At 39.8% G+C, this 121,896-nt stretch overlaps 1 protein-coding gene across 3 annotated transcripts; it reads right to left on the bottom strand.

Annotated features, from left to right (window-relative positions):
* Nucleotides 1–1,761: 1,761 nt before the first annotated feature.
* On the bottom strand, nucleotides 1,762–87,270 carry CTDSPL (CTD small phosphatase like). Of its 3 annotated transcripts, XM_074830686.1 has the most exons (9): nucleotides 86,913–87,270; nucleotides 39,270–39,424; nucleotides 32,077–32,109; nucleotides 28,609–28,662; nucleotides 25,264–25,365; nucleotides 19,216–19,272; nucleotides 11,895–11,987; nucleotides 10,099–10,284; nucleotides 1,762–8,170 (listed from the first exon to the last, which is right to left on the bottom strand). In XM_074830686.1, exons 1-9 carry the CDS (start codon nucleotides 86,986–86,988, stop codon nucleotides 8,045–8,047), a joined length of 882 nt encoding a protein of 293 aa, XP_074686787.1. In that variant the 5' UTR covers nucleotides 86,989–87,270; the 3' UTR covers nucleotides 1,762–8,044. The 3 variants fall into 3 exon arrangements, with proteins under 3 accessions (XP_074686787.1, XP_074686795.1, XP_074686806.1); XM_074830694.1 differs by lacking the exon at nucleotides 28,609–28,662 and having other exon boundaries at nucleotides 86,913–87,269; XM_074830705.1 differs by lacking the exons at nucleotides 28,609–28,662; nucleotides 32,077–32,109.
* Between the last annotated feature and the right edge of the window lie 34,626 nt (nucleotides 87,271–121,896).

The following is a 121,896-nucleotide window of genomic DNA, read 5'->3' as shown; positions in this document are numbered from 1 at the left end:
GTGGTGATGCTTTTACTTGAGATAATGCCCTTTAAATTTTCTTTACGGTGCCTTTAAAAGCCAATGCTGCACAGCTGCACCATCTCGTGGTGTGACCAAGCCTTGCATGGCCCAAGCCTTTAAAACCCTCTCCATTTTCATGAAACTTTGATCACAGATGTATAAAAGCCAAGTGCACTCACTGCCAGACCATGCCACAGCTTGGCCTGCCACAGTCTAGTGCCACAAAGTCACCCCAGATCTCCTCTAGCTCCCATCCTTTCTGCCTACTCACAATCCTCTCTGGGATGCAATAGTCCAACCATTTTCCAATTGCAACCATCACCATCCCAAATACTTGCCTGTATCCCTCCAGTTATTATTTCAAGATCTATTCAGCAGATTAGAGATCAGGCCAGTGAGCTATTATTCATCTGAACCTGCCTTAACTGAATTACTAAGATGTGTTACAGAGGATTCAGATGAGATCAAGGCTCCTCTCGCTATTTAGAGTAAATATTAAAAGGGAAGTTAAGAGCTGTGATACAGAGCCAAGGGCAGGACCTGTGCGTGCTCAGTCTTAGCCCTACTCTTACACAGCATGTGGCCCCACTAAGCTAGAAATGGGCTCAGGTCTCAAAAAAACCCTTTCTCTCTTCTTATAAATGGATTTGCTCATGAAGGAACAAAATGGCCCAAGATACCAGATACTGTGCCCAAAAATTTCCGGTACATAAAAACACACATAAATTTTACATCTATCTACAGTTCTCAGCAACTCATGGTATGGCATGTAGTAACCAGGTGATTAGGTAGAGATTAGGAAAAATCCTAAAAACAATTTATAGAATGATTTTCCTATTAAAAACACACATGAAATTGTCAGACTTTCCTACTTCTGTGGGCTAATCTGCTAGCATGTGCTTAATTTACACCAAACTTCTTCAGCATGATACTTACATGCTACTGTCTGAAGGCCTAACTTGGAGATGTGTGCCAGATGAAAAGCAGCCTCACATGGTCATCTTGAACCAATTCAGCTCAAGTGAAAGGCAGCTCCCCCCAGTTCCCTCCGATTTGCTTTAGGGTGTAAATGCTGTTTGACCGTTAATGCCCGACCAGCGTCAGGTCACCTGCTCAAAATCACGACTGAGGGATGTACTCACAGCAGGCATTGCCAAGTGCTACAGAGGCAGATGCCGCTGCAGCCTGGAAGAAAATGCAGTGATGTGCCTCCTGATCTGCTTCCGAGGCCCCCGTTTATCCATGCAAACCAAGGGCAGCCAGGTGAGGAATCAACCGTCTGCTTTGGGGCGTGCCCTGAACGCAGTATGAGGGATACTGCACGCAGGAACTGAAAGAGGGCTGTACAGGAAACCCCACCAGTCTGCATCAGCTGTCTTCTCCCACCACCCTATCCCCTCCCAGAATCCAGGTTCTTGCTCCTTTCTCATCGACAGCTTCTGTACAGGCTTCAGTGGCTTTGGAAGCAGCAAGGTTAACTCTAATCTCAGCAGGTTAACAAAAAAAGAATGGGAACTGAACCCACCTGCCAAATATGCTGCTAGAGGAAGAAGCCCTTGATGCTCAGCAGTCAAGGCTTTAATCTTTATTAAAGCCCAGTAAATCCAAAAGGTGGGGACAGGAATGGAGCGAGAACTTGCTGGCCTGATTCAGTGAAGTCTTTGCCTTCCCGCCCCAGTATTTCCCCCAAGGAGAACAGCATGTGGAGGGAGAGGGGGATTTCTGGGGACTTCAGCTATATGCATTATCAGACATGAAGAAGATGAAAAAAATAACACATTTATTGTCCAACTGAATCAAAGCATGAAAAAAAAAATCACAAAGTTACACTATAAAGCAATTTGGTTTTCATCACAAAAGCTCATTCAAATCTGACAAAGAAAACAACCGTCAAGTCAGTAACTCCTCCAACAACCCTCAGACTCTTCAAGTGCAATGTTTATTGAAACACTGGGAATTCATAGGTGGTGTACATTGCATTTGTATGAACAAAACGATCAACCCTCATTATCTAGAAGAACAGTGGTTCTCAGAGGGGGTGATATGTTTCTGGCTTAACGGTGACTCCTCTGTTCGCCTTCAAGTAGCAACAGCCTTGTCCCAGCTGGAGTCCAGCCTGAGATGATGGCCAAGGCTGACGGGGCCCAGCTGCGTTTTGTTTCTTTGTCCAGCATTTTCTTGCAATTTACATCCTGGTCAAATGTGTCTACATCACTAAATTAAAAGGTGGTTGCAAAATTAAATGATGCCAGTTGCACAGAGAAGAGCAGTGGGAGGTACGATTACAGCACAGGGTCCAGCAAGGTCCAGGGGACACAGCTAAACTGACACAGCCATCACCGCAAAAACTCAGTTTGCTGCTGATTTAAATGATGACCAAATCTAACCTTCTTAAATTGCTGTTTGGGAAGGTGTGTAATTGCAGATGCGGACCTACTTGACTGAGTCAAATCGATCTCTATTAAGTCCAAGATGTTAGTGTATGTCCTGTGCTTCAGAAACGCTGATTAACACGGCATTAGGCAATTACAGGACAACACGCTCCTCAGCACAGCTCTCTTTGAAATAGCACTTGAGAAGGCTTTAAACAAAACACGCCTGGAAGCTTTTCAAGTTTGAGTTTGCCAACCTGTACAAACCACTATATTACCCAAAGATCATTTAATTTGCAGTAGCTCCAGCAGAACCAACAGAGGAGTCCAGGAGAACTTTGCCTGGTCTCCTGCCAGCATAGCTGGGTTGGTAGGAAGTCTGGATGGTGAAGGTCACTTGCCAGGAAAACTGCTGGAGACTGCAGGATCCCCTGGAGCTGCAGCCCACCTGGAAAAACCCTATCCCATCTTGCAGGCAATTTCAGAGAGGCTGGATTTCCTTCTGACTCAGAACACAATAAAAAGGGGAAAAAAATATTGGAAGGCATGTACATATATAGACTACCGTGTATTCAGTTTTGCAGACACTTAGTTTCAATCAGTCAGGATAGAACAACAGTATCTTTCTCACCACTACAAATGAGCTGTTTTATGAATTTTGAAATGCTTGTTTTACTGAGTAAAAGAAAGGCATCTTTATTCTAAGTAGCAGCTAAGGAGATTGGTAAAACAAAAACAAACAAAAAATATTCAAAAAACCCAACCCACCAGTACAAAGTAAAGGCAGTCTAGGTCATTCCAACCGATCATACAACTAATGTGCTATCTTGAGCCAGCTGCTTATTCTACCAGGCCTGAGGTTTTCTGCTCATAAAAGCATTAATAATATGTGCCTTTTCCTAGAAAGGAAGGCTCTGCCTAAGTCTTACTGTGTCAGATAAAAACTCCCAAAATAGACTTTCCAAGCAAATAAAGTGTTTTATTCAGATATTCATTTGGGTATGGCAGTGATGTTAAGAACAGCTATTCAAGTAGCTGAAGTAAGCCCTTCAAAAGAAGTCACACAGCTTTGAGACTTGAACAAATTATTGTATGATCTCATCCAAGAGATCTAAATAGCTGGAACATCTGCCAGAGTCACCACCAATTTACTTAGCAGAGTTCATCAGTAGTTCATCAGCTCTGTTTGCACAAGCAGGTGCCAGGGCAGTCAATAAGGAGTCCTATACATGTCTTAAAAAGAGGAGAGGGGGAGGAGAGTGGAACAGAGATGGGTGATTTTACTATCTAACACGGATGTGCTTTAGCAGGAGTAAGCCCCTGTCAAATTAGGACAGTGACTATTACTGAAGGAGAAGTGCAGAAATTCTTTTTCCCAGAGAAGTATTACATGCACAAGTAACTATATTGTTAAAATTTTTTATTTGTGACAGTAAAGAAACCATTCAATACCTGATTGACAACACTTCTCTCTCCTGAAAACACTCATATGGTATCTGTAGTGTTTCTCAAGTATCGCTGGATTGTTCATTGCATTAAAGTGTAAACAGCTCCATTATTAGAAGAAAAAAAAAAAAGAAAAAAGAAAGAAACATTGCCATTGCTTACTCCTCTGTTACGAAGTTCCCAATAGATCTTTAACAAGAAAGAAAAGAAGTCAGCTGGATTTTTACAATATAATGTGAAACAGAAAACTGACAGCTGGTTTTGCATAGTTAGCCCAGAGATTTTTAAGCAATTGCCCCATGCAAGTCTCACCTGCCCTCCTCGCCCCACAAAGGCATAACATCACAGCACCTTGGAAATCAGAGGCACAAACTTGTTTTTGTTTTACAAATAGGGCTGTGCGGTACTGTGGTTTATTAGTTTAAAAAGAATCTGTAAAACACAGGATTATGTGTTTGTAAATTATATAGCTACAGATTTTTTTACACTGAAATTTCAAAAGCTTCAACATCAGTACACACCAGTGTCATTCAGATACTTTATTGTCCCCAACCTGTCTAATCAAAATCATGCTGTGATAAAGTGATTGCATACACCAATAACCAAATCTCTTCAGGTGTTGAGTTTCTTCCATGTATAACTTTGCTGTTTAAAAAAAGATTAAAGGGCGAAACAAATAGACAAATTATTCTTCCAAAGCTACCTAAATGAACACAGCAATATTGTACATTTGCTAGGATCTTCCATTCAAAACCTGCCACGCTTCCTGGTGGTTAACAAGTATTCTGTGCACAGCCCTAGTTTACAAATGGCAATTTAATCGTAACACTTCAGTTGAATTTCAAGAATCTAAGGCATTCTGCCTTACAGCTTAATTTAAAAATACCTATACAGGCAAAAAACCTTTTTTAACCCGACATAAAAAGGACAACAGAACTTCAGGCCAGGCAGCAATTCTTTAGCTGAACAGAATGACCAACTGGAGAAGACTTTTTAATACTTCTATAATATCCAGAAATAGAATTGAAAACCAGGGTTTATAACAGCCCTGGTGACCTGCATGCATTAACTGCACTTCAAAATATGCAAGAGATTCAGGAAACAAGTATTTTTTCCTATTTTAACTTTTTAAAATCTTGTACTTAAAATACAATCAAATACCCGTATTGCAATTTTTACAAACATTCCACTCATTATCTGACTTTATGGACAGAACTATATTGCTTTGTTAAAATCTAGAAACTCTAAATATATAGCGTATGTATATTCACGCAAACATAACACTTGAAATTTCAAGTACAATGATAGTGTCAAAATAAACAACTACGACAGTTTGATGCCTTTGGCCAAATCTGAATACCCAGGGAAGTCCAAACCTGACTGCAAGCACTCCAAGTTTTATTTCAGTGGGAATGAGTTAAAAAAAACCCACAACCAAACACCAGAAATTATAGAAAAAACTCTTAAGATACTAGCGGAGATCAAAGCTGTTGCTAAGTTTTTCATCTTTGTATTGTCACCAAGTGTCATTTTAATGCTGTACTAAACTAAGGGATTTCTTTTGAAATTTGTGTATTTCAAGAGCCAAAATAAACAATACAGAACAAGTATGATTGACCAGAACATCATCAGAACCGTTCTCCCAGAAGCTGGTGCAGAAGTTCAGTTGTCCATTATATGCGGATTTTAAAACAATACAAGACACTTTAATAATCAACATTCATTCACAGACTTAAGGCAACTGGTTCATGAAATCGCTGCTTTCATAAATGCAAACTAATGACATGGTTCGTCTCACATACAACAGGTCACAACCGTTAAATGGCATGTCTCAGTGGGGTTACTTATTGTCTAATTGCAAGATTGTTTGGTCTAATGCTAGTGAGAAAGTCTTTGAATTTTTTCAGCCATTCCTATCATACCTGCACAACTAACTACAACCTGAATACTTCCCTGCAAACTGTATTTGAAGCCTAGAAGCTACAAACACAGTTGAAAATACTGCTCAGAGAACAACTTTTTGGCAGCTTACAGCTTCATTACTCTGAAGTCAAATACAAAATTAAACAATCTTAAACTGAAAGTAAATGTTAATGGACTAACCAGAATCCATACGTCCTTTTCCCCCCGTTTTTTTAAAATGTAAGGTTTTCTTTTTTTTTAATTTGACAGTTTTGTTGTTTGTTGTGGCACAGAATTATACAGTACTAAGGTAATGCCAACTGGTAAGAAAACAAAACGGTGATGCCGTACAGACTCATGAGCGTCACGGGACTGCCTCTAAATCCCTCGCTACAAGACACAGCGAGCAGCTGGAGCACAGCTGCACTGCAAGGGGGCAAGTCATCTTTCAGTTTTATACTGCACCTACAACAATCTACTCACTGCCTGTGTAGGCTGGCCTGCCCTTCTATGAATGAATTTGTTAAGCTGCTTCACCAATGTTTTAGACAAGGATGACAATCCAAGTCCATCGCAAAAATTTTTTTCCGAGTGATCAAGACTTTACAAGAAAAATAGAAAAGGCAAAGGGGATCTACTATTCAGAATTTAGCACTAGGCTAATTAGAAGCACCAACTACTCCATTTAGTCTTCTCTGATGACAGCCAAACATAGCTGTAATTTTTATGCTTGTAGATTTCTGGTGCAGATAATAATTAAAAGGTGACACTGGAAAGGGGAAGAAAAAAAAAAAAAAAAGGTGTGCCTTGTTCTTCAAAGGCTTAAAATATTTAAAAGTAGAGTACTTACAACACTACAGAAGATGCTAAGCAGGTTCTCAGATTCAGAGAACCTGACTTACTCAACTGCAAAGCCAGAGGACCAATTTTAGTCTAGGCTAGTAACTTCTGCTCTTCTAGCAAGACTCAATAAGGCTCCCAATCTGTACCTTACACCTTGGGGAAGAAGAAATAGAAACCAGAGATGTGGGAAAAACACTTTTTGCATTTTTACATACCAAAGAAAGGAGAGGGTTTCATCCCAATCAAAAAAAAAAAAAAAAAAAATCCTTTACAGGTCACCTTTAACTGAGTTCTCTGGTATATCCGATACCATAGGATTAATACATGGGGGTGGGTTATGAAGCCTGCATCTTCTTTATTGCCCAAGTTTGCAGCTTACAGAAAATGTTTCATAGCACAGGCACAGTGGCAAAAACAGTATAACAGCCGATGGTCAACTCCATTTGGTGAGTATACAGTAGCAGCAATCAAAAGAAAAAAGTACTCCAAACAGCTCAATACAGATCCAGCTTACCCAGATGGGTTTTCTTTAAGAAAAGAGTCTTAAACTAATAAATAGATCTCCTCCCCATTCTCCCAAGATAATGGTTCTCCAAAAAACAAGAGGCATGGCAGTTGTGCGTAAGCAGAGACAATAGAACTTCATCTGTCTAGAATAAAAGGTGCTTTAGATCTCTTAGCCACCTTATTTTCTCAATTCCATCATTTCCTAATACTCAAACAACTGCAGATATGTTCAAAAGTGTGCCCAAAATCATATCAGTGAAACAACCATGTAATTAACCCAAATCACCCCTCCCACAAACGCTTAAACCTTCTGAGCATGACAAAATGTAATACAACTTAATGTCATTGTGGAGACAGGAACCCAGCATCTTTGTTTCAACTTTTTCCTTTGTTATATATTACAGTGCTCTATAAAATTTTTCCTTTTTCCTTTTAAAGCATTTAGACAATACAAGACTAAAAGATGTCTGGAAATACGTCTTATACAAAAATGAATTTTTATCTTAAAATAACATTCAAAAAGGCACTTCATTCTGTAAGAAAAAATTCAGAGTCAGGTCAACTGCTCTAAGCAGGGGGTAAAATTGTCTGCATAGTGGGAGGGGAAGAAAGGGAGAGAAATTCAACTGCTGAAATACAAGCTTCTTTTTTGGCATGTTTTAAGAAAAGCTGATCCAGTAAAAGATGTCCATTTATGAAATTCATTAAAAGAGTCCCATTTAAAATAGCTTTTTTTTTTTTTTTTTTTCCTTTAAAAAAGTAGTCTGAACTCATGACCTTAGGAGTCAGGCTTCTGAAGGCTTAATAGCATCACTCATGATTGTCCTTCGTGTCCAATGTAACAGGAAGATCAAGAGTAGCACTTCTGACAGGGGTGACCTCCCCAAAGCTTACATTTGAAAGAGCTGAAAAAGATGGAGACAGCCTCTAGCAACTGCAATCTAGTAGCAGAAGTCAGTCAAAGTTAAGGGCTACCTGTTGCAGAGTTTATGAAGCATACTGTAAACTTCTTCCTCTTTGCTTAGTCCTTCAAAGAAAGGAATAAGATCTAGCAGCTCTGTGTCTGTCATGTCATCAAACCAGGACTGCACAGGCACCTGAAACAAAGCAACCAACAAATACTAAGATGACTTCATGATATGAAGAATGTGTGAGTTTTGCCTGTGTAGATCTGTAGACTCACTGTCATCACAGTACGGCAAATTGCTAGTCACTATCATTCAAGTAGAGTACCAGGTTCAAGTCCACATTTTCTAGCATGCAACATCAACCCCAAATCCAACTGTAAAACAGGTGACCTTCCAAACCCAACTGTAAAACAGCTGACATGCAGCTGACCTTCTTCTACACGTCCAGGTAACCTACATGACCCAACACTGGAAAGCTCAATTTGCTCTGCCTCCTTGGTATTCAGAATAGACTAGAAGGAAGATACAGGTTATGAAGCTGTACTGACGCTTTGTTTACAGGCAAGTCTTTTTTCCCCTCTAAGTATTATCGGTGTGAGTCACTAAACATAGGCATGCAGCAACAACCTGTTCTGGCATGAGGCTGAGGAGGAAATATTTAAACAGCGAATAGAGAACAGTTCTCCAATTAAAATACAAGCCTTGAGAGCAGGTTCAGAAAATAATGCATATAATAACACTTCTTAAATAGGTGGGCTGGATTTGGGGAAGGAATTCTGTGTATCTTCACTATGGAAGTATACTGAGGTTTTTTAAAGACTATCTTGGATCTTGTTACAAGCTCTGGTTTCTGCAGAGACTCGAATATCAGTTAGCTAGCAGCACTTTTCTATACATGATTAAACCACTCTGACAAGGCCCTTAATTTCATCTCCCAAATTTCTACAGCTCATTATTTTCTTGGCACTGAATTCCAAGATACCAAATGACGATCTGGATCAGGTTTTTAATTTTAACCATGAACATAAATTAGAGCTACAGCTCCTGGTTATTATAAATAGCAACTTTAAACCATGTGTGGCACCAACCAGAAAAACGTTTTCACCCAATCATTTAGGGTGTCACAGTATTGAGATCTGAATTTAAAAGCTGAATGCTGCAAGATAAATAGCTCATGTAAAAACCCAGTGCTATTCCAGAGAGGCAGGACCATGCAAAACAGCGTCCCTAATAAAAACTTCCTACGTTAATATTCACAGTGCACAAAAAAGGCAGCCTAAAATCATCAAAGAAAACATTGCACAGCCTGGTTGTTTAAAAGTCAGTATATCTAAGGGGAGTTCCAGCTTGCTATCCTGGCAGCTACAGAACAGATGTGAGCATCAGTTCTGATTGCAGCAATGGAGGGAGGAAAGGCCAGACCATTCCATCACAGCTTCTGGAGCAGATACAAAACACACAGTGAAAGTGAGCATTGTTCCTAATTATTCTCCCCTGAAGTACTGTTGTCTTTTATCCTTATTCCTAAAACTCGATGAACTTGTCAACTTACATTTGATTATGAAGTGAGTTATCACAAAAAATACTTAAGAAGCATAATAACACAACAAGATCGTGATTTTTCTTCTTCCCCTTAGCCACAAATACAAAACTCAGATAGTAACCAGTAAAGCATTAATTATCTTGTCTAATAAAATATTTTCATTCACACAATGAAAAAAGATGGGGTACCAAAAGCAGTTCAAGGTAACCATCCTTTCTGTTGTTATCACCACTGCAAAGAACAAAAACTATGCTGGAGGGCAGCTTCGCTTTTTAGAGCTAGGTTAGTTATGCAGGTTCTACACTGCTTATTATTTCTCAAAACTGATGGACTTCATGCCAGAAGCTAAAACTGAAAGCAGATGAACAGTCACGACTCTGACACGCTGTCAAGATCAGTTTGCCTTAGTCCTTCACCATTTGGCAGTGAATACCAGAACCTACCTGCAGTCCAAGAAAATACAGAAACTAATACAGTTAGCGTTCTGAAAGGCTACTTTCCGAATTAGAAAGTCTGGGCAAGGACCAGAAAGTTAAAGTTACGCTTGAGTACTTCAAATGCTAAGAATACTTACTGCATTTTCAGGATGGAAGATGTAAGATGCAGGAGAATTATCTACTATAATAACTTTACTCAGCTCACGTCCCAGTCGACTCAGATCCTTCACATAATTTCCTCGGTGGAAAACACAGGATTCTCTAAAGAGCCGTGCCCTGAACACACCCCAGCGATCCAGTAAGTCAGCTACTGGGTCTGCATACTTAAAGAGAGAAGTTAGAAACATAAAGTTAGTAATGTACAGATAAGACTAATTCACAGAACTATACAAAGAAGGGACACAAAATAATCTCAGATAAAATGCCTTTTCTTCATTTTCTTCCCTGCTCCTTGTTAATTAACTTACATGCCTGCAAACCTGAAGCGATTATAATAGAGAGGTTAACGCAAAAGTAGGACGCTTATCTTTCTACAGAAAGCTAACTTGTACTCTAATGTTTTCTGTGATTTATCAATTAGGTTTTATTCTTAGGGCTAACTTACAGTTACCCTAGGAGTTACCTAGAAGCTGATGGATCCAGAGGTCTCACCTAACATTACCATAAAATCAGCCAATGCTAACAGACAATCTCTATGAAGACATTTCCACAGCTGACTCATTTCCATGTGTCTCTGAAGATAAACTGCAATGAACACATCTGAGCTTGATGTAGCTTTTTCAAATGATGCCCTTGGAGCGACTGGATCAGTAAAACCTTAAGATTACCAAATTGCATAATGGGGCCATAAAAGATCAAAGATGTTATTAGGGAAAATACCCATGTACAATACTGGGAAATTCTCATTTTATATATAATACTTTTGAGGCACAGCTTAGAATCCAACAATTGATATAGTATCCAAATAAACCAGAACATGAAATAAGCATGTACTTGAAAATGGTAGCTTTAACTTGTTTTTGTAGGGCATGAATTACCATTTTCCTGTATTTTAAACCGAGAAACCAAATTGATGTTGAAATCAATCATCTTTTGACTATGAAAACTGCTAGACATCTAACTGTAGTATGAAATTGTGCCATTATTTAGGATTTTCACAATGTGACTGAACAGAACATGGTAAATGGAGTGCAGGGAGGAATCCTCTGATAAGAAGGCACTATAGCAGATCAAACAGGGTCCTGTCCCCTTCCACCATCTATACACTAAGTTGGAGTAAAAGCTTACTATACTAGAGTTTTATTTAGAAATGTAATTTTACAAACAAGACACCACAAATACAATACATTGAAGGAAGTGAAGAATTTAAGATGTCTACTACTGTAATGTCTACCACAAAACTACCTACGAGGTACTACTGCTACTGGAGACCAGAGGGCACAAAATATTCCTGTTGATGTTTCAAGCTTTAAAAAATGTCTGATTTTCTAACTCCAGATTGCAATTGTACCTTGACAGAACAAAAATGTGTTCCCAATTTTTAGATGCAGTAAATTTCTGAATCACTGATTATGTACATAGTGTTAAATACAGTGTATTTTATTTCATGCCCAGCTTTAATATACTGTTTTACTCGCACGCTATTTGTTCTAATTTCTCACTATAACCATGGTAACTTGTAAGCCTTTCATATTGGCATTATGAGCAATGCATGGAGGCTACATTATGAGACAAGCCCATATGTGATGGTGTTACCATGGAAACACTTACCCACACACTAGCAGACAAAGTACACACTGTCAGACAAAGAAGCAAAAAAGAAGGGGAAAAATTAAGATAGTACCAACTGTAGAAATAATTATCTATAGAAAACCCAACCAAAAGTCCACTGACTAGCACCATAAGGGCTAATGAGATGAACAGAGGAACAAACCTTGGCTAGACTGGCTGTGAAGAGTACACATTCAAAGAGCTCTCCCATCCTCTGAAGAAACTCATCCACATGTGGTCGTTTCAATACATAAACCTGGAATGATAATGACTATTTAGGTCAAATGGTGTTTAAGGTAAAAAGAAAGGAAAAAAAAAAAAAACAAACACTCCTGTAATCCTAACACACTTGAAGAAACAAAAGTTAACATGGAAGCAGTTCAAATCAAATACTGAAGAAAAAGAGTATACAAGATAAAAGTAGCCATCCAATAATGAGAAATTTGAATGCATGGGCTGCCAAGACCCATGCTGATTATGCAATTGCAAATGCTGTGCATCATCTGGAGTGATGCTTCTTGAAAAATCTCATTAAAAGCAAAGAGAGACAGTCGGGCTTCTCAAGAAGTGAGGATTCAGATCTCTCAACCAACATTATTTTGGTGCTGGTGTCCTCAGTCCTGAAGAGCTTTACAGAAGGAATAAATCTGATGAAACCTCTAAGATGACAGGAATTGCACAATAGGGAACCGTTTTCGTCCTGTGGCTAATTCTTTCATTTTTTAAATTCCAGGCGCTAAGTACCGTATCTCACTATGGATAGTTATCAGTTATCTGGCTCTGCAGAGAGCTTTCAACAAAAATCTTCATAGCACCATACCGAATGTCTAGTAAATGTCACTTTCAAAATTCAGTGGCAAAGTCTACAGCATCTTCTACTGTGACTTTGTCATAAAGATCTCTTTTAGCATCTCCCTCCTCCTGAGCAGCTTGGTTTCAGCAATGTTATATTGCTTTTTTGTGCTGACAAGCATACAGGCAGCTTGGCTGCCTACTGTCAACAACCGGATTAATAGATATTAGAGCCTTCTTCCTCTCTTTTCAGAGCAAGCAAGATGATTTGCATTCACAGAAAATACCAAGATGAGGTAACTGCTGCTCAGAAAGCTTAGAAGTAGTTCAGAATAAACTGGGAAGCTGAAGAGGGGAGCCTGCTTGAAAAATATTTACCTATCTTGTATGCAGTTAGATTAAAAGTTTGAGAGAAAACACTGGCAGCATTTTATCTTCTTTGTTTGGCAAATACTCCTTAACACTGGAAATTTCAACTGAAGAAGTCTGGCAAAGAACTGAATTCAGGAAGAATTGCATGACTGATGCAATTTCAGGAATTTCTTTCTTTGACACGTAGAACTAGATTAATTGTATGCATTTTACTAAATTCATATTATTAAAGAGGTAAAACAACATAAGGTACCCAGAGAAAAAAAAAGCCTGAAGAAGAAAAATACAGAAATGCCAGCTTGAACTGAAGTGTAACAATTAAAGCCTTTAGCAAAAGAAGAAAAGTTGTATAATAGGGACTTGAAATTGAAAACCTAAATCTGAAAGCAAAGTTTTATTAAAAACATGTATGATGGAGCTGTACCTTAACGACTAAAGCAGAAATGTTAATTACTTTTCCACTTTATGTAGCATATAGCTCATAGCATGAAGACTTGATCTGCTTTAAGTTATTTCTATGAACTTTACCTAAACTACTTCTGGCCTCTCAAATTCAAACAATACATTCAAACTCTGATACAGCTAATAATTTACAAACCTGATTTATTTAAAATTTTTTTTAAACAACCACAGCAACACCTAATCAATCAAATAAATGTGACAGTTTTTGAATTAGACAGTTAACAGATGTACTTCAACACCACTCTCCTTCCAGATAATTATAGCAAAGCTTCCTCTATTTTATTAGGCATAAACCAAGTCATTTCCTCTCCTATAACAATGCAATTAATTTTTCACTTAGTTGTTCACAAAGTTGTTTGGTAGTATTTCCTTTCCTATCATATCTTCACGTCGTTAAAGATACCGGTAGAAAGCCTGTTGCAGTCCCTTTGCATTTGGGTACCCAGAAAGATACTATCCAAACTTGCCAGTTGTAAGAGGAAAGAAAGATGCACATTACTACTTAACTCTACAGTTCATAAGAAGTTCTTAATTGTTTACTGTTAAATTATATTCCTACGCTTATTTTTGAGGGCACGAAAGGGACACCCCAAAATCTTAAAAGTCATTCTTGGATACTTAGTGCTGGAATCTAGTATTTGTTTCCCTTTTAAATCTAGTGTTTTCAGTTACAGCAAAACAAGTCTCCTCTTTGCTCTCCATCCCTATCTATGCCTGTGTCAGTGAAGTATTTCCACTTGGAATGTAATTACAAACTCCGAGCCAAGGATATGAACTTTGCTGCTTGCAACATAACCCACCTCATCCATAAAGAGAGCATACAGTAAATCAACCCAGTAGCTACAGATCGAGAGCTCCTTAGCCACAGGCTTGTGGACAAAAGTGGGCTTATAAAAGCAAGTATTTGCAATATGTGCTCTTTTGGCGATCTGTAGGTCTCCTAATACTGCAACTAGTCAGTATTAGCTATAAGTACACAGCATTTTAATTTGTATTGTCTCTCTTCAGCAGTTTAGATCTCCTGATCCACCACAGAGCACCCTCAACCTCCTCTACATGATTTTCCTCTGGTGTCCTGCCTTAAATCTTACCTATTGGGTAAGATTTCCTTCTCATGGTAAATGCCTTATTAAATAATAAATACCATCTCTTAGATGAGGTCTCACCGAATTTCTCTCATAATTCTCTCCCCCTCTAAAAAGCCCCAACTCCTTCACCCTTTGGGTTTTTTAATTTTTTTAAAAACAACAGGGTTTTTTGCAGAACAACATATCTTAATACTCCGGATGGTTATTCTCCTTGAAGTTTTTTTTTTTTTGAGAAGTCCTACTCAGATCCTGGAAGCAACTGCAAGTGTACTGGTATCCTGGGCTACAAAATCTCTTTGGTTTACCTCACATAAAAAGCTTTCTTCAGCTGACAGTGCAGCTCTTTTCTCCTCTTCCTCCTCATTTGGAATTTTTTCCCCTTTACTTTGTTAGCGGCTGGTCTTGAATCTCAATGCTCCATGGTTATTTGTGGCTTGGCTTTTTCCTCTGTTGCATGATGTCTTCAGTTTAAGTCTCTAGACTAACTGGCTCCTGGCATTTTTCTGAGATTTATATAGTGTCTTCAGGGCACTAAAAAAAACCCCTCCAGTTTTTCTGTATTGTATGCTCACTAATTTCTTCCTTATCACAGTAAGAATTTAGAGGAATACAGTCTTTTTTTTTTTTTTTAAAATTTAAAATGAACCCTACTCTTAAAATGTTAAGGCACAAATCAAGCACTAGGCATGTTTTCACAGGATTCTGTACTTACAACTGCTAATGGCAGAACACAAGTAATTATCTTTAATTGTTTTCAAGCATTTGGTATATCCACATACATTTTCTATACCACAGAGCAGTCTTAACCTAAAAAGACTCAGTATTTGCAAACCAAAGAGAAACCCAGCTTAGTTTTAATCAATTAAATAGGACACAAAGAATTGCCTTTCAAAACCAGCTTTGCAATAACAAAATCTTCAAGTAATGACAAAGAAATCTGCCCATGACAACTCCAGCTTCTGTAATCTCCTGTTTTGTGGGCTGGGTGCATCTTCTTTACAGTGAGCAGAAAGTAAGATGCGTTCTTGAGCCTCGTTTTTCTGATTCACACAGTTGTGGTTGCCTCCCAGTGCAAGTAACCAAGAATAGGCCAGCTAGAACGGATACAGCCTATCCTGGATTACTTGAACCAGGCTACAGCCTTCTGTAAGAAAATCAATGAACTTTGTCCTTCATAGAAATGAAGTTTATTACTCAAACAATGTTTCCCCCACCAATAAAAAACATTTTGTACGTTACATTCAAAGATACACACCAAACATTTCTTTGGCTTTCAACAACTAAAAATAAGCAATTGTTAATTGAATTTAAAAAAACAAAACCAAAACCACTTAAAAACTAGTTTTACTCACTTAATAAACAAATTACATTCAATAATGAAATTTCAAGTAACACCAAATCACCCTCTTCCTGACGGCCTTCTTTACTTTGTGACACCAACAGCAAGGCACAAAGGCACTGCAAGTCAATTTGGATAAAAGACAAAGGACCACCATACCCTAAAAATTTTCACTCATTGGGGATTAAAGCTATATTTAATGCACAGTTTCTAATCTGAGGGTTGTGATTGCTCTGCACTTGCTTAAATGGGAAGCATGCGATGAAAGAGAAGACATGTTCTTGCAGCGTACCAAACAGGTTGAACATCTTTTCTCCAGCCACTACTTTCATCCTCAGTAAACTTCCTCTAAAGTGCACTCTCAGTTGCAACACATTTCACTGGACTTCCCACAGTTTCTCACTTACAATTTGGTAGAGCAGGGGACCAGCTCTGATTTCCTTTTATTCAGAGAACCAGACAAAAATGAGAGAATTGGCCAGAAGAGTGTCAGCTTGCATTAGAACTGCCCTTTTGTATCTGTGCCATCATTTCCAACACAAAGCGTGGGATTCATCTCCTGTAACTTTAGCTGCCCTGTAGACGGGTAGACGGGCACAGTCTCTGCAGGCATCTGAAGACCCATAACAGAAGGAGAGAGGGGTACCTCCACACGTGAGTTATCCTTGTAAAATAAAATGACAACTCTTTTCTAAAGACAATGTAAATTAAGCTACAGAAAGAAAGATGTGAGAGGGACAAGGGGTGTTCAGAAAAGCTATTTTTTAATCCAGGGAAGCTGGTTTACCCAAGTACCCTTTAAGATGATGACTGAACTGTCCTCCCCACAGAAGAACAAGAGACTCTCTGACCTCTGGATTATAAATGACATAAGAGAAAATAAACTCCCCAAACAAAAGACAGTCTTTTTTGAATACCTTTGTTGCACAACAAAAAATTACAACATTTACCACGAACAAAGCTTGTTAGATAAGTCAGTCTCAAAACTCTTTCAAGCATACAGCAACTGAATTTCCCAGAACTTGAATTTCTGTTATAGATCTGAAGAATCTTGTATAATTTCAAATTTCCTTCTGAATGAGCACTTCTGAAATGGTGTTCTCCATTTGTTTTTCATGGGGTTCAGTCTAAGGCAGAGTTCAAGTACAACAGTACTGTATCATACAATCTCCTGCTTGATAAGACACCAGGCTTACTGGTAAAACAGGTAGGGATGTGGACTATGGACAGCATGGTTCCACAACATTTCACATATCCCGTGATATTTTGAACAGATGGAAGTACTTCCCAGTGCCAGTGATTAATCTTTGAGTATATAAACTGCTTAAGAAAATGGACAAGCATTATACAGATGACAAATTCTGACAGGTAACAAAAATTGTTGATATTGGCTTGTTTATGCTCCAAATTAATAAAAAACTACAGGTTTGAAGTGCGAACCAGCTGTCAAAGCTCTACAGCTTGTGTTAATGCACGTCAGACTAAGCCTGGATGATAGTACATTACTTTGCCTGCAGAGGTATTACAAACACAGGAATTCAAGATTTTGCCTATTCTGCATACCATATAAATTACCTTTATTTCAAGCATCACAAATTCCTTACAATTAACTTCATTTCTACCACCCAGATGCAACTGAGATATTTACCTATTTTAGAGATGAAGAACTTGAAATACAAAGGGATTAAGCAATTTCCTTGAAACCTGCAGGAAGTCTCCAGCAAAGCACAGTCAGAGGCTAACTTCACTTGACCTTCTCTGTCAAGAGCATCCTTCGTCCTGTTCATTGTTTAGGGTATGCACAAATCCACTCCCTTTGAGCAGGTTTTTTTTTTTTGTTTTGTGTGTGTTGTGTGCCCCACTCCACACCCCCACCCCCCCCTTCCCCAGTCAACTTGAGTGTATTATGTTTGGTGAAGAATCTGCAAGTTTGCAGCAGGGAATAGAAAAGCAACAGGCTTTTGAAGTGCTTGAGTGTAATGCCCAAACAGTCTTTTATGGGTTTTGTTTCAAAATATAAATACACAATCTCGACAAGCTAAGTGATCACAATCATAAGCCATTCAAAATTGTTTGGCAACCTATTTTATTCCCTTTCAAAAGCATTCTAGAAAGTTTTAGGAGAGAAAATGTCTGTGTTAACAGCACCAAACACAACTAAAGCCCACATCAAATGAAGACCAACAATATCACAATGCAAACCTCCTAAAACATCACTTACATGTTTTAGGCATTCAACTCTGGTGAACGTTACAGGTTTAAGTACCCCAGATACGGAATTTTTCTACATAATACAGATACAGTGTAAAAACTATCAAAGCAACTATCACTTTAAAACACATAACTATTTTAAGAGTGACAATTACACGGATGGTTTTCATAACAGGAAATCAAACATGAACTAACTTTATGATCTAACAATTACTCCAAGATGAAAATACGAACCTATTTGTCCAAGTGAAAATCCATATAAAAGACAACATTTCAAAAATTATTTAAAATCTCCATTAAATCATATCTAGGGAAGATTTGCAAATCAATAACTGCATTATTTTTAACCTACAACAACCAACAGAATGTGTTTTAAAAAACATGCAAGATTCATATATGAGAAGGGCTCAACTTCACATTAAACAGTATAACCTGTCTCTAGCAGGAACATTAATGTCTGTCTGAAGAGGAAAATTTATGGCACTGTGATTTATTTCATTCAACGTTTTCAGAAATGACTACTGATTAAAGACACCAAGCTAAGATACATGCAGGGAACTGATTTTCAAATTATGGGTGTTTTGCATTTACTGAAAACCATTTCACAAAGTCTTAAGAGAAGTTCTTAAAGAATAGGACACAAAAATTAGTCTCGTCGTCATTTTGTACAGATCTTTTAAAGATGCTGAAGTGTATAAAAAGTCATATCAGAGGAACTTAAATTACTTACAGGAAGAAAAGGGGACAGAACTTAAACATAGATTGCCACAAAAAACTAAAGAAATGTCTGTTCTTCCTTAATACTTTTATAAAGCTTTGTCCATATAAACTACCAACAGACATTAGCCAAAATATGTCATGTTTGTCTGTAGAGGGGATGAGAAATGTAGTATTCAATTAGTTTTTTTCTGGGCCTAGCAATATTTGAAAACCCATCCTTAGATCATTTCCTGTTTGAAAACGTTTTCAAATTGACAAAGAGTCAAGTATTGAAGTCCTGAGAACTGGAAAAGTTAAAATTGAGACTTAGTAGTTAGAAACTACATTCCTGATCAAACAGCGATGCCCGTCTGGATGATACATTCCAGAGCACACAGCTTTTGTATTTTGTAAAAGGGCAAGTTATTGAACGTAAAGCAGCAAATGGAGAAAGATAATGCTCTGGGGCACTAAGGACACTTCCACTACTAGAACAATGTCAAAGGAACAACAGCACTTACCTGATGTATGGTTCCATCAATTTCAACAGGAACGATGAAATCAGCATTGCTAATTGGCTAGAAAGAATGACAAGGAAATAAATCAACATTAAAAATAAGGTCATTAGAAGGAAAATTTCAGAGGTGTAAGAGTACTTACTTCTCAGGAACAAATTAATAAGCATTATTGACTATACAGATCCACTCTGTGTGCACCCTTTGCACACACAAGTCAGAAGCCTTACACAGCTATTTTTAAGCTTCATACAATGTAATACACTTTACTGCTTGAATAACTCCCCATTACCACTGGCTGTGTTTACCACAAAAAATATCTATTTGATAACTCTTTGATCAAGTCTGTGTGGATGATGACAAAGAAATTCAGCTATGTGCTTCACATATTCTATTCTGGACCATCAATTAATATTTAATTAAAAATAAAGACAGTGGTAAAAATAATACCTAGTGGTTATATTTGAATCGGGAGCTGCAACAAGTTGCAACAAGACTTAAGTTGTACAGTTAAATGATCCTCAAGATGTGATACCTCAAGAACATGCTATACCAATAAAATTAATCATGTAAAAAATGCATTTGAATTCAAAAGGGAAGAGCAGGCACACTCTATCCAAGTCCTTGAATCTATTTTTCTAGCCCGTTGAATACAACTTATTTCTTAAGACTTACTATGAAAAACTGTTGGTCAAGTAAAATTACTTTGGAAATTGGAAAAGTGTCCTTGTAGACAGTTTAAGAGTACATAGTCTAATCTTGGCTAGACAGCAGTGGTAACTGGGGAATGCACTGCTAACAGTGTTTACTAGATCAACTGGACTTCAAACTTGGCAGAATCCTTTGGTATGGCTCATGCATTACGTCCATGATAAAAAAAAAATCATGTAAACGTGCGCAGCTGAAGTTTGTAACTCATTCCGTGATATGCAGCTTGGAAATGGCTGAGACACAGAACTGCCAAATATAGTTTTAACATGACTGGTTAACAGACAAGATACTTCATGGGCAACAGCCTAAAAGGAAGGCTAGGAGTAGTCTGGTTGTTAACTGGTATGGCATTACTATGCTAAGGCTGGAAAACACCTTCACTCAGCTCTATTAGACTTGTAGACTTTCCCACCTCGTTTTCTGGATCAGACAACAGACTGATCTCAAGTACCACCAAGGAGGTGCCACTGAATAATCTGCAAGACTAGAAACAGCCTTCAAACCCGGTTGGGGGGGCGGGGGGGGCAATGGGGTGCCAAGATGTGTTGGGTTTGTGTGAGTGGTGGGGGTTTTTGGTAGTGGGGGAGAGGGCTATGGGGGTGGCTCCTGTGAGAAGCTTCTTGAACTTCCCCTGGCTCCAAGTTGGACCCACCTCCATGCCAAACCTGAGCCAATAAGCAACGGTGGCCATGCCTTTGCGATAATGTATTTAAGAAGGGGAACCTGGGAGGAGGGGGAGTTGTGAGGCTGAGTTGCAAGGAGGACACCTATGTGAACACTGAGGTCAGTGAAAGAAAGGAGGAGGAAGGGGCAGGGTGTGCCAGTGCAGAGACCCTCCTCAGCCCATGGTGAGAGGGCAGGCTGTGCCCTTGCAGCCCATGGAGGTCCATGGTGGAGCAGATGCCCACCTGCAGCCTGTGGAGGACCCCACGCCAGAGCAGGCAGCTGCACCCAAAGAAGGCTGGGACTCTCAGGGAAGCCCATGCTGTTGTAGTTCGATGCTGGGTGGACTGCAGCACAAGGGGGGCACCCATGTCGGAGCAGCTTGGGAAGTGTTGCAGCCCATGGGAAGGACTCATGCTGGAGAAAGTTTGTGGAGGGCCATCTCCCATGAGAGGGACACCATGCTGGAGCAGGGGAAGAATGCGTGGAGTTCTGTCCTCCCCCAGGAGGAAGAAGCAGTGGGATTGACTGCACACCCCCCATTCCCTGTCCCATGTACTGCTGGAGGGGAGGAGGTAGAGAAATCAGTACCAAAACTGAGCCTGGGAAGAAGGGAGGGGTGGGGGAAGGTATTTTCAAGATGTGGCTTCTCACTGTCCTACTCTGTTAAGTGTTGTTAATGTCCAAATAGAATTTATGTTCTTTTTCTTCCTCTAATGAGTTTGTCTTTTGTCCGTGACCATAATGGGCGAGTCATCCTTCCCTGTTCTTATCTTGATTCCTGAGCCCTTTGCTTTATTTTCTCCTTCCCATTCCTGAGGTGGAAGGGGTGAGTGAGCGGCTGTGTGGTGCTCAGTTGCCCTCTGAGCTCAAACCACAACACAAGAAAGCAAAGAAGCAGCCAAGGTAACGAGACTGAGAAGAAGATCCCAAACTGGTGAGCCTAAACGTGTACTCTGTGAAAAAAGAAGGTAGGAAACAAGAATCCTGCAGTATTAACCCAACAGCATCACTTTTATCACATTCCCTGGAAAAACGAGATTCTAATTCCACTGCCAAATGACCTTCCTGCAAGGAGAGCAAAATGACCGTAAGAATTTATACAGAGGGCAACACCTTCTCTCAGTAGCGAAGTAATAAGGAAGATGGTTTGATCCAACGTCTGCAAGCGCTGTGTCAGAGGGCAAATGAGAAGCTACACTGAATCTACTTGTCCTGACCAACCAGTATTGGCAACCAAACCTCCACAGCTGCTGATGCTGGAGAGCGCCATCCTGTTGATGACCACTGCACTACCATGGTCTAAAGAATTCCTCAAATACCCACAGATACAATTTTTTTTTTTTTAAGCTGACATCAAGCAATTTACAAGATACATCCTCCTTCCTGCTTCTGAAAAAGACAGAGGGGAGGCTCCCATCTGTTACCTGCATGAAGCCCCTCAGACAGAGAAGATACTCTGCAGCATCTCTAATAGCCACAGAACAGCTACACAAAAAAGTTCTGAAGCTTCACCTAAAAGAAACCCAAATGAACTGTCAATAAGACTCAGCCACCAGTTTTCAAGTGGGTGCCAGTTCCGTGCATACTTTGAAGAGACTTGTACACACTTGAAGAATTTATATATGCATGACTCCCTTAAGCAAGGTAAATATTCTGTAGCAGCAGAAAAGGAATAGGTCACTGCAAGTTTCTAGGGTTTTGAAGCCCACTGATAAAACTACAGCTATTATTAAACTTTCTTAACAGAAGCAACACCAACCAGATGGTCAGAGAAAACCACATTCTGTTTAGACAACTTAAATTTTGCTAACAAATAAAACTCACCCTTAGACTTTGTAACACTAACCAAACTAGTCTTAACTACATATTTGCTTCCCCCACTTATACTTCAGGTACTACGTCGCTTTCTTGTTGACACAAGCGATAAGGAGAAGAGCAGGGACTGAGGTTCTGTCCTTCATCATGATGGGAAGATAGGAGAAATATCTGCAACAATTTGCTGGATAAAGGTTTCTGGGGTTGCACACGTGAAGCACATGCATGCCTCAAGTGGGAACCACAGAGACACAGTGTGAAAGAAGACAACGTATTTCCATTTAAAATCTTTACTTCAGTTAGAACTGTTTCTATTTAATAAAATGCTTCAGAGTTTTAAATGTTCTAAAAGTGTTTCACAGCCAGTTTTGAATATGACTACATTCCAGACCTGCATGTGGTTTAATTCATTTTATACAATACCAGGTTTACATCTCCTTGATTTAATAATTTATGATTTTTGCTTCTATTATTGTTTTATGATGGGAATGATAACTATAATGTCTATCTATTCCTTTTTTACTCTTGCCAAAGCACCCCAAACTTTATTCTTTTAATATGCACTTAACATGAAAGACTAGTACCTCCTTAAAGCTTCACAAATATGCAGGGGCATAAAAAGACAAGAATTATCCTCCTTCAGATGTTGCTACTTTCATAAAAGAGCACTTTAAATACTCTGCCTCTCTGGTTGTGCTTAAAAAAAAAAATTATCTGCATTTGAAATATGAAGCCTATTTCATAACAATTATGAATTCTAAATATCATGTGTTTTAAATAAAGGCTTTTGTACTAAAAAGTCACAAATTTATGTATGCTTTTACAGCTTTTAAGTAGGGACCTGCCTGGGTAGAGCAGACATGTTTTAGTGAAAAAAACCACCACAAAAACCCAGCTAGAAGAAACTGCAAAAGTAACTTGATTATTCCGGCAGAGCAGTATGCACATAGGTGTTAAAACCCCTGCTGTTCTTGAAATCCATCGTATTTCCCTTTATGAAACAAAATCCAAACAGCACCACTGGACAGTACTAGCCAGTAAATATCTAAAGCCATTTCCTCCAACACTTGGTTTTCTTGTACGTACTCCCATCACACAGCTTCTCATTAAGATAATGCCATCACAGCTGTAAGGCTCTATTACTGCAGAAACTCCAACATTTGCCTAACATTATTTCCTTCACACAAAAAAGGACTAGTTTTCTTTTCCTAACATAAAACATTATTCAGTGTTCGAGACTATGTAGAATAATCTTTTGATTTTTCTTAAGTATCTATTTAACATCATTTAAATAACCATTAAATATAATTTGAATAAATGGGATGATTAAAATGAGCCCACTAAGAAAGCACTCTGCAATAGAGGCAAACCTCAATCCTACAAGAAAGGATTTACACCGTCAACCATTAAACAGGTATTTCTTTAAAATGGTTAAAAAAACCCCCCAACATGTAAATTGAATCTCATTTTGTTTCATAAACCAGAAAAAATGACAGTACAAAGTTACAGCACTCAGAAAGCAAACTTTCATTTTTACAGTTCAGATAACACTAAATCTAATACTTCATTATTTTTATGTAAACTTAAGACTTTTAAATTCAGCTTTCCCTTCCTATTTTTGACTCTTGTTTAATTCGGAGGAATGGTCCCTCCCTTCCCAATCCAGCTATGTTTCTAATCTCCCTGAAAAATTCTCATGTGCAAATTCAGTCTGGGTATAGAAGACAAGGCTCTGGCACTGAGGTTAAGAGGTTCCTGTATGCCACCACGAATTTTTATATACCATTAGGCACAATAAAGTCAGAGAAGAATCTTAGTTTCAGTTTGAGGCACAGGAATATTTGTTCTAGTATCTCCTTATAAGGCCTTCTTTAAGTCAACAAAGACAGGCTGTTGCCAAATTCTAACCACAACATGAATTATGGTTTGCATATTTAAATGCTGGCAACTAAATACTGCAGGATTAAAATGTTGTGTTTATGCTAGCAGTGAAAAATGGAGTGCAACCAAAACTAGAAGACTATAAAGCTGGTGGTAACTCTAGCTTGCTACCAGTAAGGAAATGCACTACTGATTCTTACAAATTCTTTAGTCAAAGTATAAAACTAGCAGATGCTTCATCATGTCTGACATTTGCTAATCAGAAATGCTACCAGTACTCTGAGCCAGTTTAGGTTATTGGTATGTCTTAATTCTCCTAATTCTAACTTTAGCCCTACTTAAACAATAGAAAAATACCACTACTTCCACCACATGCTGAAATCTGAAGGGTTATAAAAAGTTGCTTCTAGAAGATGACTGACTCATCAGCAACAGTTAAAAGCTATTTGCTTTCCTGTTGGGAAAGCTAAACACTTAAAAACACTGTCATCAGGACAGCAGCCTGGCACAGAAAGAAATCATCTCAGCAACAGAACACAGCAATCACTGGTGCCCAAAATGTACTGTTTTAAGGTACATCTACCTAGCATAAAGCTGTGCTGAGTTTCCGTTCTCCTAGACTAACTATGGCATCATTTAAACAGCAAAAACAAAATGGTATTTTCAGAGCAACAAGTTTTGTACCTGTTAAGATACAGGTCCTTGTTGGAATAGTTACCATTAAAAGCCATAAAATAAGTAACTATTCCAGGCCTTGTTGCAGTCAGTGTGACTTTCTCAGAATAAAAAAAAAAAATAGCAATATCTGTGTTACTCCCCTTACAGCTAAATTAGGATGAATAATCATAGGAGTAACAATGAGAACTACCAGGCATCCTGGGAGAGCCCGTAAGACTAGCTGATTTGTTAAGAGGCTTAACAGTTCCTACAACATTCATTGACAGATTCAAGTTGCAAGAGATCACTTCTGAATTTACTTACCTTAAATGAACTGTGCACTAAAGTTTCATCTAAATCAATGACCACACACTTCTTCCCATAGTCTGATGCTGTCAGTTCTGGCAGGAGGTATTTAGCTGGTGGCTAAAAACAAAAAGAAGAGAGGAAGACAACAAAAAAACAAGTAAAACCTCTATTGAAGGGGCACTCTTCTGCCAACATTACTATTCTAGTAATTACTGGGAACTGAAATATATGACTCAAAGTTTAATGTTTTTCTGGGCTCATCGCAAGTACACATATGAAAATTAATGGCTCACACAATACCCATACAGACTTCTTCCCGCCACCCCCAAATGTGAGACTTCTTAGAATGACCTCCAAAGCATTGGAAAGAAAATGGTAAAACACCATCACTAGCTATAAAACAACACAGAAAAATAGGACCTTCGATACAATGGTATCTTTTTCCAGTGGCCCTCTTCCTAATGCCTCGGTTTTGGTTGCTGTTGTTATCCTATTCACAGTCAACACTATTTCCAGCCATATCACACTCATGAACACTTATACAAATTGTTATTTCTGTTTGCCATGAAAGATGCTAAAGTGGAGAAATCAACTCTGAAGGAAGACAGCATTACTAATTTTATCTTCCAGGACATGTCTCCACTCTCATTTTTACCACTTGTGAGGGTGCTGACTAAGAGCTTTCATGTGGATTACATTCCCAATAAAGGTATTAAAATTTCAATAAAGAACCTAAACTAGGCTCTTCTACAGTATGCTGCCCTTACTAAAAAATGGTACCAATTACATGAATTGACAACTTTTCTGAAAGCAATGCAGACAGTCACGTAGTCTTCCAATCACTCATTCCCCACTTTAACATCCCAATTTGCAATACAGTTATGTTACTTTAGACTTCGGTACTGGATACTTCCTGAAATAACAGAAATGGGAGAGAACGCTTCCATTTGGAGCTGAAACACTGCTGCCACTCACTTAAAGAGGTTTTTTTTTGATGAAGGAAAAGGACTAGCTCTATAGAAAAGTATCAGTAGGGAGAAGCTCAAGACTGAGAGGAAATCAAGTTAATTAAGAGTTGGATACAGAACTCTAACTTCATTCTTTTGCTATCTTTTTATCTGTTCAGACAACATTGCTCTGGTAAGGATGCATCTATCATATTTTTTGTTCTTTTCAATAGCCTTTTGTAGAGGTGCTTGCAGAGATCTGAGGCCACCCCTTTGCGGAGAGCAGGTGACAAACAGATCAGCGAGACACTCCCTGAACACCCTACAGCAGCAAGTACAGATTATTAACCACTGATTGATTTCAGAGGTTGTCTTAAGTTGATAGATACTGGCCAATGATGCCTAGTAAGTTCTTGTTTAAATGAAGTAATTAACAAATGAGACTCTGGACTTAAATAAAAGTGTCTTTAGCTAAAGCATAAGTTATTGGGGGATTTTTAGGAGTGCTCACTGAAACTGATTTAGTTCCTTACAATTAACATCAACAACAGTTTCTTCAGCTACCAAAATGAAAGCTGCCTTGCTTCCAAGCCATTTCTCTCAATGTATTTTCCCTTAGTACACATCTAACGATGACCTTAAAGAAAAAACAACTTTTGCTTAATGCCTGTAAAGTATCCATCCATCACAGTAACCTAACCAGGCCAAAATTTATAGGACACCTTTTCTAGATTATAGACAGTCCCATGTATACACTACTTCAACAACTACTTGAGCTCTACCTCTGCTTGTTTGCAACTAGGACCATATCTAAAGAATTTCAGTTTCTCACTCCTATTTCAAAATCTAAAAGGTAGAGACCCCACCTCAATTTTTCATAGTAAGAATGACCCAGACTTGCTACCTAAATAGAGTAAAAGCTTACTGAAAGAAAAATCAAACCCATTTAAAGACAATCTTCAGAACCCATGTTCTGATACTGATTTCTTGTCTTTGAAGAGAAAAATATAGGAACATGCCAAGAAACCCTAAGCTTTTTTTTTTTTTTACAGAATAGTTCAGTTCATTTTTGTACTCTTAAGACTGTTAGTACTTAGTCCGAATTTTTGACTAAGTTAATCTGCGAAAGAAGTTCAAAGCCAGCAATTTCTTCTTGCTATGGAATTATTTTTCAAACTGAAAATATCTCTATATGCGGAAAATATATATGAAAATAGCTATTTTTTCATATAAAAATATGAAAAATACAAGCATTGTCTTATCACAGATATATTTGTTTTAATCTGGAAACTAGTATGCCTGTCATCAAGAAAAGGATGGACATACACAAAGGACTACAAAATGTGAGAACCTTCAATTCTGAAAACCTAAATTCCTTAACTGCACAGTGATGGACAGGCCATGCCCATCATCTTCATCCACCTGCAGCTCTGCCTTCTCAAAAGCAGCGGCTGGGAGAAGAACAAGCTTACCTGTGGTATCTACACAGAGATGCTGGTTACTGCTAGTTTCACTCTCCCTTTTCAATACTGCCTTAGGAGATAATGTGTATTTATTGACCTGACTTTATCTAACAAGACTTCACTTCCAGGTTTTTCCTGGGGAAAGTCTCCCACTGGGGCACACCAACCTTCCTACAAGCTTTGGTGTCTTGAATTCAATCTGATCCTGTTTTCAAAGACACCGGGTCAACAAGTTTGCACATTTGAAGATCAGAAGAAATAAATTTTCCATTTCAAAACCTGTATCTCTGTTGCCCTCAACTTTGAAAACACATTTGCCCCCTGATAACCTAACAGGAATAAATAAACTATTCCAAAGACGAAGTCACTGCAAGTTGCAAGACTGCTAAACATCTGGTGTAGGACTTTGGAGCAAGGAAGACATTTCTGAGGCTTTAGGAACTTAAAGGATTTGTATGTAGGGTATCAGTCCATTTGCTTTGCTGATCAAGCTTTCTGATCTAAAGCAATTTCCACGTGCCAAGAGCAGCAAAGCTTTTAGGCAGGAACAAGCATTACTCAATATTGTATTTTAATTTCCTCACTAATGGAGACATATCCAAGAAGAGTTCTAATTACCAGATTTCCATCACAGTTAAAAGCAAATAGTTATGGATCTTTGATAATTTCTTTTTTTAAACATAGCAGCTTTAGAGATATCCAAGATGATTAAGAGTATTTAATTGTGGCTAACAGCAACTCATATTTACTATGTAATACTCGCTGGAAGACTGCAGACTTCTACAGAACTCAGCAAAAAATTAACATGTGGTATCTCAGTACTGTAAGTCCTAGCTTGGTCTTCAATTCCAACAAGACATAAATTGTATACAAGTTAAAGCTTTTAAACTAGTCACTGTTTGGGATTTATGCATTCCAGCCAGGTCTCATGGCTGATCAGCTTAACAGACCTTGTAGTGAAACGACTGCTGCACTGCTTCAGTCCCGTGGAAATAGTATATTCCCTAAGAAAAAAAAAAAAAAAAAGGGGGTGGTGGTGGCAAGAAAACAGGACTTCTGGTTGAAGCATAAACAGCTGGTCAACACAAACCTTTCAGAAATTTACTGTATAAAACAATCATAACTTTTCCTCCCTGTAGGCCCCTATTTCCCACAGAGACAAGTATCAGAATTAATAAGCCCTTTCTTTGCATACTGGAAATGTTGTCTAGACTAAGTGCAGCATATCAATTTGCTGTTCATGTTCCCTTCAATTCACACTTTTGGTTGCACTCTACACAGCTAACAGCTTCATCCAGCAGTTATGCATAGAAATACTCTAATAGAAGATAAATTATTCCCACTTAAAACACAGCTGCCAAAAGATGCTAGCTCCTGTTATAAAACAGGCAGTTCAAAAAATTTCTTCTAGAAAAAATTGTAACATGAAATTCTCTAAATGTAGATGAGGACAAGTGAAAAAACAATATCCCAGTGCTAAAATTTAACTTCTGCAGGGATTCTGAGGACTAATTTTGGTACCACTCCTTAATACCAGGATTTTAAATTGAACAAAAGAAATGGACACTTCAACTCATTTAAAAAGGTAGATGAGTATGGCTTTGTATTTCCATCTACCTTTTCGTTCAAAAGAATGAAAATGAGTGCTGCAGTTGCTATGGGACTACTTTGATTTCTCTAACACACTCCTTTTCCAAACAAAGCTGAGAAAAATCCATGAAAGCACAGGCATCCTGAGCTACACTCAATGTATTTTTTAAGTCAGGTCTATCACAGTGTGTCAGCTGGTACTGTTTTTTCTAATTTTGTGTGTGTTTATTTCAGCTGTAAATAAAACATTTTGCAGTATTAGGAAAAAATCAATTACACTGCTGTTTAATCTATGCCTTATCTGGAAAGTTTCAGAATACGAGATACAAACAGGATAAAGTTCATCTTTAAAAAAAACCCAAAGTCACACTGTTTCCATTTTCCGAGAATCTAACTTGAAGCTGGAACGTTCCTTGCTTAGCAGTTATCTCTATCAATAACCAAGTGAAAATTCATATTAATTCAAATCTTTAAATTAAGTGCAATACAGGAAAAATCTGACTGAGCAGAAGGTATACTTCACTGATTTGCACATATGTACATAAAGCAATGGAAGTTTTCAAACAGGTGACCTCAACAGACTGCCAGATTTTATACATGCATGATAAAGCTCCATAAAAGCTCATATTTTGACTGGAGGCTTCAACTTGAAAGTTTAATGAGTGGGGAGCAGGCAGTGCTCTTTTCAGAGTCACTACGGAATTCTCTAAACACTTGAAGTGATTACATTTGCAATGAGCCCTATAAAAATAAATATCCAACTTAATTGTGACCAAGCTCTCTCTGTGCCTGTTTAGAAGATTTTTCTCCTTGCATGTACAATACATACAGTTCAAACAGCCTATTTCTCATCCATGACCCTATGTAGCAGAGCATCAAAAATTTCTACATTAATGGGTCTTAAACACACAATTAAGAGTTGTCTCAGAGTGAACCTCTGGGCTCCAATGCTCAGGACAAACAGCCCTTTTAAGACAGGCAAAAAGAACTGTTTTAATTTTGGGCATTTTTCTAATATAATGTTGCATCTTTGTTCCTACGACTTTCTCCATACACAGCTCACTTGTGTCTTTATTTAGACTATTACATACTAATGTTCACTGGCTTCTGTTTGACAGCCAGAACCACTCTGATATTAGGTAGTAAATGTCACACAACTGCCTGCAGGCGATGGTTGCTTGACAACACTTGCATGTCCTGCTGAAAGAAGGCATCAGATGGCAAGGGAGAGGAATGAGTATGTTTAGAGTCACCTGTTCAGTGAGAACTCTACGTCATGACTGCAAAGAGAAGTTAATTTTACTGCCTTATTAAAGTGCTGGGAATATAGGTCAGCAAAATTACTGTTGCACTAGGAAGAAAAAAAAAAAGAAAAAAACCCCTTCTCATTGTTCATTTTCCTACCACTACCCAAATCTAACAGAACACTGCTTTAACATCGCAAAGACAGTGTTCTAGCATGTTCGTATCTGACAAAGCTGCACTCATTTGTTGTTTCAAATTTTTGTTCCATTTGAAATCTTATTTCATTAATACCTACACTCACTCTAAGGCAAAATTTTATTCCAGGTCGGAGCACAGCCATAACATGTTTTACCACTACAGCCATGAAACAGAACCTAGCAGGTATGTAAAAGGAAAGTAATTTAGAAATCATTATTTTCATACATCCAAAGTTTTCTATTCCCAGACTTGCATATATACAAATTACATGCATGTACATGTGTGTGTATGCACACATGCATGCAAACATATGCATGAGCCATATTAGAACTAATTTCGTACTAGAAATAATAGGTAAGCAATAAAGAGTAATTTCTAACAGTTCTTAAATCCAAGAAAAAGTGGTGAAGGAGGGAAATGATCCACAGAGTTATGGCAGTCTCCTGATACTGTTGCACTGCAGCATGGACAGGTTTCTTTTAGGAGGTCTAGTAATGTTGGGTTACATGAGCAGGAAGGGAAAGAGTTAAAAAATGGTATCTTAGGGAATATTCAGGTCTTTAGAGGCTACGAAATATCTCAAGAAAGAGGGCTGTGTCAGTAACTCCACACATCAGCTCTGCTATTTCCTGGAAAACTCTGCAATAATGAAGTATTATAAACAGCAAAAGAGCTCAAAAAATTGTTTCCAGTTTTAAAAAGCCTAAGTCTTCATCCACACAAGAAAAAAAAAAAAAGAGCAGGTTTTTGACCAAAAAAGGTTAAACCTAATTAAATTAAAAGCTCCAGTTTGAAGAACTTTTTTCTTTTTCTTTTATTTAGTTTTGAAAACTAATTCTGATGCCAAACGGCATTCTAAATTTAATCCAGGGAAGATAAGCAGAAATATTAAGGCCCATAAAACAGCAGCTGATACCATCTCAAATGAGTGCAGTAATGCAGCTGTGGTCAGTGTACTCTTTGTTTTCCTGACGTGGCTTGTTTCAAACAAATTACGCAGTTTCTAACTCTTCTTTTCAAATGGAATATAGGGAAAAATTAGAGGAAAAGGTTTTTGTAACTGTGTCTCACATAGTGATGATGAGTCACCTTTTGTCTCTATTAAAATACTTTCAGACTCCTTCATGCATTTTCAAAATGATAGAAATTGAGAAACGAATTTAACTGAGATGCAAAATGAAAACCATATAAAACCCAAACTCTTCTTTTAGTCCCTGTACAACACGTGCAGTTCAATTCATCTCTGAGTATATAACATTACAGACAGAACATAAAATCCTTTTGTTAACATGCAACACAAAACAGACCTGTTAGACTGCAACATAAGATGAATCAAAGCAAAAGTTATGAAAATTATTAAAAGAAAAAGGGATAAAAATACATACACTTGGTATAGGCATGACCTGCATCTGGTCACCCTGGGGAAAAAGAAAAAAAATCACTGTAAGGGTAATGGCTTTTAAGGGTAGAACAAAGGTCTGAAGCAGTAAACGTAGCACTCAAACATTTTAAACCAAAAGTTCAAAGTATTCAAGAAACCAGGGTAAAAAAAATAAAAACAGGATCTTGCATTTTAGTCGCTGAAATGGTTGGTTAGTGTATCGGCATTTATGGTTTTTAGAAGACTGGACTGGTAAAACCCATGCTATGATTAATAAGAGATGATAATAAGAAAGTACCTGTATTTACTGTAACTTTTTCAGCCTTAAGATCTACTAATGGGTATATTTGTCTATTTTCACTGCAGCGACAAGAGGCTCAGCCAGACCTTGATAGCAGGGCAGAAGCCCCCACTCCTTGAAGTTGACTTCATTTGAAACAACTGCCTCAGAAAAACCAGCATTTTCACTTAGGGAACAGCAAAATGTCCGAGAAGGACACGATGATGATAAACTAATCCAAGGAAACCCCCTTTCTTCACCCAGAAAGAGGCAATGGTATCAGTGCTCTTCCCATGGTCTCACTTTTGTATTGTACTTGGGAGAAAGCAACACAGTCTTGGCCAGCTTGACCTTTTCTTCTCATCCTGGGACCCGACATACAAAGACAATTCCATTTACAGCTTCCAAATGGAGAAGGCTGGTCCCAGGTTTGCCAACTCAACATGTAATACATTTTGGAAAGTAGGCACTGTATTTTCTAATCTTTCTAACCTGTGAAAAAACAAGTATTTGTTTTCTGGTGGGCACTGCGCACAAAAGAAAGAAGCAGCCAACCTTTCTAGCACAGATGTTGCTTAGGTAGATGATTTTATTCTTTAAATACTTAGATAACACAGGCTCTCACTACAAGCAAATTCACTATCTATTGAAAGAGCTGTTTTCAACATTAGAACATCCTCTTCCAGCTGAAAAAGTCTTGTGCTCACTTGTTTCGGAGTCTAACATAATGTTGGCACATTACTGACAAAAATAATTCAATATTATTTTTAAAGTCCTATTTTTACTGCTACAACAGCAGAAATTTTTACCGAAGTTTGACCAAAATCCAGAGAAGCTGATGAAGTAAGCTAGAGAGCAGCAACTACTATGAACTATCAAGAAGTTTGCTGTAGTAAAAAGCACCTGATTTCTATAAAAACAAACACAAAAACTGGTAAGAATCCAAATTTTCCTCAAGATAATGGCAAAAAGAAATATAATTCAGCACATTAATATCTTGTTAGTGGAACATCATCTGAAGTTCATGTGCCGTTTGAGAAAGGAGTGAATTTAGTAGGTGCTAGTTGGATTAGCTGGCCTGTGACCAAATTGTTATCAAGGATATAGTTACGCAGGCAGAGCAAAGATTTGCAAACCCATGTTTTGTTTTGAATGGCTTTTTTTGCATTCACTAGTAGAGAGAATAAAATACAACTGGAGCTCCTCTTTTGTCAAGAGACGAAAACAGTGCATGAGAGGTAGAGAGGCATATCCACTGTTAGGGTACAAGATTATTTTACTCGTGGACACAAATATAGCTGTGTATCACATCAGGTTTTCCCACAGACTTCAAGAGACACCGTGATGTAACTTACTTTCTATTTTGACAATCTCTTGAAGCATGAGCTGCACTCCACAGTATTACTGTTAAACTCAACTTTCGTGGGAATACAGAATCTAAGTTGCTAAAGGACTGGCATTACTGTTTGCTTTGTTTTTCTTGCGGATATTCTTTTAAAAAAAAACCAAGAAAAACAAGCGAATTTCCTAAGAGCAACCCTAAAAGTACCTATGCAAAAATCAAAATGGTAATGATGACAAATGGAAAAACAAGCAGAAAGATAAATGGCAAGAGTCTGCTGGTAAAGCGTAAGTGTTCTTGAACAGGCAAATGTTTTTTAAAAACAAGCCTGCTATGGGAAACTTTTAAAAAGTGTCCTGCCTCATTTCCTGATGCTGTGGAACAGGAAGGGAAGTAGGTCATAACAGTATCATTTGAACTAGATGACAGATGACTGCACGAGCTCCTGATGCTGGTAACAGGACAAAGCAGTTCTTAGAATGCCAAAACTTCCCCATTGTATCACTAAGATAACCCAGGAATTGATTTGTCCAGCCACTGAAAGCACTTTTTTCTCATGGCACAATATATACAGATGAAATGATAAATCCTACCTTTTCACTCAGAGACATAATTTTAGTTTGAGACACACAACATTTTCAGTACTGTGTCTGTTCATTAATGCTGTCTACGGTCACGTATGGGATCAATGAGCATCAAATGACAGATCACACTATTTTGCCTTTTTTGAGAACAGTCTGTATTCAAAGATAAGGAGCTGTTTCATTTTCAAGAATAAACCCCTTAGAGAAGCAGCTGTTTGAAAGAATGGATTTATCATATTCATTTCTTAACACAAAGCTTATACAAGACCATGATAGGTTCTTTAAAAACAATAATATAGTTACTATCTGACTCTTTCATTGACTTGGAATATCAAGCTTTGTCTCTTACTATAGAAGACTTTTTGGGATGCAAAGAAGGACAGAATGACTAGGCAGGGAGAGAGGAACCAAACATAGCTATGCAGAGCGGGGCTTTGTTTTCTAAATAGACCTGCCTTACCACAGTGCTGGTGGTGACCAACAGACCAAACACTAGGAAGTTTCTTGCCCTGATCAGCGAAGGTTAAGCAGGAGAAAGAGTACTATTATTTATATTAATCTCAATTATCTTCCTCCACACTGAAAAGCGAGACTAGCTTCTACGTCTATTTGGAAGGCATGCTGTTAATAGTCTCTCCATCAGAGAGTCTATGCTCATGCTGCTCCTCTAGGTCTCTTGCATGAAGGACATACTACTTTTGACCTCAAGAACGTGCTCCCTATAAGCCATTTTTCTCACTCTGGTGAACCATATTCACATGGGACAGAGAAGATCCTTCTTCCTGCACTGTGTTATAAATAGTGATCCTTGAAGCAGACAAGAGTGTTGGAGACACGACAATAGGTCATCGAAACAGCTTTCCAGCATCACCTTGGAGATGACAGCATTGTGCAGAAAAAAGCAGTGGGGAGAAGGAGACCTAATTTTTGTAGTGGTTAGGATGAGTGAGGTGGAAATTCAAGGACTTGACCTTTCTGGCTTCATTCCTGTTACAGGGAAAGCAGCGGGGGCAGCTGCTGCCCCCAGAATAAACCTCCTTCTAATTCTGTCTTCTTCCCTGTTGAGTGTGGATCAAGACCTCCTCCTCTAACCCAACAAGTATAAAAAACCCTTTCCTCATTCATGTTTCATCTTGTTGAACACGAGCCATCTGCCCTATTTGGATCTAACTGTGAAACAAAAGCAAAGATGACTCTAGTGGAAGTGGGTTGTAATTGAAATGGCAAAGTGCCGATAGACTTGTCAGAGCTCCCTCAGCCACCACGACTGAAAGCAAAGGGAAGAAAAAGCTAGCTAGCATCTAGCTTTTCTCACCTTTCTCTATCTGGATCCCTCTTTGAAGCCTGCAGATGAAATCTGTATCTGAAAACACTTCAAAACCCAGGTAACAAACTAACCCCCCCAAAAAAACCTTACATCCAGAAGCATGCCCAGAAAATACACAAATTGAGTCAAGGTGGTAACTGAAGAACAGAAATTGAAATTTGAATTTATTCAGAAGAAAACAAAAAAAACCCTTCCCTCTCCCTACACTCTGGCCCCTAAAGAAAAAACTGTCTGGAAGGTGTTGGTGAGCTACCTGCTGCTGAGGAGGCAGGAAAAAAATAGCAAATATTTAATGAGGCTGAACATTGTGTGCTCCCAATGACACATCTGGCTCAGCATCCAAGCTGCAGACAGGCCGATATACCCACTGTAATAGATATTACATCTTAGAATACATCTTTGTGCTGCACTAAAGAGCTGTTGTATTTTAAGAAAAACAAATATACAATAGTTTCAGTAAATACAAGTTATTATTGAAAAATGTTGTATTGAAACTTCAGAGACAGAATGGACCATTCATTACCAGTATTAGAGTCACACTTGGACAAGCAGCTGCTCTGTGAGTAGAAGGTTTAAAATGAACTCAATACTTTAAAGAAGTTTTTGGGCTTTTTCTCCCCCTAACAGAAGTCCACACTGAAAAACCCTGTTTATTCAAACCCATGCTCAGTTTAGTGTTTCTTCCAATCCTATGAAGTAGTGACATGACACTTCATTTGCCAAGCATAATCAAGTCACATAATTTGGTAAAATACTAAGTGAAGTACTGATTCATTTGAAGCACTGATTTAACTTTTTCTAATACAACAAAATAATAATAAAATTTAAATCACACAATTACTCTGAACAAAATTTCAGAACTGTGTTTCCAATTACTTTATAAAATACTCTTCCTTGCTTTCTCTCATTTATAACATGTTAGCATTTAAAGAATCAAGACTACTAATTAGAAGGATGTTTGCTTGTCTCATCAACTTCAAGAATATGCCAGGAGCAACACAGAACAAACACTGATTTCCTGTTAAACCAGCAGAAGCTTTCTCCGTTCCTTTCCTTCCTATGAATTCTTTATCACCAGTTTTCATGTAACAACTCTACTGAACACTAAAGACAGAAGGAAAGTACATACAAGCCGTTTTACACTAGTTTCTAATGGTAACTATTCAACATTATCGTGCAATTTTCTTTTTCCATTTTTGAAGGAAAGGGTCCCAACACATGAACTGACTGGGCCATGGTCAGAAGTCACCTGTGATGTAATAAATAATTAATAAAACATACAAAAGAGAAAGCAGATAAGTGACAATTTGAACAGCAGCTCAACAGAATTTAAACTATTCTAACCCAGCAGGCAGAATAATGCAAAAAGAGCTTTAATTAAATAGCAGAGCAGTTTAAGCAGTGTGTTGTCAGGCTTCCTTTTCTAAAACAGGTAATTTTGTCATTTCTGAACATTTAATTTCACCAATTTAGAAACTGAGGCCCACTGTTGCATGTACTTTCCCCCAACTTACTTATCACTTCTGAATCTAGACAAGATGCTCAGTGCAACTCGATCAAATCCAGCCAGCCTGCACAGTTCTAAAACACAGCTCTAAAAGCACTAGCCTGACAGCATAAGGATATTCAAAAATTTCCAAGGCTTCAATGCTGTTTTTCTTTCTTTAAAAGAATTTCCTACTTATGTTTAACCATGCTAGCACTCAAAATAAAAACAGCACATAAAAACACATACAAAACTTACTAGTCTTTAATACGTCATTTAAAATAGAAATGTCACAGACTTATTTGCACTCCCTTAAGAACTACTCAAAAGCTCAGCTATACTTAATTTCTTCTAGGAAGATCCGTATGCATCTGAGTGCCTTTCATTCTACTTGAAGAAAATGCACTCTTTAATAATTCTTTTTAATATATTCCTTGAACTTTTTTATTCTAGCAAGCTGTAATCTGGTAATTCTACACATCTGTGATTTGTGTCTTGGGCTCGCGTACAAGTATTGCACAACTTCAAGACTGCTCACTAAGGTAGCACAGAGTGAGGATGGAAACTTGTGTGAACATACATGCAGTCACTTGCTCAAGGCATAAGATATATTTAGAAAGTAATTAAATGTTTTACAAAATGCAACCTGAAAACTACTGACTCCAGACCATTTTAACTCACATTTTCTATAGAAAAAACAAACTCTTCGTTATGTTTTTCTTTCTCATGAACTCCCATTTTCTCTCAGCTGCAATTTTGCTAGCAGACTCTCTTCTGCACACTTTCCATCCCCTAGCATAACTCAAAAGGGAAATTTTACTAGTTTCCCATTCCTTTTGTTTCTCAGGTGAATGTGCGCATACATGCTACACAGCACTCAGCTTTCCCTTCAGCACATCTAAGCTAGATTTCCCTCATTTCAGTCAACTACCTTGGCTACAGAAAGAAGTCTAAAAAGACACATACAATTCCTTCTCTTGGCAGTGAAATTTTCAACACACTTTACCTCTGCGTGAGCAGTTTCAGCATGAACTGTTGCAGTTCAGTCTTTACCTCCACATGTATTCTTAAGTCTCCATCACTTTAATTTGCTTTCCTTTCCTCCCTCACACCAAACAGTTCCTCTGCTCTTATCTCTTGAGCTTTTCAGAATTCAAACATAACCAGCAAAATGCAAAACAAAATAAAATAGACTGGATGAGGCAGATAAGAAATCAGCTGCATCAAATTCAAAAAATTACTGTGAAGTCCAGAAGAGTGAAAAGATAGAGATATCTCTATTTCTGCTACTATTCCCCATCATGGATACACCTATATTTGCAATCTCTTAAAAGTCCTGGAAAAGTGCAAGGGGAATGGGGTTTCAAGAGTCTAGCACTAGGGGAGTTTTGAGAGTGCTGAAAAACACCACGGTATGGAAAAGATGGCATTCCTGCGTTTGCTATATTGAACTGAAATTCTTCAGTTCGTAATGCAAATGCTCTCAAGTGTTACCAGATTTAAAAAGAACATATAAATTCATTAGTGCTGTGATTTTATGAATATGGCAAAGCAATATAATTACTAGAACTCAATGAAAGTAACATGCTGCTCTGACATTCAGTGCTTTGAAGTGCTAAAAGTTTTCATCCATTAGTTTGACTTACTAGGTAAACAAAACTTAATAATCTGGAAAAATGCCAAAATCCAATACATCTGGACTCAGCATGCATTAAATATAGGTGAACTGGTTAGGAAAAACGTCCAAACAATTATAGTTCTCCCCCTTTCTGAACTGTTTTTATGTCACTGAAAACCCTTTCAACTGACATTCAAACAGGCTCCACTACATCCAGTGGACACATTTTAACCTTCCTGTAGTTTGGAAAGAGAACCAAAGCTAAAGAAAACTCAGCATCTTAAATTTTATAAGAGGTCCACATTTTTTTAGTGTCTTACTCAGGTTTTATATGTTGTTTGCCTATAAAATGTATAGTGCCAATACCCTTCATGAAATTTAGTTTTAAATTGCAGCTGAATAGATAGTATTAGCAATTCACCATCAAAACAGTAATTTTTTGTTTAACTCATAACATGTTCCCCATGAGGGAAACCTATTAAAACAAACCTTCAGAAGCACAGAGTTAAACCCTGGTTACAAAAGACCTATATATTAGCAAAATAAGAGAAAATCCTGACCTTCTGAAGTCCTCCATTCTCCTCCACCAAAGGAGGAAGAGCACTGGTGCTATTGGTAGATGGTGGTTCGACATTGTAGTCACGAAAGCAGCAGAATAAGGTGCTAAAGATACTTCGACTCCTCTGCTTCTTCAAGCTGATATTACATTGGGACACTAGGAAAAAAAAAAAACAAACAGCAGAAAAATAAATTAATGTAGCACAGACTTCGTTTTCCAGACCACAATGACTGAATTTGAAATACATGGTTACTACCTCAGAAGTCCTTCTCAAGTCTTAAGATAACCTCACAGAGATTTTCCATCATATTGAGACCTCCGTCCTTCTGTTTCAACACATTTTTTCCTTGTCAAAACTCACACGGTGACATTAGCCTATTATTGATCAACCTGGATCTCTGCACAAAGGTTTTCCCATACTAAGATACTACACACTGAGAGTTTTCCTAGAAACATCCAAAGTAGATACTATGAATTACATTAAATAACTTGCTGCTAAAATAGGTATCTGGACTGAGGAAGCAAACAGGACTGATCTAAAACAGAAGAGATGCAATAAATGCCTACTGATGCACAGGCATATTTTCTAGCCAAATACACGATCATGTGTGGAACATTTATACTCCTGCAAGGGTCAGAAAAGGATCTGAGATGTTTCCTCTGTCACTGTTTAACAGCATTGCTGGAGGACAAAAGTCACAACACAGAGACAGCACTGTGAGCTGCAACACTGGCTGCAGGAGGAGCAAGTCTGCAGAGGGTGTTACTAAATAAACAGGAGTCCCAGCCTTTCTTTTCAACTTGCTTATTGGTCTACAAGGCTAAAAAAAACACGAACTGGTAAAAAATTACATACAGCTCAATGAAAGCAAATGTACCATTTTTAAAGACTAAAAACTGTAGATAAAAGTAATGGTTTGGAGAAAAGAAATGCACATTTAGTGATTTCCCTAAGATTCGAACTCCCCAAAATTAGATCTTGAACACACATTAAAATAAAAGGTTGGAAAAAAATTTTATAATATTTTAAGTAATACTTGATTTGGTCACCAAATATTTTAATGCTCTATTGTTAGCTAGATGTATTTATTTCCTACATAAGACTGCAACACCTGACATATTTAGCACTCTTCCAGGGCAGGGACTGGCAGATTCACCCTTTTCATCTTGTGCCTTTCATGCAGCCCTTTTATTTTGATGTTTGTTTATACCACTGCAACATATGCTTCTGAACACTACCCTTGCTAACATCCCATGGTAACACGAGAGACAACCATGTCATATGCATCTTGTAAATAACTGCTTAACCACAACTATTACCATGAATACCATGCACCCTGCCAGAGACAGGCACTCCTCTCTGCTGTCCTGCCTTACCTTAACCAATTTACCCTCTCCATTAAGCAGAGGAGTATCTTAGACTAAAGAGATTAATGGCTTCCTTTTCAGGGTCAACAAATGATTTAATTTAAAATACATGCAAACAAGCCCAAACAAGTTATTTTTTGTTCGTTTTTTACAGCTATGCAGTAGTGCATCTTAAAGTACCAAAACCTTTAGAAGGTGGATTACACTGAGAAAAAAGGATGCTATGAAAGTTGTAGCACCAAGCAGGTTAATAGCCATCCACGCCTGGCATAGTTTACTTACATTCTTCATTAGAAGGAACAAAACACTCCCCCCATCCCAAAGTTAGTGGGTAAGTGAAATTCTTGGTAAGTCCCATTACACACATCAATATATAATTCCCCATCTTTCTTCCTCTCTCAGATTATTAGGGAACTGCCACATACATCTACATTCCTCCTGATATTACAAATATATCAAGTGCAATCGGGGCAATTGGCAAAAGATATACACATAATATAATTATTAAAATGTAAAGAAAATATCAGTGAAAGAAGAGCTGTGTATGAAATGGAACAAATCTCTCCTGGAAGACTTAAGGGATACCATCGCGCTCTGAAGTCAGAAGCTGTGCAGGTACACGCGTGCACTTTGACAAGAAAGCCTCATGGTGCAGATTTTGAGTGAACTTTCAAGTACTCTCTGAAAATATAACAAAATCTTCTGATTTTGTAGAGTCAGCATAAGCTAGACATTGATACTTTCTCCTCTCAAAGCACCTGCAAGGTGTCCAACAGGTCCAACGTAATTTTCTGTTCTATATGTATTTCCGTATTTGCCTAAATATTTTTCAGCCTTAAGGGAGCAAGCTATGTTCACGTTCAGCTATTAATTGCTACTAAGAGGTAAGTGTACTGGTATCAAAAACTAAATGGGTTTTATAAACTTTCACCATTTAGAATGTACTCAAGTAACAGAATAAAATCAGAATGTTACATTCTGTTTGCAACAAATTTGCAGAAACATGCATTTACAAATTCCCAAAGGATACCTGTGCAGCTATGAAGGAGTTTTTCAAAACAGCACTCAAGAAAACTTGTAGCACAAGCACAAACAAGTTTGTTGCAGTATCATCCAGGCAAGGAGAACTCCTTTCTGACCTTAAACATTGCTGAAATTAGAATGGGAAGCATAGTGCTGTGTGTCATGTTCCCTGCAGCTACTGCCACAGAAACCTCCCTAAGAATTTGTATTTTGTTTTCAGTGTCTACTTAAAAATATGACAGCAAATAGTCACATCTGAATGCTTAAAACAGAAATGCTCATACACTGCATTTACGATAAGCTTTTGTCTTTCCTGGACTTCATAAGGTACAAGAACATAACGTTAAACTTCATTCTGCAAACAATTTTTGTGCATTAAATAGTTCTCCAGAAGCCAAGACTGCATTTTATAATAAAGTCCGATTTAGATTCTAGGCTGGGATTGAGATAGGTCTTCAATGCAGGATCTGTTTCTATAAAGTTAATAAAAAGCGTTAAGCAAGAAAAACTAATTACCAAATGTTTGTGTAAGCAATGCTGCAGAGTACTTCTGAGCTTAGTCTTTGGAAGGTTAATGAACACCAACAGCACGCAATGAAAAAATTTACCTGAACCATCATGTTTGTCCCCAAAGCTCATAACGCTAAGATCACACCATGGATGGTCTGGACACACAAAGAACCATATTAACTGATTACAGGATGAAGTCCCAAATTTTCAAGAGAAATTCTGCCCAGTAACAACTACAGTGTTTAATGGAAAGGAATGAAAGCGGAGATGCTGCGTGGGCTCCGATGGCTATGGCTTTATAAAGACACACGTGGCCAAGAGACACTGGAACTCCTCGTCTCTAGTGATTCCTCAGATCTGTTCACATCTTGCTGCTCTGAGCTGCTGTTTGGAGCAAGCCTTTCAATTGGGTATGAATTACAGCAGTGTTTTTAAATTCATAACTTACAGCCTCAGCTGCACGCACAGCAGATCAACAGGAACAACATAACCATTTAAGAATGAGCGCTTGTATCTTCTACATAGGGATAAAAGAGGCAGTAAACAGAGTAAATGTAAGTAAACATTAAAAAAAGGTCAGAAAAAACCTACTGATTTGTTCAAATCCTTTTAGAATACTTGTCTTCCTTGATCAAATTATACATTTCAAATCTGGCCGCTCACCTTCACTGACTGAAATAGTTGTTCTAGGAAACATAATCCTTCATACCGTTTCTCATCTTGGCAATTTTGCCATTCGTAATACAATGGTGTTTCAAACAGGTCTTTCCACTAATTTAGATGGTATTTCAAAGAGATCCTTTTTTTTTTTTTTTTTAATAATGTATTACAGAGGCCTTACTGTGACTTAATAAATGATAATTTTGGATGCAGTATGGAACAGAAGTCATCAAGTGGCCATGTTGTATTAACATACACAGGTATTGCATATGTAGAAAAGATTTGCACTGTGTCTCATTTTTAGCAACTGTGAGCGTGTTATGCATCACAGAAAATAGTTTCTCCTTCCTTAGTTACAATGGACCACATGCAATACATATGCTGTTTGCTAGATTTGCTTTTCTTGAAGCAGTGACAGTACAAATATAACAACTATAAAGGTGTAAAGAGGCATTAATATTGAATCACTACCATGAATTTAGGTATTCTGGATGCTAGCAAATTTTAAAGAGAAAAAAACTGCAGAGGACAAAACCTGGTGTTCCTTAAAAGCCTATAGATAAGACCAGGTAGTAATGATGCTGGAATGGTAAACTGAATTATCTAAACTCCAAGTCTGAGCAGCATCCAGAATACGGAATTTAAAGGACTTTTTCTTTTTTTCCCTTCCATCTGTTGGGAGTTACAATCTTGATTTCTGGAACTGATCTCCTATGACATCCACAGAAGTACTATACTCACTACCCCTATCACCACTGAATGCTGAAGACAGCTTGTAAGTGACCTTTTCTATCTTAAACACTGCATACCAAACACGTAAACACCGTGTACCGGAAAAGCCCAGGCAAAACAACTTTGCAATATGAAAAGACGTTATCCATGAAAGCAGAGAAAACTGTAACCAGCAGATATCTGCAGAAGAGTTGAAGAAAGGAACAACATAAGACAGAGTGATGCCTTCCCTTAACACTACCCCAGGTACACTCTAACTGCAGTTTAAGGACCTTCTTACCTGAAGACATCAACTGCATATGTAACTGTTCTCAACAAATTCCTCTTTCATGACTTTGTCCCATCACAGCCAACAGTTTAGCTGTTTCGTAACTCTGATCCTCCTCGTTTCTTATCTTTCTACTGTCTCCAATTCATATTTTTGAGAGGGACTAGAAACACACACACAATATCCAAGATGAAAGGAGAGCACCGTGAATTTATACACCCACACAATGCTTTGTTCCCTTACTTTTCTAATAATTCCTAATATCTTATATGAGTTTTATAACAAATGAACATTGGGCTAATGTGATTTTTCAGAAGATCTTATTGTAACACCACGATCTCTTCATTGTAGATATTTCAGGCATCACTACAAATGTAAGTCAAAAACTCCTATCTCTTCCCATGCAGAATATTTCCTGTGGCTCTACACTTAATTTCATCTGCTATTTTAGAGGCTAGTCATTCAAAATCATGTCACCTTCCTACAACTCTTCACAGTTAAGTTTTAAATCTATACACAGATGCACAAACAAATACACACCCCTTTCCCTTACAAATCTTATCACCTTATTTCCTTTTCCATATGGTTTAATGCTACACCAAAGAGCAGACTGCACAGATCTCTGTGTAACTTCTTTCCCAGGGATCTCATGGAGGCCTGCAAGAGCCTTCAGAAAGCACTTTGTCAAATTATCTGAATTTGTAAAAGATTATTTGCAGACAGAGTCAGAAACAGGAGAACAGCTCTTCCTGCCTAGGAGGGAAGTCCCTCTGGTGCGTATTTTCCTGATTTGAAAGTGCAGGGTCTCGCCTATAATTTCCAGATGCTATTTCTAAAGACTGCTTGTAACCTGTGTGGTACCCACTGCTTGCAGGTAAGTTAATTCTTGAATGGCCTGCAAGTTTCTGGAATCAAAGACTGTCCACAGAACTGTGCTTATCGAGGTCTTCTGGCAAGTCCTAATGAACCCACAGCACTACTCAGCCTGGGGAGGGGTTCAAGGAAAGATAAAACCAGGCTTTAAAATAAATTACTGCAATCACATAAGCTTAAATGGAAGATATGCAACCATACTGGCTGGTTATACAAAGAGAACAGGAAGAAAAAAACCCCAAACACCACACCCCAAATATTACAGACAAATGCTATAATGGAAATTAATACAAGAGTATGCTAATAGAAGTCATCTACAGCGTCTTCTCAAACCTCCTTTCACTCAAACCATCCTTTGGAGGCAGAAACATTGCACAGTTCCAACAGCAGCGCAAGTTACACAGTAAAGAAAAAGCTTTTCCCTCCTGAACTCTATTCTGAAGTAGTTTAGCTCAGGCTTCTCCCATCAAATTTTGCTGTAGTTGTGTGAAACTACAACAGATTGTTGTGCAGCTGTCACACAATAAACCCCTCGCTGCTGCAGCAAGCCACCATGGGATGACTGGAGGGCTCCTAATGCAGCCCACTCCTCTGCAGTGCCTGAGCAAACTAATTAGCACTGAATTTTTCCTAATTAAATTAAAGCAATAGCCAGTTCTCCCAAATAATATAAATTGGGTAATAAAGAGACTTTCTGTGTGTTTACAGATGAACTTGCTAAATGCAGTAAAATTAACATCTGTGTATCATGAACCCTTCATGAACAAGTTTGTTTGTAACACAAAATGGAAAGACACAAGTCAGAATAAAGCAGTATTAAACAAAGCCTTTCTCCAAAAAGAAACTGTATCTGATCTTATTAGAAAAATAAAATTTTATAACCTTTATGACTCAAGCTAGAAACAGTTAAGTAACAGAGAACCGTTAACTTTTCTTACAGAGCTCCTGTTTTTGTGATGTATTGATGAGGATAGAAATTATTTTACAATACCTGGTGCCAAATCTGTACATGATGCCCATATAACTTTGGCTTTAAATGCCATTTTCAGTTTATCATTGAAAAGTTTAATCTTCCACTTAAGTTTTGCAGAAAATATAGCAATAACAGCACTGTTACATACCTGAAACAACTGCCCACACTGGTTTAACCTTCAAACATATATAACCCAAGGAAATTGCTCCATTTATATTCAGCATGATATACCCCTGAATTATCTTAATTTCAACTGAAGCTGGCAACCTCTTTCCCCCCCCAAAAAACATTATTAAATAAACTTAAGGTTTTGAGTTTTCCACTGAAATTATTTCTTTGAAGGCAGGGATCCTAGACTAGTTTAGTGAAAGAAAAATCTTTCCAAAACATTTAACTCACCCTCCTCATCAAACCCTTTCCCACACACTGCATTAGTAGTCTGCTTTGGATGGAACTGATTGCACAGCTAGGGGCCAATAAATAAAAGCTTAAATATGTAAGACAGGTGGGGACATGGGGAAAAAATAACCAAGTAACTTATTTTTACTTTTGAGATAATCTCTTCATCTCACTTTCAATAAAGTAGGTCACTGCACTTGGATCTGAAAATATGTCAATATGATTTATGAACTTTTAGAAATTTTAGGAAAAACTGAACATTACTTGTTAAGTCATTCCATGATGTTCTGAAAAACAAGTTCAGAAGTTGCACCAGTACAGTAAGATCAAATGGTTACACAAGAAAAAGAGGAGTTATCTAGTGGGTATCAGAACACTGCAGTTTACTTTCCATACCTGCGAAAGTCCTACAAAAATACACTTTCATGTAGTACCTATGACAAAAGGAGAAGAATCATCGGGATGAACATTAATTCAAGACAGCTAAAGCTGTACAAAGGAAAAAGACCTCTGCCTAACCAAACAAAGCCTTGGGAACACTTTTGTTGTGTCAGCTTAAAGTAAAAAACTTCTTTTGCCCTACATAAATTATTTGTAATAGTCCTCAAATCTGGGTGGATTAAATATCTGCCATTGGTTACTGGATGCTCATTTTCTAGTGATCAGAAGTAGTGAAATTCTGAAGTAACTTTTTTAATACACAACTGAGAACTCAGCACTGCTCTCTCTCTACAAGTCTGTGATGCATCATGAGATAGATACAGCTAGTAAATGTTAAAAACAGCAACTGTACACAGAAGCCTCTTAACTGACAAGGAGGGATAAGAAATCATGAAAAGGCTCAAAATAGCACAAAAACCTGCCAGATCCCAAGGCAAATTCCAAAACCACAAAGCAGTTGGTACACTTCAGTCTGCACACTGAGGTTTGGTTGGACATAGATATATATGATGGTAAAATCTTCGTATCATATGTCTCAGCTTCTCATATAAGCCATGATTTGAACACCTGTGCTGTCTTGCAGTGTTGCAGTATTCAAGAAGTTAGGAGGGTTGCTACTAGGAAATGCTATGTTAAAAGAAATGCATCTGTCAGAGCCCAACTACTTGTATTTATTCAGCTTGAAGACTGAAGGCAGATTCACTGCTTCAGAGGCATATGCATTTCATAATGAAGCTGAAAAGTTAAAAACCGTTTTAACAACCTAATTAACCTGCTGAACTAAGTTTTGAGTGAAATACTTTCAAGTTCAAATTAGCGCAGATTTTGGCCACCTTCTTTCCTGCTCCAGTGCTTGACAAGCTAACAGGGCTACATTGAGACCACTTCCAATTTCAAGAAGCAGCACACGTAGATTTGTATCTTCACAAGACTGAAAGGTAGGTCTCCTTGTGATCCAGGAAGGAACTAATTAATACTTAGCACTTTCATTTTTGTGCCATACTTTGTGCCTTGCCACTGGAACATCCAGGGACAGAAGATGGATGAGAATACAAAGGAGAAGTTAGGAGATGTCCACCTTCAGCAGTGTTCCAGTAACTCCTCCAGCAAGATGAGCCAGGGAGTTGCTGTACCTTTGCCTTCTACATGAACAGCTGGACAGCATTTAAACAGAAGCTGAATGTGCCCATCCAGCCTTGCCTGGGTTCTCCTCTGAGCTAAAGGAGAGACCCAGCTACGCGCATCCATCCACCTGGTCAGCATGTGACATCCTGCGAGAGAGCATCAAGGATCAAGGGCCCGTAACAGGGTGCCCTGATCTTCAAGGCTGACCTGTGCACGTTTGCTTCCTTTTCACATAGGACTAAGTAGCAGCTGAACACACTAAAAAAGTGCTACAAACATATACAACATTTTCTTAATGCGTGTATGCATATATGTACACATATATGCATATACATGCATTTCACAGTTGAACCTTTTCCTAGTTATTTTCTTTTTTTGAGAAGAGCCACAGCACTTCATACATTCCAGAGAAGCCTATGGATATAAATTCTCAAAACATACACATGCTTAAAAAAATAAAACTAGTAAATAAAATAAATAACTAGCCACACCCCACAGCCCATCAGCTGGTAACCTGAAACACTAACAGAGCTGTCACATGTACAAAGGACCAGAACCACTTGAAAAAAAAGATAAAGAATTAAAAGAAATAAAACTCATCTCACTTTCACACTACACACAAGGCAAGGCTGCAGTTTAGTGTTTGCTGGGAGAAGTGATCAAACTCCAAGTTTTTTTCCTTTTTCTAAAACAAAATATTTCACTTCTGAAGTAAAATTCATGCAATGCAAAAGCAGTGCTTCAAAACAGTTTAAGGGAAAAATAAAATACAGCAAACAATGCAAAAGTAGCTCCAGTACCAAAAGATTACTACCATTTTTAACTGAATGGAAAATGATGCTAACTGAACTACGCAGGCAACATTATGGAGATGTATTATGCTACAAAATAAACATAACTTTCTGCAGTGACATTATGGAGCCATGCCTCTGTACCTCTAGTGCTTCAGTAAATTTAATGTTTAGTCTCAGCCACAGTAATCTATAAATAGTGTAGAAGTAATATCCATAAAATATGATACATTGAAGGTAGCAGCACACCATGAAGATTCACTTAAAAAAGATGTATTTTCTGTAAAAAAAGAAAATCGAAGCATTTCAGAAGCTGCAGCATTTCTTTGTTGTTTGAGCAGCTCAGTCTTTGCTCAGTCTGGAGATTTTCCCAGCGCCGAGGTTTGGAGCGGCAGTTGAACAGGAAATACTGTGCAGTCTGTGCATGCATTACATTCCTGTCCCGCCCCGAGCGGGCGGCCGACAAACAAACCTTTCTTCTAGTAAAAGACAGAAAAAAAAAAAAAGAAAAAAAAGAAAAAAAAAAAAAGAAGGCAGACTGCACAAAGTTCACCAGCAGATGTGGCCTATGAATCCAAACCAGCCTTTTCTGCTGATAGAGAGAATTCGATGCATTTGCAATGTTGGTGTAACGTCACGGTTTTGTGAAGCTGGATCAGCAAAGACCTGGAAGTTTAAAGATGCAAAATCTGCAATGCTGAGCTTCTGCAGGGTGCTGTAAGTGAGCAGTAATTGCATGTATGTCAGAGTGTTTAAGAAGGTTTTGCCAAATATTAGTAGCAGCTTACAGTTAAGCTGCAACAGTCGATCAGAACTGAATTTTGTACAGCAAAAAAGACCTAATTGCAAAAAGAGGATTGTTTTATTTCCATTTTATGTGTAGCACTAACAAACAAGGACTCAGCACTTAAGTTTGTCTTCAACCGTAAAGTAACAAACACGAGCTAGTAACCAGAACATATGTTTGTGTATCTCGACTCTTTTGAATTGCTCCCAGGTTGGCCTCTTAAATCCTGGAAGACATCTAATAATAATTTGTTAAATACTTGCGAGGGAAGGCAAAGGAGAAACAAACAAATGGAAACATGAGCAGCACATGGGGTCAAAATGGCAGCATCGCAGAGTTTGTTAGTCACGGTTGATACCCTCTGGCATCGGAAGAGGATTAGAGTCAAAACGGCAATAAAGCAAATGTAAACAAGCATGTGTTTATAGAGAAAAAATATGTACAGTATCCGATCTGCTCTGCTTTGGATTGTGCTTACATGTAACATGGTAGGAAAGGCAGAAAAGAACAACTTGCTGAATGCTGAGTAGCTAAAACACAGGAAAAGCAGATACAAGAGAGCAACACGCGGGCATCTGAAGCCATCACTCAACCAAAGCAGTTAAACTAATTCAAAGCTGGTATAATAAAAAAAAAAAACAAAACCAAAAACAAACAACAGTCTTTGAACCAATGATGATTAAACAAAAAAGAGTGAAAAACAAGCTAAAGAAAAGCACTTTTGGACAGTGTGTTTTATTACACATGGTATGAATGTACAGACAGACACTCGCACGTGGCACAGACACGCAGCCGCTGCAACCCCAGGCCACGTTTTCCTTAAGTTATGCCATGAAATCAGTATGAAGTTACTGAAGAGCTGTAAAAGCCCCTTTTTCTGTGCTCCACAGGCACGGTGCAGTGTGTAAAACACCAAGCTATCCACCAGCTGCACATGTTATCCAATCAATTAATTTTTCAAGTCAAATTGTGATCCAAACCTGAAGAATATTGCTGGGTATCATACCCATGATCAGCTCATTTCCTTATCAAGTTTTTTCAGTTTAACAAATAGGTGTTTGGGGTTTTTTCCCTCCCCGTGACCAAATCAAGATGAGTTTCTTTCTGCCTCCTGCTGCAAACAGTTTGACTCAAACACAGGTGAGTTTTGGTACTCTTTTTTTGACTTGAAAAGTATGAGACAAGTGGTTCACCAAACCCAGTTGTAGAAAAAAATTTTTCTACTCTCTTTCCCCTCAAAAATACTAGCACACCTCCAACCAAAGCCTTATCAAAACCTTGCTCCTCTGAGGAGAGTAAGCTTAATTTACTTTCCCAAAGTACAGCCGTAAGGTGTTCCCACAGAGACACAGCAACATTCCCAACTGTACTTTTTGCTGCAAATACTTCAGCAAGACATCAAATCTAAAATATTAGTCTATTTTTGCAAGCTTTCTCATCTCTTTCCTAGGAACAGCTTGCAAAAATGCTGTTAAAGGCATCCCTTTATGCTCCCTAAATGCTCCCTTGCAAGAAAAAGTTTTGTTTCTCCATTTCGCCTTCTGAATTTTTTGTTCGCTCCCTAGGGATATTTTGGAACAGGCTACAATTCTCATTCCTGCCAGAGAAGTCGCTCATCCAAAGTTTGCTCCCCAAAAGATACATCCGTAATAGTAAAAATTAAACTAGGATGCCTTTTTCTTTTTGTAGCTCCTTTGATGCCTAATTCCAATTACCACTTATTTCTCCCAACCCACTGTTGTTTTGTGGATATTGAGTGCAGTTCTCATAAAACATCCACTCTGCGAGAAAGTACACATTTAAAATGACGGTGTTTCTGGTAACATGTTTTACAGAATGAAAGCCATTTAAATCATGTAATTTCTGGAAAAGGCTCTGTCTTAATGGAGTAAGTAACATGCATGACTACTTATAAAATATTTACCTTCTTTCTTTGGAAGAAAAATAGAAGTTCTGTAACTTCAAAAAGTCATTGACTTGAATACAGATGTAGTTATTTGGACCAAATACTGTTTTTTCACGTTCCTCCTTGCCCCTCACCAAATTTCTCTATATGACAAAACCCAGATACAAAGGAAGAAAGAACCCCACTCAGTAGGAAGACGAAACTTTCTTTAAATCTGTGCTTCAGTCATTAATATAATCTAAAAGTAATAGCTGTTTCTAACAACTAAAAATGCTCTTGAAATCAAGTTACAGCCAGCATAGAGTTAGTAGTATCACTTCAACAGGTTATTTAAATCCAGTGCTTCTGGTACCAAAATTAAAACATCAGATTTTGATTATAAACTGAATTGTTGCATCTTTAGTTGCAGGGATTTCTCAAGGAGCAGTCTGGAAGTCCCTTGAGTGTATCTGCTGGAACAGAATCTGACTTAGAGGAATCGTTGCTAAAGTAATTTTTCCTCCAGCTTTAGCTTCCATGGAGTATCTTTTACCCAACCTTAGATTACCCTTCATAAATTCTTTTTTTAAAAATACTTGTAGTACTTATGGATGTGTACTACAAGTGCATATTACAGAGAGAAAAATGTTTTCAATTTTATTTGCTTTTTTTTCTTCATTGCATCTATGCACACCAGTTAAGCTAGAAAGAATTTTGATGAATTTAAGTTTTCAGTAAGATCTACACTTATTTGTAACTATATCAAATCTAAAGTGATTACAACATCAACCACTGTGGGTTTTCAATTCAATTGAAGTGTCACCTGCAGAACAGCAGCACTGCCAGTTAACTCTGACAAAAATTTTATGCTGTGGCTCATCTTTCTGAAACAAAGCATCTATTGTTACACTCCTAAGTTTAAAAAAAAAAAAAAAAAAAAAGGCAACACAAAAGCATACTGCACATTCTCATTAATAACTTGTTAAATACCTAGCATTGCCCTGATGAAGCACGAGCCCTCTTCTCCACAGCATTCAAACTCCTCTTCTCTGGGGTGTATTTAAAAAGGCCAGTAGGATACATGCTGTCATTTTTGAAAGACAGTGTAATGTACTCATATTAAGTTTAAAACATCGAAATGTCTATCTGAATCCTGATCAACTACAAAAAAAAAAAAACCCTGACTATAGAGGAAGGAACAGCCAAAACCAATACACATCTGACATTATTTAAAAATGTTCAGGAGTCTGATACAAAGATTTTTATGTCCCCACTGGTTGGATATGTATGTTGTACCAAAACACGAAGTTTAACTAAACATCAAAACCACCTTTAAGAAAACATTCAACTCGCCTCATTCAGCAAGCCCCTAATTTATATTAAAAAGTGTAATATTTCACATTAAGAATTAAAAAGCCTGAAATGGTAACTATCAACAGTCTATAAGGTAATTCAACAAATGCCAGCAACCACTGTAAGAGCAGGGACTGCAGGGACTGCTTAATATTAAGTGTATTTTCAACTGATCCCAAGAAATAAATCGGAAAATATTAATTTCTAGCTCCTCTGACCTTGTACTTTGGACTCAAGATTATTTTACCCTTCAGCATTCCCAGACCATTACAAGCAGCACATGCTCACCTGGAAATATGATATTCAGAAAGCTAAAACTAGATTAAGAATGAAACAAAAGATACAGGAAACTGCAAGCTTTGTATGATAAAGTTACTACAGTTTTCACCAAAAAAACCACCCAGTGCCCAACTTCTAGAAATTCCTTTCTAGAACAAAGCCACAGTTTATGGCCTGTTTAGGGATTCAGATAATAAAAAATGAAAATAAATTAATTTTTTGTATTCCATTAAGCTTAACAGGAGGGGATTTTTAAAAAAGCATTTTGGTGACTTAAACAAGTACTTAGATGCCTCTACCAAGCTGACAGTTCAGCTGCAGGTTGGGACAGCTGCAGACACGTTTAATTGCTTCTCCAAACACCCAGAACATCAAGTACTTTTGACCTATTTGAAATATCCTAAACTTTGTACTAAGAGGAATGCACACAATTTAATACCCATGCTTCAACTTCTAACAATCTGGTAAAGCAGAAAGCTACCCACTTACATTTTACATATAAGTCATGAGAAAGCATGAATAACTGATTGCTGTATAAGAACTGAAGATGTTAAATAACCAGTGTCTTGAGGACCACAAGTTTGGAGAAGATAAAAATAAACTGTTTCCTTAATTCTACCAGAAAAAAAAAAAACCCAACCAAAAACCAAAACAGTACAGTAACTTTTTGTTGTTTACTGGAGCAAAAATTATGACATGTAATTATGTGGATACATTCTACAAAACACACTCCTGTTATCCCGAAACAAAGGCCATATATTGATCTTATCAAAGGTAGAATAAAAGGTAAAAATAGCACCTGCACCCATGAACAAAATTAAAACTCTTTCCTAGCTTACTTCTTCAGGATGTGCCTTTGTGCTAATTTTAAGAGATAACCAAGGCATGGTGCAACAGAAATTACTCTAATTTTACAGCTCACCCAGGTCCCAGACTCTCTCAACCTACATTCTTGCCCAAACTGTTTATGCAGAACGTTTCCAGATCAGCTGGTCTCTGCCCAATCTGGCAAAAATAAAAAAAAAAAAAAAAAAAAAAAAAGCTGTTTTCCTTCGTCACTGATGCAGTGGCAAGGGTGAGCAGTTTATTTAGTACATAATGACACAATACTACCCCCACCATTTTGCATTTTTTTTTTTCTTTCTTGGGATAAAAGAGCCAGACTTTTACCATTTACATCAAACAGATCTTACTGTCCTGTTGTTCTTGGCGTTAAAGAAAGCCAGGTCTCACAGAGCACTTACTCTTCATCTCTTAGGGAGGTACGATCCTTGTCTTATTACCAGCACTTCTAACAGCAGAGGTCCCAATTAAGCTCAGAGGAGAGAAGCAGCTGATGATCTCATGCAGGAGCCCAAACCAGATGACTGATCCAGTACATTTATTGCACTTAGCTTAGATGGAAAATCCTAGGCATATGGACCCATCAGCGTTAAATCCTATTAAGCCTATATCTACAAATATACTCAAGCACTTAGAAGGCCATCTTTAGGATTTGCCCCTTCTCCTTCTCCAAAAACAATAAGCTCTAACCTTACCGAGTCCCAGCCAGCACCAACACTGAGCATCGCTCCTCTTCAGTTACTTCACGCTCTCTGCACGGCTCCAACTGACTCGGACTTTGCCAGCTTGCAGTTAAGATGCCTGCACCAGCTCTTCAAGCAGGTGTTCACACAACAAACCCCACTGTGATGTAGGTCTTAACTCAAATGGAGACAGAAGTGGAGAGCAACAACAATTTCTAACTGAAAACTCTACGGGTGCCTCTGGGATACCTGGCTGTGTGCAGCAAAACTCGCACTGAGAAAAGCATTGCCTGAGATGGTCACACCTGCCACAGCTGTGTGCACTGTTTATCCGAATAGCTTTAAAAATCCCTTTTGGCCCGAATAATAAGTATTATGTCCTGTACTATAAAACAGCATAAGTGATTTTAAAAGCTTTCTTCTGACTACTGGCTGAGTGCTATCAGTTTGGGCAGAGCCTCTCCCTGCCCATTGAGTTCCCTCTGCGCAGCCCCAGCATATTCAATGAATTACTAAAATCTAAACAGACTGCTGCATTTGAATTAATCTCCTGAAGCTATACAGAACCAAAGCAGAAAAGCATTGTATGCGACTGCATGCCTGCTGCAAAACAAGATAACTATCTGGCATCTCTCCCACTCCTATATAACCAAAACGGGGAGGACAAATAGCTGCATATTGGCTTCATTACTGCCTTTCTTACATGACCATATTTCTTCTTGGGGACACAGGAAAACACGACAAAAGAAATGCATGACCAAACATGATTTTCCCAGAACAAAACTTAACAAAGATCAACTGTACAAATCTGGAGCTAATTCTTGCAGTACTATGGAGACATTCTCCTTTCTGCTGAAGTAAAACTCCAGTAATATGTGCGCAAGAAAGAAGGCATGAGTCCCCTCCCACAGCCCCAACACAAGCAGGGGATTCCAGCCCTACAAAACAAACAAAGCAAGGTCCGGTGTGCTTAAGACACACACTGCCAAAAATCTCCTGCCAAGACCCAGACAGCTGGTGGTGGGAAGTTTTTGGGTGGTAATGGGTCTCCACATTGAACAAAACTATTATTTTTTTTTTGTTTTAATTACATCATTATAGCTCCAAAGTAGTTTCTGTGGATATTCTCCTTAACCTCCTGGTAGCTCAGTCATCAGCCCAGCTGACCGCAGGCAGTGTTCACAAAGCGAAGCTGATAAGCACTTGTAGGGCGTAATTCATCTGATTTGTCTACACTGGAACCCACCCTAAAAATGCCTTCCTCCTCCCCTCCACTGAGAGCTGCTGCTGAATAGCTCAGCTGTTTATACTGCAAGCACTCACAGTTAGGGGAAAGATCACCATCCCCCACAACACTGATTTAGTCTTTCCTGTAAGTCACTGGAGTTGGCCAAGACCAGAAACAATCCATCAAGCTTGCTTATCTTAAAAATGCTGCAAAATAACCCCTTCATTTAATCCTTCTGCTCCTCTACCCATAACAATGCAACTATCTCCTAACCACTCCAAACTATTAATCTGCATATCCGAAATACATAATGTTGTTCATAAGAAAAGCAAAACAAAACACAGGACTAGGTCTTAGCATGAGGTTCTTCAACAAGGCTGAATCGGGAACAGCGAACACCAAACACAACCTCCCACACCCACCAAGTGTACCCTAGCTTTCCGGATTCCTGGGGACTCCAGCAAGTTCTCCATGATGCACTGCAAGAAAAATGTCATGGTACAGAAAAATCTGATGACAGAACATTTCACGGAAGATTATTTGCCCAAAGTATTATGTGTACTAATGCAAGGATCACAACACAAATCACAAGTGAAAAAGCGTCCGCAAATGGGGCAAAGCTTCTGGATGGGCTTTCACAGCAGTTTTTTCTCCGCTCTTTCTCTCTCCTTTTGCCAAGAGGTGAAAGTGGAAAGTTTTTTCATACAGCGGATGCCTTGGTCACTGAGTTACACAGTACTTAAGCAAGCAAATTATCCACAAAACTTGGGGGTTTTTTCTCATTTGAGAAAATTCAATTGTTCAAAGATCTTATGTTTTATCAGCTAGCTCACATTCATAGGTGAGTCCATGTGCTGAAGAGTCTGCTTTATCCCCTCCTTTAATGAAGGATGAGCACAGTTTCCAAATACCTTCAACAAGCCACATGTTAAAACATGCCTCACCACCATCCAATTACAACGAAGGTTATTACAACACTCATGTAATGTTTGTGCCTGCTTTCTGGCCACAGGTTTTAAGTTTCCCACCACTATCTTTAGTCTTTTGTTTAATCCCAAAGATAGGTGTATCTTCATGAATAACAAAAAAATTGCAAGTCCTACAAATCTGTGACATTCCTCCTGCTCTTCTGCTTATGGTACAAACATCTGTATCAGTTGGTTTTTTTTTTTACGTCATTGGAAATTTCACTGCAAACATTAAGGAATGTGGCTGGCAGTGAATATGTAAAAAAAAAAGAGCTAGAAATGTGTAATTTCTCTTGCAACCACAAGTTTTGGATACTCCTATTAAAAGGAAAAACAATACAAAAATCCGAGTAATGACAGAAGATACTAACTAATCCAAGTGACAACTGGGGACAGAGAATTGAAGTTCCCTTAAAACTTTGGATCAAGTGACAAAAGACAATACTGTATTGTACTTCTTAATAGGATACATGTACTGTAAAGCAAAGAGAAAAAGGTCAACCCCACCAATTAAGACAACCAGTTAAAGAGAACTAGATTTACTTTCTGCTCCACACCAAATTTCCATTTTTTTTGACAAGTGGCTTCATATGTTTTGTGCCATGGTTCCTTGTCTACATACAACTTTTTAAACCCAGGGTAAAAAACACCTACAGAACATTTCCTGCTTCATTTTTATTCTTAGGTAAGGCACACACACAGTCTTTCAATAGGAGCTTGGGGCTGAATATATACTAAAAATTGAGAGGTGATCATATAATTTAATAGTAAGGTCTAGAGGAGTACTTAGCTTGTAACATCCTAACTTTATTCCCTTATCACAGGTAGCATAAATTCCTGCAGTGATATTACGCACTGTTTTATCCAATGTCTAGAAATGACATTAACCATATCTAGGAAACACTGCTAGATGAGGTCCTTAATATTTAAGTAACAATTTAAGTTATGCGTTCCACAAAATATGATTGTGCTGTTTGGATATTACTAATCACCAATATTTTTCCTATTAATAAATTAATTATTGCATAAGATTGTAGTAAGGCAATGGAAAAACGTATCTTGAGAGCTCTTGTCTAAACATGCAACTCAGTATTTTTTTTTTCCTTAAGTCATTTCAGGCAACTAAACCAAGCATGATCTAGGAATGAGAAAGTACATTGAAAAGTCCAAATGAAAAAGATCACTAACAATGATGTCACTTGGCTTATGCTTCTTCTTTATAGTGATAGTACAGCAGAAAATAATTACAAACATTAAGTTCGCACCAGGTTTAAAATATTCCATATTGAAAGAATTTCTTGTATTACATAATGCAAAATATCTTTAAGTATTTCTCCAAATTCCATTTATTCCATAGATAGAAAAGCTCACACACATTTTGCCTGCCTTAATAAACCAACAGTGTATACATATATGCATGAACACATTGCATGCATATGCACACATCTGGAAAAGCTAGCTTGAAAGTGATACAAGTAACAAAAATATGTAGCCCAGCCCTGTATTCAAACCAGAGGTAATAATTCTTAGACATGAAGTTTAAAGCAACTTCAATGAACAGCCACTCTGTCATTCTAGAAAGCATATTCTAACTAGAATTACCCTGACTTTTTTTAGGAATTGAATTCCAGTAATATTGTATGAATTATTCAATGATCGTATCAGCTTATTTTCAACAAAATTCTGGTTTCTCTTCCCTGAGGAAATTCCAATAGTACTTGCTTGCACCACTCAGTATTAGCAAGAGTTAGTCCTTTACATTATTTTTTTTTCTATACAGATAATGTATTCTTCCAGTTCATTTCTGCTGAGGGAAGAAAAAGGCTTTTAGCTTTGCTTTCCTCATGAATAATACATTAAAAATTTAATATTAGAGAACAAATCTTCTTTTTAAGCCTCCAGAAACAGTATTATATTTGCCCTATTACTTTGAAAAGATTTATGTACACATTTAAATAAGGGTAAACCATAAGCTCCTGTTTTCCATAATTAAGCTGTAACAAAATACTTCATCATTTATCAGATCAATTCTAAAACAATACCGTACAGCTTTGTAACTGCCACCAAAAAAGATAATCACTTACCGTATCCACAATAAGGAGTATAATACATTTTGGTCCATAACTCAGTGTTATAATCTGAAGTGGATCAGATTTTTCCAGCCATTCATAAAACCCATTTTGTTTACACGAAGGAGACAAGAGAATCCTGATTTCAAGTAGGCATCTACAGTCCACATTACTAATAGCGTACGCAAATAAAACCAAATCCCACAAGCAAAACCATTTACAGCAGCAAAAATTATGTAAGAGAGCAGAGGAAGCAAAGTAACTGCCTGTTAAAAGGATGAAAACTTCTAGGAAGAAAAGAGTCGTTCTAAGAACGGCAGCCGCATCGATCTCATGCTACTTGTTTAAACCTTGACTCTACAGGGTGATGGCTCTACTACGGCCTCAGGCTTCTTATTCCTTCTTAGGCTTGTATAAAAATAAACAAACTGTGGAATATGAACCCAGATGTTTCAGAAATCAGAAAGCAAGAGTCCAATTAGACTGCTACCACAGAAGTATTTTTAAGTGTTTGTGTCTGGCAAGACTGAGTTAGAAGGCAGTATTGCTGAGGTCAACTCCCTGGAGCCTTCAAGTATCTTTTCCAGGAAGCCACCAGCAAGTTGAGGACACTTAGGGAACTGGACAAGGTGTCCTTTGAGAAAGGTGCACATGCACTACAGTCTGCAGAATAAAGGACAAATATAACAAACTTTCTTGTCTTTATTTCTATGTACTGCCTCTGCTGGAAGGATGAGTAGAATGGGGGAGGGATATCAAGGACAAGAGAGTCATTTTTATTACGGTGACTGGAAGAAATTTGTTATGGGCTTGACTGTATGGCTGCAACTACAGGACTAAGTCAACTTTGATCCCAAATACCCTTTAAAGATATCTTTTAATTTCTCTTCTTTAAGGTACCGTGTTCCCCACTAGCTGGGATACTCTGCTCGTTATCACAGCAAGAGGGGAGGAAACTGAGTGTTCTATCATTTACCTAATTTACTACAAATGCTTTTAAAATTAAGTATTTCACTCTGGGTTGGATTTTCAGGTGGCTCTTCACATTCCCTGTAAAAAGACAGATCTAAAGGTGAAAGATACGGGAAACGGAGACTCTCTAGTACCTGGTTTGCAGAGAACTAGCTTGTAAACACTGATTATCAGTTCCCAGATCAGAGACTGTGGAAGCGAGCTGTAAACCCTGTCAAAAACACATTTCTAACTAAGCTTTCAAAGGGAAGTGAGGTCCCAGCAAGGTTTTGGAAACAGCACTCCCGAGTCTCTTAGCTTTGCGGTGTTCGAGAGACAGCCTCCTACAAACCTGCAGCTCTTCAACTAAAGAGCACTTAATTCCTCATGTTATTTTTTTCCAAGAACTTCTATTTTCCTACTTCTCAACATTTGCTTTAAATAATAAAATTCATATGAGGAGCTCTTCTACTCAACCCTCTCAGAAATAAAACCCTATTGCTTTCTGAACTGTTAAAACCATGAGAAACTGCCAATCTGCTGAGCGGCCCTCATCTAGCCCCTGTGTTCAGCACAGAGAAAGGGCAGCTTTGCACAGACAGTGACTGCCCCAAATGTCAGTCGTGTCCCACAGCAGGAAGTCCACCCAGCAGCAGCTGGCACACAGCGCAGCAAACCGCACAGTCTATGTTTGTCCATTACCCTTTTTCCTTTTGGCTGGTGTTTCGGGTTCGTGAGCTCCTCTCCCCTTATACAGGAAGCTGGGGCCTCAAGCTTAATCCTGCACATTCAGTTCTCTTCTCTTCCAGCTACCACTACAAACATATTCTCCCAGAAAAAAAGAAAGCACCGAAAGCTCTTGCAGTCAAATCTTTGCTAAACTTCTCCACAGTGAGATTATTTCTCCCTATTTCTGGGAGAAAACTGAAGGAAAGAAAGATTAACAAATTCCTGCAGCTGAACAAACACACTAAATGTTATTCATTAGGACAGAAAGCAGATAATCTGTACCTAAAAGTACAAACAAACCTTGCAACGCCACTACAACCAGATAGCCATGAATGTCCTAATATCCTTATTCATGTTTCAACATTACACTTCAGCCACTTTATGTAAGCATAAAGTCACTTTATGTCATGTAAGTCATATGTTACTTTATGCACTTGAGTACTTTCACTGGCTTTTGTGTGGGGCTGGGGAAGTGGCAGCAATAGCAGATTTGTGGGAGATGGGTAGGAAGATGGGGAAGATGTGGTTGCAAGCAGAAGAGCTTGGTTACAGCAGCCTGGGAACCCAATGCAGCAGACTGAGCGGGTAAAGGGAGGAAGGAGGTGTCTACAACTCTTAATTTATCTTCTTTTAGTCTGAAAGCGGTTGAGTTTCTCTGCCCTAAGGCCATCTATCCCCTCTACTGCTCTGTCTCCCCGCTCCACACCAGTCTTGGGACTCTACCATCAGCCCCTTCCATCCTCAGAGCAGCTTGTTTCCTTCTCAGTCTTCCTTCTCAGTCTAAGAGGGTGAATCTCCTTTTCCTCTGTATTGGCCATTACAACATCGCCAGGACCACTCCAGTATGTTCCAGAGGGAAAAAGAACAACCAAACAAGCATCAAATTTCTGTATCGGGAAACGTAGAGTTTTGTAACGTTATTTGTGTGTGTGTGTCCCAGCAGTTTCCTCAATTCCTTCTTCCTGAACCTCATGGCCTAAAATAAGAGTAAAAAAATCCTTCCTGTCATCCTTTCCAATTATTTTGGCATGTCCTCAATTACTGACTCTAGGTAAAACTACTATACTATACATAAAGACACCTGCAATTTGCTTAATTGTATACATGACACTTAAGAAGGATGGATTGCCCAGTTCCCAGGCTCACCATTCCTTCAGTTGCTAAGATCAGCAGCCAACTTCATTACAGTTTTTACTGGATTTACTCTAAATAGTTTGATATCATTTAAGATGCAGACAGCACAGCAGCAAATTACTGTTGACTTAGACACTGACTGTTGTATCGAGAGCCTCATCAAAAGGAGCTGATGTATCTTCTAATGCCTGTGGTGTGCTAAATAACGCCAGCCACTCACCAGAAGTACCACAAGATGTGTGAAGGACACCACAAAACAAGGACGTATAGAGCACTGTCCCTAGCATCAGGCCCTCAAGGTATTCTGCAAGAAGTATTTGATATGGCTAAGAGAAAAGGGTTGTTCTCAAAAGGGAGGGAAGAAAGGCTACTGCTTTAAGTGACAGCTGAATTCATTTCTTCTAGGTTGTTTGACCTGTACTTCCAGTGGTATGAATGAACCTGATGCTTTATAAATGCTCATCCTTTATTTCACATTCAACTACAGAGATCCCATAGCCATTTATGTAATGTTAGTAATGTAATAGCAAGAAGAGGTGGGAAGGCAGAAAAAAAAGTGACTATGTATGGATTAACTACATGCAGAATTAACCACACCAACACACCTTTTCTGCATCAAAAAATGTATGCCAATACCAGCACTATTGTAATTTCTGTTGCAAACTATGAAATGTTGCAGTCACATCAGTCACAGAAACTATGGACAGATGTATAAATAAATAGAAATCAAGATTCCCCCCAGGATAAAAAAAGTTCTCAGTTTGTCCAGCCTTTCACTGCAGGTCAGCTTTTCTAGCCTGATTTCTTTCTCCCTGCTTCTTGGAAAGCTCTGAAACCAAAATCCAGTGCTCAAAGCTTTACACAGCAGTTCAGAAGTCTTTCCAAAACAGGGTACAGCAGGACGACTTCACCGTTCTCACAAATCAGCTGTCATGTTGGAATGCGTAAACAGCCATATAATTTTTTTTACTGCTGTGTGTCAAATCCGACTACTACAAATATCTCAGGATTTTCTGCAGACTAGCAACACAACTAGTTCTGCTTTCTTCTCAGTTTCTGCAGTGCAATATTCCACAAAATCTTGAAATAGTCTGATGAAGTAACATGAAAAACACAGGATATACATTTAGCTCATCCAGTCCCTTTCTATTTTTAGTGGAAACACCCAGTATGTCTTATTTCAGTACCTGCAGATTCAACATATTCTCCACTGCGTCATCCAGGTCATTAATGGTTGTCCAGTGCCAGACCTACAACAGACCGCTGCACAGTCCCACCTGCCATATCCCTTCAAGGCCCTGAATTATGCAAAGATTTCTGCACCCACTTTATACAAGTTTATATGCAGACCACATTTTTCTAGTTTAGAGCCTCAAAAGCTTCACTTCAGCTCATGGTAATCTACTAGTTTTTCCTTTCCTTGTTATCAAGTTACAGAAAAAAGTTCACCTTCTTTGACGTGGTTTATTTTTGAAAAGAAAAATCTGCTGGATATTATCGGTTTCCTTGGTTTCTTAAAATATTTCTTATGCTTCCATGTTTCTTTCTGAAAATTGAAATTAGAAATTATGAATAGGGCAGCCTAAGTATTATGTTCATTCTTCTGGTTTTTTAGAAGCTTATTTACACTTCCCAAGGTGTCAAAGGTAACAGCTCACAGCTCTGAAGTTGTATAGTTTCACACAAGCCACTAATCATCCAGTGATTTAATTTGCCATCTGCTCTCAAGTAAAGTCTTAGCCAAAGACTGATACAAGCTTCCCTTCCCCCATTTTAATAAAATATTTTAGTGTCAGAAGTTGGTAACTTCCTCTTCCTGCTGAGCAGCAGACCAAATCTTTTGTCTTCCTTTCATTACTACAATACTCGCTGATTCTTTGTATTCCCCACAGCTACTGCTAGGTGTATGTTTTGGCAAGCACAAGTCACAGAACATAAAAAAATTAATTTAGAAAAATTAAAAACAACAAGAAAAAAATATAGGAGAAGTAAAAATACTCTTTTATACTTATCTCACCTCAAATCATCCCTATCAGAAACTAGGTCAGACTTTCTGCAGGCTTCCTTCCTTCCTTCTTGTGCTGGAGAAACTTATCAAGTTAGAGAGTTACTATATTTTCTATCCTTCATTTGAACTGGGACAGTCTGTGCTTGTCTCCATAATAAAAAATTCTGTTAAACTGCCACCTCATCTTAATTCCTCTTTTGCTTTCAGGTTTGCATCTATAAAAACACTGCAAGTCGTGACTCCCACTTCTTGGAGTTTACCAAGGTTTGCCATCTTGTAGTGCACTGATTTTAATGGTCTTTTGCTCTCTTTCTCCCTCTTCCCGCCTTGAATGCCACCATTCCACAGTTACCCTTTCTACATCACCTTCCAATGCTGTGGTCTTGGTGCCTCCTTACCATTCAGTCATGCCTTGAAGGATCTCTCTCTCAGCTTCCCTTCCTACATCACAGGCTGTTTGAACACTAGGAGGATGTGCTGGATAATGTGTCCTGCTGTACTCCTTCACCAAGGGTCTAGTTGCAAAAATCACTTCACCACCATCTTCTGTGGTTTGAATCACTCCGGGACTCTTATACAGTATATAAGGCACATGCTAATTGCAAGATGCTATCAGGTACTTGAACAAAAGCAGATTAAGGATACAAAGACGTCCAAGAAAAACTACCTACCAAAATGTGACTGTACTGACATCATCAGTAGTGTTCACTTTTACAACCTAATATGCTAAGAAGAGACATGTTTTCATGAAACTTGGCCACTACAGAAGCTTTATGGTGCTACCACTGTACAGTAAGTTTTATTATTTCTAACATTTTGTCTCAGTCTTTCTTTTTTGATAACTCCATAAATGAAGTTCAAATATTTAATCACTGTGTCACAAAGACCCATCACAAGGCTGATCGGTGCTTCACCACTTAGTGCTCCTGAAGCCGACACTCTCCTGCCACACAGCTATTGAGCAAGGACAGCCCTGAAGGTACATTGTTATGAGGTAGACTGCAGCAATCTTCAAATAGCAAGTGCAAACATTATTTATGTGCTCTATATCACTGTCACTGCTCCTGTTCATACAAAGCACATCTTCATCGTCCTACAAAACATGCAGTGTGAACGCTCTTTCTGCATGAAGACAACTTCCAGCATCTCCAAAGTTCATGTTTGACTTAAAGGGGTGTCATCTGTCACAGGTGAAGGCCTGTGCCCAAACTGAAATTCCCTCCTGTGACAGCCCCTGCATTTTCCTGCCCTTTGCAGATCCCCTCCTTTCACAACTGCAGCTTTTACCACGTCTGCTGCAATATGTGCTCTACAAGTGATCCTTTTTCACAAATGCAAAACTCAGATCTTTCTAAAAAAGAATTGCTCTAACAGATCTTCATGTCTAGATGAAATATTAAAGTTTTTCTGAGAGAGGTGCACACTAATCCTTAAGGGATTAATCTTACTTTTTTACCAAGACAATTTTAGGTTGTATTTTCAGAATCTAAGAAGTGCCAGAGAGGCAGTAACGCACAAAAGTGATCTGTAATTCTGCTCAAATCCCCATATAAGCACCTCTCAACAGGGTATGTTTCCCCTTTTGATTAAATGAGGACATGACTACAGTCTTTTCTGCCTGAGTGGCAAAGCTGCCCAGCTCCCTTTAAGAAAGCTGTCACCAAGACCAATGTTTCCACTTCGTGACTAACCATGCTGAAATAAAAGTATTTTTGTTTGGTGGGGATTTTTTAGTGGTTTTATTGTTTGTTTGTTTTAAGCTTTTTTCTAAATTATTTCTGAACTCAAATGCCTGGGAGGGGAAAAAGGAAAAAAAAAAAAAGTTGTGCAATTTTGTACTGTTTCTTAATTCATCTTTCAAGACAGTGTGTAGTACTGGTAATAAAAAAAAACGTCCACAAGCTCAGCAGTCAAACACCTATGCATTTCTGTAAAGTTTTTCTTACAGGTAGAATATAAACTGACCAACCGTATACGTCCCAAATGTTCAGTGCAACAGGGAGCTTTAACATTAAAAAACCCCAATAAAACTGTAAAACTCAAGGAGTCCCAATAAAAAAGGAACAGAAAAGATGTTCAAGACCAGTGATGCTTACAGCTCAGATGGATGCCAGTAGGTTCCCATCATGTTCCAAGCAACAACCGTCGTCTCCACACAACAGAGCTAACAGAGGAGGTCCCAAAACTCACAACAATCTCTTGTAACAACAGAAGTTTCTACCGCCATGCTCAATCGAGACTATCATTTGACACACAGGCATGCTTAAATCTATTCAGTCATTCTGCATAAACATGCATGCCAAGCAGATGAAGAGAATCACATTTGTAGTGATGAATGAAATTACTACAGGCACATTTGTAATGTTTCATGTCAACGGTGACATGCTCATCTATCAGGTTTTCAACATGTACAACCACCTTTCCATCATGAGATGTCTTATTACAGACTCCAGTAAAAGCAACCGCAACAATTAACAATCTGTTTGGCACATTTGTCTCTACAGGTAGCTCATGAAATCAAAAAGAGAGTGGGAAGAAAAGGATGAATCGCAAGGAAGTCGATCGTGTCCAGAGAAGGGCAACGAAGCTGGTGAAGGGTCTGGAGCACATGTCGTATGAGGAGCGGCTGAGGCAACTGGGATTGTTTAGTCTGGAGAAGAGGAGGCTGAGGGGAGACCTCATCGCCCTCTACAACTCCCTGAAAGGAGGTTGCAGAGAGCTGGGGATGAGTCTCTTTAACCAAGTAACAAGCGATAGGACAAGAGGTAATGCACTCAAGTTGCGACAGGGAAGGTTTAGACTGGATATTAGGAAGTATTTCTTTACAGAACGGATTGTTAGGTGTTGGAATGGGCTGCCCAGGGAGGTGGTGGAGTCCCCATCCCTGGAGGTGTCTAAGAGTCGGGCTGACATAGCGCTAAGGGATATGGTGTAGTTGGGAGCTGTCAGTGTTAGGTTAATGGTTGGACTAGGTGATCTTCAAGGTCTTTTCCAACCTAGATGGTTCTGTGATTCTGTGAAAAACAGTGTCATTTATGAAGACAACGGTAAGAGGTCAGCCTCAATATACTTCCAAGAAGTGACCCAATGATCCCTTCTTTTAAGGAACAGGGCTATAACCTTGGTTTAAGAAAAAGTAGGAGCACATTAAGAACTCATTTTTTTATGGAGAGCCATGTAAGAAATAAGTATTAACCCCACTCCAAACATAGCATTTGTTTTAGGAAATGAGAAGCCAATCAATTATCAGTGGCAGACCAGGATGTACAACTACCAGGACCGCAACCCAAGTCTCTGTGCCAAGAGAGACCCCATGTTTCAAGAACTTTTGAAGCAACTTCTCTGAAATACTTCAAAGTACAGGATTTCCAAATGCTTTTATGCTAAACTTTACGTGGAGCACTGCTAGTAGGTAACCTAGTGTCCTACGTTTTTTGGGTTAAGACAGTAATTGAAGAGAATAAACCAGAAGAGAAACAACCACCACCTATTCTACACAGAATCACGTTTTAAAGGCAAAGCCCTATGAAGCATGAAAAAAAAAAAAAAAAATAAAAAGACAAACCTGAAACACACAACTTTTCTTCCACCTAAGAGAACCCCTGTTTAAACTTATGTCCAGAAGGGAGCCAAATGCACACGAGGAAAGAGAGAAGTTGGGGCTGCAGCAGCTTGTCATATCGCATTGGAAAAATTTTAAATTTTTTTTTAAATCTATTTTCCATTGAAGTTAAGCGCTTAACTCCAAGGATAAAACACACATTGATTAGCTGCTATTTTTGCTTCCATGAGGTTATCACTGACAGCAGTTTTGCTGAAAAGAACCCCACAACACACACTGAAAATAGTAGCAGAGCTAGCATACAAAATGATTTTCAGTAACACGTCAAAAATATGCTGTCAGAGATTAACTTCTTGCCTCCAAAAGCAAAGATACTCTTTTAACTATTAATCTACCAAACTGCAGTTATTAAAGAGACCTCTAGTTATCCATACCAGAGACATACAACACAATTTATTATAAAAGAATACCAAATATGGCTGGTAAATCAGAGAAGACTTGCCCTCAAATTATGCAAAAACTAGATACATGGATTATTCTGGTACTAACACTCAGTATTTTGCAACATTTGGCAAAGATGGAAAAATAATCCACCTCCGTGAACATAAGTTTTACTGTAAATGTTTCAGTTTTGGCCTTGCTATCCCTTAACAAAGAGTGCCAAGTAATTGGCTAATCCACTTTCAGAGATTTTTTTATTTGTTTTGGTTTTTTTTCCTTACCTTGAATAAACTGCAAAACTATGCCCTGCCTTCCCCTGCCATTTCACCGCACGAGAATAAAGACTGTATCTTATTACGCAGCTTAATGATATGTTAATCTTAAAGCAAAACACTGGAGTGAAACACTAATACTGTCACCAAAACAAACAATCAGAAAATGTGCTATTGAGTGTAATATAGCTGTATGCCCAAATAGTGTGAGAAACCGAAGCAGTAATTAACACAAATTGTTTTATTTGACAGAATGAACAGAATACAAACAACCTGCTATCATGACACAGTTTAAAGAGTTGGCTTGTTATGGACTTAGTTGGTATTATGGCAATAAAACAAAGAACACTGCAAAATGGAAAGCTGAAGCTAAAGAAAGGACATGTCAGAATTTTATTGGGAGATACAAAAGGAATTGTATGTATTTTTTTCTTCAAAGACAGGATTCAAAGGGATTTTTTAAAATGAGGTACAGATTTTCTATAGGAATATCCACCCTGTTATTTTTTCGAATCTTCTGTACTGAAAATTAATGTTCATTGTATTCTGATTAAATGCTAAGATAATAATTTAAAAAAGTATATACATTCTTTCTGAGGCTGTGTGAACTGCAGGTTGTATGGAGCATTAAACAACTTCACCTCTGCAGGTTCTGTGCCAAAGAAGTTAGGAGAAAAAGTAGTACCTAAATTACTGTCATCCTACATGTCCTGGGAAAGTTAAACTCAAGCAGCAAAGAGATTATCCTATCTACAAGTTGGGGTTTTTTTTAAAAAAAAAAAAAAAAAAAAGAAATACAAAGAACCCCCAGCACCAATACCAGCAAAAAAATCCCTACTTAGTCTTAACAGTTGTTTGTTGTAACCTCAGAACAGCATTTTGCAAGGGGTAAGTTGTCCCTGTTGCAATCTTTAACCCCTGCTCTTCCTGCACCTTTGTGCAGATATGACTGTCAGCGGTTTGTCTTGCCAGGTGAGGAAAATCAGGGAAGCACAGTACTGTAAAGAGAGGACTTAGGTCAGCTGGAAATACTAGTCACAGTTTAGTGGAGTAAAGATGAATATTTTCAAGGATACAAACTCCAGCCTGACATTCACATCTCTTTTGTGACCTGCAGAATTTATCAGCAACGTAAGATGTAATTGGCACAGAAAATAAGAACAGGCAGAATGAAGTAAGTGTTGAAAAACACCCCAAACCACCAAGGTCTTCTATGCTGCTGTTCTCCCAAAACCCAACCTTCTCTACATGATGTCCACACCTGTATCACCTTACAGTATAATCTCAAATTCTGTTTTAAATCATTATACATTTGGGAAAAAAAACAACTAACAGAAAAAAATGTAAAAAGTTGTCAGATGGCAATTTATTTAAAAGTAACCCATTATTTAAGCTTCTTGTTCAGGAACAATGGATCATCATGTCATTTCTGGAGGGAGACATAACTACCTGGTACCGTTAATGTCCTCAGTCTAATTTTCGGTAGAGCAGTGATACTAGTGCCCAAAGTTTCCTCACATTCCTACTATACTATATAAGAGCCATTATCATAACTACTACTCACTGAAAGAATATAGCCTCAGATTCTGTGTGTTTTATAGAAAATATATCAAACTGCCATGCAAAATTTTTGCAAGATATTATGAACTGCAAGGTTTTAAAGCAGAGAAAAGTTGAATTTCAGAGGCAAAGGATCCCATCTTAATTTTAAATGCAGACAAATTGAAGTTGATTTCAAGATTGAGTATGGATATACACTGTGTAACAACAGCATCAGGAGTGAGACAACTACATAGTTAGGAACACATTTGTCAAGGAGTGAAAAAACACATAATAATAACAACATCAGTAACATCTCATTATTTCCCTTTCCATCTTTGAAAAGGTGAGCCAATACCACTATTACCTTCACAGAAATACATACCTAGAAAAAATAGTTTGTCTACAGCCATAGCTAAGCATCTCTAGGTATTCTGTAGGATGTTCTCAAAGTGGATAAAAAAAACCCATGAAGGGGTTTGGTTTTTTTTCTCCCCCCCACCCCACCCCACCCCCACCGCCCGCCTTTTCCCTTCTTCATTTTTGGAGAGTTTTGTCTGTTTTGAAGTAAGCACATGCTGTTGCTCTGTTTGAAATAGGAACCAATACAACACTTATTAACAGCATCTCTTGAGCTTACCTGTTTCTAGCTTTCCAGAGAGACCATGCTTTCTAACTGTTTTGGCTTTTACTGTAATGAAGATATAAGCACTATAACACTGTAAAAGTGTGCTTTCTATTTCCTTACTTTTATGCTCTAACTATCACCCTAACACACAACAGTACCTACCTTAACATGTTCAAGATGTAAAGCCACAATTACATGATCTGCTAAAACTGTCAGAACTCTTTGCCATGGACCACACATTCCCATCTTCTCTCTTGTGAGAAAATTAACCCAATTAAAAGGGGCGTGTAGGGGGGCAAGGGGATGTTAACTATAGGTCAGACATACAACCCTGTCCAACACATGGGCACTAGTGTTTGTCAGCCTGATTCTGCCTTTGTCTTCACCCTTATACAAATAATTTTTCTGGATATGTCATTGGGCAATTAAAAAAAGTTAATGGATTAATAGTATGTATTTACTGAAGCACTTAGTAACTTGGGTTCAGTGTCTCAAGAACCAGCATGTCAAATCCTTAACAAGAGTACTGGAAAAGAGGAGTATCCCTTTCAAATGTACTAAGCTTCCATTGTCTTAACTGACTTAATGATTTTGAGGGTTTTTTGACAGACAGTATTACCTTGTTGAAAATGGGATTTTGTTTAGAAAATTTTAAAAGCTGTGTAGGGACAGTAGGATGAGTACTTTCAACATGTGATTATGCTAAACCAAAAAATGGCTTAGATGAGTATATCAGACCATGACAAAATCACATTATTTCATAAACTGAGGAACCTATAGCTACAGTATCTTCCTATCTTCAGGAAAAAATACAGTCAAGGTAGTTGAGAGAACAGAATGGAAGTTACTACAAACTTAATAGAAGAGAAAGCTCTTTGCAGATGAATTATATTTAAGTGAACAGGGAACTGCTTGAGGGAGAGGGAAACACTGGACAAACAAGCATTTTATTATTCCTTTGTACATCTAGATTAACATTTTAAGCAGATACAGCCACCTAGGGGGAGGTTACAGAGAAGATGGAGTGAGACTCTTGGAGGTACACACAGGAATAGTAGAAGAGGCAACGGATCCAAGTTACAGCAGAATAAATTCCTCCTAAATATTAGGAATTACAGTGGTCAAACACTAGAAGAAGGTCCCAGACCGGCTGCAAAATCTCCATCCTTGCTGATACTCAAAACATGACTGGACAACTCTAAGAGTGTCCTCAGCCCTGATCTGAGCTGTCCCTTCCAATGTGAGTTACTGTACAGTGCTGTGAACCCGGACACCAACTATCACAACAACAAACTCTGTTACCTGAAGCTGATAACAGGTATCTACATATAGTTTGTGCTCCTGTACACATACGCAACACCTACCTCTCAGTTATTTAAAGAATTATACACAAGTATTTATGACGACTGAAATGCCACTAATGGGTTAAAAAAAATACTTCTTGAAAAAAAATCCTTTTCTAACAATAGTCTGCCTGTCTTGTATGAGTAATACGCTTTTTCTTTTAAATTCTTTTATGTAGCAGAAAATTAAAGCTTAGTATTTTTATCTTGAAAAACTATATTGCCAAATAAGAAAACCTAAAAATGGCTTGTGTGACATCTGAAAGGTAATTTTTTTTAAACTGACATTTACACCACACTGAATTCTTTAAAAGCTTTCATCCATCTTTCCTCCAGTTTTATGTTAGCTACCTTATTCTCCTTTTTCTCAGTCTTCTGTTTATCCCAGAAATATCAGTCTATCTTCTTTTTCCAGATCCTTACTATTCAGGCATCCTCATTCCCTTAAATTACTTCCTGGGACATTAATAGTAGAGGTAGAGCAAGCAATACTATAGCCTGCCAGGGGAAATAAAAATACCATCTTGCTAATCATTCATCACAGAAAAAGGGTGAAAAGTGTTAGCATCTGACTAATTGCTAAATGCCTTGTAAATATTTACTAAATTGTGAACTTTCATCATGAATCTGTTTCAAGCTCCAGCAGTGAGCTAAATTTTATCCTTAGTATCACAGACCAGCATCATTAAAATCATACCATTGAGCATACAGCTGAGCTTACAAAATGATTTAATCCAGTCCTAAAGTAGAATTTCAGAAGTTTAAAGGTGGCTGTAAACTCACACCCTCCCAACCCAAAACGCACAGCAAGTACCTGCGTTAAAATGCCTCCCCTTGAACTAGAGCTTAAGCTCACACAAAGTCCTGTACAGGTGCCAAGCCACGCATACCTGCGGGATGAGACAAGATATTACAGCTTTAAGTTCACAAAAGGAGGAAGATGGGTGCTAGGAAGATGGAAGCCCTGCAAGCAGAGTACTGGCCAGACCCTCCGCATTCCAGGCATGGCCACGCAGCTCTGCAAAGGCTTCTCTATCGCTATCGTCTTTCCCTCCACTGGTGAAAGCAACCTGAAGCCATCACCCAAATCACTGAAAGTATAAATCAAGTGAAATTTATAAAAAATATAAAGTCTTAGTTCTAAAGAGATGTGAAAATTCAGTTTTGCTATGAGTGCAGTAAATTTATGCTTCCTAAATATAAATGCTAAAAGAGAAGTATACCAGTTGTTTTAATGGGATGCAGACTTTGGATCTCTTTTTTTTCCCCTTAGTAGGACTATCAACAAGTATACTAGATGAATCCAGTCAGAATCCACTCAAAATATTCATGTATGTGTGATGTCTCCCCTTCCTTCCACAACAGCATCCCATTTCCTTCCATAGCCAGTGTTAGCAATCATCCCAGATGAATCCCCTTCCCTTTCCATAACTGAGTATTGATTTTTCTTCAGTGCTGGAAACTTCAGAAGAGCAGGGAACTAAAAGTTTCTTACAAAGACTTTTCATAAATAATTATGCAAAGGACCATGATCTTACAAGTATACTTATTTAATTCAGAAACAGACAATTAAAACAGGTTTTGTGGAAATACTGAAGAGTAAGCATATAAAACTGTTGGTACTCACTCAGGAAGCCAGCTGACAAAATCCATCAGGGAAGGAATTAGAAGAGGTGATATTTTATTAAATCCAATTGCAGCTTTTTGCAATGGGAGATTTGTTAACATCCTATAGAAACTGTGAAAACCATCAGAAAGGCCCCTGGAATAATGCAGCCTTTCCATAACCCTCTATATTGTTCTCCTGCCTGCGTAACAGACACAAGAAGTTTCTCTACAGTGGCAAAACAACAAGCCCCTGCTGATGCTGAGATCAGGTTTGCCTCTATGGAGTAAAGCGATATGACTTCAGTGTGACATGAAACTTCCACACATCACAATTTAAATATGCTGCCTGAAGTTTATCAGTGAGCAAACTATGCAATTCCTGTCTGCAACAGGGAAAGTTTTAAAATCTCTTCCATTTTTACTGAATTACTGATTAAATTCATCCAGGTATTTTGGCTTTGGAAGCTGCAGCATAGATGGACTTCCAGCATGCTGAAGCATCACGTTACCTAATGCTGCTCAGAACAGAGGGTTTTAAAATCTGAAAGCCTGTTTTAACAACCACCCCCAACGCTGCTAAACTTAGAGAAGCAGAACACCACCAACAACCGCTGAAATTTTTTTGCCAAGTTTTCCCTCTTCTTCTCCTCCTCCTCTGAGGAGAAGCTAAAGATAAACGGTGGGACTCTGCAAGTCCGTATCCCTGGTTACATTTCAGTGCAGCCAAACACCAGTGCGGCAAGTACAGCGTGTGAAGCTGATGACAAAATTGTCAAATTAGGATTTTGAACGCCATTCAACCTATCTTTGCACACAACCAGGCACAGAGGTCAGTGAAAAACTGCACGCTTCCTTTACTGTTAATGGAGTCTCCAGGACATGATTCATATCATCCTAAAGCAGGCAACTACAACAGTGCAATGAACTGCATCCTACAAGTGCCTGCCTTTCCTCCACCAATTATGAAAACAAACCCATTTTATTCACTGGCACACACGACAAAGCCACATGTTAATTTTTATTGAGCATCAAAGATTGTTTTATCAAAAAACAGAAAAATATTCGAACACATTGAACAAATGGGAGATGCCCCGACCTCTAACTTTATCAACCAAAGGAAGAAAAACTCTCCCATTTCTGACCACCTGGTAAGGCACAGCAACATTTCCATTTTTCAGACACGAAAACGTTCCCAACATTGCTAGCAACAGCTCAAGTACTTGACTGAAAAAGTTCTACCAGATATTTAAGTATTGCATTATTTAGGACTCCTCCAAGCACGGCAAATAACCATACTTAAAATACAAGTGACGGCAGAAAGCCTTGTTTCTAAGAAAATATTGCCAAACTAAGATCATCAAAGATGAGCAGCACACCATCTCTTCCAGTCACGCATCCTCAGCTGAGGGAAAACAGAAAATGCGGCTCAGCTCTTCCTCAAAAAGCACCAAAACACTGAAATCAATATACAGGTGGTGGTTGTGAATAAACATGGCAAAACAACCCCAGGCAGCGGGGAGGGGAGTTAGCGATGGGCAGTGAGTGCAGAGGCCCTGGCACATCTCCTGGCACCTCCCAGCTCCCCATGGGGCAAGAATAATTGTATGTGGTCCTCCCAGTAATCAACAGAAGTGGCATATTTGGCCACTTCGACCAAAAGGCGGGTCATGGTTTAGAAGCACATTGGTATTATTTCCTGTGAGTGTTCCAAGGGCTGCATTTAACCTCTGGGAAGTGATATGAATAGATGTGATGTTTTCCAGAGGGAAGGGTCAGTTTTACCCAAACACTGCTGAAGAAGCATCTTCAGGTTAAGCATTAGAGTCCTTCACTCAGTTTATATGTTTTAATTTTTTCTAGAAGAATTAAAGAGTGACTTCTTCTAGTAAATACCTGATGCTCCCTTTCACTAGAACACAAATCAAGAATTTAACATGTTCATATTCGACTCTTGCTCAATATATTTTTACTATTGTTTAACATGCAAGACAATTGTTTACAGAGAAGTTAACTCACGCAGACTTTGCAAAGAAAACACAAGAATCTATAGGTGTTTTGCCACTTAGTAAACTTGAGATTTAAAAAAAAGTGTTTCTGAATACTGGGTCCCAACAGTAACCTTAACACATTAGGAAAATACTCAGTGTTTGTTACAGCACAAGACCATCAAACCTCAAGAAATGTTTCATTGCTTTGTATGATGAAATAGAAAGCAAAACCGAAACTGCTTTCAAAGACATCTGCCTACTGGACTTGGTAGTCATTTCCACAACTGCAACATTTTATTAGCTATTTAACTGAAAATACAGGATAGAGATTCCCAGACAAACACAGTTGCTGTACACATATGGTCTTAATTAAAGCAAGAAAGCCTGTTTACTCCTGTAAAATACTTAACAGCCAGCTAGCTGAATATTGCCTAATCAGCTACTGAAAAGGTGAAAACTGTGAACCTGTTTTTCAGTCAGAATTATTATCCATTCAAAACTGTCATAATCATCCAAACCAGAAATCTTTGCTGACCTGATTAGCAGAAGAGAAGATAAAGCCATTTGTGTTACTTGAAGGCTATCATACAAAGACCACCTACAGTGGGACTTAGGAAATCATCTTCACAGTAAAAAATTGCACTTTTTTTTTTTTTTTTTTTTTTTAATAAGAGCAGCATGTATTGGTCCAGCAATTACTTGAAAATAGTTTAAAAACACCACCACAGATTTCTGGTTTTGTTTTCCCACCTTGACTCCAACTGGTAATTTAAAGTGGACAATAGAAATATTTTACTTCAACCTTGCATATCAGCAAAGGAAAAAAAAATAAAAATCAAGTGTTCTGGTAAGTAGTAAGTGCATTACTGTTTGCTGAAAAAAAATTATCTTCTATCTATGGACTTTTATGATTATTTGAAGTGAATTTCAACATCTGCCCATCCATAGCACTAAGGATAAACAAAGCCTACACTAAACAGGTAGTCCTATATTCAACATGCTAAAGTTAATATCTCAGCATGTCCTGTGATGAGTCAACCCAGCTGTATTCTACTCTTATCTTTCTTTAGTGCCCATTGAAGACATTTCCAAAACAAAACCAGTGTTACTTCTATATTTTAGTACAAACACTACTCAAGTGCATATCCTCATACACTAACATCACACTTTCTCAAGGGGTTGGGGAGTGTGTTTTGTACAGACTGAATGCCAGGTTACATTGCTAAAAATCGTGTACTGCTATGTCCTTCTGGTCATCATCACAAGGCTGGTTCTTACATCCCTGCTAATACTACTGTGATTTTTTTTTGTTTCCTTTTTCTTTTGGGGGTGGGTGGGGGTGTGTGTGTGTGTGTGTTGGTTTTTTGTTTTCTTGGGTTTAGGAGCAGAGGAGAGTTATTTTTTATGTTGCAAAGCTTCAATAAATATTTTTAGAAACACCATTTAGGAAGATTGCAAGTGTTACTTGAACAGAGTTTGGTGAAAGAACCACTGTGGAAACTGTATTTGAACAGAACCACAGTAGTGCAAGGTCAACATGAAGTTTTGCACTTCAGGGCTCAATCTAGCATATTAGTGCAAAATTAAATGGCTTAGTTTAATTCGTTCTATTTAGGATGGTTCCTGAAATGACACTTTGAACTGAAATTATAAAGCAAAACCTTCTTCTGATCTCATCTTTTCTTGAGATGTGATACTGTAGTTACTAATGCTACTCTGCATCTAATGGAAATGGTATCTTACTGATGAACCTAAAGACACCTGCTCCATAGGAATCTACTGAAGTTGTTTCTTACATCTGGGGCAGGTTTTGTCTGAAAGCTCATCTTTCTCCTATTAATAATATTACAGATTTGTAACAGGCAATAGGAACAGTATTTAGTTAAGTTTAAACTAAACAACTGTTTGACTTAAAGGCGTTGAAAAGAATCCACCACTACCAAAACAACTGAGGTAGTGACATTTTCAAAAAAACTCTGCTCTCAGAGCTCACTTGCCTGCCAGAATGATGCTAAACAGGTAATTTATAATAAAGTGCTGCAGTAATAGTACAAGTAAATACAAGAATGAGACCTGAACAGATTGTTGTTTCAAAACTGCCAAGTTTGACTTACAGTTTTGTTCAAATTTTTATTCTTTTTCCTGCCATGACATGTTTACAAAAGAAAAAGTGGCGACAACTGTAGGGTAATATGTTGAGCACCAACAAGTCTGAAAGACTTAACAGAAAAAAAACCCCACACTATCATAATACGAACAGTGAATGCTCCTTGTAGTAATACTAGTTAGTGTGTCTAAATCGTTATCATCCTTTCCAATACACACATCGTGAATTTGCTGGAGTGTTTCAAATTTCTTATGGGGCAGGAAAGAAAGGCATTTGAACTTCAGGGCACAGTTCGCATTAAGCTGTCAGTTTTATCATGATAATCTGGAGCCAGAAACATTCCAGTATTCAATGCACTCTAACATTTAGAAGGACATTTCTTGGTTTTTCTAGGTTTCGCTTTCATTCTCCATTAAACTTCACCATACTTGCTTCCTTGACATCTTTAATCTCAACACAAGAGGGAAACTTCCAGAAAGACATGAGATTTTGAAATGTGAGGGAAACGGAGTTCCACAACTATGTACTCGCGATAAACCCGATTAAACAAATCCACTTAAAATCTCATTCCTTTGTGGATAAGCACAGACCTCTACACAGATGCAAATTGTTTTACAGTTATGTTGTAAACCCCCTCCTTCTGGGACTTTTCAATTTATGTCAATGTGTAATTAGCAAATGAATTGCGCTGTAGATTGCATTCAGTACTCTTTTCCTTTTCTTTTTTTAATTCCCCAACTAACATAACCTCCTCCTCCCACTTCCAAAACTCTCAAATCATTTTCAGCTTATTGATTCTCAACAAAATCAGCTTCATATCATAAAAAGTCATGAGAATTGGCAACTGGCCAACAAATGACTTGGCAGAGGGAATCATCCTCCAGCACACAGAACCCATCACAGGAAAACTGTTGATGAGAGTTCACGATAATTCTAAGTACAGATACTTGACATGTTCAGTTGGTCACTATGTAAAGATATCTTCCCCTTCCTTCCCCTATTGACTGATGACACACAATTCATATGCTGAAATGCGATCAGTACCTTTATAACATTATTTTTCTGTACCTTCATAAGATTACTTTTATTATAATAAATGCAAATTGCTGTCAGTTAATCCTCTTTAGGAATTTCCAGATAAACTATTTTGGCAACCACATCTTCAAGGATTATGCAGGTCACCCATACGATGCATGAGCAAACGCTTCCTTTTACCCAAAGGGTCTAGGTCTATTGTGTCTTTAATTCTGAAGCCATGCTGTATTGTGGAGAGAGCCCTGGCATACTTACTCTATTTTACTGGTTATTTTTCATGCACCTCCCCCCCTTAAATGCAGCAAAACATTCACTCAAGTTTTTTAACCAACTGTTACAAAGACATAAACATCTTGGTTTTAAGAACCAAAACTGCTATACAGCGGTGGCGATCCTGCATCACACATAAGATGAAGACCTTTATCTTCCCAGACTTTAATAGGGAGTTAAGAAACAGTGAGAACATCTCTCCTTATAAGATAGCTCCTCTGTCATTTTGGCCAACTTAACAGGCACCAATCCATCCATGCAGTATGGTCCCGGGTTCCTCATCACTGCACCATCTCACTCCACAAACATCTACTATAGCTTCTCATACCAGAATTATTCCTGGACACTGCCACTAGTGCCAAGGGCCTCTGAGTCCCTTAAACTTCAGCATCATCAGAGCACAAAGAGGCAGATGTTGCAATCCAGAAACTTATGATAAGAAAAAAAGGCAAGAAAGCAAAATACAGCAAGGCACAGAATTAAAAAAAAAAAAACAAAACAAAACAAAGGACAAAGCTTCACTCCAAAAATCCCTGTAAAATACTTGCTTACACTGTTTTTCCTGAAATGCTTTGCTTTACACTGCATTCATCAAATTGTTAATGTGTATCTTTAACCAATTTTAGTTTTAGTTTACAAGAAGTCCCATGAGCCTTTTTTTTTTTTTTTTTTAATTTGTAAGGCTTTTGTGAAGGTTTATTGAGATCCTTTATAATCTTAAAAGTTCCTTTCTCTCCAGGTAGTAAGTATCAGATCTTTCAATGTGCTTGGCTGAAGCAAATGTAAGTTCTAGGAACGTGTCACCATTGACCACTTCTTTGCAGAACACTTCTAGCTGAACCATCACAGGAAAAATTGCCAACTTCACAGTTCAAGCAAACCTTAGACTGCAAAACAACTTCAAAACCTACACCCACCATTTTGAACTTTACCAAAGCTTTCTGGTAACCACATGTACATGCATTCATGGGCAACCAATGCAAGTATGTAAATATTCAAGCATTTATATACAAAACAGCTTTTGTGGACAAAAATAAGGAAGCATTGCATGCAAACTGTTAACTGCATGCTCAGAACAACTTTCTACAAAATTCATACCTTTAAAAAAATTCTTTTACTAACATTACTTCAAAGAAACATGCCTGGATTCTTCTGTATGTGTCCACTGTAATAGCATCCATTGTGGCAGAATTTTTTTCTGACAGCTATGAAGATGGAAACTGATCCATCTACCCAAAATGTTCTCTGAGGCTAGGTGTTCACCCCCAAGCGCTGGAGATACATGTCTCCCTCTTCCTCCCAGAGGCCAGGAGAGGAATGCTATACACCAAGTTGATGACCAAGCTTTGCAAATCATCAAATAAACAAGAAGTTTAAAATTTTACTGCTGATTACAGCAGACAAGGAAACAGCAAGATTAGTTTTACTGCTAATTCTGCTGGGAATCCTGGAGGACAACTCAGGAAGCAAGAGAGCTGCGGGGGTGGGGGAGAGCACAGTGGTGAATAAAAATCAATACATCATTTTCTACCAAGAAAATAAGGAGGTCCTGAAACAGTAGCAGAAAATAACTGACAGAACTGGCTGACCAGTTAGTCACCAGAGATGACTCGACTTTAAACAAAACCATCAATATACAAACTGTAACTTCAGGTTGTCCTTCATGAAATACTTGTTTCCTACAAAACTGACCTGAATTTTTATAAGCATTTTAAAAAGTTACATACACAGTAGGTTTTGACAGATCAGGCATCCTTCATTTGGGGTTGCTCTTCTGGTCAAAATATGTCCTGCAGTATCTTATTTGCCCCTGTCAGTCTTTAAATATACTAAGAAACATTCAGAAGACAGCAATAGTTCTTCCTTGCAAAAAGAAATAAGGAAAAAATCTTATTAAAAACCACTGACATACTTAGAATCCAACTCTACCATGTTTTTATTCATATTTAACTCACAATAAATTTTCTAGATAATAGAATTCTAGTTTTTAGTACAGTCCATCACTTCTAATAATGGTGTTTTCTTTTTACAAATCATATTTTATTATCTTGTACAAAGAAAACAAGACATGGCACTTTTATGCAAGCGATCATTTTGATAACGTACTGAATAAAGCCTAAAAACTTTATGTAGGCCCAACACCACACACAGAACTTTCGCTGCTCATTTGTCTAAAGCTGGTATTTCTACCGCTAATATCTGTGTTACACAGTAGTAGCTGGTACTGAAAGGACTGGACTGTGTAAGACTCACTTTGATTTATTTTTTTTTTGTCCTATAGCAAACATTCTAGAAATACAAAAAAGGCCAAAATTATACCACAGTAGACCACGTGGAACATATTTTTACTCTGATCTATTTAGATGTTACACCTTCCGTATTTGTCACATCTATGTCCATTTTATGTCTTAACCTCTCCAGGTAAAAATAAAGCAAGACTCCATCAAACTCCAGCAAAAGTAGAATTTATAGAAGATTGACATTTCCAATGTGAAACTCTTAAAAACGTCTCTGGCTACATTACAGCACAAAAGGCATCTTTCCTCTGTGCCTGCCCGCAGCCCCTTACAGAAAAGCTCTGGAAGTTCAGCAAAGCGTTTAAACCCCCTGATACCATGTCATCCTATTTGAGCCTCCTGGTCAGGAAGATGAGCACTGAAAATACAGCTTATATCAATATCATTCAATAAAATAGACACATGGAGACTTCAGAGATGCTGCTGAGTGGTTTTTTTGAGATTTTCCAGCCAGGTCTCCATCGCTGAGAGGAATCCCTACTACCAATCCAGATGTGGTCTTTAAACTTCTAAATAGGCTTGCTCATTAGCTCTATCAGCTGTTCTCTTATTTCAGCTCGGAAAATTCCTGCCCCTTTCTGGATATACTTATGAACTGGGATAAGGGAACACACACAACCACCCAAGTGGGCAGACAGAGACCCACCAACTTCATCGCTAGAGTAGCACTGCCCAGGAGTGGTACGAGGATGGATGGGGTCAGGGAGCCCGTTGCAGACACTGAACCTATTCCCTGTCCCACCATCAGTCCCCGTATGGGCTCAGCAGCCCTCAAGAGCCAGGACTTCATACCCTCTGCTCTGTCCCTCAAATAGGCTGGAGCACTTTGGCAGCTCCTTCCCTGTCCTACATAGATCCACATGCCTAGCTTCTCTCCTCCCAGCAAGATATATCCCCCAGGCAGGGAGGAGAAGGAGGGATAAGCCACATCTTCCCCTACTGATCTGCACAGTGGGTAAAAACCTAAGGAAGAACGTAGAGAGTTAGACCTATCTGCTTTTCCTATTTCTTAGAAAAAGGAAAATGTTAAATCTTGTGGATAGAAACACTTAAAATATGATTCAAAGCAATGCATCTGAAATACTCCGTTGAGTAGGGTTGAGTAATGGACAAATTCATTCCCCAAGTTAACATTTCCATACCCAAGATTGCCCAAAACTGGGTTTTTAATGGAAAATGTTATACTGAGCACCAACCACGGTGGCCATTGCCAACAACTCTTCCAACCCAAAATTTAGCAAAAAACGAAGGTGCACTTGCTTCCAGAGTGAATATTTAAGATTCAACATATAAAAATTGCAGGCTAGAACTAATTTGCAACCATTTTCATATTTGAATGATGACTTTTACAAGATAGTAAAACTCATAAATTAAGTGTTTCATAACAGAAAAATAAGCTTCCCACAGTTAAATCTATCTACCACGCAAACAGGAGCAATGTCTGTCACCAACACTGACCAAATAACTGTTTCATTTCTCTTAGCTTTCACTTTCTCAGCGTTTTAGTTTTGTATCCCTTTAAAGAAACTCCATTATCCTGAGGCTTATTTGTAATGTTCAGATTAAATTCTGAAAGATGAAGCATCGATCACACTGCATTTTACCGATTATCTCAGAAAATGCTATTTGCATTTCTGAATACTGAATTTACAAAATGTAGGTCAACTTTATTTTTTTAAAGGCATGTTAAACTTCTGAACACTTCAGTTAAATCACTGCATTGAAACAAATATGAATTTGAGATGACATGCGCTATGAAGAAATGATAATGCTGTAGCTTACAGACACGGACTGAATATTAGATATTCATGCAAATTATCATTCACATTACTGCCAGTACACTTCAGCTTGTTAACTGCTACCCTAAATCAAATCTTGGGTTACTACAGGTTACTACAGTCTCCCTGGAACATAAAACCTACTGTACAGTTCTCTGGTTTCATATAACAACTATGTCATTAGTTAATGATTTAAAATTTTACCCTCTGCAAGCAACTCACATTCCAATGTAGTACTGGAGTGGTTTCCACATCCATTTTTTTTAAATGCTACTTCAAAGTTAAAATTCTTAAGTTAACATTATAAAAATTTGTTGAGACAATGTCTCAGGAACATTAACATATCTTCAAAGGTTTGAGTACTCTGAATCCTGATGATGTAATGGCAAAAAAGAATTTTCTAAATGTTTTTATATATTTTCAAAATGCTTTTTACTGAAGACACACTTAAAGACACTTATTTTGGCTTTTAACTTGAGATCTTAAGAACTTGTTACTTTAAATGATAATGAATACTGGTCTCCTTGCTGTTTTTTCCAATATTATTTGAAAGAAAGGAAGGCAAAAAAAGTCTGCCTGTTTGCAAAAACATCCTCAGGGAATTACACTGTTCACTAAAAAAAAAAAAAAAAATTACAATGGTCTAGGTTCCACTGTGGACCTTTTTCAAATAACTTACTGCAGAAGAAAATACACTTCTGTAGGGACACTAAAACATTCAGTTACTCTAAATAACTGAAAATAGATGCTCAGCTGACAGGCAAATTTTATAGAAGTCAGGAAAGATGGATCTGAAGAGAGAAAATGCAACACCACAGCCTGAAGGATTTGGTACCTGAAGGAGGACTGGACTATTATTACACTACTAATTAACCTGCCACATGGAAACAGCCGAAACTTTGCATCACTTATGAGGATCAAATAAAAGCACATAGGTAAAAAAGGGAGATTCACTTCTTTGGACTAAATGCCTATTACCCATCTGTGACCACACTTTCTACATTACACTCAGTACAAAGACTTGTCAGGATTGCACTGTTTTCTATAGATTTATCTGTATAGATTTTACATTAGAGGTCACTGTTCAACTAATAAATAAGAATTAATACTTCCCTTATAAAATAAGGTTGATTTTATTTGTAGAATGGATTATACAGAAATTCAGATTTTCAGTTTTTCTTTGTAGTTATTTACATTTTTTCTTAGTTGCTCACATTTATTACTGATACAACCCCTTCTCACATACTTATGTCTCCTTTTTAATTTCAAGTCTTGTTAATGCTTCCAATTTCCAGAAGCGCCAAATGACCACAACATAAAATATTTCTGCGAAGAACTACTATTTTTGTTACTTACAGGGAATTAAATTCTCCATTAATCTAGTGCTCAAAATATTTTTAACCACCTATGTTTCATTTCCAACTGGGAGAACATAAGCTTCTACTTCCCAGAACCAATTTAATGAGACAAATAGGGACTAAAATCCTCCAGGAGCATGAACACCACAGGCATTTCAGAACAAACATTACAATAATAATAAAATATGATTGTAGCAACTTTCCATGCTCAGCTTTCATTCTGACAGACAACTAAATACAGTGCACCACCATGTGGCAACGTATTAGGGAATGGTTCATGTACCGAGATCTGTTTCCACCTTCAAAATTTTTTACTATTTGTTAAAAATAAATGTGGACAGTTCCATCTTAGTATTAATAAGCTCCTGTGTTACAAGTTTTCACAGCTTCACTTATCCCAAAAGCTGATTTTTAATATATCCGAATTAGCAAGAAAACATCTGGGTATTTTTATTCGTAAAGCACATTATTTACCTAAAAACCTAACTGACCCACAACCAGAGAATGGCTCTGTTTCTTGCCAATCACACTCCCCTGCAGAAGAGAAATTGGGCATGAGCACAGACTGCACATCAAGCTCCTTTTAAAACAGAAATACATTTTAAAAAAATAAATCAAGCTACACGACGGACTCATGGCTGATTAAAAGCTTCAAAAAAATCTTGGAAAAAAATCAAACACTTGAAGGTATACACATGCATTATTTAGCAGTTGCTCAGCTACTGTAAAACTGCTTCGCTGCAGCTTAACAAGAAGAAAAAATTGGTTTTTTTCCACGGGAAACACCAACAGAAGGTCCCCAAAACCCTAAGAAAACCCTGACTCCCAGAGCCACTACATGCCACTTAGTACCCTGGAACATATTTCTGCAGACAAATGCTAAACTTGGAGGAAAAAGCAGGTTTTCATTAAACTGGACAGCCTTCGCTCACACAGTACTGTGCTGTTGTAATTCACTGTATTAAAAATTTCAGAAGATAGGCTCAGGTGATTCTTGTACTCTTTAAATAAAGAGTTAATTCATTATGCCTTAACATATTTGTTAGCCATTTTGTACCAATACATTCAGTTCAACTGGAATTAGCAGTGAAGACTCACTGGAAACACCAGCCTCCCACTAAGAACCTATCTGTATTCACCATCTCAGCTTCAGGCTCTCTCATAACTCACCGGACCTAAAGGCTTTGCTAAAACTGTTAAGAAATCTAACAGAAAATTGGGTGACGCGATATGCAACCACGCAAGGAAGGTTGGTTGCACGACGGGTTTTCACAAGCTCTGTACCTCAAGCAGTGGGAAAACCTGTAGTGGAAGAGGTAGGAGCAAGCAGCACTCTCCTCCCAGAGCCGAGGACGGACAGACCTGCAATTCTCTTTCTGCAAAAGTTGCTCTGGCGCGATTTGAGAGTCTCACCACAGAGCACATAGTCGATCCAAAGCATGCACTTTAACCACATTTTAAAAAAAATACAGAAAAAACATTAATCCAAGTCCTGTATTAAGATCATGCTGAAGTTTCCTCTTGTCTCAAACTCCAACTACCCTCCTTTCACTCTCCCCAGTCCACACTCGCTAACACGCAGCCTGAAAAGTCCCTGCTATGCAATTAAGACCATCGCGACTTTCTGCCAAAGACAAACCAATAGCAAGGACACAATGCACATTATGCAAGTTACTGCACAGTTATGCAAGTTATATGCATATTTTCGCTACACAGCGTAGCTCACTGTACCAAAGAGTCTGAAGACAATTATTTGATGTGGATGCTTACTCTTATTTTGAACTGTTGAATTTTCCTCTACTTGTCCCAACTGGCTTTTACACACTAAAATTTCAACCAGCTCCTAACAATATTAATGAAGCTCTTCCAGTATGTACAATTATATAGGCCATTAAGACCCCAACAACATCTGAGCACGGTATCACGTAAGTCTACTCCAACCCAGGTCTTAGGAGACATCATAGGCAGAGCAACAGCAACTTACTGTAGATACCCCATGCTCAACATTACCAAAACATAAGAAAACATCAGAAAACTTCAGAGACAAACAAGGCCTCATGGTGCAAGTATCGCTTCACAAGTGATGGGAGTGAGTTAGGTGAGCACTCCTATACTGAACAAAATAATTTTTCGTGCAAACACCCCCCACGTGATGTCTTGTTTTTTAACTCTACCTCCACACTTCTGCAGTCAGCACCAGTGAGATGACAGAGATTTCACGTATAGCCTCTCATTCGAAAGTAACAGGGAGCAACTTCTCCAATGATACAAGATGAGCCACACAAAAATGGAAGCTTTCTGGATACTAAAGGCATCAATTTTAGGGGGAGATACATCCATCTACCATTTTCTGAAGACCACTCAGAGGTCTGTTACCATACCTACTAGGCATCATCGCCACACACTTCATTTTTAATTTCTGTCCGTTCTCCCCTTTCTATCGGCACTGCCTGTACAAGGCATAAACTCGACATCCAAATAACTTCCAAAATCTGTAAGAATCACACACAACTCCCCCAGAACTTGAACCCTGCCACTTACCAGTACCTTTGTCATCGCCAGCTGCAAGGACACAACCACTTAGAGCCCAAGATCCCTCTGAGCTTCCAAAAGTAAACGAGGTTAAGGGCAATCGTCAACACCTAGACTTTTGAGGAGAAGCAGCTCCTCTGGCCAGGCTAGATTCGTCTTATTTTGGAGTAAAATGTAACAAGTGTGATGGCTTATGCACAGCAACAATTACTTATCTCCAGAGTATAATAGAGCCCGCTTTTAAAAGTAGCCCATGTTTCTTTCCGAGACGCACAAGTATGCTCCAACAACAAACCTGAAAGCTACAGATTCTTAAATGTCAGGCATGAAGAAATACAGAAAAGCAGAGAGTAATCAGGAAACCTTTCCTTGCAAAAAATTTGGAGAAAAAATTTTGAAAACTTTACAGCAGAGACTTCAAAACCTTCCAACACACACAGCACGGGCATCCCCTCCCTGAAGCAGGGTACTAACTGCAAAGTGACCACCTTACAAAGTTACCTCATCGACCCTCAAGAAGCAAGAGTATTTTATTTAAATAACTGCTGATTAAAGTCAATATTTAAATGCTGTAACAAGTTCTCAGCTGTATCCAGCAAGCAGTTTCAGAGACCTTCATGCAAATATTTTCATCCCACAAAAAAAAAACCCAAACCCAACAAGCCCTCCTCTATTCCCAGCAGCCTAGAGAGACGATTATACGGTCGCTGAAGAATGCAAGTTGTTACTACATGCATTTTTAAGCAGTGATTTCCAGAAAAAAAAAAACCAAACACAAACATGAAGAAAGAGAGAAGGCAGCTCACCTTTATCCTGAGTGCAGGACAGGATCTCCTCCTCTTTGGGGTTAGTCACCTGGGTGATAATGGACGGGTTGTCCATGGAAACAGAGTGAGATTCTACCTGGCTATTTCCCTCCCAGAGGCAGGCTTGTGTGCGGGGGGGATTTGTTTGTTTGTTTAAAAATCAATATGCAGATTTGTATTTAAAAAAGAAAGAAAAAAACCAACAAAAAACCACAACTCCTCCAGGAGCGAAGCCAAGCGGGGGGAGGGGGGGGAAGGGGGGAGCACGGCGCACAGGGGCCCCTCCGGTAGCGCTGCCACCGCCGCCTCCTCCAGGCGCCAATTCTCCACGGAGGCCGGGGGGGGGGGGGGGGGAGGGGGGGGGGGAAGGGGAGGGGGGGGGGGGGGGGAGGTGAATCAACCCCCCCCTTAAAAAAACCTAGTAATTAATCCAATTCACCCTTCCGGGAAGCCCTCCGCAACGTTCCCCCCGAGCCCCCGCCGGAGCCGCCGCCGCCTCCCGAGGCGGGGGAAGTGCCCCCGGCCCTCCGCGCCGCACCTCCCCCCGCGGCCAGCCCCCGCCTCACACCGCCCCCCGCATCCACCTGAGCCGCCCCGCGGGGCCTCCCCCGAGCGCGTCCCCCGGTACAGCCCCCCGCTCCCTACATACCCCCCCGCGCCGCCGCCGCCGCCGCCCTCCTCCTCAGCGCTTATCTCATCCCCGCGCCCCCCCCTCCCCGGCCCCGGCCCCCCCTCACACCTCCGCCCCGGCCCTCCCTCCCCCCCACCCCCCTTCCCGCGGGCAGCGCTGCGGGCTCAGCGGAGCGACGCCGGGCCGCCCCCTCCTCCCCCTCCTCCTCCTCCTCCTCCTCCTCCTCCCCCCTCCTCCTCCTCCTCCTCCTCCTCCTCCTCTTCTTCCTCCTCCTCCTCCCCCCTTTCCCGGGTCACGGGCCGCCGCCGTGCGCGGGCGCGGAGCGAAGCGCGGTGCAAGGGGAGGAAGGGAGGGGAAAGGGGCCGAGCCGCGCCGCGCGCCCCGGCCGCGCTCCCCGCGCTGCGCCACAGCCCGCCACCGCCGCCGCCGCGCTCGCAGCCTGTCAGCCCGCCCGGCGCGGCCCGCGCCCCGCCCCGCCCCGCCCCCGCGCCGCGGGACGCTCCAACATGGAGGCGGGGAGCGGGCAGCGCCCGGGCCCCGCTGCGCGGTAAACAAGAGGGCGGGGCCACGGGGGGCGGGTCCCCGGCGAGGGGCGTGGCCACACCGGGGGGCGTGGCGAGGCGCCTGCGGGGACGGCGCGCTGGGGGCGTCGGGGCGGGGCGCGGGGGGCGGCTATTGTTGTTGCGTACAAAAGGCTTTTTTTCCTCTCTGCCGCGAGGAGGGGGCGGCGCCGGGGGCGGGGCGGGGCTGCGGGGCGGGGCCAGCGCTCATTTGAAGGGGCCGTGGGAGCTGTGAGGCCTTCGGGAGGCGGGAAAGGGGTTTGTGCGCCGTTTCATCTCAGCCCCCCAGTTTGTACCGTGTCCTTGCTGGGCTGAGTGGGAGCTGGTTTCCTTCGGGAACAGGTCTAAATTGTCTGAGGAGGAGATGTGGGGAGTGAAATATTTTTACAAGTGGCTATGAGGTGTTTTTCAGAGGTGAGTGTGTAACTAGAAAGTACCAAGGGCAGTCTTGGCAGATTCTTTCAGAGAAAATACTTTTTATTTTTTTCCTAGAGCATCTTGAAAAGCATGTCTGACTCTCCAGGAATTCCCGGTGCTGCTGTTTGCTGGTGCATCAGGAGACAGACCGCAGTGTGTGTGCCTTGCTCCTCCTGCCCTTCTCAAGTGCTTGCTGTTGGCTAGGGTCATGGGCATGATGGTGGGGAAGGTAGGTGGGCGAGCTCACCCAGGATAATGGCTCTTTTATAGGGCTGTCAGAGTGTAAAATCAAGAGAAAACCTTTAAGAAAGCATGATGGTGTATTGAATGCAAATAAGGAATTACAGCCTCCTTTCTCTCCTAGAAAAAAAAAAATCTAATGTATATACAAGTGCTATTGCAACCTTGTTACAAAAAGGAGAGATCTCCTTTTAAATTCCATTAACTAATTGGGGAAAATCCTGCTGTAGCTGGCATAGACCCAGGCAATATAAATTTTAGTATTATTGGTTACAACAATCTTTTTTTTGCCTTAAAAGAGAAAGCCACTCCCTGTGTGTATTTTTAAAATACATATATAAAAATGTGTATATAGCTCTGAACAGTTTTACTTAACAGTAGCAAAACCACAGTATTTCAACTGCCAAGCTAGGTTGCAGAAATGACCGTTGTGTTTAATTCCAGTAACAGCAAGCAGCTGTTCTTGTTGCAGTGCTTTACCGTAGACTACAGGCCCAGCCTCGAGGAATTTCTAGTCTGTTGTAGTGCCACATCTTGTTTCTGGGGAAAATTGCTTAAAGCTCTGGGGCCTTTTTTCACTCTCAGTGAGTGTATTCCTACAGTCAACACATTAAACATGTTGCTGTGAGTCTTCAAATCGCTGCATTTGTTCAGCATAGAAAAAGTTGTTTAAAATCTGGCTGTGTTTTCTCTCACAAAACTAACACTCCCTAAACAGCAGTACATGTGGAGATACCAGTATTGCAGGTTTCTGGGACTTGTATTTTAGGTTTGCCCGTCCCGCTCTTACGACAAACACTTGCACAGGGAATGAGTGCAATGCCACTGCTTGCGTTGCATCCAATTGTGCAGGTTTCAACCTGCTGTTTAGCTTTGGCTTCTCAAAACAAGAGTCTTGCAGTTGCAAACAGTCCCTTACAGGTTAGATTGGGCACAGGTGAATAGGAGCTAGTACATGCTGGCTGATTGAATTAGTCCTGCTACCTATAAATGTTGAGAGCTCCTGCTCCCAAGCTATTATGAAGCTTTATCACAGCATTAGTTATGTTGTAATCCAGCAAGTGCTTGATCTTTTACCCGCCCAGGCACTGGAGGCATTTTTAATTATCTGAGGGTTAATTTGCATGGAAGCTTTTGCTGAAACAATAAATTCATATGTCTGTTATTATTTGGTATGAGTTTCTGTATCCATATTTATATTTGGATAAAACCAAAGTAGCTTCCTACTAACATTAAGACAAAGGGGTGGCTTCAGAGCAGGTTTGAGAGTCATCCAGTACTAAAAACATCTTCCACTTCATTGCATGGAAAGGGCAATTATAACGTGTGGTAGGAGAACATGTACTCTAATGCCTCTTTTCTATGCAGGTATGAGGAGATATAAACATCTTGTCTGATGAAAAGCATGTTTTGTAAGGCTTGACAAATATGATGTTCGCCTTGAGCCAATGTGTTATGTGTGTTTTAAATGCTGGTAAGATTGTTTTTGCAACTTACACTGTAAAACTCCAGTTGAACAGCTAGCTGTTTATTCATCTTATTAAGGAATTTGGTACTAACTTCAGTTTAGAGGGGGAACTGCTGTTTATGGCAATACATAAAGTGGAAGTAGGGTGAGAGAACATGCCAGGAGGGGCCATCTATCCCTGTGCTTGTCCCTTTGCTACTGTTATGCAGTCTCCCTCGCCCCTCCAGTCTAAAGTGGAGAGCTGAAAAGCAGGATACCAGTACCACACTAGGAGCTGTAGAAAGTCCATGCTCTTGCAGGGCAGTGGGAAGCAGAGTGCAAATTTAGGAAGCTCAGCTGTAACTGTACTGGCTGCATTGCTGTAACATAGGAAACAGGTCCATTCCTCTGAGCAGTGTTGTTCAGCCTCTCCCACCCCCCTCACTCCCATTTCTGTACTGGTTATGAGACAGGTGTAACAGAACCAAGAGCAATCCATGTTGTTTCCTTCCTGCTTTTACTTCAGAGACACTGAAGCATGTACGGTATCTTCTGTTTCTTTATATGCTACATGAACTAAATCCTAAATAATCCTGTGGAACAAGTGAATGGGTTCATCTCCATGTTACAGATGGGGGGTGGAGGCACAGACAAAACAATACTTTGCAGGAAATTGCAGTACGAGCTAGTAGGAGATCCAGATTTTCATCATGACTCCTGACATTTGTCCTTGCCACTAAAATGTGTCCCCCTTTCAATGCCATAGGATGTTTTATAATAGGGGGGAAAAATGTTTTTTAGCAGAACTGTTCTACATTAAAAGGAAGCATTTATTTTCATTGATATCAGCTCAGTGAAGGCTTGACCCTGGGCCCACAATGGGAGTTTTATCCTTGACTTTAATAGAAGAACAATCAAGGTCTTGTGTTATTACATCCTAAAGAAAGGAAAATACTGCAGTTTGTATCAATAAGATAAATGTCTCATAGTTAGTGTAAGCTGTTATATTCTTGCAATAAATAGTTTATTAGATTGATTAAATGTCTTAACTTCACTTCAGCTATTAATCAGTTTTGGCAGCTGTTTATTGCTTTGTATATTTCGAAGTAATGGAGATTATTCCTTAATTATCTCATTGCAGTTCATTCATTGTTTCCTAAATAGTGCCATTACAATGGTAAATTGCAACAGTAAAACAGTGTCAATACAAAGTTATGGAGTTCCTATTTTATGATGTATTCATAAAGTTAACGCAATCTACTTAAAATGTAGCTGTGATTTCAATGCAGTGATATGGCATAAGAGATTTTGATGAGAAAACAGTAGAACATTAAGTGTTCTGGGACTCTGCTTTCACCAAAGTAAAACATAGCATATTCCCTGTTGGAATCTAAGTGCATGTCAGAATTTATTAAACTAGTACTTACTTGATCACTTTTGGTTTCACCAAGTGTTGTGAATTCCAAAGATTTTGTGCTTTTGAATACAATGCATTTATTTCTCTTTGTCTGTGCAAAAAGAAATGAAAAAACTCCAAGCAATACTATCATTTAGAGGTTACTATTGTCGTTCCACAGAAGGATAAGAGAGTATACCAAATCAATCAGAAGAAAATGGCTGCTTTTAGTATTATCTTCAGATCTGGCAGCAATTCATAAAGTAGCAGTTGCATAACAATTTCCTTTTTCAGTCAACTGTAACCATACCTAACTTTAACATTATGAGTTGTCTGTTTCAGGCTGAGTTGTTTGGGAGGAATCGGTATTACTGTCAAGCTGAGAAAGATTCATGAAACCTGCTTTCAAAAACTGTAACATAAATTGTCTCCCTTCTTGCTCCCCAATAAAAGTGGGGGGTTTTGAGAAAATAACTGCAAAGTTTGTGTTCTTGGGGTTTTTTTTAATTATTGACTTTTTACTGTGAATTTGATAGCAGAAAATGTAGATCCTTGACTTGGGTTAAATTAGTGATGTAGATAAGATGAATGGGTTTTTTACTAACTTTAACAATTTATGTTCAACCCCAAATTCCTATAGACTGCTAATCTGGAAACTTTGATTAAGGAACCCAACTAAGATGAGGCCTGACTGTGCCAGATGCTAGACACCCACATGAGAAACAATGCCTGAAAAGCACTCAACCCAGTGTGAAGAAAACGTATAATTAAAATGCCTGGTGCTGGGCTGAATTCAACTGGTGACCAAGAGGTGGAAGGCTCTGTAGAGCTCATCAACTGGTGACCTACAAGTGACATATCCAGTCCTCCCTCATTGCAAATGATACAACTTTGTAAGAGAGCCTGCTTTTTTTTAGCAAGCAACTGAATTGTGTTCCAACCTTTTAAAAGACTGGCAAAGTCTCCCATTGCCCTGAGGCGCTCATCCACATCTTAGAGCGGGAGGTGAGCTGCCACCAGTATTCAACTAGCAGAGACGTTTGTGAGAAAGCTTACACCTAGTCAAAACCAGCTGACTCAAGGTGACTCTTTAAATTCTTTAGCCTAAATAATTAGGCCTAAACCAGATTAGGGTTTACTGTGGATCTTTTAAACTGCAGAAGCAGTACCACAGGGCCAGAAACAGACAGCTGGCAACAGCAACTTCAAGTAGCGTCATTGCTTGTCTATCTGCAGCCTTAGACCACAACCACGTTATAACATTTTGCTGTTGGTCAGAGATGAGAGGTGCGAATTCTGTGTCATCAAGGGACCACAGTGGAGATATGACAACAGTAGCAGGATTTCACTTTCAATTGTACTTCTGTTTCCCTTGGGCACAGCAGTGGAATAGGATAAAACTTGGCTTTGCCCTTACCTGGTTACCCATTGTGAGCACCCTGTTCTCCAGTATCCTGCTGTAGCATTCCTACCAATACAGCTGTAGGGGCTTGGTTTCCATTTCAGTTTTACTGGTTGTCAGATAGTTTATCTGTGAAACAGATATAATAACAGCTAATCTCGTGTTATGGTTCTGTGGCTGTTTATAACTCCTATTAATAGTAACTGTGGAAAGCCTGGGAGTAGGTTTTATAAGGCACTGCGGTAACCAGTTAACTGCACATTCCGCTGAGGCTACATAGCATCAAGTGTAGCAGCTTGTCCTTTCCGGACTAGGTCATGATCATCTTAACTCTGGCATTCCCTATCTTTTGGGGATTTGACTTTGTGCTCTTGTATTCTCTCTGAGACACGATTGGTAAGCAACTGATTTTGCTCTGCGGTTTATACTTCCAAATGTCCCAACCGATTTCCAAGAAGAGGCTCCATAACTAAGCTCTACCTTGCATATCAGCTCAGGTGGGTATCTTCACAGCACTTAAAAGTGATGTGCTGATTGGTCTGGACTTTCACTGGAGGGAAATAGGATAGGTACACAATGTTCCGATAACACTTAGATGTTCATATTTTAAAATGCTTCTAAATGTTCTCAATTCTCATTTCAATCGCTAGTACCCATTCTTAGAAGCGGGTATTTTATCCCCCAAATGTGGGAAACCTTAACATAATACCCGATTCAGTGAGGCATTGACCAATACAACCATTGTCACATGTAAAACTTGCCTCCTTGAAACAGGATAGCAAATACCATTCTTACTGATAGATACATGGTGGGATTGCTAAGTTAATAAGAGCGATGGTAGATGCGTGCCATGTTAGTGATGCAGTTATTCTTTCCCATTAAGCACAGTAAACATGGGAAGGTATTTGTCTACCAATTCTGGGGGAACAAGCTGATGAGCTGTGAGAAAGTCCTGACTTTGTGGATGCTGAGATGGGATAAGAAGGACATGACAAAGGCCTGAAACAGCCCTCAGCAAGGACTTCAGGTCATCTTGGCACACTGAAGTGGTAATTTATTCTAGGAGTCACTACTGAAATCATCAGTGTGAGCTATGAAATAAAGCAATAGTATGAATAAATGCAGTAGAATTTGGTCTGATTGAGAAATAGAAAAGGAGGAGTGAGGAACATGAAAGGTCTTGTAAGTGAAATGTCCTGTCGTCCGAGTCAACTGATAGTCATGGTAAGTAGCCATCTAATTTTTTTTAAAAGGATTTCGCAGAAGAAAAACCTGCTGACTGTTGGAAAAATAAAGTCAAAACGATTAAGAACTACAATGAGAAATTCTAGTCGGTGCCTAATTTTATGCCATTCATTTCAAATTGCATAAATGGTAAGTTTGCTTTTGGCCTCATGCCTAGAAGAGCACCTGAGAACACATCATTGCATCATCATTTAGAGTCGATTGACCTTTTTTAATTATGGGCTGGCTTTGGAAAGTGAAGCAGCTTGATTGGTTAAGGCTGATACTAGACCTAACTAGCAGTGAATGACTACCACAAAAAATGCTAGCATGAAAACCACAAACTCTCTTTGAAGTCTTTGGAGCTATGCTTACTTGCCACTCTGACCATTTGTTTGATTGAAAATTTGTTCACGCAGCTGCTAGTGGAATGTGGGAGTGTCAGTAATGTGGAAGAGCATTTCTCATGTGGTGCGGTGGTCCGTGTGGCTGGAACTAGAGAAATCGGAGTTAAAGTGGGTAGACTTGAGCAAGGAAAAGAGGAGAGAGTATCTGCAGATGTAATAAAAGGGAGCCCTAGACATGTATGAATTCTGTACACAAGCTATGAGGGGGAAGGGTAGATGGAAGAGGTGGTAAGGCAGAGGAAAGGAAAATGAACCACAGAAAGAGTAGGAAATAGGAAATCCTTGAAGAACAGCTCCTAACAACTCTCAGCATTTCAATCTTAGTGGCTTTCCTCTGAAGAATTTCCAGCAGGACATTTCAAATGTAGGGTGATTTTCAGCACCCAGTTGCTGGAGAGCTGCAAAGAAACTTGGTGGCATTTGTTGGGGAAAAGAGCTTTAGATTTCAGAAAAGCAGAGATAATTTAAAGAAGTTCTGTGGCTGTGCTTGGGAATAGCATTACTCTCTCCTCCAATTGTTTCTTCTGCCACCTGTGTAATGAAAAGGAGTCCAGTGAACACCAGGAGCTCCATGTAACTTTGCTTTCCTGAATATGCAAAGTTATGGAGGTGCTGCTGCTTGACTGGTTCCTGGCGACTCACAAAGCAGGAGACACTGGGCCATTTGCAAATAGTTTGGAGTGATATCCTATACTTTTCACTGTAGAATTTGTATTCCAGTAAAAGGGCCAGGAAACAGGTTCTCTGATAAATATCTACAAATAACAGAAGGGTCTAAGCATCATCAGGAAGATGTGCTTATGTAGGACAACCAGGATGAAATTGAGGTTAATAAAAATATTTGGTGGTGAGATCAGGATAACTCAATAATATTCTCAAAATTAGTCTTGTGCTGGATTTTGTGTAAGAAGTAGGAAGTGACCCACAGCCTTAAGATTTACGGTTTAAGTTTAAAAGGAAATATAGTTTCATGCGGAAAAGCGAAGCATAGAAAAAGTAATTCAATGGAGATTACATAGGCAATTGCTAGGCAGGGTTGGGACTACCAATCTGCTACCTCTCTAGTTCAAGACTGAAACTGTACTTCAAGATTTTGAAAATCAACCCAGTAAAGACACAGGAAGGAATACAGTGTGATAAATTGTGTACTGCTCCTGGAAGACAGGCTAAGTCCATAATTCCTGGTCCTATCACCCATCCATCAGAAACAGAAGCACTGAGTGGCTCACTGGGATGCAGAAGCTCAGCCCTGTGAGCAGACACAAAGGATTCACAGAGCGTGTACTATTGCCTCATGCAACTGCAGTGCAATCGTTTGTTAAAAAGGTGCCAAGTGTAAAAATGTAGCTGATGCTGTGTCAGTGGGTCGGTTGGAAGCCTCTGCCTGTTTATTTTTGGAGCTGCCATCCCAGGAGGGTACCACTGAACTGAGATTCTCACGTAAGCCATTCCTAACTTGAAGCCTGTCCCAAGCCACCAACTCGATGAGTACCATTGCTGTCATTTACAGCTAGCAAAGACATGGCTGTAAATGGAAGCAAATAGATTGTAGCGCTATTAACTGAAGATGTGTAGGCAGGCCTGCCACGGCAACAGACTTCACACAGTTGCAAAGTGCCGAGTGCTCCAGAGATTGATATGCCATGTTAATTCAATTAATTGCTTCTTCAGCTTGGTTGAAAGATCAACCTGTGAAGTACAAATATCTCAAGCCAAACAATTTTTTTCTTGTCTGTCATGGGTAAAGTGTTCTGCACGTGATTGTCTATCGAATGTTCAGCTGCAACATGTGCATCTTGGTGTTCTCAGGTGATTTTCTCCAAGCTTCACTTGACAGCTATTCTACATTTCACTTTTCCTTGGGTCAGTAAATTAAACATTTTCCTTGTATACTTGCATTATGTTCATTTGGGGGGATATATATGACTGGGTACAAGCCAAATTGGTGTTTAGAGACTGTGATAAAACAGAAAAACGGTATCACAGTGTGTTGGTCCAAGCATCATTTGCAATGCTTTGCTACTGGCTAGTCATCTTGCAGCTCCATGTAGCAGGAGCATACTCTGTTCCATCTGCATGCAGAGAAGACTTTGAACTGCCTGGCAGTTTGTGTGAAATTTCCCCTTGGCTGAAGGCCCTGTGCAAGATCCATGCACCTTTTAAGTTCTTTATGCATTAGCTTTTACCAGAATAGTTAAATAATTAAAACAGTCTGTTGGCCAATATATTGATAAATGAATTACTTGGCTTCCATTGGCTGCTATTCATGTGACCATGCAGTTTATTATTTGCAGGTATTCATGCAGCTCCAACTACAAGTGGAAGTGCCTGGGTCATGGGGTGATAGTACTTTTTTGGGAGAATAGGGTTTTGACCTCATGGGGAACCCCCCCAGCTCGCTCCCTAAGGACAAATTTGTGGCTAAGCGGTTGGGTTGTATTTGCAGACTGCTTGGGCCTGAGACAAAACCAACAAGCAGCAATAGGACACCTGCTTGACCTGTACTGCTTTGATTTAGGGAAATTAAACTCTACCCCATAGAAAGAGCTGAAATCCTGCTGCTTTTGGGAATGTTATTTCAATGTACTTGTTCAGTGAGTTGGCCTGGTAGTTTACAATTCAGAAACCCTAGAGCATTTGTGAATTGTGAAGGAAGTACACTATTCATTATCTGCTGTCAGGCATTCATCATTCCAGTGTAAGCTTCAATCGTCTCATCAGGATGCAGAACATTACTTATGACCAGTCACAGGCCATGAATAATGGCTTAACGAAATGAACAGTTCTCTAACAATTCAGACTCAGGTTTGTTAATCAAAACTATTCAGAGCCAGATACTGGCACCCCCTCACACACACTGAATAACACCTATCCCCAGTGCAGTTTCTTTGGTTTTAATTGCATTTATCATTTAACAAACTGTTTGTTTTTTTTTTTTTTTATTCTGACTGACTTCACCTAACTAGCTCACGGGAAAAGCTGGAGTTTGCCTCCACCAAAATAAGTAGTTCTTGTCTCGTTCTGCATTAGCACTTGCTGTACTAAACCACTTTGGCAGTGATGACAAATCTGTATGTCTTTTCCTTAGCTCCATCAGATGGGATATCCACATTGGTCAGCAGCTAAGTGCTGCCTAAAGCTAAGCAATGATTTAAACATATCTTTTATTCTTTATGTGGGAAAAGTAAGTCTTTATGGGACCTTATGCACAGTAATAAAATAGCATGACCATATTCATCCATGTATAGGATTATGCACTGTTCTAGTCAGCCTCCCAACTGCTGTTTCACACCAACAGCAGTTCTCTCCTGTATATTGCCAAACATACTTCAGACTTCTGGAAAGTGGAATATATTGGTGTATTTGCAACCCAGTCCCCAAGTATTCCTCTACAAATGTTCAAAGCAGCTGGTAGCTCTAGCTCTCTTCCCCAGTCGTAGGAGGCTTCTTACATTTTTTGCTATTCTGAACTGTGCCAAGGAAGCTGGTACTGCATTTACAGAAGCAGGGATAGATTAAGTTGGAACATTTAATTTACAGAGAGCTTTCTGGGTAGCGGTGGTAAGGTAAAGCCCTGGAAATACTCAGCTGAATCTTTTATCTTCCATACTATCTTTGCATTGTAAAGCACAGCCTTGGCTGTCATTACACATATTGGGTAAGACCTCCAAGAGTGGTTCCCCAGCACTATTTTGGGGCATGGGACTACTAGCAGATGTGCAGGTGGTAGGGTGTGTCCAGGATCCGGGATGCATTCCTACTCCCTCTAGTATTCTTGGACTGAGACTCCCAGTGGAGACTCTCGGGGTTCTAGTTATCATCTTTCATTGTGGTCAGACTCCTCTATGTGTTTGAACAGAACTCTGCATTTTATTTTACATATTCATTTGTAAAATAATTTTCAGTGCATAATCTTCCATAACCAGTTCTTCTTCCTTGGTATCGTATTTTAGGAAGCAGTCACAGCACTTTCACCCCTGGAATGTATTTCCCCATATGATTAAATATCAGTCCATTTGTATGGGTAAATCAGTGCTCAAAATGAGGAAGAAAAAACCCCACTAGATTCATGTCAGAGGATCTCTCTATCAGCAACGGCTGGTGCAGGGGAGGCACAGCTTGCTCTGTTTTTTTTTTTTTTTTCCAGCAGATTACAGTCTGAGGCACTAGCTGCAATGAGTGGGAAGGAAGGAGCAGGGAAAAGCAGGAAAAAAAGGAAAAGGCCCTCATCTAGAGAGAAGCAAGGAGCTCTTATCTCTCCCTCTCCCTCCTCTTGCATTCATTGCTTGCATTCACTGCTACGTTGCATTAACTGCTGCCAGCTCTTCATCATCTCTTTCTGCCCTCAGGGCTATAAATATGGGTATCTGTGAGGGAATAACCTGATATATGGTTTTGTTTCCTCTTGGAAGTTTTAAGTAAATTTTCATTTTGGTCATTTTTTTTTCTTCAGGCATTGAATGTTCTTTATTAGAGAAAAGAGAGGAAAAATGCAACCCAAACAACATTTCAGCTTCTCCAGCAAAGTTTCTATTTTGATTTATTGAAAACTTGTCCAACCAGTTATTTATATTTTATCTGTGAAAGACTCAAAAAATTTCATCTGAAACAGATATTTCCATGGAAACGTCCATCTTTGATGAGATGTCGTTCCTCAGATGTTTCAGCTGAAGAATTTTGTCAGTTCTGGCAGAAAAAAAGTATGGGGGGCAGAACAAACAAAGACCAAACTCACAGGAAAACATGAAATGCTTCAAGTTAATGGGCTAAAATGTCAGCTGGTAAACTGCCATAAAGCCAGAGAAGTCAACCAGTCAACCCAAATCAATGGAGCTATGCTAATTTACACGGAGGATTTGGCCTTAGATTTTAATAGAACCAGCCTAGCAAGCTGTTTCTCTGCTTACCCATCCTCCTCCCTTTTTTAATAAGCTCTCAGTCATACTTGGCCTATCCTTTAATAATTCACCCTTCTCTCTTCACGATCCTTCTTCTTTCTCTGGAGATAATGGGATGGGATTTTCTGCTTGCAGCCCTCACAGAAATATCACAGACAGGTTAAACTCTGCACAGCTAGCTACTGGCTTCTAACATATCCCTTGTGCCTCTTTCTGGACTCTAATATCCATCTTCTGTTTGGTCTTTACTTAGCCGGTGCCAACTGACTTCAATGCTATTTGCTATATATTATGATATAGTGTATTGTATTGTAATCTATAGATCCTGGGATGTTGAAGTATTAAGCTCACAGTGCAATCAATTACTACAATGGGAGCTGTGTGTGTCTGGCCGCAATTCTGGAAAGCAGATCTATGAGACAGCTCTAGGACACAATCCAACTTCTGGACCAAGAGATTGCTCTACCGCAGAAGTTACGATTTCTTTCTTGCTCAGGGCCAAATAGGTATTTAAAACATAATTGGCAAGATGCACATTATTGTATGCTTTTTTTGTTGTTCTGTGTAACTACAGTATGAATGACCACATATAAGTGCTCAGTCACATGTAGCTGTATGAAATAAAAAACTTGATGATAACCAGTTCCAGAGCTGCAAGTTTCTTACCCCGTTCCCTTGAAGCCAAGATCCAAAGTATTGCATTTTGTAAGACCCACCAGGCTGCTTTTCTTAATCTAGTTCCAATATCTTGGTGACTATGTCCTTCCCTCTCAACTACTTTGATCAAATAGAATAGTGAAGCGTTGATGCAGAAAAACACCCTTGCAGACCTTAAAAGGCCCATGCATCTTTTTTTTGGAAGATCGTTCTTGAAAAAGGAATGACATCTGATTGTCTCCTGTAGAAGTAAATAGTTTTGAGTCCCCAGAGAATGTAAGCCCCTATTTTCAGTGATGTATTTTCAGTGCTTCAGTTCGCTGTACCTGATCTTGTTCATGTGGAGGAGTGAAGACACCATGCAAAGTCTGAGATGTCTTCTCTGTTGATTTCTCAGAAGCACATTGTGTGGAACACACCTTTTTCCAAAGTAGCTGAGATGCTGTTTGATTGCCCCTGGTACAGAGCTGGTAACTGCATCTTCCAGAGAAATAAAAAGTAACACGTGTGAATGGTTCCCTTACTGAAACCCTGTGGATTTTGTATTGATTAAATCAACCTTTTGGAACAACAGAAGCATGATTGATGTAATTTGAATTTCAGCTCGGCATCTTGATTGGCATTCTTGTTTAATGACTTTTCCTTATTTGTTAAAATTAATTGATGGATATTGCATTTATTTCTAAAGAACATCGCTTTAATTAAAAAAAATCTCTGCTCTACAGAAATTAATATTCACCATCTATATGGCACAAGAAGGGTATGTGGTGAACATAGAGAATAATTAGTAGCTGTAGGAGGAGAACTTATGAGAAGATGATTATGAATATGTAATAGAGGAAATAGACTAAAAGGAAATTAAACCGAGAAATTTATGAGTGAATAATTGACCTCTGAGTAAATATGAACATTCTCTCAACAGCCACTTGATGTGTTGTTAACCACTCACTATTTCAGAACATTAACCACCCTTTTAACTAACCAGTTCTTCGCTATTGGCAACAACTTGTTCTCTGGAGTTGCCTTCCTATTTTACAGGGTATGCATCATGCTATAAATACATGTGGTGCCAAAGCTTTGGAGTAGGAGGGAGAAAGGTCATATCTGTTACATATGTGTAAATCTACCCTTAGCCAAAGGAAATAGTTGTAGGGACTAACTAAAGCTCCTTCCAGAATTATGCTGTTATGAACAACAGCAAAAGTTTATCACTGCTACCCAATGAATACAGATCTCTTTCCACCATAAGAGCATCAGTCCGAAGTTGAGATTTTCAGAATTGATGGTGAAGTCGATTTTCAAAGTTTTCAGTTTCCCTTTTCCCTTAGATTTGGTGACTAGGATTTGTGACTTTAAAGACTGTAGGCTAGAGATGTCAGCCTGTTCCCAAGAAAGTGCCAATATCTTCCAAATGAGAGGCCTGATAGATAGGAGCAGATACGTTAGCCAGAAAGTGAAGCTGATAGCGGTTGTATTTGAGAGGTAGTTCCCAAGAAACATAGGCCATCCATGAGTAAGGGCTAGGCCTTTAATCTGAATTGTATAATGGAGAACGTGGGGTCAAAGCTCCCTGAGAAAGACTAGGTTCATATTTTGAGGATTCAGAAATCATAATGATAAAAAATAAGATGGTGAAGTTTGTTCATTGGGAAACTTTTGTATTACAGTGGTCCATGGAGAATGAGATATAATGACTGTATATTGAGGATAAAGATTATGTTTTCATTCTAGAGAGACAAGTTATTCCTGATGATTATGGACCAAACACACTGCTAGATTATTGCCAGTTTTGCACCAATGAAACTGATTACAAAGATATGATATCAGTGGAGCTTTGTCTTTTCTCCTCCTTCCCATTAAATGCTGGTTAGCACACCAAATATTTTTTACATCAGAGAATAGAGGGCAAGTAGTTATCTAGAAAATGTAATGATCAACTAAAATACGTGACTGATTGAATCAGGTGAGTAGTGTGAAAGATGAGGTTCACTTGCTGGCCTTGGCCTCTTTGTTTGGCAAAGAGAGATAAGAAGACAAAGCTCAGTTTTATCAGAAGTTAACAAATTACTAAGTAGATGAGAATCTCAAATCAGCTCTTTATTTCATTGTCATCCAAGTAATTAATGTAGTATGCTTGGAGGTGGTAAAAGACCAAACATAGTACCTTCCCCTTCATCTCTGCTGGAACATAGAATGGTGCTGTTGGGAGGTACCGTCTGTATCAGTGAAGACCAAGTAGAGCCTTTGGGTTTGAAGGGAGCCAGGCACTTAATTCTTTAACCTCCTTAGAAAGTCCTGATCTACACAGCTGTAGCCTACATGAGTCCATACTTACAGTCCCAAGTCCCACCTTTGGCTTGCTGAAAGTCAAGAAGTTTGGGGAGTTAAGTTTATGAGCCATAGAAAGTTCATGAGCATTTGAAATCATAAGCTTATCCCAAAGTAAAGATGCGGATGTGCTCCACTTCAGCACAGCTTTTATCAGCAGTGAACATTTTTCTTTCTGGGAAAAGGAGAACAGCCTGTAAGCTAATAGCAAGTAGTCCAGAAAAAATTGATTCAGTCTTTTTTTTGGTGATGATGGGAAGGTTTTAAGGGATACATCTGCAATAGTGAAACAAACAGTGTTGACCCATTAGAATTTGCCTTTTATTTTTTTCCGGTTGTTATAATGATCCCTTGTAAAACTTTTGGCCCAGGCCACCTAGCGCTGTCCCAAACAGCCTCCAGTCACTGTTTGGAAGTTCACATGGATGAGGGACCTTTCCCTGTACACAATTTGGCTGAGGCCACCTTTTTCTGGAGGCTGAAGGACTTTGATAGTATGGACACAGCCAGACTGTGGTAGTTGGCCTCTGGACCATAAAATGCTCCCTGGCACAATTTAGTCCACTAGAAGAGGTGTAGCTGAAACTTGTTAGGTCATATTCAGACATTCAGGGGAGATCCTTCCTCAGTTACCTCTTAAGCTAAGAATAGCTCAGATAAATTGTAAGAGGAAGAGGGAATATATGAGATCTTTTACACAAATCATCCACATTAAAAATAACAAGATTGTTTGGAAGATCTGCCACCACTTGAATTGCAGTTTAGTACTTTCTGGAGCATTCTGCTCTTTTGGAGCTTTTCGGTGATTGTGGAAAATGCAGGGCATGATGAAGAATTTGGATATAAGAATTGAAGGTATATTTTGAGCCTCTGTGGCTGTGCCCTGTTTCAAAGCAAACAGACAGCAGCAAAGACATAAAGGCCAAGTTCAAACTGGGGGCTAAGTCTAAGATGCAAAAGGAGGGAACAACTCCAAGAAAGCATCCTTATGTACCTCTTCTTACAGGTAAACACTTCTGTATTGGTCTGAATAGGTGAACACGGGCTTACACACTTTCTAGAGGACAGGGTTGTGCAGAACTAGAAAAGTGATGCTAGATGAGTTTGATTCTGAAGTTCCTGAGAAGGGACTTCTGGGGAAATGGATTTAACTGTATGGGCAGGGAAGTTAGAAACCAGGTGGTTACAGAAATCAAAAGATACAAAGAGATCCACAGGAAGAGATCTGAAGAAGTAAATGTTAGCCTTGTTTAATCAGGGTTAATATTTTCTAAGTGTTTAGATACTGTCTTAAGTGTTCTGCATTCTAAAGCAATGCTAAACATAGTGGGCCCATTTCATTTTTAGTGGCACAAATGAGAAATAAACCTCTTCACTCACTTAAGCTTCTACTGCATGCGAGGTCAAAATCAGAGCCAGAGGCGTTTGGAGTTTGAAAGAAATGTTTTTGGTTTTGATGTCTATTTTTGCTGCCTCAATTTAGAGCAAACATAGCCAGAGCTGGAAGTGAATACAGCGTCTCTGAAGAGGTGAATTATTCCCAGCCAATCTGTAGTGGCAGAAGTGTGGTACCTTATGGGCTTGAAATAGACCACCCTCATTAACCACATGTTGGGCCAAACTCCATTAATTTCTACAGCCCCTCAGGGCTGAATTTAGCCCATTATAACAAAGTGATAATATCTTTGGAAGCTATTTTTGTGCCCTGTGCTGTAAGTTGGATACTATAATAAACTAGGTAAAGCCAAGACATTTTAGGCTTTTTGGCATTAAGTAATTTCTCAGTATTTGTCCATGCTTTTCTCAAGAGTTCCCAACAGCGTACGTTAATGATGGTTGAAATTCGGGCAGAACTAACACAGCGAGTGTGTTGGGGGTACTTCTGGTGTCTTCAGAGCCATGTCCTTCTAAAGGTGTTTGAAGAGCTGTGTCATGTGGTGGTATGTTGGCCAGTGATTGGTGGAACTTTACTAGTGGTAGTAGTAGGAGTGCCAGTGATATGGAGTGAAGGAAACTAGGCAAGACTCTGGGCAAGTTTTCTACTAAAGTCTCTAGCGTGGCCCAGCTAGGGCTGTTGGGTTGCATGTTGATTCATGTACATCTTCCCTTCTGGTCTAGATTATGTGGAGACCTCTCAGGCTTTGCTGGTGTTGAGGCAGCTGTGTGATTTAGACTTTCAGTTGAGGAAAGAGTGGGGGTGGCAAGGTTGCTCAGGCTGACATCATGAGTCCATACTAGGACTAAAACAGATGACCAGACCCCTTCCCACAGGGGACAATGGGAAGCTAAGAAACAGTTGATGTATCTGGTCTATGTGCTATTTCTTAAGCCCTCCCCTCAATTTGTCTTTCCATAGGTCACTTGTCTTGTGGCTTTTGGCCATCTTAAGATTCTGGTACACGTCTCATGAGCTCTGCAGTACCAGTCACTGCTGGGGTTTAGCAGCACAAATAGGACTCATCATGTTCATATGAAAACTTCTCCCAAATGTACACATTGTCTCCAAATCATGGTCCCCTTCTCCAGCTGAGGTGAAGCAGGTGAAGATGGATGCTCTACTGACATGTGACAATTTGCTGTGATGTTACATGATGCTATTCTCCTGTGTTGTTATTCCCGTGGCAACAACAACAATCATTTGACACATCATCCTGCCTGACGCATGCCTGAGCTGCACTGTACTGGCATCAGCTGGCTTTACACCTGCTGAATAATTGCACTCTCACTAGCTTCAAGATCAGGCATGTGAGCTTCAGCCATTCTGAGAAGAGCTTCACTGGAGCAAAAAATCCAGTTAAAGAGAGAAACATAGCAGGCAGCAAGCTGCTGAGTCATTACACAGCCCTCCTCAGATAGACTTACACCAACGCAGAGGATCAAAGGTGAGGTGATCTTGTGCATCGGAGGTGAGGCAAAGTCCTCTGCATGGGCTGGAATGTGCATTAGCTCTGGAATGCAGACAGGCAAACACTGCCTTTATTAGCAGCTGTAGGCACGGGTCTAAGATCATCTTTGTCTAAGGGGAAAAAGCTCCACATGTGTCCAAAACCCAGAGAAGTCAGTGGAAAGACTCCCATCAATTGTGAATCAGGTGCTCAGAGAGTATTCTTAAATCTATTCTTCTGACCAGGATTGTGATTAGTCTGAGTGATGTCTAGTTTTGGTCCGCTCTGTTTTGAAGCTGGCTGAAGCTCCTGGAAAGCCTAGAAACCTCTCTTTAATTTGCTAAATAGGAAACTTGCATCTCATCTGTAAATTCACAATTCTCATAATCTCCAAAGAAACATTAAAATGGGTTATGTTTTACAGATTACTATTTTTCATCCCATCTCCAGCCTACTCTTTTTATTTCAGTGGTCTAAATATCGAGATTGTTATTTCTGGGTATGTTTGAAACAGTGGTTCTGCACTTGCTGATTTTTATACCACCTTCTGGCCTGGGTAATTAAACTAAGCAAACTTTTGACTACTTTTAGGGAGATTGTCTGACAAGGCTTGTTTCACTGGCTTGTCATATGGATCCAAAACAACAAAGAGCCCAATGTTGTTTGCCAGATCTCCTCCATTGCTCTGAAAGGTGTAAGATAGAGAACACAAAGGTGTTGATCAAGATGAATACAGGACTCTTGTCTTCTATTTACATCCCTTGCTCTGTTTTGGACTCACAGGTGCTGCTACAATGTACAGACTGGTAAGATTCACATCTGCAATGTGAACGTTTACTTCTGAGTAGACATCCTGGACCCCCTTTCAGCCCAGCAATTTACCTCATCCCAATGCAGACATTTGCAAGACATGCCCTATTGGGTTATGACGTAAAATACCCTGTTTGTCTTCATGGACTATAATAGAGTCTAGCAAATAAGCTCAGAGATAGATATCTACAGCTGAGGTATCCAGATTTGATTAGAGAGCCTCAGATTTACAGTCTAGTTTTCACTGGATCTCAGGATTTTAAAATCAAACCTCTGTTCAGTCTATTTTCACTTCAGTCAGTAATCTCTGGAGACAGATTTGCCCTCTTTCTAAGATATGATGTGAATTTGGTCCCTAAAACATCTGTACATATGACCCTTTGCAGAAATCATGCTTTCATGAGTTTCTTGCCCTGGAGCATATCTCTTTTTCAAACTATCCTCTAGGAAATATTTTTTAACAGGGGAATCTGAATGGGGTGGTTGTGTTTCTGTGCATTACTGCTTGGGAAACCACCACTGAGCAGAAGACCCATGAGCAAAAAAACAACAAGGGCAGAAAGCCCAGATGGGCTCCCCCTGGACAAAGCCCATCATGATATCTTTGTGAGCCAATCTACTTGCAGAACAGGAGAGCTGCATCTGGATCATGCCTTATAACACACCATGGGGTCCTTAGGATGAAAGAAGCTATATAACTCTATTGATTATAAATGACAGCAAAAGGGAAATGTGTGATTTAAAGCAGTGACAACCCTGGTCTAATAGCAAATAAACAGCACTGAGGCTGTTGGTCAAATGGTGCTATCCACTCTACACCACTCATGTTCAGACAAACTGCAGAGGAAGGATATTTTTTTCTATTGACCCCACAAAGATCTGCATGTTCCTCTATGTCTTTCCTACAGAGATAAAGACATGGACACTGCTGACATGTTACACTCCCCTATCTGGGGTGATTGTGCAATCCCACTGGTGTAAATCTCCTGTTTCCTAGTGTGATGCAAGCAAGCTCCACTGTTGCAAAAAGGGAGGGCAGTTTGGCATGGTGCTGCCCCCCACCCCAAGCAAGAGGTGTGACTTGTCAGCAGGAAAATCATGGAAGCGATTATACTGAAGATGACAAAAGGTTGGAAGTTAATGCAGGAACCTTCCAAGAAAACACCATACAGCATCCAAGGCTGTTCCTCTTCTCACCATGTGTCTTATGTAAGGTAACAAGAGACAGATTTACTCGGCTGGGTAACCTCCCGAAAATCTGGGCAGGACCGTCACACTGCAGCCTGCCGTTACATGATCCATCTTTGGAAATACGGTCCCATCAGGAGCACTTCCAAACTGTGCATTTCCAAGTCCTGCCATCCTGAGGATGCTGGGAATGATTTTCATCTCAAGCAACTTCAAGGGAATGAATTAGGCATCAAGATTTACTTTAGATGCCCCATGTTATCACAGGCATCTGCATGAGACTGGCAGATAGGAGACGGGAACTGTGAAAGATCTGAGCCCTCCTTGAGTGGCAACAAAAAGCCAGGTGAGATACACCAGGGCATCTCAAAGGGCGTGAGATGCATGTATTTAGGCACCTGCATTCCTTCCTTCACATCTACACCCTCGGTGTCTCCATCAGAGCTGGTCACCCTGGACTGTTTTTGCAGTCGGCGTAGAGACATAAGTATTTTTAAGGCATGGTTTAGCCAAACTGTTTTAGACACCTATTTCAGGAGGAGGTGAGTTGTTCCACAGACCCCACAGACTGTCATAACTAGATTTCTGTGTCTGCAGAGGGAACTCAAATATAGACATTTACATGCAATCAGATGAACCTCATCCTGGATCTGGTCTGTCTCACATTGACATTAGCTTAATACCAAGAAAACAGCAATCCATGGACCTGATTTTACTTGTAATTACAACAGTGTTGATGAGATTAGATTCTGAACCACTATTTGGCAGTTGTCTCCCAAAGTAAGCTCTGACAGATATTCATTACAGTAATGTTTTCATGGCTCCTTGTGTAAAAACAAGAGTTTCAGTTAAGAGTAATTTGCTTGGATTCAAGCCAATTGCAAACGGCTTCAGTTTTAATGGGGTGTCCCACAATGCTTTCAATTATAACGAGGTGAGTAAGAGATGTTTTGGTTTGATGGCAATGCTGAAAGATAATTACACACATCCATATTGTTCCTGATCTAATAAAAAGTTTCACTCAGTCCCAGAGAAAACATTTCAGTTCGCTGTTAAGCATTTTTCATGTTAAGAAGAAAAACAGAGTGAAAGGAAATTTCTGAACAAAGAGACATTTCATAGTGAAATCTGTCTCAAGCAACTTATGCTTTTTAATTCTAGACAAATTCTCTGGCAAAACTGACAAATCCGCAGTGTTGCTACTTTTTTTCACCATAAACAGCATTTAGCCCCCCCCCCAAATACTCCCACGCCGTTGTAACTGCAGTGTTTGAAAAGCCACAGGGCTTTGGACCCTTGCTGACAGGGTGGGAGGGAGCTGGGATGGTCCCTGAAGGTTGGTGACAGTGGGTTAACAAAAGGCCCTTGGAAATCTTCCCTCCACAATACTTCCACAAGGTAAATGTTCCTGGTATTATTTGCAGCACAGTCATATGTCACAGCAAATGCCAGGTACAATAAGACCCAGACAGCAAAACTGAGTATAAATAGATGAGGGAATTCCTGGCATTAGCTTTGGAGCATTTTGGGACTAGAACAAGTGAAAAATGCAATTTCTCTAAAAGGGAAGTTTCCTGTAAGTAAGAGAAATTTCCCCTATTCCTCTCCCCTCTTCTTTCCCAGATTCCAGTTTTTCATGAGGGAGAATCCGACTGTTTCAGGTGAGTTCAACCAGAATTTAATTTTGCTGAACTGGCCTGATTTGAGATGCAGACCGACCTCTGAAAGGCTGAAATTTCCCATGGGAGCAGAAATTTTCTGAATTTTGCTCATCTCTCGTTATTCCTCACACAGAAATGGCCTAAAGCAAACAAACAGCCACTCTCCTGGTGCAGATAGGAGAGATGCCTGATAAGTAGGTTAATTTGGATGGGGTTCCCTGGTGGCAGGTCCTCTTCTTCTCTTCTGCCTGGGGAAACCTGTGCAGTGACCAGCTCTGCAGACAGGGCAGTGACAAGCTTCCCTTCAAGGCAAAAATAAACTTACACATATATAAACTCAGAGATCCTTTCCTGCAGGAGTCATTTACACCCCAGGGCAGGCTGGTGTGGCCTGACACAGCTCCACTGACCTCAGCAGAGCACCCCAGCAAAAGGATCACCTCATTCTATATGTGAAAATAATCAGTTTTCCAGCAAAACTAAGGCCCTGAAGGATTTTTTGGTAGGTTCCACAGAGCAGCTGATAGCCCAGATGGGACTTCATAGCTGTGGCTGGATGCTGAGAGGCTGCCAGCTGGTAATGCATCCCCATTGGTGAGGTATCAGCACGTAAGCAGTGAGGATTGGCAGATGTGCCAAAGCTGGGAGCCTGGAGGGATGCGAGATGCATGGACACGTGCTAGTGGCTCTGAATGAAGGCAGCTGGTTCCTTCTCATTGCCTCTGTCTCCATAACACAACTGCAAGGAGACATCAGCCTCCAGAGCTGATGAAAGTCTGGGGCAGGGCAGCCTTGGGGCAGCTGATGGGGAGAACTGGACTCCCAGGTGCAGAGCACTGCTGTTTTTTTCAGCTGGAAAGTTGCTATCTGTACATATAGGACATGGGATGTAGGGTTGAGTGGTTCTGCCTCCTTGCAGCAAAGACAGATATGCCTTCTGAGGACTGCAGTCTCAGTCCTCAGATATTCATGGCTTTCCATGCTGAGCTTCAGCCTTCTTCCAGCGATGGTATAGTACCAGTCCTTTACCTCCCATCTGAGGATAGTGAAGTGCCCTGCAAACAATTAAGTCTCACAATCCCCCAGTGAGCTGGGGAAGAATTATTTCCTCATTTTTACCTGTCTGGAAAATGACACAGAAATTAATTGACTTCTTCAAGGTCACTCAGAGAGTCAGTGGGAGATTTGAAAATGGGACCCAGGAGTCCTGACTGCTGGTCTTTTCTAACCACTAGATACCTAGCATCAATTGCTAGAGAACCTGCTCTTAGGCTTTACAATTTTGATTAAAGATTCAAAAAATACTGGAGCGTTAAAGGAAAAAATAATTCACTACAACTTTACCAAGTGATGCATGACCGGGCACAGCCCCTCTGGGAATACAAGCACTATTTAAGAAGAGCTGTTCTGCTGTATGCTCTGCATACGCATGAGGTCTTAGGCTCGATGCCAACTGACATGGGCAGCAGGTCTGGCTCCTGCCATCACGGGTAGCTCAGGTGGCTGGCAGGGCTTTGCATGTCCATGTCCAGGAGATGAGGTCCTGAACTGAAAGAAGCAGCAAGCTGTGGATTTACTCGTTACACTGGGCTTCTGTTGCATTATGCGTTCAAATTTAGCTGCTAAATACAAGCAACCAGGCTTTGAGAATAACATGTGGAGTTTAGTGGACGCACCTCCTGCTCTGTGTGCAGAAGCAGAACAGTAAGTTGGCTTTTTGCACAAAATCATGCTGTGTGAGGTAGAAAGTGCCTGCCATCAGGCTCCTCATCCCCTTCCCTGAGATCTCACCCCACGGCCCTGCGCTTCCTCAAAGCTCAGTGACCCATTTCTCATGCCACCTTATTTCTTCTCCCACCAGTGCACAGGGATACCCTCCCAGCACACCCACTGCTCTCTCCTCGGTGCAGCCCAGCCCCACAAATGCCCCATAGCAAGGGCAGTGAGGGGAGCGCAACCTGCCCCTTCATTTGCTCTTGCCTGCTCTTACCTCTCTGGGATCACCACTTCCAACTCCTCCACCTCCATCAGCAATGTCCCAGCCATGTGGCTCCAGCAGCCTGACTCACTGTTACCCTCTAGTGCTGGACCTGGCAGGCGACAGGCATCTCCCTGGAGAAGGCAGGTGCTGCAAGCACCACGTTGTCCTCTCCACCCCCAGCCACCTCAAAGTCAAGTCTTGGCCCCAGCAATTCATCGTAGGGTGGTGAATTTCAGCCCCTGGATGGTTTCCTGAGCTACTTGCTCTGCCTCTCGCACCACAGCTGGCCAGATTTGTCATCTGGCTGTTGGTAGCATGGACAAGCATTTTAGTTCACTTGATTATGCGCCTGCTGTGTTGTTGTTGTTTTTTTTTTTTTTCTTCCTTCCTTCCTTTTCATTTAAGGCTCTCTCTGTCATCTTGAGTTTTGTTCTCCAGACCTTGTTTGCTGTGGTTTTAGTGGAGGGACTGGTAGCCGGTTTGCCCACTGAGAGGCTGACTGTGAAATGCCTGCCAGAAATGATTAGGGAAACTCGTTCTGTTGGAAACTCCTACTTTTATAGGGGAAGCACTGCTTGTGAAAGGGGCCAGAATTTGCTCCCAGTCTGCACCAGTAAGGACTCGGACACAGGAAGATGGAGAAAATGCTGAAACCCTCTTCTGCCTTCCCGTCAGTCTCTGAGAATATTGCCATTGGTTTCCAAACAGCCAGGATTTTCCCTCTCTTCTGGGAAACGATGGGTTGAACATCTTAAGAGCAGCCTTTATGGATAAGGCTTAAGACAGCCTGTGGGACTGGGATCTGGCCAGGGTGGAGTGAGGAGCATGAAAGAGGGATAGCTTTCCTGGTGAGGGTGGAGAAAGGGAATCCCTTGCAGCAGCTGAACTCTAACCCTCCTTCCTTCGCTGCTTCCAGGGGAAGAGGGTTAGCATTTTTCCCTAGTAGGATTTGTCAGTGTTGGGCACCCAAATGAGATGCCTTTTCACCCTAACCTGGCCACAGCCCTGAGTGTCAATGATTCAACACTGGAAATACTAGTAAAGCTACTTTTTCATGTTCCATTTCTTTTCTTTCTTAACGCGTGCCACCAATTCCTTATTTCACACATGCCAACATGGATTATAACTTGCTCAAGTGAAAAGAGTCTAATAGTCACATTGGCTATGAACTTGAAGCTGTGTAATCAAGAGCTTGCTTTGGCCTCCTTACATATTTGGACCTGTTTTTCTTATAAGCCTAGCTTGTTTATGGACATGCATGAAATGCAGCTTGTGGTTTTCTGTCTTGGTGCATCTTGTTTGGCTGTATTTTAACTTCACTGAGTGTTCCCATTGGTAGAATAAACATTGGTATTCATATAAATCATTTACGCTTTGAGATCCTGTGATAAAGCATGGTAAAAGTGTCTTGCCTACACCAGTGAACTGAGCAAAGCAAGCATCCTGTAAGATAGGTAAGGAGCATTTAGAAACTTTATGTCCAGAAACACCATCGGATCTTTGAGTCTGAGTACTTGTATACACATGCCATAAAAATTCACCCACGTATTTCTGCGTTGTGTCCAACAATGAATTCTTGAGTAATGCGTCGGTTCCTGGAAAACATACAGGGCACTGTTCAGTTGCCTAATTGGAGATGTATGGGTTTTTTGAGATGCTGTGGGAATCTGAGGCATTCACACAGGTCTGGTAGGAAATGATGCAGGCCTACAGGCTCCCTCCCTCTTGGAGCAGCTGCTGGAAGTTGGGCAAGATACCTCCAACACCCTCAAGAGGTGTGAGATATCTATGTTGTCAACAGAGTTAAGCTCCCTGCATGTTATGAAGGGTGGGCTTCAGCTCACAGATGGAGACAGCTAAATTCAAGTGTCTGCAGAATGGTGTCCACAAGAGCATTGAGTGTCTGAGTTACAGTCAGTGGAGATCTTGTCCATCCAGCCAATGGACTCTGGAGAGTGATTCATTTGGTCAGATGGACAACTCTGTTGACTGCATTAGGAGGGACTCAGTTTTCTAAGTACTGAAACCTTTTGCTGTGTGAGATGCTTCAGATTATCCCAGGCAGCTGGTACCCAGAATACCTATGGCATCTGCCATGGCAGACATGACAAAGGACTTAAAGGAGCCCCAGGTCTGGATGACATCAAATTCCAGAGAGGTGCAGGTCCCCATAGGTCTTTCTTTATATCTGTCAGCAGATATGTGTGCAGATACCTAACATATCCAAAGAGCACTAGACATGTCCGTGTGGAAACTGGGCTGACCACCAAAATTGTTGACTCCTAACTAGACATTTATAATATAGATGGTTATATCTAATGTGGCCACTCCTGGCTCCCTTTACCATAGGTGATAAGGAAACGTGCACTCCAAGGGCATGATTCATCTGCCCAGTTTTAGATGTTTTCTCCAGGAAGACGAGAATAACCCTTTGGTTCTCTTTACCACATAGACTAGATCTCTACAGTGTCTAAAATGTGCATAGCACGATAGGAGTCAGCATTGGCTTTCCCCTCTAGATACAGTCATTTAATCAGAAGACATGCATCTTCAGGAGATATGTAGTCCACCAATTCCTTTGATAGATTTTCCCTGTGACTGGTAATTGTCTCATCTGAATTTGCCTGGTTTGAAATTCTGGCATGTCCTGCTTCTTTTCAGTAGATTGAAGGATCCTTTAGCACTGCAGTGAGTCATATATTCTGATCATCCCATTGATAAAAATAAAGAGCTGGAGCTGCTCAAGGCCTTACAAGATTGCTTAAAATTCTTAAGAACTGAGATAACACATGGTTGAACACATTGTTTCCATCAATGAGGACAAATGGAGCAAATTATTAAGTAATTCTGTGTTACGAGATAACTGACTTAATAACATCATCGCGATACAGCCATCTATGACAAATCAAAGTAAAGCTATGTGCAAGCCATATATGAATGGGAGACTTTAACTGAATATCAAAGTGTGTATGTCCAAAGAGAGTCAGAAAGACCAGAAAACTGGAGATAGAATATCCAATGGATGTAGTCATAGGAATGCTGTTAGCATTTGCTGAGAAAATGGAGAGAAGGAGAGTGATAATACATATGATTTTCATGTCTTGAGTTATCTGGAAAATGGATTAGAGCTGTGAACTCAGAAACAGATTTCAGTTCTTTTCCACCATTTCTAGAGAAAAAAAAAAAAGGACTTTCTCAATAAACAGGATTGCACTGCAGAGATCTTGATCCTGCAATGATTCCTCCTGGTGGAAGCATCCCTGAATTTTGCCAACTGCTTCAGCATAACCCAGAACAGATGCCTTTCTTGAAGCTTTCTGACTACTTTCTTCAGAATACCTCTTTTATCCCAGATTTTGAAATGGGATGTTGGGTCTTCTCTGCCACCCACTATGAAACTGCACAACAGCTTAGAAGAGGCAATGGAAAAAGTTCAAAGGAGAGAAGGCTGAATGTAATTGTGAGGCTAGCAGGTAGTCCCATCTCCTTCAGAATGGGTCCTGACACCATCACTGGTCATGATCTTGGCCTCATATCCCATGAAAAGATGCTAAGAAGATAGACATGTAGAATACCCGCAGTCAGTAAGGTTCGAGGCTAAGTAAAAGAGAAGCCCCTTGATGCTGGGTATTGCATGTCAAGCAAGAGAAAAACTTGGATGACAACCCAGAAAAGAGTGCTAAGGAACCCCCTACTCACTATCACCTAGAGCCTCTGATCCCAGGTGGAGCCTCTGTGCATGGCTGCCATTTCTTTTGTCACTCTCACTGCAGGTAGTGCAAAAGAAGAGGTGGACGCTGTTCCACATGATGTGAACAAGGTGAGCAGATCTGTGTTATGACCTCTTGTTATGACTGTGTGCACTGGAAAGGCATGTGGGGTTACTGTGCCTTGGTTTCTCCATCTGCACAGTGGAGCTGGTAGGAAAAATCTACTAAGTATCTCCTGAGCTGTGTAACTCTAGCTGGTCTAACTCAGACACTCTGATGGCGTAAATCAATTCCCATGGTGCTTATTGACAGGGATTCTGGCCTGGAGCTTGCAAAGCAGCCAGAGATTCACATGCAACATGTGAATCCCATCACTGGGGCAAAACCCACTGCCAAATCTGGAAGCAGGAGAGGGATTTCCTTGCTAGAAACATCACAGTGTTACCCTGGGGAGTGAAAAAGAAAAGATCACATGCCGTCCTCTTTCCAGGCAGAGTTTAGTTGAATTTTAAACAGCCTCACTCAAACCTCCCCCCATGACAGCAAATGTCGCTTGTAAAGTATGTAATTTGTGCCTGCAGGCTTGTGTCACCCAGGTCACATGCAGACGTGTACTCCCTGCTGTTTCCTTCTCTGCTTTGAAAAGATGAGGTTTCGACGGTTTTGGCATCGCCTGGCATCCCAATGAGACATCCGCGGAGCTGGGGCCTCACCACAGTATGTGTGGGGTGGTGAGCTTTGGGGAAGTATTAACGTCCCCACTGCTACAGTGGCCACCTCTGTGCGTGGCTCCCTGCGTACAGCTCGGGGCACTGCCAGCAGCAGGTGTCTGCATTGTCCAAATTGCCAGCTGTTAGAGGCTGCGAGCCCACAGGGTCTGCTGAGGGAGAGATTCCTCCCTTCTTCTTGGGCAGATATCCCTGGTTTTGGCCTTGGGCTCGTATTCTTCCCAGCTGATAGACTGCTTCTCACTCCCTCAGCATGGCTGTTTTTGCAACACAGATGGTGCTCACAGCATCCTGCTTTCCCAGTCTGACCTTGCAGCAGTCTCTTTTCCTCTAACTAGAAAGCTGACACTGATGGTCACTCTGCATCCTACAAGCCCAACTTGTGCTAGAAGGGAGCTGCGAGACCCTTGGGAAGCCCTTGGCACATCTGTGTTGTGACCTATTATGAGAGGTCCTTTGCAGGTCTTCCAGGCTGTGTTGGCCATACAATGATAGTGTCAGGGTGGGCAGCTGCAATGCTCATTGTGCTGCACAGTCCTGTGCGTGCCCTCATTCTTTTCAGCATTAGGCTTCTTCTGTTTGAATTATTTATGTTTAAACACACAAAAAAAAAAAAAAAAAAGCTGTGATCATGCTAGACCTCAACTATTCTGTCTTTTCTCATAATGAAACTTTGACAGGGTCAAATAACTTCACAGCACCATCCAACCAAACAAGTGCTAAACAAGTGCTTCATCGTTTTGGGAAGCGAAACTTGAGCTTCTCCAGCATGCCAGCCCAGCAGATGCCTTCTGAAGCTTGTGTGTAAATGAAGTGGGTGCATGGCTCTCCTGGAGGTCAGGGAGACATGTCTGTGAAAGTGCTCTGATGAATGAGAGTCATGAACCACTGGTGGCCCTGAGCCCTGAATGATCCTATGAGGCAATTCAGTTCCTTACTGTATTTCAAAGACAACAGTGAATGAAAGACACTGCGGTAGTCTCTAGACACTCGTGCCATGTTTAAGGCTTACCAATCAATAATGAAATTTTACACCTTTTGGAAAACAATTCAATATCTGCTTGTGGTAAGTGCCTTAAAGAAGCCAAATATCATTATTCTTGTTTATTACAATGTCAGAAGTGTGTCCACACCTAGCAGCAGATGGATGCCACCACAGAGACCTTACGATCTCATCAGCCAAATGATGGCATAAAGGAAGTATCCATGTCTCCCTAGATGTTCAATGTGCATCCGAGGGAGGTTAAGTAACTCACTCAAGGCTATGTGGCAATATGTGGAAGAGGTGGGACTGATTTCAGTGCCATATTGCTTGAGGCTGCGCCTTCAGTAAAGATCAGGTTAGCAGAGCAAAGCAGACCTTACAGAGAAAGGTCCTGGTCCCTCCTGGTCTCTGTGCAGAGCTATGGTCATGTTGGGCAGTGAGCCTGTGGTGAGAGAGCTTCCTTCTGTATTACTCATAACAATATTTGGTTGCTTCTTCAGCCTACTCATAAACACAGCTATTGAATTCCTGCTGGGACCCAGCGCATTCATATAAATACCTGGGACAGAGAGAAAGTTTCCCCTAAAAAATTTTGGGGGTTCTGAAAACTGGGTTCTTCTACACCCTTGTCTTTTAGGTGAAATGTACACTTTGAACTTCTGTTGGAAAAGGAAGAAAACATTTCAGTTTGAAAGCCTGAAACTAGGTGAGGGACACTGGACTTGCCCAGCCAGATAGTGTGTGAACAGAACAAGAACCAGGTCCCCATCAGATCTAATGCTTGTCCTTAATTATACACACTTTAATCTGTGGTGATTAAGTAAATTAGAGTTCAGTGGGAACAGGGGAGGTGCTCAGCACCTTGGTGAGTCATGTCCTCGGTGGCTCCATTGTCAGTGCCAGCCTGAGGACTGCAGGAGCTGCTGCTCCTGTATGCAGTCCTCCAAGGCAGCACAGAGGAGAGCTGATGGAGTGGTCTAGAAAAGCTTGTCTTGTTAAGGGTTTGATCAGAGATCAGAAGAGGATCTCAATTTTCAGACACGTCAACCTCATGCTTTCTATGAAGGGAAATGAAAATAAGTTTCATGTCCCAGGGCTGTGCTCTGCAGTCCCATCACTGAACTCAGATTCACTGAACTTAGCAAATTCCCTCATGGATCTACTCCTGCTCCCACTGAAGACCTTTGACACCAGCTCAACTGAGAATAGACCTAGATTTGTAAAGGGAAACCAGTGTGGGGTTTTGGGGGGAGGAAGTATTTTTCCAAGAGATTTTTTTGAAGTAATTTGCATTTTGTTATTGCATTGCTGAGGCCCTTCTTTAAAAACAGACCTATGAGCTAAGCAGGGATCCTCTTGCAATGCTTTTTTCTGTTCCTCTTTTACCGCACTTTGTGCCACAGAACTGCTCCTCAATGGGTGCCATTAATAAATAAATGCTTCCTTTCTCCCCTCCTCCTTCAAACTAACCCAAGGGACTGAGATAGCACTTTAGCAAGTCATTATTAAAGTGATGGTAAATATAAACCCTTGATGGAGAGCTGTGGTGTAGGAACAGATTGCCCAATTTTCTTAGAGCGATGGAGACGTGCGTGTCATTAATAAAACATCTTGTTATATGGTTTTTAATTATTTTTCTCATCTCAGTTAAGATCATTACCTCTGCTTACATGAAAAAGCAGATAACTTGATGAAGGTTCTTGTAATAAGCATTGTTGGAGCCATCATCTGCCAGAGTATCTTAGTAATTAATGGTTTGTTTAAATTCCAGTGCATAATTGTCTTTGCATTCTTGACTCTGACTGTTGCTTAGATCCTAATGGGACATTTGTAGAGAAAACAGGAGGGCAATGAGAGTTTAATTCATCACAAATGCTCATCAGCCAGGTATGCTTCAGTGGTGTCACGTCGCAGTGGTGCCACTTTGAGAGTGGCTGTCATCATACAAGAAAATAGCATCTCTTTGCTGGGCAGACGGGCTGGCATTTTCTAGCAATTTACACTGCCTAATGCTGACACATGGATTTATGAATAGGACTAAGCGCCTTATGAGCTAAGATCGGTGGGACTTTTTTTCTGTTGGTTCCTCTGAGCTCTGAGCACCATCTTGTGTGATGGCACAATGTATCTGTACAGGAAGGACCAGGAGATCTGATACTACTAAATCTTTTCTGGACCGATTGACATCTTACCCTTTTGGCTTACAGTCCAGCTAGGTCTGGGCACCAAACTACTGCACTCATTGGGCTCTTTTCCCTCTAGAGAATGGCATGAGAAGTCCTTTCTCCCTGTCCTTGCTGAAGCCCTGCAGCTTATTTGTGTTGCTGTCTTACCTGATTTTATTGTGAGACCTGAAATACCTGGTCATTGTGTTCCCCAACCCCAAATTCAGTGTTGCTTCTGATGCTCAGTGAGGTAAATAAGTGCAGACATAAAAAAGTGCTTCTGAGCCTTGTAAATATGGAAGAAGTTTTGAAAACATGGTCTAGGCACAGCTCTGAAATTCTCAGAAAACATAAGAAAAAGTATCCTGTAAAAAAAACCAAAACAAAATATTATTGTGACATATCTCAGTAGATGCAAATCCTGAGGAGATAAAGGGACCAAGGGGTCTGCTCACACTGCTTTGAAGCCAGTGGGTCATGGCATTAGCTTCATTGGGACTGTCACTTTGCAACCAGTAGAGCATTTAGTAAAATTGCAGTTTGACAAACCCTAAAGTGCAAAGCTAATTTTGGTCAATGACATCCCTCTGAGATTGGTAGATGAGTGTACATCCTCACTGAAGAGGTTAACACTGTCAAAGCCCATCATTGGAATGAGGAATAAAAACATTGCTGAAAACATCACCCCCTCCATGCCTTGAGAATAAACATTGAGAAATTCCTCCTTGGAGAGTGTCTGTCTGTGCCACAGGAGGCAATGACTAGAGCTGGGATCTCAAACAGTAAATAGAGGTTTTTATACTTCAGTGGCTTTATGACCCATAATAGCTTTCATGGTTCTCTGCTCTAATCAGATCTCATGCTTCAGGACAGAAAGCATCCTGGCATCGGGAAGGAATTGGTCCTCCATGCACCACAGATGCCCACAGGTGACAAATGACAAGGTGCATTGTGTAAAAGTCCCCTCTGAAACATCCACTATTGATGCCTGCTGGTACCATTTTTCAGCCAAAATGTTGAGTAGCTGCTAATTACAAGATGACAAGTGAGTGGCTCATAATCATGTTGTTGATTATTTTTGGGAAGCCCCCTGTTACTGTGGTGACAGCCTAGAAGGATAGAACATGCAATGTTAGGTGCCTTTGGGAACTTTAATTTGTGAAAGCATGCTGTGTTTCCAGCTCCCCTGGCATCAGCTGGAAGGGTTGCTGCCTTCCAGCTGCAGCACTGAGCCAGTGGAGCAGCACAAAATGATTATGAGCAACAACAGGGAAAAGGGAGAGCAGTCCCCTAGGCCTGGCTGACTGATGGTGACCATGGGTGAACATCTCACCTGTCAGGATGGAGGCTTGCAAAATAGCCAACTTGTCTGAGTTGCTTTAACCAACTTCTTGTGGATGTTCCCAGGGAAATTGGAGCTCCAGACATCTTGGGATGGTGAGAACCCAGAGGAGTTCTCTCTTTCCAAGGTCTTGTCCTTTGATAGGTCATCAAGCAAGAATCCCTTTGCAAATTATCATGGGTGGGAGTCAGCTTGCAGAATAAGGCCTAAATTTAGCTGCTTTTGTGTAGATGTCTTCATGTGAGCCAGGTGCCTAAGCCTCCACATCCAGGAGGATCTCAATTGCCTGAACCTGGTGCCTATGACTGCATAATGGGTCTTGGACCTTTAGTTTGGAACAGAGGGTCTAGCAAGTGGTGAAAGACACTTGGTGCAAGGCAAACCTTAGCAGCATAGCTGGAACTGTGCTGGTTTCTGCCAAAATGGCGAGGGACGGCAGCATCTCTCTCCCCCTCTCTTCCTTTCAAGCACCCATGGCTTTTCTCTTGTGTTAACTGTCACCCTCCTCCTGTTTCTGCAAACACTGTAATTTGAAAATAGAAAAAGGAGAAGAATGAAACAAAACAACTGCTTAAAAAGCCCTGTAAAAAAAAGGGGAACCTAAGATATAATTATGCCTCTTGGATGATATTTTCCCCTGATAATACTGGAAAAATGCTAAACATGTTCATGTGATGTTCTAGTGTACAAGAATCTGTAGCATGTCTCCCTTCTGCTTGCTCTCTCCTTCCATCTCTCCCTTGCTCTCTGTTTCAGGAACTGCCAGCATTTAATGTAGATATACCTAGAGACAGCTCAGATGTGAGCTTGCAGCACTGCCATGCTCTGATTTCAGGATCAGTCCATAAAACCCACAGAACACACATTCACAGCATTTGACCTGAGAAAAAAGATTACATTTTGAACCCTCTTTCCACCATAATTTGGGTCTCCGGCTCATTTCTGGTACTTTGAAGGAACAGAGGAATTAAAGGGATCAGTGATGTTAGGCCAACCCTGCTCCCATCACAGCCCCATTTCCCCATGAAAGCAGGCAAGTGTTAGGAGCTCGCTGAGTAAGACAGGAGCAGTTCCCCTGTGGGCTGGTGATGCAAGTGATGGCAGAGATGCACCAAATGGGGGGTTGAATTCAGGGGACAGGGCATAATGGTTTAAGTCAGGTCTAAGTGAATGTAAGTGCTAGAGGCCTTTGCAACTCAGCAGCATGGGAACTAACAAGTAATTCCCCCCCTGGTTACTTTCACTCCTGCTCTCATTCCCCACCCGATCAAGCCCTACTGCTAATTGTGCTGTCAAAGCTCTGCAGGAAATTCCCGCTGCCTTTGTATGGAGGCTTCTCCTGACACACTCCTGGAGTTAGAGGATTCCGGGCTTAATTTATTCACTGTTTTCAGGCTCAGGTCCAAATAAGGACCTGTGTTTTCCCTTTAACCTCTCCCCTGAGGTTTGCAGTAGCTGAAATACAAACCCTGCAGCAGATCACCATGTTTTGCACTAATTTAAAATGAAGCTTCAGGTACTTAAACATTTCTGCAGTCTTTGAGCACAGAAGTGGTCTTTTTTTCCTTTGCCTCCCTCCCCTCTGTTATTCAAACACTGTTCCAAAAAATCTGAGGAATGAGCCATGTTGCTTATTTCTTTCTGGCACATTTCATGTTTTTAAGAGCAGTTTTTTCCACCATGTTGCAGGAGGGCTCAATGCTGGGCATGGTCCTTAGCAGGCTCTTGAAAACACGAGCTGGATTTAATGCTGGTGAGAAAACCTGAACGCAAATCTGTGTCCCAAAGCCCAGAGTTTGAGTGTCGGATGTTTGTACATCTCAGCACTGGGGACCTGATTGCAGCTCTGATGATGCCCTGTTGGAATGAGACCTTGGCAAAGCAGGCTTGAGTTCTCCACATGAAGTAGATGACCCTGTAAG

Source organism: Strix aluco, chromosome 1 (assembly GCF_031877795.1).
Source record: "Strix aluco isolate bStrAlu1 chromosome 1, bStrAlu1.hap1, whole genome shotgun sequence".
Lineage (NCBI taxonomy): Eukaryota > Metazoa > Chordata > Aves > Strigiformes > Strigidae > Strix > Strix aluco.
This window is presented reverse-complemented; position numbering and strand designations above follow the sequence as displayed.

Bases quoted from the DNA above. Each gene is read 5' to 3' on its own strand.
- CTDSPL (XM_074830686.1), bottom strand. From the start codon at position 86,988: ATGGACAACCCGTCCATTATCACCCAGGTGACTAACCCCAAAGAGGAG. The intron at 39,425-86,912 runs GTGAGCTGCCTT...TTTTTTTCCTAG, and splicing joins GTCCTGCACTCAGGATAAAG to TGTCCCAATGTAATATCAGC. The intron at 11,988-19,215 runs GTAAGTGCTGTT...TTATCATTCCAG, and splicing joins TTGATGGAACCATACATCAG to GTTTATGTATTGAAACGACC.